The sequence below is a fragment of the Bos taurus genome, chromosome 18 (genome assembly GCF_002263795.3).
Source record: "Bos taurus isolate L1 Dominette 01449 registration number 42190680 breed Hereford chromosome 18, ARS-UCD2.0, whole genome shotgun sequence".
NCBI classification, from domain to species: domain Eukaryota; kingdom Metazoa; phylum Chordata; class Mammalia; order Artiodactyla; family Bovidae; genus Bos; species Bos taurus.
In genome coordinates this window covers 15,022,467-15,166,645 of record NC_037345.1, presented here as the reverse complement: position 1 = coordinate 15,166,645, position 144,179 = coordinate 15,022,467, and the positions used below count along the sequence as shown (strand labels likewise).

At 40.3% G+C, this 144,179-nt stretch overlaps 2 protein-coding genes across 5 annotated transcripts; both read left to right on the top strand.

The window, feature by feature from the left end:
- The first annotated feature begins 3,693 nt into the window (after positions 1-3,693).
- Positions 3,694-35,961, top strand: C18H16orf87 (chromosome 18 C16orf87 homolog). The gene is given in 4 exon segments (NM_001078045.1): positions 3,694-3,887; positions 8,810-8,906; positions 27,612-27,794; positions 35,587-35,961. Coding segments are annotated over 4 exon segments (465 nt in total). The 5' UTR covers positions 3,694-3,821; the 3' UTR covers positions 35,706-35,961.
- Positions 35,962-77,288: 41,327 nt separating this feature from the next.
- On the top strand, positions 77,289-134,229 carry MYLK3 (myosin light chain kinase 3). 4 transcript variants are annotated; one of them, XM_024978933.2, is made up of 13 exons: positions 77,289-77,491; positions 95,080-95,170; positions 95,885-96,233; positions 103,734-104,179; positions 105,552-105,657; positions 106,224-106,317; positions 106,738-106,847; positions 107,786-107,927; positions 117,003-117,073; positions 127,286-127,414; positions 128,705-128,857; positions 129,786-129,918; positions 131,057-134,229. In XM_024978933.2, exons 3-13 carry the CDS (start codon positions 96,166-96,168, stop codon positions 131,114-131,116), a joined length of 1,512 nt encoding a protein of 503 aa, XP_024834701.1. In that variant the 5' UTR covers positions 77,289-77,491; positions 95,080-95,170; positions 95,885-96,165; the 3' UTR covers positions 131,117-134,229. The 4 variants fall into 4 exon arrangements, with proteins under 4 accessions (XP_024834701.1, XP_024834700.1, XP_059733391.1 ...); XM_024978932.2 differs by having other exon boundaries at positions 77,289-77,495; XM_002694870.6 differs by lacking the exon at positions 77,289-77,491 and adding an exon at positions 84,619-89,242.
- Positions 134,230-144,179: the final 9,950 nt, after the last annotated feature.

The window sequence follows — 144,179 nt, the reverse complement described above, 5'->3', positions numbered from 1 at the left end:
TTTGTTATGTAACAATATATAACCAATACCTCATTGTCTCATTGTCATAAGATGGCTGCTTTACCTATAGGGCCTCAAGTTCATGCTCCAGAGAGTAAGAAAAGTGTGAAAGGCAAAGGACTAAGAGATTTTTCTGGACAAGAATTGCTTCATTTTTATCAGGAACTCAGAGCCTTTCCAAAAATCCCACTCAGTGGACTTCGGTTTATATCTTATTGGCCAGCGATAACACATGACCCATTCCTACTTAGAAGATGGCTAGAGAGAAGGGAGGGGGGGCCTAGATAGAGTTTGCATCAGTCAACTGTCAGTTTCTGCCAAAAACCCCAAAGAGATAAAGACCTCTTCCTTACCCACACCAACCAAGTGCCCTTTTGGGGAGAGTTTCCTAAAAAGGACCTAGTCAAATGCAATTTTCAGAAAACTCCTCAAGGCCAGGATTACAGGACCTGGGTTCCCAATTCATGGCCTACACTATTCTCCAAGGAAAACTGAGGTACTATCTTCCTCTGTTACTTCTATTCCTCCATTTCTTTGTATTAGAAGTTTGAGAGTCATCCTGGAAATATCCATGGCTGCTGCTCTCCACCAACAAAATAAAATAGCTCCTTAAGTTTTACTAACACTATGGCCTTCATATTTTTAAAATTCCTCTCCTCTATTGTCCATCCTCTCCCCATGCCTCAGGTCGTAATATCTGAGGTATTTTACTGGTCCAATCATTACCAACTTCAAATATAACCCTGTTAACTCCCCAAACTAAAACCTCTACTGCCCCACTGCACTCAGGAAGAAGCCCAAACTCCCTCCCATGGTAGCAAAGACCCTGTCTGCCCAGCTGGATATGATCCACATCTCCAGTCTTAACTCTGTCTTGCACTTGGTGCACTCACAACACCAAGCTACTGACTTCTCTGCCTTTGCTTACTCTGTCTCATCTGCCTGGTGGTTTCTCACCTCTGATCGGGCAACTCCACCTGACTTCCTTCAGTTCAGTTCAGTTCAGTTCAGTAGCTCAGTCATGTCCAACTCTGCGACCCCATGAACCGCAGCACGCCAGGCCTCCCTGTCCATCACCAACTCCTGGAGTTTACCCAAACTCACGTCCATCGAGTTGGTGATGCCATCCAACCATCTCATCCTCTGTCGTCCCCTTCTCCTCCTGCCCCCAATCCCTCCCTGCATCAGGGACTTTTCCAAGGAGTCAACTCTTCTCATGAGGTGGCCAAACTACTGGAGTTTCAGCTTTAGCATCAGTCCTTCCAATGAACACCCAGGACTGATCTCCTTTACAATGGACTGGTTGGATCTCCTTGCTGTCCAAGGGACTCTCAAGAGTCTTCTCCAACACCACAGTTCAAAAGCATCAATTCTTCGGCGCTCAGCTTTCTTCACAGTCCAACTCTCACATCCATACATGACCACTGGAAAAACCATAGCCTTGACTAGACGGACCTTTGTTGGCAAAGTAATATCTCTGCTTTTGAATATGCTATCTAGGTTGGTCATAACTTTCCTTCCAAGGAGCAAGCGTCTTTTAATTCCATGGCTGCAATCACCATCTGCAGTGATTTTGGAGCCCCCAAAAGTAAAGTCTGACACTGTTTCCACTGTTTCCCCATCTATTTCCCATGAAGTGATGGGACCAGATGCCATGATCTTAGTTTTCTGAATGTTGAGCTTTAAGCCAACTTTTTCACTCTCCTCTTTCACTTTCATCAAGAGGCTTTTTAGTTCCTCTTCACTTTCTGACATAAAGGTGGTGTCATCTGCATATCTGAGGTTATTGATATTTCTCCCGGAAATTTTGATTCCAGCTTGTGCTTCCTCCAGCCCAGCATTTCTCATGATGTACTCTACATATAAGTTTAATAAGCAGGGTGACAATATACAGCCTTTTCCTATTTGGAACCAGTCTGTTGTTCCATGTCCAGTTCTAACTGTTGCTTCCGGACCTGCATACAGGTTTCTCAAGAGGCAGGTCAGGTGGTTTGGTATTCCTATCTCTTTCAGAATTTTCCAGTTTATTGTGATCCACACAGTCAAAGGCTTTGGCATAGTCAATAAAGCAGAAATAGATGTTTTTCTGGAACTCTCTTGCTTTTTCGATGATCCAGTGGATGTTGGCAATTGGATCTTCTTAGGGATTCAGCATTGGAGATAGCTCTACTAGAAAGCCTAGGAACACAAACTCCCTTGACAGTGTGTCAGCTGACTTCAGTAACTATACAAATCCTTTTCTCTTTTGCGGGGGGTGGAGGAGTGGGTGGGGGGTGAGGGGTTGTCCTATGTTATATTAGGTTAACCTGGTAGACAATTCACATTAATACAATACTATATGGAATATGTCTCCCTCCTCTTCCTGCCCTCCACTTTCTTTTCTAGTATCTTAATGTATGCTGCTGCTGCTGCTGCTAAGTCACTTCAGTTGTGTCCGACTCTGTGCGACCCCATAGACGGCAGCCCACCTGGCTCTGCCGTCCCTGGGATTCTCCAGGCAAGAACACTGGAGTGGGTTGCCATTTCCTTCTCCAATGCAGGAAAGTGAAAAGTGAAAGTGAAGTCGCTCAGTCGTGTCCGACTCTTAGCGACCCCATGGACTGCAGCCTACCAGGCTCCTCCGTCCATGGGATTTTCCAGGCAAGAGTACTTGAGTGGGGTGCCATTGCCTTCTCCGGCTCTTAATGTATATGTAACCATAAATATATTTTCATGTTATTTTACACAATCTTAAACAGGTGTAGAGTACTTTGCTCTTCCAATTAATACTATTTTGGAGATCATTATATCACTTCATATAGAACTATCATTCTTTTGAAAAACTGCAATGATAATTCTGATGTATGCATACCTAAATATGCTCAGGCAATTTGTTGGTGGACACCCGGGCTGTTTCTGATCAAGCTGTGCTGCGAAGTGCAACATCTTTGCACAAATGCATTTAAGCACAGCTGGTGAATATATTTCAAATTCTTAGGGAGGATATCTTTTCAAATTCTTAGGGATGGGATTGCAAGATCAAAGGCGAGGTGAATTTTAAATTTTGATATTGTAGTCAACCGAATTACTCCTCCCAACAACTCATTTCCCCTGTATTCGAATGTTAGGCCCTCTACACCTCTAGACTACGTGTTTGAGGACAGGCACCTCCCAGTATTCAAATTTGTCTGGCAGATTTGGCCCTCAATACATATTTGACTCAACGAATTTCACACCTCCCGGTGATGAGCTCAAGGCTGGCATCTAGCAGACTCATCAGCTGTATATTATAATTTATCAGTGATTAAACTTGCTAACATTTATTGAAATCTATCAAATGTCGGTATCTGTACGAAAAGTCTTACCTCCCACCTGCTTTTTCACTCTCACCTTCTTCCTCCGGGGAAGAGGGCGTGCTCAGCACCACGACCCGCCCTTTCTGTGCTTTCGTTGGTGGAGCCCGACGCCCGTTACTGCCGAATCCGGCTAAGCCACGCCCCCACGCCGTTCATCCGGCCGAGAGAGGGCGTGTCCATTGTCCCGTCGGAAAATCCATGTGTGTCTTCTCGTGAGAATCGAGACCCGCTGGAGGACCGGAGCGGTGTGGGTGGAAGCGTCTTCCGCAGTTTCTTGGAGCCGGCGCACGCCGCACCCCGCCTCCTCGGCCCGCAGGCTCTCCTTGAGTTCGCGGACGCGCGCGCGCGCGCACCCGTCAGAGCCTCGGTCTGGCCAGCGGGGATCGCGCGGGCAGAGGCTGGGCTGCTGAGGTACGAGGGGCGGAGTCCGAACCGCCGCCACCGCCGCCGCCACTGCTGCTGCCGCCGCCGCCGCCTGAGAGAAGCATGTCTGCAACTCGAGCTAAGAAAGTGAAGATGGCCACCAAATCATGCCCCGAGTGCGACCAACAGGTGGGCGTCGGGGGCCGGGCACCGAACACGCGGGCCAGCGGAGCGGGTGCGCGCGGGCAGGCGGCCGTTGCCTGTGGCCGTTGGCTGTGGAGAGGCCGCCTCGCCGGGGTCCTGGCGACCGAGCGAGTGGGCCGGCCTTCGGGCTCTGTGGCCACCGCGGGAGCCCCGAACCGGCCGGGCCGGGCCGAGCCGAGGGGTTGCCGGGGAAGCGCCCGGAGCCGCGGCCCGGCCGGTGTCCACCTGGCGGCGGTCAGACGGGCGAGTGTCGTGCCCTGTGGCTGGGCTGCGTGAGAGGGGGCGTGGGTTTATCCCTGAGCAGACGGGGCGCCCTGTCCGGAGCCTCCCCGAGTCGCCTGGCCGGCTCCGGTGACAGCGGCAGGAGTGGGGCAGTGGCCCAAGTGGAAGAGAATGGTCCCTCAGCCCCCTCCTGCCCCGACGAGAGTGCCTGATGTGCAAACTCCCAAGTCAGGGCTCCTGGCTCCCAAATCCCCCTCCTGCCACTCAGGGTTGCTTTGTTCCCATTTCAGATGTGTACGGTGGACCCCCCAAACTGTCCCCCCGCCACCTGGGCGGATGCTTAAATGTGACAATAAGGCCCACAGTGTAATAGTTATAAGTTTTGGCGAAATATGGAGTTTTTTTCTCTTAAAACGTATTATTTTTGCCGTAAATAATCACGAATCTTTTCTGTACATTGTTTTAAATGGAATATAATTGAATTACGTCCCCATTGAAGCCCTTCCTTTCTGGGCGCTCCTCACGTTCCCCTACCCGCCGCGGTATCCACTGTTAAAAATTTAGGATTTCTGCTTCCAGATCTTCTAAAAAATATGTATGTGGTTTTATGAATTTTAAATGACTGCTTTCCACACAGAATTAATGGTGTCATAGCTGTAATGTTTTAAATCTCATTTACTCTTTTAGTTTAAGAATGCCTCATTTTTCACCCGTTCCTCTAAAACCTTATAATCTAATGAGTTAAAACTCTCAGTTAAAAGCATTAGTAAGGGCCCTTGTTTCTCGCCAGCATGCTGATCTGGGTGTGTTTTTTCCTTTTCCACTGGGAGAATTTTTTCAAAATGACTACCTCTCTCCTCCCCCTTTCTTTTTCTTTCTTTTTAAAATGAGGAATAATTTGAAATGGCTGAAGATTCTTTTAATAAGCTGATTTTAGAGCATTCTTTAAGGAGCAAGCTTAAAGATTGAGCAAATCTTTTAACAGAAAATGTTACATGTTTTATTCAGTATCTTTTATGGGCAATGGTAGATATACTGATTAGAGGAAGGCTGTGCAAGGAGAATTATGGTTTATTGATTTTATGAATTTATTGACTATGCACTTTAAAAACAATTTAGCCATGTTTTCCAAACCAAAGTTAAATTTCCATTCTTACCATTGAACTAAATTTGTTAAATTCTGAAAAAATTGGACTTCTTTATTTAAGTCTCCTTGTCGAAGATTATTTCAATATTTAAATCATTTCCATTTGTTCCAATTGTGCAGAAATATAAGGTTTACATGGTATGGATTATGCATTCCAGTGTCTGTAAGGGCATCAATTAGTGTGAATCATGACCTTGCAGTACTTGGCATGAAGTAACCTTAACCTGTTTTGAATATCCTGGTTGAAGAAAGAGGAAAGGATTGTAAACTTGTAGGAGTCTTTTTATCTGTTCATCAAAATGTGATCAGCATTTTATTTGGAAATACCGTATTTCATTTTGTTGTTAACACACACACAACCCCTCTTCCAGCTTTCCCATAAGAAAATATGGGAAAGAAAGAAACCCCTTTCCCATAAGAAAATACTGTAGATTGGGTGGCTCAAACAGCAGTCATTTATTTTGTCACAGTTCTGGAGGCTGGAAGCCCCAAGATCCTGGCAGAAAAGGGAGCTTTCTGATAGCTCTTCTAAGGACACTAATGCCATCATGAGGGCCCCACCCTCATGAACTCATCTAAACCTAATTATCTCATCTTTAAAAACCATTACATTGAGGAGTTGGGGCTTTAACAGATGAATTTATTGCTGGGATGTTTTTGGCAGGGTGGGGACACAATTCATTGCATAGCAAGCTACAACATAATTTAAAATGTTAGTTTGTGTTGTCCTTTATTCTGAATACTTAAGATAACGTAAATGATGACTAATTCAAACTTTTGGTAATTCTTAAAAGCAGTTTGTCTTTTACTAAAAGTAACTCAATCGAAGAAAATAATAGATTAATTTTAGCTTTCTAATTATTTGAAAGTATAGATTTCTTATAAATGAGAAAAATCATAATCCTGAAAGCCATTTTAAAAAAACTAAAAATACTGCTGTTATTCTAAGTTGCCTGGTGAACATTAAATTACAATTTAAATACAGTGTATAAGCATAAATGTAAAAATCTTTAAAGTTTGAGGAAGTTGCCTCAGCTGAGTAGATTTACATGTGTTCTGTATGTGTAAGTTTAAAAACGGGTACAGAGATCAGTAAACAAGAAAGACCTAGATTTTCAGTTGCTTTATAACATCCCCTTTTACATGCCTCTATTGAAAACGTAGTTTTGAAACATCTAAACCACAATACTTTTCATTTTCAATAGGTTTCACATCCACTAATTCAAATTACTGAGCCATTTTGAGTATAGTAGTAGTCAAGATCCTTATTATTTTTCTGGTGTCTTTGGTGTATCTGTTTTTGCATTTTTGTTTACTCCTTTATTAGATCAGCTTTTCCCCTTTTTGGAAAAAAATTTTAGAAAATTTTATGTGACCTTTAGCAAATATGTCTGCTATAGGTAACTTTCCCCTTAGCAACAAAGAATATAAATGTATTCTCCATAAAATGGTTATTTTTTTAGCTTTTTTAAATCAGTGAAACAATATAGGGCCAGGATTTTGTTTTTTGCAGTTTTTTTTAAGCTGTCTTACTTGTAAAGCATGTGCAAACAATCCAAATACCTGTTTTTCAAGGAATAAATTGATTCACAAGCCATCAGTAAACAAAACTTTAAATTTTTTTCTTCCATTTTAAAATCCTGAAAGTATAGCATTAGAACTTTCATTACTGTTGTTTTTGGCATTACAACTGAAATTTAAAGGAAGTTTTAGATTTTTTTTGAAAAATCTAAATTATACAATAATTTAAAGACACTAATATTACTGAAGTTGGCCACCCTGCTTAATAATTCTTTTTACAGGATCTGTATTGTGATGGTGGTTAGTTGGCTTTTTTCCAGGGTTGGTGTGAGGGAAAGGAACTTTCCATTTTCAAAAGGCCCTTAGGGTGATTTAGCTCAGGCACCTAAATGTTCATTGCACATAAGATGCTTTCATTAAGGGATGTAAATCAGCCTATCGATTGCGTTAGTCATCTGAAAGCCAAATGTTATATTTCTCATCTAACTGTAGCACCCTGTTAATTCTGGATTGGATTGATGTATTTTTTGTGTATGAGACACAGAATCAAATTTCAATTTGTTGAGTTTCAGTAGCTGAAAGAAAATGGCTGTTGAGTAGCAAAGGATCTGTTGAATAAGAACATCATGTTCTGTTGTTTTTTGGGGTAGCCTTAACTTAAAACAATTTATATTACTGCTATGCCCTTAATGATGTGTTTAAGTGTAAAGGAAATGAGTCAGTACCTTTGAGCTTGGTTTCTGTGAAGATGTGAAATTTTTAAATGACAAAACTTACCTATTTTAGGCATATTTTTCACTATTAAGAAATGTAACATTTTCTGCCATTTTTTTAAAAGAATCTCATTATATTCTTGATAAAGGAACCTGTTAGACATACTGGAGTTTGATTATTTTAATAGGATTCATTGTTATTTTTCATGAATACACAAGTTCGTTCTTTAGTTTTTTTACTGAAAAGGAATTCTCCCAAAATTATGATTTAGCTTATTTAGATCAAATGTTTATATTCTGTAATATGAGGCATTCTGAACATAAATGGGTGAAAGCTTTATAATCATAATTAAACTTTTATGACAAATGGAATTTATCTTACAAACCAGAATTGTAATTACTATTTTGTGAGTACTTTTTGTTGAGATTAATTTCTGGTTCTTAGTGGATGTGTCCCCAGTCCAAGGAACATTAAGGTTAATATTATGAAACAATTGTAGAGGAAAATCTAAAACTTTTTTCAGTAATTTTCAGTAACATTTGACTTAAAAAAAATATTTGTATGAAATGGAGAAAGGACCCTCTTGTAAAAATATTTTATAGATTTTGAAACAGAAGCCTGGAGAATTTAAGTGTTTTATCAAACTTCCTTCCTGGACCTGAGATTATAAAATCCTAGATCTCAACTCCTGCTTTGTCCTACATTCTCTGTTGTTTATACTGTACTTTGGCCTCTCAAACTGGTTGTTGTTAACTATTTTGTTTTCCTGTCAGTAGTAATTGGCATCTTACCCTCTCATGTTGGAACCTGGGTTGTTTTCAGTTCTTTACCCTCTGAAATGTCTTACAGATCTACCTTTTCTCTATTTCTAATCTCATTATTCCAGTGAGGCCCTCAAGATGTTATGCTGGGATTACTTTAATGACTTCCCAACCATGCCCCCCCAACTTATTCTATTATCAACTGCTATCAAACTAATATTTTAGGAAATGCTACCTTTTTTCCAATATATTTTCCTTGGCTCTGATCCTATTGTGGTTTTCTGTTATTCACTTACATCAGCACACTTTTATCGTGTATTTGCTATAGTCTTAGTGTTGTAATGCATTAGTAGAATGTGAAGATGTAGAGGACCCAATACCCATCTCATCATTTATTGTAAGGAATTGGAGTTTAAATAAACCCATGATTCCTACTTCAAGTAATTTATCATTCAGCTCAGGAAACTAAATAAACACTGAGAAGTTTAACAACAGAAAAGTAGTAATAATAAATTGTGTGTTTTTTTTTTTTTTGTCTATAGGTTCCTGTTGCATGTAAATCATGTCCCTGTGGTTACATATTTATTAGCAGAAAACTTTTAAATGCAAAACACCCAGAAAAAGCACCATCTTCTACAGGTAATTGTGAGTTTACCATATTTTTAGCTTTTCGATGTAGAAATGTAAAATTAGTTTTTGTGAATTTACTATTCAATTTTTGTTGAATTTAAATAAAATCTATTGAAATATGTGTTTGGTTTTTATTAGCTATTGGAAATCAGCTTTATGACATTAATATGCCATTCATTTTATTTTATTTATTTATTTTTTTACTTTATTTTATTTTATTTATTTATTTTTTTTCTAATTTTATTTTATTTTTAAACTTTACATAATTGTATTAGTTTTGCCAAATATCAAAATGAATCCGCCACAGGTATACATGTGTTCCCCATCCTGAACCCTCCTCCCTCCTCCCTCCCCATACCATCCCTCTGGGTCGTCCCAGTGCACTAGCCCCAAGCATCCAGTATTGTGCATCGAACCTGGACTGGCAACTCGTTTCTTACATGATATTTTACGTGTTTCAATGCCATTCTCCCAAATCTTCCCACCCTCTCCCTCTCCCACAGAGTCCATAAGACTGTTCTATACATCAGTGTCTCTTTTGCTGTCTCGTACACCGGGTTATTGTTACCATCTTTCTAAATTCCATATATATGCGTTAGTATACTGTATTTATGTTTTTCCTTCTGGCTTACTTCGCTCTGTATAATAGGCTCCAGTTTCATCCACCTCATTAGAACTGATTCAAATGTATTCTTTTTAATGGCTGAGTAATACTCCATTGTGTATATGTACCACATTCATTTTATTTAAATGTTAATTCACCAATCTGGTAAAGCTTGTGACAGATTTTCTATTTTTTGTTTTTGGAGGATGAAAAGCCATTGAAGGGCTTAGGGAGTGACCTAATCTGATTTAAGAAAAAAATTTTTTAATGTTTAATAAAGGTATAATTGATATCCAATAAATTGCACATATTTGAAGTGTATCTTTGATAAGTTTTGTTTACACTAATCAAACAATCACCACAATCAAGATAATGAACATGTCCATCATTCCCATAAGTTTTCTAGTTCCTCTCTGTGATCTGTCCATCTTATTTCCCCTTCCCTCAGATAACCACTGATCTGCTGTTACTGTTTTAGAACTTTGTATTATATAAATAAAATCATATAGTATGTACTCATTTGCCTGGCTTCTTTCACTAAGCATAATTTAAGATTCAGCCATGTTGTTATATATATCAATAAGAATTCGTTCCTTTTTATTGCTTAGTTTTAATAGTATTCTTTGTGTGGATATGCCACAATTTGTGTACTTGTTTGCTGCTTGATAGACATTTGGTTTTTCCCCTCATAATGCTGGTAAAATTTGTAACAACTTTAAAGTAGTATTTTTTAAACTGATGGCTGAAAAATATACAGCCTGACTTTGATGTGAATATAATTTTTAGATACATTAATTCTGATATAGAATATCTAAAAAAATTTTTTTGTTTGAATTTTATCTTCCCATTAATATAGACAGATTGGGTGTATTCAGTGGATGTATTTATTAGAAATTAAATTTTGTCATCTTTGATAAAATAAAAGAACTTTGTATGTTTTTGAACCCCAAATAAGAGTAGAGATTACAGATGTATACATGAGCACCTGCCGTATGCTAGGCCATCCAACCGTCTCATACTCTGTCGTCCCCTTCTCCTCCTGCCTTCAGTCTTTCCCAGCATCGGGGTCTTTTCCAATGATTCAGTTCTTTGCATCAGGTAGCCAAAGTATTGGAGTTTCAGCTTCAGCATCAGTCCTTCCAATGAATATTCAGGACTGATTTCCTTTAGGATTGACAGGTTGGATCTCCTTGCTGTCCAAGGGACTCTCAAGAGTCTTTTTCAACACCACAGTTCAAAAGCATCAATTCTTCTGTTCTCAGCTTTCTTTATAGTCCAACTCTCATATCCATACATGACTACTGGAAAAACCATAGCTTTGACTAGATGAACCTTTGTTGGTAAAGTAATGTCTCTGCTTTTTTATATGCTCTCTAGGTTGGTTATAGCTCTTCTTCCAAGGAGCAAGCATCTTTTAATTTCATGGTTGCAGTCACCATCTACAGTGATTTTGGAGCCCCAGAAATAAAGTTTCTCACTGTTCCCATTGTTTCCCCATCTGTTGGCCAGGAAGTGATGGGACCAGATGCCATGGTCTTAATTTTCTGCATGTTGAGTTTTAAGCCAACTTTTTCACTCTCCATTTTCATTTTTATCAAGAGGCTCTTTAGTTCTTCTTTGCTTTCTGCCGTAAGGGTGTTGTCATCTGCGTATCTGAGGTTATTGATATTTCTCCTGGCAATCTTGGTTCCAGCTTGTGCTTCATCCAGCCCAGCATTTCGCATGTTGTACTCTGCATATAAGTTAAATAAGCAGGGTGACAATAATAGGGCTTCTCTGAGAGGTGACATTTTAAGTTGAGACTGAATAGGAACATGGCAGGGGGGTAGTAGCCACGAAGAAGACCATTCTTGACAGAAATCGCAAATGCAAAATTCTAAGGTTGTTAAAAGTTTGATATATTTTAGGAACAGAAGGGCCTGCATGGTTGCAATGTAGACAGTAAAACCAGGAGAGTTTGTGATGAAGCCAGAGGGATAAGCAAGGGCCAGATTATTTAAGTCTTTTAAACTAGAGTAAGATTTTGGTTTTTGTTCTTACCGTGTGAGAAGAAATTATCCCTGGGTGGTGGGATGAGGTTAGGGGACGGTGGCATGCTTTGATTTGCCTTTTAGAAAGATCATTCTGACTACTATCTAGAAAATAGTTTGTGGGGTTACAAGATGGAAGTGAAGGGCGCCAGGTTAGACAAAGAATAGTTATAGTAGGAGGTGATTCAAGGATTATTTATATTTATGTCTGTGGGAGGCCTGTTTATCCGAGGTCTATGGAGGGATGGGTGGAAAGTTTTTTTTTTTTAAAGATTATTTCCTTCTTTCATTTTTTTAATAATTATATTTATCTTTAATTGATTTAGTGATTGCTTTACAATATTGGTTTGATTTCTATCATACAGCAAGATGAATTAACCATAGGTGTATATATGTTCCCTCCCTCTTGAACCTCCTTCCCACCCCCCAGTTTGAGTTCCCTGAGTCATACAGCAAATTTCCATTGGCTATTTATTTTACATATGTTAGTGTATATGCTTCCATGCTACTCTCTCTATTCATCTCACCCTGTCCTTCCTCTCCCCCGCCCTTGTCCATAAGTCTGTTCTCTATGTCTGTGTATCCATTATTGCCCTGCAAATAGTTTCTTTCTGGATTCCATATATATGCATTAATATACGATATTTGTTTTTCTGCTACTGACTTCACTCTGTATAATAGGTTCATCCACCTCATTAGAACTGACTCAGATGCATTCCTTTTTATGGCTGAGAAGTATTCCATTGTATATATGTCCCACAGCTTTGTTCATTCATCTGTTGTTGGACATCTTTTGTGTCCTAGCTGTTGTAAATAGTGCTACGATGAACACTGAAATACATGTGTTTTTTTTAGTGTTGGTTTCCTCAGGGTGTATGCCTAGAAGTGGTAATTGCTGGGTCGTATGGTAGTTTTATTCCTAGTTTTTTAAGGAATCAACATACTGTTTTCAAAAAGTTGTTTTAATTCCATTTCTGCCTCTGAGTTTGCTCCTTTTCAACATGATAATGCATTTACTACTAATTCGTTAGTTCTTAAAGACTGGTGCTGGATTGGGTTATATAGGAATCATCTAGAGAGCTTGTTAAGAATGGATTCCTGGTTCTTACTTCCTAAGAGTTTGATTCAAGGAATGGAAACTCTGGAATGATTCACTCTGTAGATTTTCTGGGGAGGCATGTCAACTCATTTCTGAGTCTCCAAAATGAGTAAGACGTGGTCCATGCTGTTAGTGTTATTTTATTTTTATTGGACAAATATCTTTGAGATCCTCTGTATACCAGTTATTCAGGTGAGAAGTGAGGTAAGGTGGAGACCTAATAAGGACAGTGGAAAGGGTCAGATACTCCAAGTGTTAAGAAGTTAGAATCAGTTGAAGGAGAGGGAAGGCTTTAGAATGACTCCCAGATTTCTTACTGGGATTAGTGGCTAGAAAGGGAAGATAAAAGGGAAGACAAGTTTTGAGGGAAAGATGAAGAAACTAGATTTGGATATAGTTGTGAAATACCATTTATGTAGATTTTTTTTCCCAGTTGGAGATATAATCTGGGAGTAGCTCAGGGAGTAGCCTTAGCTAGAGATAAAGGTTTCAAATAATCATGGTTGTTGACATCATGGGAATGGATGGGCTAGTTCTACAGTCTATAGGGAAGGAAGAGAACTCTGGCAGACTCCAGTATTTATGGGTAGAAGTAGGTAGGGAGGTCCTGTCAACTGAGGAAAAATGTCAGCTGTAGGAGAACAGCCAACAGTGGCTTTTACATGTCAGGGTGATAAGTGAGAAGCAATTCATTATTATTTTACATTTGGCATTTCCTAAATGTTGTTTAATAAATTAGAGTAGCCTTGTGGCCTTGAAGTACAGATGAAACGCTGAAGCCTAGGAATCCTAGGGAGGAGGAAGAAGAACCAGCAAAATAAATAAAGAATAGAAAGGACAGAGAAATATCAGAGATAGACTTTGCTATCTAACAGGCAAGTTGGGCCATGGAGCATAAGATTAAGCAGGGCAAAGGCTAACAGAGTTTTGCCAAGAGAACACACTGCTCATAGCAAACACCCTCTTCCAACAATAACAAGAGATGACTCTACACATGGATGTCACCAGATGGTCAATACTGAAATCACAATGATCATATTCTTTGAAGCTGCAGATGGAGAAGGTCTATAGTCAGCAAAAACAGGACTGGGAGCTGACTGTGGCTTGATCATGAACTCTGTATTGCCAAATTCAGACTTAAATTGAAGAAAAGTAGGGAAAACCACTAGACCATTCAGGTATGACTTAAATCCCTTATGATTGTACAGTGGAAGTAACAAATAGATTCAAGGGATTAGATCTGATAGAATGCCAGAAGAACTATGAACAGAGCTTTGTAACATTGTACAGGAGGTGGTGATCAAAACCATCCTCAAGAAAAAAATGGAAAAGGCAAAGTGGTCGTCTGAGGACACCTTACAAATAGCTGAGAAAAGAAGAGAAGTGAAAGGCAAAAGAGAAAAGGAAAGATATCTGCATCTAAATGCAGAGTTGCAAAGAACAGCAGGCAGAGATAAGAACGCTTTCTTAAGTGAACAATGTAAAGAAATAGAGGAAAACAATAGAATGGGAATGACTAGAGATCTCTTCAAAAAAATTAGAGATACCAAGGGAACAGTTCATGCAAAGATAGGACACAATAAAGGACAGAAATGGTATGGACCTAACAGCAGCAGACTATACTAAGAAGAGGTGGCAAGAGGACACAGAAGAACTGTACAAAAAAGATCTTAATGACCCGGACAACCATGATGGTGTGATCACTCACCGAGAGCCAAACATCCTGAAGTGTGAGTGAAGTCAGGTGGGCCTTAGGAAGCATTACTATAAACAAAGCTAGTGGAAGTGATGGAATTCCAGCTGAGCTATTTCAGACCCTAAAAGATGATGCTGTGAAAGTGCTGCGCTCAATATGCCAGCAAATTTTGAAAACAGCAGTGGCTACAGGACTAGAAAAGGTCACTTTTCATTCTAGTTCCAAAGAAGGGCAATGCCAAAGAATGTTCAAACTACCATACAGTTGCACTCATTTTGCAAGGTAATGCTCAAAATCTTTCAAGCTAGGCTTCAACAGTTTGTGAACTGAGACTTCCAGATGTACTGGCTTTATTTAGAAAAGGCAGATGCTTTCCAATTTTGGTGCTGGAGAAGACTTGAGAATCCCTTGAACTGCAAGGAGATCAAATCAGTCAATCCTAAAGGAAATGATCTCTGAATATTCATTTGAAGGACTCATACAGAAGCTCCAATACTTTGACCACCTGATGCACAGAGCCAGCTCATTAGAAGAAACCCTGATGCTCGAAAAGATTGAAGGCAGGAGGAGAAGGGGGGACAGAGTATGAGATGGTTGGATGGCATCACTGACTCAGTGGAGATGAGTTTGAGCAAACTCTGGGAGATAGTGAAGGACAGGGAAACCTGATATGCTGCAGTCCTTGGGGTTGCAAAGAGTTGGACACAACTGAGCAACTGAACAACAAGCTGTGCTATAGAACCAGAGGAAGAAAGGGTTTTAAGAAGGGCTGTTGTTTAGTCTATAAGTTGTGTCCAACTCTTTGCGACCCCTTGGACTGTATAGGCTCCTCTATCTATGGGATTTCACAGGCAAGAATCTTGGAGTAGGTTGCCGTTTCCTCCTCCAGGGATCAAACCCACCTTTTCCAACCCAGGGATCAAACCCACATCTCCTTCATTTAACAGGCAGATTCTTTATCACTGAGCCACCAGGGAAGCCCTTAAGGACTAACAATATTCAGAGCCTGGAAATCAGTTTGGTATAGTACAGACATGAGCTATATGTTGTTACATGGAAGATCTGGCTTCAGATTCAGATTCTAGTTTGGTAAGTGTAACAGATTAATTAACCTCCATGAGGAGCTGCTGTTTACTTGTATATACATAGATTTATAGTACCAACCTTCGAGAACTAAAGTGTAGATGAAGTGCATATGAAAATGTCTAATGTAAAGAACTACCACACAATTGCACTCATCTCACATGTTAGTAAAGTAATGCTCAAGATTCTCCAAGCCAGGCTTCAACAGTATGAGAACTGTGAACTTCCAGATGTTTAAGCTGAATTTAGAAAAGGCAGAGGAACCAGAGATCAAATTCCCAATATCTGCTGTATCATCGACAAAGCAAGAGAGTTCCAGAAAAATATCAATTTCTGCTTTATTGACTCTGACAAAGCCTTTGATTGTGTGGATCACAATAAACTGTGGAAAATTCTGAAAGAGATGGAAATACCAGACTATCTGACCTGCCTCTTGAGAAATCTGTATGCAGGTCAGGAAGCAACTGTTAGCAACAGTTGTTCCATGTACACAGGACATGGAACAACAGACTGGTTCCGAACAGGAAAAGGAGTGCATCAAGGCTGTATATTGTCACCCTGTTTATTTAACTTATATGTAGAGTACATCATGAGAAATGCTGGGCTGGAGGACGCACAAGCTGGAATCAAGATTGCCGGGAGAAATATCAATAACCTTAGATATGCAGATGATACCACCCTTATGGCAGGAAGGAAAGAACTAAAGAGCCTCTTGATGAAAGTGAAAAAGGAGAATGAAAAAGTTGGCTTAAAGCTCAGCATTCAGAAAACTAAGATCATGGCATCCTGTCCCATCACTTCATGGCAAATAGATGGGGAAACAGTGTCAGACTTTACTTTTTTGGGCTCCAAAATCACTGCAGATGGTGACTGCAGCCATGAAATTAAAAGACGCTTACTCCTTTGAAGGAAAGTTATGACCAACCTAGACAGCCTTAAAAAGCAGAGACATTACTTTGCCACCAAAGGTCTATCTAGTCAAAGCTATGGTTTTTCCAGTAGTCATGTATGGATGTGAGAGTTGGACTGTATAGAAAGCTGAGTATCGAAGAATTGATGCTTTTGAACTGTAGTGTTGGAGAAGACTCAGAGTCCCTTGGACTGCAAGGAAATCCATCCAGTGCATCCTAAAGGAAATCAGTCCTGAGTGTTCTTTGGAAGGACTGATATTGAAGCTGAAGCTCCAATACCTTGGCCACCTGATGTGAATAACTGACTCATTTGAAAAGACCGTGATGCTGGGAAGGACTGAAGGCAGGAGGAGAAGGGGACAACAGAGGATGAGATGATTGAATGATATCACCAACTCAGTGGATATGAGTTTGGGTAAATTCCGGGAGTTGGTGATAGACAGGGAGGCCTGACGTGCTGTAGTCCATCAGGTCGCAAAGAGTAGGACACGACTGAGCAACTGAACTGAACAGAATATCAAGAAAGCTTGATATGTTATAGGTACATAAATACTAATTTTTACAATTAAATTTCTTAAAAGTAAGATTGCCTTGGCTAGTCCATTATGTATAGGGAATTGAGTATAATTTTTAAAAAAATCTCCCCAGTTTTATCAAGTTCTAATGAATGTTGTCAATAGGATCTAGAACATTTCAGTTTTAATTACCAGAGAATTTATAGGAGAAATGAAAATGGATAATATATACCTGTAAAGATAATATTGACAAGCAGTTTTTGGTGAGAATAAACTCAATTTGTTCCAAATCTTTAAATTTGGTTTTCCACATGGGTGTTCCTGGATGGTTTAGTGCATCAAGAATGCTATTTTGCACTAAATAGCAATGGATATACCTTTTTCCTTTATACATTTTTTTGTTATAAAAACTGTAAAGAAAAAATAAACTCAAAAATCTAAATGAGATACTAGTTTATAGAAGACTTCCTTTAAAGGTAAGAAAAAGACTTAAAACAATAAGATATTGGGATAGCTCATTTATATTTAACTGTTAATTTCTCAGTGAGTACAAGCTTTAGGTTAAGCAACCACCTCCCCAGTTTTTACTGGGAGAAGGAACAAAGGGATAGAAATATTAAACCCAATTTTTAAATTATTCTCTAAGTTCATAGGCAAAGGCTGGTAAGTAAGCAAGAATCTACAAATTGCGTACTCACTTTTGTTAAGGAAGAAAAATGAAGAAATTATTATCACCAATACCTTTTAGAAATCCAAAGTCAGTCAACATTAATTCAGTAGTAAGTTATCCTTAACTCTGAATTACTTGACAGTGAAGATTTGGTATTGTTATTTCAGAAAAATCGTTCCTTACAATTTTATTCCTGATTTTAGATCCACAGCAGAGCTGTCATACTAAAATTTCTTTCCGTTGTACTACAAGGATAATCTCAATTTTTCTTACATACTTAAAAAAAAAAACCCATGTGTTTTTATTTCTGGAACTAATTTTCTAAAAATTGTTTTAGACCTGAAAAAATTTTCATGAAAGATACGTGGTGGTACATTTCCTGTCTTCCATTGGAGAGAGTACCTTTACTTTGTTGTTGTTGTTCAGTAGCCTGGTCATGTCCGACTCTTTGCCACACGTGGACTACAGCACACCAGGCCTCCCTGTCCCTCACGATCTCCTGGAGTTTGCCCAAGTTCATATTCATTGCATCAGTGATGCTGTCCAGCCAACTCATTCTCTGACGCAGTCTTCTCCTTCTGCCCTCAATCTTTCCCAATGAGGGAAAGATTTTTCCCTTGAGGGACTTTTCCAATGAGTTGTCTGTTCATGTCAGATGGCCAAAATACTGGAGCTTCAGCTTCAGCATCATTTCTTCCAGTGAATATTCAGGGTTGATCTTCCTTAAGATTGACTGGTTTGATCTCCTTGCTGTCCAAGGGATTTCCAGGAGTCTTCTCCAGCACCACAGTTTGAAGGCATCAGTTCTTTGGCATTCTGCCTTCTTTATGGTCCAGCTCTGAGAACTTACATAACCACTGGGAAGACCATAGCCTTGATTATATGGACCTTTGTCAGCTGAGTAATGTCTCTGCTTTTCAACACATTGTCTAGGTTTGTCATTGCTTTCCTGCCAAGAAGCAATCATCTTCTGATTTGTACTCACAGATCGCCTTTACTTTGTACTCACACTTAAATGTCATTGTCATTCTTCCTTGTTACTCAGTAAGTCCTTTTCATCCGAAGGCTCCAGTCTTCAGCTAGGGAAATTTTTACCTATTTCTTTCCCCCATTCTCTTTTCTTTCTGGCATGCTTATTGGATAATTGTTGTCATGATCGCCATCCATGGAAAACCTGGCTGACACTGGATTGGACAAATAGTTTACTTTTCCTTTAGTGAAGAAAAATAAAGTTGGCATTACAGTTGGTCCTCTGCATCTGTGGGTTTCCATGTTTGCACGTTCATTCAACCATGGTTTGAAAATATTCAGGGGAAGAAATTCCGAAAAGTTCCAAAAAGCAAAACTTCAATTTGCTGTGCCCTGGTATTTATGTAGCATTTATATTGTATTAGTTATTATATCTTGAAATGACAGACTATACAGGTAGATGTGTGTAGGTTTTGTGCAAATAATATACCATTTATATAAGATACTTGAACATCTACAGATTTTGGTATCTGTCAGGGGTTTTTAAACCCTTATTGATACCAAGGGACCACTGTACAGGACTGTTCAGTGTTGTCCCCAAGGACCTAAGCTCTTCCCTTTCTTGAGAAGATGTGGCTTTCATGCTCATTGTTGTTCAGTCACTAAGTCGTGCCCAACTCTTTGTGATCCCATGGAATACAGCACACCAGACTCCTCTGTCCTTCACTATCTCCCAGAGTTTGCTCAAATTCGTGTCTATTAAGTTGATGATGCTATCTAACCATCTCATCCTCTACTGCCTCCTTCTCTTTTTTTCTTCGGTCTTTCTGAGCATCAGGGTCTTTTCCAGTGAGTCAGCTCTTTACATCAGGTGGCCTAAGTATTGGAACTTCAGCTTTAGCATCAGTCCTTCCAATGAATATTCAGGGTTAATTTCCTTTAGGATTAACTGGTTTGATCTGCTTGTAGTCCAGGGGACTCTTCAAGCACCACAGCTAAAAGCATCAATTCTTTGGCTCTCAACCTTCTTTATGGTCCATCTCTCACATCCATAACTACTGGAAAAACTTTGACTATATGGGCCTTTGTTGGGAAAGTGATGTCTCTGCTTTTCAATACCCTGTCTAGAGAAGGCAGTGGCAATCCACTCCAGTACTCTTGCCTGGAAAATCCCATGGGTGGAGGAGCCTGGTAGGCTGCAGTCCATGGGGTTTCGAAGAGTCAGACACGACTGAACGACTTCACTTTCACTTTTCACTTTAATGCATTGGAGAAGGAAATGGCAACCCACTCCAGTGTTCTTGCCTGGAGAATCCCAGGGACGAGGGAGCCTAGTGGGCTGCCATCTATGGGGTCGAGCAGAGTCGGACACAGCTGAAGCGATTTAGCAGTAGCAGCAGCAGCAGATTTGTCATAGCTTTCCTTTCAAGGAGCAAGCGTCTTTTAATTTCCTGTCTGCAGTCACTGTCCACAGTGATTTTGGAGCCCAAGATAATAAAATATCACTGCTTCCACTGTTTCCCCTTGTATTTGCCATGAAGTGATGGGACTGGATAACCATGATCTTAGTTTTTGGGATGTTGTGTTTCAAGCCAACTTCACTCTCCTCTTTCACCCTCATCAAGAAGTTCTTTACTTCCTCTTCATTTTCTGCCACTAGAGTGATATCATCTACATATCTGAGGTTGTTGATGTTACTTCTGGCAATCTTGATTCCAATTTATGATTCATCCCGCCCAACATTTCAGGTGATGTACTCTGCATCTAAGTTAAAAAGCAGGATGACAGTATACATCTTTGAGTACTCCTTTGCCAATTTGGAACCAGTCAGTTCATGCTCATTGTTACAAAGTAATTGTTGTACATCCAGGCATCTCTTAAGTATTCTAAGCAGAAAGAAGAGAGACAGACACAGACAGGACAAAGCAGCCATGTGCTGTGCTTAGTCGCTCAGTCATGTCCAGCTCTTTGCGATCTCATGGACTGTAGCCCACCAGGCTTCTCTGTTCATGGGGATTCTCCAGGCAAGAATACTGGAGGTCGTTGCCATGCCCTCCTCCAAGGGATCTTCCCAACCTAGGGATCATACTCCTTAAAAAAAATTTAAAACTTTCTGGAAACCTTAACCAGTTCCACTATATGTCATTGGTCAGAACTAAATTTCATGGCCTCTTCACCTGTAGGAGAATCTTTGAATGTGTATATTTTAACTGGGCACATTTTCCTCTTGACCAGAGCAGGATTCTATTCTTAAGGAAGAGGGGGAGAATGAATATTGGGTAGATAATTACACATTATATTATAGATGAGTATTAGATTTCTTAGATCTTTCCTGTATTTCTCTTCCCTTATTGTCATATATTCTGTTTTCATTTTGTTCCAGGAAATTTCAGTATTTTCCTTTTCTCATAATGGACATGCCTGAATTCTGTGTTCAGACACGTCCATTATTTTGTCTTTTTAAGAATTAAAAAAAAATGTATCTTTTTGGCTACATTGGGTCTTAGCTGTGGCACGTGAGCTGCTCTCTATTTGTGATGCGCAGGCTTAGTTGTCCTGTGGCATGTGGAATTATAGTTCCTTGACAAGGGATTGAACCTGCATCCCCTGCATTGGAAGGTGGATTCTTAACCACTGAACCATCAGGGAAATCCCTGTTTAACTTGTCTTTTGCACTTTGTTATTAGCAGTTCATTTTGTTTTTTGATTTCTTCTTTTTCGTTGAATCTTATTTTTTCATATCTTTTATTATAAAATTTAGTATTTTAATAATTTTAAATTGTATAGGTTAGTGGCATTAAATACATTCATTATCATGTGCTTAATCTTCACCATTATCCTTTTCCAGAACTCTTTTCATCTTCCCAAACTGAAATTCCATATACCTGAAACAGTAACTCCTCATTTTCCTCCCATCCCCATATCATGCCCCAGACCACCTGTGTTTTTCCTGTGCCTGTGAATTTGAATTTGACTGCTGTAGTTATCTTCTTACATGGAATCATACAATATTTGTCCTTTTGTGTCGCATAGCATAATGTCTTCAAAGTTTATCCATGTTGTAACATGTCAGAATTTCCTTCTTGAATAATATTTTATTGTATTACATACCCCATTTTGTTTATCTCTAATGCACTGATGGGCACTTGAGTTGCTTTCGCCTTCTGGGTGTTATGCAAAATGCTGCTGTGAGCATGTGTGTACACACTGCTCAGTGCCCTTCTTTCGTTTCTTTTGGACATATACCTGTGTGGGGAAATGCTGGATCATATAGTAATTGTTTAATTTTCTGAGGAAGTGTCATGGTGTTTTCACTGTTTTTCTTTACCACCAGCAATGCAAAAAGTTTCCTATTTCTCCACATCCTCAGCAACACTTGTTATTTTATGTGCTTTTCCTATTAACCATCCAGTGGGATTGAAGTGATGTCATGTTGTGATTTTAATTTGCATTTCCCTTATGATTGGTGATGTTGAACATTTTTTCATGTGTTTATTGGCCATTTGTCTATTTTTGGAGAAATGTTTGTTGAAGTTCGACCTTTTTTTCGTTGTTGAATTGTGGAAGTTCTTTTTATTCTGGATGTTAATTCCTTACCTGATACATTTTTGCAAATATTTTTTTTCTTCGATTTCATGAGTTGCCTTTCTGTTTTGTTGATAGTGTCCTTTTGATGTACATAAGTTTTTCAATTTTAAATGAAATCCAAGTTGTCTAGTTTTTATTTTGTTGCCTATATTTTTGGTGTCCTATCCAAGAAATCACTGGCAAATCCACTGTCATGAAGCTTTTCTCCTATTTGTTTGTTTTTTTCCCCCAAGCCTTTTATGGTTTTAGCTGTTATATTAGGTCTTCAATCCATTTTGAGTTAATTCTTGTAGGTGGTATAAGGGTCCACTTTCATTTTTTTGCCTCTGGCTATCCAGTTTTCCCAATTACCATTTATTGCAAGTTCTGTTTTTTCATGGCTACCGTTCCTGAAAACCATTTGACCGTGGATTTATTTCCGGATATTTTATTCTGTTGGTCTGTTTGTCTCTGGTAACACAGTATCATATTTTTTGATTACTGCAGTTTTGTTAGGAAAAGTTTTGAAATCAAGAAGTGTGGTTCTTTGTTCTGTTCTAAGATTGTCTTTCTATATGGGGTTTTGAGATTCCATATGATTGGAAGGGTGTTTTCTGTTTCTGCAAAAGAATGTTAATGGTATAATATTCTCTGAAGGTATCATCTGAAACATTTTAAGATGTTTTTGTTTCCTAGAATACCTTTGTTCCTTATGGGTTTGTTGTTGTTGTTGTCGTCTGTTTTTAGCCTTGACCAGGGGTTTAACCTGGGCCTCAGCAGTGAAAGCCCAGAATCCTAACCACTAGGCCACCAGGAAACTCCCTGTTCCTCATGTTTTATCTTGTTTCCTTCTCTCTTGCTCTCTTTATTTTCCTCAAATAGCTGGTAATCCTTAATTTTCTGTTGATGCTTGTAAATGAAGGCCTTGGTTTATCAGTGTAGGTAACTTGCATGCATATCCTACACTTTAAAAAAATATTTATTTATTTATTCATTCATTCGTTTTTGACTGCGCTGGATCTTTGTTGCTGCACATAGCATGTAGCTCTTCCCGGACCAGGGATTGGCAGGTGCATTGGCAGGTGGATTCCTAACCACTGGACCACCAGGAAAATCTTCTCACACTATTTTGAAGGTCCATTTGACATCGTCTTTTTAGTGTATAATTGGAAGGAGTTTATTTTTAGTGTGTATTTGGAAGAAGCTAATGTTTGAGGTTCTGTATAATTGGAAGAAACAGACTTTAGATGTAAATTAGGTAAGCTGGGAGATGCTGTTGAAATCCATGATTGCCAAAATAAGAAAGGCGTCATTCTGAGGCAGAATGTGAAATCCTTTATAGTGTTTCTTTTTTATGAGGAACTACTTTTTTTTGTTTATTTCTTATTTCTGATGTGTGTGCCTGCTCAATCGTGTCCAGCTCTTTGTGACACTGTGGACTGTGGCCCCGTAGGCTCCTTTGTCCATGGGGTTCTCCAGTCAAGAATGCTGGAGTGGATTGCCATTGCCTCCTCCAGGAGATCTTCCTGACCCAGGGATTGAACCGAAGGCTCCAGCGTCTCCTGCATTGCAATTGTATTCTTTACCACTAGTGCCACCTGGGAACCCCTTTCATATTTCTATGATATGGAAGTTCAGAGTTCCCTTGAACATTGCTTGGTTCTTAAAAGCTTTATTTCTTGTCAGTTGCTTTGTATACATAGGCCCAACTGTTCTACAGTAGTTGTAGAGTTATTCTGATGATCACTCTGTGGCCTACTCTTCCTTTTATACTTTTTGTCCTATCCTGGGAGTGTCTTTGGGAAGAACAGCTACCCCTTCTATAGGAGCCACCTCATAGTCTTATTTTGAATTTTAGTTTCTTCTTTTCTGGTTACTTAATCAGAATCTGTCAGTTTGCCAGCTTGCTGGAATTCTGGAATTTCAGATTGCTAATAGCACTATTTCCTGTTTCAAACCCTGCTGATTTATTTTCCTTTTTCCTTTTACCCATGTTTATTTGCATTTCAGTAGAATTTTTGAGAACATAGTGAGATAAATGCATGTACTCAGTCTAATTTTGTTTATTTAGCACCACTTAACATGCGTACATAATGTTCTAGTTTCTTTGAATGAGACAGACAAACAAGTGTCCCAACTTTCGTAGAGCTTATACTTTGATGGGGGAGACATATTGAGCATATATGTAAATAAAAACCAGACTATAGTAATAGTAGAAGAAGCAAATAACTTGGGCTTGGAGACTTGGAGTGACCTGTAAATTGACATCTGAAGGAAATATAGCCTGTCTCATGAAGAGTGTTGGGAAGAGAACTCTAGGCAGAAGGATTAGCAAATGCAGAGCCTCAAGAGGAGGAAGGAACTTGTTTTAGAGGAAGACATGTCTGGAGAGTAGTGAACAAAATGGCTAGTGGTATGAAATGAGATGGGTGAGAGGTGAATGTCAGGTCTCATAGTGGGACTTGTAGTCTTCTGTCAGGAAATTTGACTTTATTTTAAATAAAGTGAAAAGCCTAATGAAAGATTTTAGAAAAGGAACTTATATAGTCTGGTTTTTTCTTAAAGGTAATTTTGACAGCTGTTTAGGGAATATATTTGGTTTGGATGTTGCCCACAGAAGTGGGAAAAATGAAATTGTGGATATATTTTGCACAGAGTACCTGTGGACTTTTGTGATGATGGAAGAAACAATCTGAGTCACAAATGACTAGGTTATTTGGCTTTTGTAACTGTTGGTGCTATTTACTATTATAATGAAGGTTGGAGGAGGGAAAATCAAGAGTTATTTTTTTGGGCACTTTTGAAATGCTTGTGAGTCATACAAGTGAAGCTGTCAGGTAGGCAATCTAGAGCTTTGTGAAGAAGTCACAGCTGAAAGTATGAATTTTAGAACCATTATAACAGCAGCACTTAATGTTTTGGGTCCATGGAGTATCTGAGTTCAGGACAGAGTCCTAGAACTTTAATATTAGAGATGGAAAAGAATCTACAGGGAGGAGAAGACTCCAAAGGAGATAAAAAAGGAATGGCTGGTATGATGGGGAGCCTGGAGAACCTGAAAAATCAACGAAATTAATTTCAAGGAAAAGAGTAGTCCTCTTGAATTTTTTATGATAATACATTTATTGGAGACTTGGAAAATACAGATCAAAGTTACATATAGTTCCATTGTATTACAATTATTTTTTAAGTAGATAAATTAAGATTTTTTAGGTGGAGTTTCTGCATCAAAATCTCTCAAAAATTAATAGAATGAATAGACAGAAAAGTAGAAGGATATAGTAGACTAGCCTTATGAACCAATTCAACATAATTAAAATTTATACAATTTTCACACAACAGCAGGGTACAAATTCTATTGACGTTCCTATAGACTATACACCAGGAGACCCTGAAACATATCCAGGGACATAAAACAAGGTGCAAAAATTTCATCATCTAAAAGTGTTGAAATCAAACAGAGTCTATTGTTCTCTTATAACTGTGGAATTGTGTTAGAAATGAATATTAAAAGATACTTGAAAATAGTCCACATATTTTCAAGTGCAGTGTGACATTAACCAAGAGAGATCTTTGTCTTACCCATTGAAAGCCTCAAGAAAGTAAAAGACTGAAAAAACACAGGGTGATTGTGGAGAATAAAGCATTTAAATGAGAAATTAATATAAAAAATACTTTAAAAAACCCATATTTATGGAAATTAAATGCCTACTTTTAAATAATGGGTGTATCTAAGAAGCCGTAACAAGAGAAATTAGAAAATATTTGTAAAGAATAAAGATGAAAAGAGAAGTTATCAGAATTCATTGCATGTAGCTGAAACTGGTCAATCCAAGAAATACAATGTGAAATCTTGAATTAGGTATGAAAACCAATAGTGGACATGTATAAAATTTTGTGAAATTTGAACAAAATCTATACTTTAGATAATACTGGAATCACATGTAAATTTCTTGTTTTTTTAAACAACATATTTCTTTATATTTTCAGAATTGGATTAGAAGTGCCAAGCCTCATTTAAAATTGTTTTTTTTTTTTTAAATCACTAAAATAATAAGCTTTCTGCCTTTAGCAGTAATACTAGATGCCATAATAAATGAAACTGTATCAAATCAATTTTTTATTTTTTTGAGAAATTCTAAGCATGCACTGTCACATCCACATCCATTTCTTGTCTTTGTATATCATTTTAAGCAAATCTCATATAATTTCAATTATAAATATTTCGTTATATGTTTCTGAAAGGTTGACCTTTAAAAGCTGAAGCACAGGGCCTTCCCTGATGGTCCAGTGGCTAGGACTCCATGTTCCCAATGGAGGGGGCCTGGGTTCAATCCCTGGTCAGAGATCTAGATCCCACATGCTACAGCTAAGACCTGGCACAGCCAAATAAATAAATAATTTTTAAAAACTTACATGCAATAAAAAATAACACTAATTCTGTAATACCAAGTATCCAACTGGTGTTGACATTTTCAGGTTTCTCATAAATGGTTTTTAAAAACAGATTCCAAATAAGGTCCTCACATTGTATATGGGTGATATCTCTTTTGACTCTATTATTTTCTTTTTTATTCCTTGCAAATTATTTGTTAAACTAAGAACTTTCTTACAATCTGGAATAATTAAATGTTCTTGCATTATCTGGTGTATGTCTCATTTGAGACCTGGAATTAACTAATTTTCTAAGGATATGGTATTTGGAAATAACTATTAATATTTTACTTAAATTTATTTTGCTTTATAGTACCTATTAAGCATACTTAATTTATATAGCCTTTGAATTTTTTCCCTTTAGTGTTTGGGATATGAATTTTTTTATTTGTTTTGCCCCTTTACCACCATTATTTTAGGCATTTGAGAAATTTTCTTTCTCTTAAAGTCAGGTATGTATTAAATTTATTGTTTGTCTTACCCAACCTTTGAATCTGTTTGGAGTGAGAAGGATGGCTCCTTGCATTAATTAAATCACCATGTTGAGTAAAGTTCCCCTATTGGATTCTAATTGGGATAAATATGCTCTTAGAATGTCAGAAATGACTTTGTCTGTAACTAAAGTGAAACTGCTTACTTCCCTGGTGTTTTTATGTTTTCCCTAGATACTTTCTGTTTGTTTTTTTCCATAACATTAATATAGTATAGCTAAGGTCAGTTTTACTTCTGTGTATTTTATATATTTCAATCTGTGATTTGGGTAGGGGGAAAAAAGGAATGGAATATTTATTTTCCTTTTTAATACTTCACCATTTTTAGCTTAGAAACAGAGAAAAGGAAAAAGGCAGAAAGGTTGCCTTGGAATTGTGTGAATTTACAGGGGCTGAATATCAAATAGAGATACTTGTTTTCTAATATTCCTCCTACCTTACATGTTAATATGGATCTGAATTCTGTTGTTTCTTTTTTTTCTGCATGGGTTTGAAGGGCATAGATGTTATGGATGTAATTTTATAAAATATGCCAGGCAGCAAACTCTAGCGCTATTTAGAAAGAAAAAGAAGAAAGCATTGTGAACATGGGCAAACAGTTCTTGCTTAAGCCCTAAAATATATCACTTTTATTCATCCATACAGAAAACAAGCATGAGGCCAAGAGGAGGCGAACAGAGAGAGTTAGGCGAGAGAAGATAAATTCTACAGTAAATAAAGATTTAGAAAACAGAAAGAGGTCTCGAAGTAACAGCCATTCAGATCATATCAGACGAGGAAGAGGAAGACCTAAAAGTGCATCTGCCAAAAAACATGAGGAAGAAAGAGGTATGAGTAAATCCAAGCAGTTTTTTTTTCCCCCAAGTATTAAAGTTTTCTAAGATCTTAATTAGATAGTAGTGAAGAAAGTATTTGGTAGGCATTTAACTCCTGGATTAGTTTGTAAAAGCCTTTTCTCTCAGGTAGATACTTGTTTTGTTTTTTTTTTTAATCCATAAATTTAATTCTTTTTTTTTTCCATAAATTTAATTCTTATTGGAAAAATAAAGGCTTAAGTTAGGTAAATTCACTTTCCTATAAACTGATGATAGTAAAGTTCAGAGACAATAATTTGTGTATGACATCCTGAATAAGTCTGTTAAAATGGTTATACTTTTTTAAAAGATAAATCTAAATTCTGTTAAGATTTGTTTCAAACTATTATACTGTGAGTTTTAAAAATTTACTATTGAAAGTGTTCTTCAGTATGAATTTTCAGTGTTCTTCAGTATCCAAAAGCTAAGGTGAATTCTTCTTTGTCTAAAACATATTCATATTCTCCTTATAGATTTTCTCTTTTCTTTGGATAACTAGTATGCCTACCAATAACCATCAACCATGATGTTTTTAACCATCAACTTAAACTTCAGCTTCTTTTTCTTTGATTTTTGTTTATCTTTTAAAAAACCTTTTATTGTGGAAAATTTTTTAAATTACACAAATTAAAAAGAATAGTATAATGAACCCCCATATGCCCCTAATTTCAAGCCAGTAATTAAATGAAAAAGATAGTTGCTTTCTATAATTCTTTTAAAGTCTCTATCAAGTAAATCAACTGCACTTTAATTAAAAATAAATAACAATGTTATTAGACATCAAAAAAACCTCTGTTAGAATAATTTCATCTTCAGTTAAATGCGTTTATAATTTTTTATGTTATTTGTGAGCTACGCTATACTTTTCAGGCATTCAGTCTTAAGTATTCAGGTATTCACCCATAAATATATTATAGACATTGAGAATTTCTTACCTGTTCACCATTTCTCCCTGTTTTGTGTATTTCTATTTGAATAAAATTACTACTGTTAGTGTAAATAACTTCATCTTTATAGCTTTTATCAAAGTTAAAGATTTCTTAATATCATATGGCTAAAGAATTAAGGTTAATAATGTCTTTAAGTATATTCTGTGAAGACTGTGCTTAGATACTCCTTAATTCCTTGGCTAATTTTACTACTTCTTCTCTTTTCTTCTATTATGCTGGTCTTCCAGAGAGTTTGAGTTTTCTTCTCAGTTTGAATGTGCTTCTTTAATAATGGGGTGACCAGAAAGTATATGCCAAAGACTATTTCAATAGGGAAACTAGGTAAAGGAAAGTCTAACAGAGAAAAAAGAGAAAAGGAAAATACTGCTTGGCCCAGAAAACAGAACATTCTTTACAGTTGAAGTAAAGAGAACATAATCCAAAGAATGGAAAAGGAATGCTTCTGGTGGTGGGTCAGAGGAGATGAGAAAATAGATAACGACAGTCTTTTCTTTGGGGAAATGAAGACTCTGTAGTTCTGGTACTCACTGTGCAGGTTTGAATCTTTTATTTTGTGTTAACTTGAAAACAGAAGCATTTATTTGGCTATACATTTTTTTCAGTTATTTTTAGTTTGTTATAGAAAAGGTTTAAGAAAGTTGTTTCTAGAGTAAGATATGCTTTTACTACAAACAAGGAAGACCTCAAAGCAATTTTTGTATAATCAAATGGAATCTTTTAATGTAGGTCAGGAACAGGGGCAGTCAGCAAGCTTTTTATGTAAAGAGCCAGATAATATTTTAGGGCTATAAAGTCTCTGTCAAAGCCACTCTGCTCTGTCATTGTGTCTGGAAAGCAGCCATAGAAAATATGTAAATGAATGGGCATGGCTGTGTTCCAGTAAGACTATAAAAACAGGTTGCAGACTAGATTTTGCTCTTGGGCTGTACTTACGGTCCCTGAAGGCACACCATGTTTTCTAAATATAATACTGGTGGGAAATATGAACATTTAAAATGTCTATATATTTTAGAATAGACTTCTTTGATATACTTCTTATTGTTTGCTGCTGCTGCTGCTGCTAAGTCACTTCAGTCGTGTCCGACTCTGTGCGACCCCATAGACGGCAGCCCACCAGGCTCCTCCATCCCTGGGATTCTCCAGGCAAGAATACTGGAGTGGGTTGTCATTTCCTTCTCCAATGCATGAAAGTGAAAGTGAAGTCGCTCAGTCGTATCTGACTCCTAGCGACCCCATGGACTGCAGCCTACCAGGCTCATCCGTCCATGGGATTTTCCAGGCAAGAGTACTAGAGTGGGTTGCCATTGCCTTCTCCTCGTATTGTTTAGTAGCCACTTAAATTCAGTATTTTTCCCTGCTCATAGGACACTTAAAGAATTTGAAGCAAGCTTTACCTTTATTTTAAAAAGGAAAACCTTACAATGTGTCTAAAAGCACATTTTTAATTGACTTTATTTTGTATATTTTGAGAAAAATAGAAGAATGAAAGGAAATCTTTTTAGACATCTAGGTAACAACATCATAAAAGCCAGTCATTAAACTTAATTTTTGGTTGGTTTAAAATAAGTCTTCATTTTATATTAGGGGTTATGATTATTTTGGATATTAGTAAGAGTGACATTTTCACTGATTAAAATTTATTAGCCAATTTTGAATATCTTATTAATGAACATAGAGAATTAAGGTAGACTTCAAGTTAAAGATGGTAGATTGAATAAACACATCTAGCTCTATGCTCTCCCCAAACCCTAGTAAAGTAGGAAAGGGACTTTTTGTTTTTCAAGGGCAAAGTTCCACAAGGAGAGGGAATAGGAGAAACAGCAAAATTCTGGAAAGTAATAACTTCTTTAGTAGACCCAAGAAACCTAAATTGTAAGCTCCTTTGAGAAAAGCTAAGAAAGAAACTTTTTTTTGTTTTACATCTTCCTTAAGGTCAGCAATTTTTGGTACGAGTTATGTCTGGAAGTGTAGAGGTGAAGGTGAGGCTAAAAAACTTTATTTGAAAGTCTTTTTTTAATATCTTGCTAGGGCTGTTTATCCTTTGATAAAAGATAAGGCAAAAGAGTTTCTGGTCTTGGAAATACCAGGCATCATTGAGGGCAGGGCTATCAAATTAAAATGAGGAAAATTAGGTGAAAATTAGAGATGTAAATATTGGGTTCTCCAGTCAGGCTTTCATAAAGGAAAAAAAAAGTAACTTGGATGAGTTTTTCCAGGGTGAAAAAAAAATGAAAACTGCCATTAATATTCTTTGTAAGAGAAGTTGTGGTAGTAATGAAACAAAAAGGAATTTCCTTTTTCTCAAAAGGAAATTGAAGATGTCAAAAAAGTACCTGGAAAATGAACTTTAAAATGAGAATCTTATATATATATATATATATATATATATATATATATATAAAATGTAACTTTAAAATGAGAATCATATATGTGTATATGTGTATAGATATGCCTATATGATTTGCAAAAATGGCAAACTTTAACGGAAATCTGATAGACAAAATTGAAGAAATGTACCAGAATGTATAGCAATAGGAAAAGAGATTAAAAATAGAATAGGAAACATAAGAAATTTAGAGGACCAGTTTGAGGTCAACATATGTAAATAATTGATGTTGCAGAAAAAGAACACAGAAGATGAAAGAGAAGGAAGCCATCAATGAAATAATTCGAGTAATTTTCCCAAACCTGAAGGACACTGAATTTCTGTATTGAAATACCCCACCAAATTAAGTGAATGGTTAAAACAAGATATTATGCAAAATTATATCATCATAAATTATCTCTCTTTGGTTAAAAGGAAAATCCTTCAAGTGTTCAAAGGAAATAATCAAAATGGTACAGTGAAATACTATCCAGCAAGGAACAAACTGCTTGTGATGAGCAACATCAACAAATTTCAAAAGCATGTTGAATGAAAGAAGCTAGACACAAAACAGTACATATTATACAATGCCACTTATATGATGTTCAAGAACAGGCAAAATGAATCTATGGTGGTGGACTAATATTTCTGGTAGGGTGGAGAGGGATTGACTGGAGAGGAGAATGAGAAATTTTCGTATCTTGATTGTGGTGTGGGTCATCCAGTTGTACACTTAAGATCATATATTTCATTTTAGGTAAATTAGCAACAACTTAAAAAATAACTATAAAAAGTGGTATAGAATTTTCTTAGCAGTGGCACCAGTATTTGGAATATAGTATTTTGCCTTTAAATACTAAGAGGAAATCTTCAGGTCTTTACTTAATCACACTAGTAACTAGTGTGAAGAAAGACTCAAGACACTTTCTAATATTTAGGATCTCAAAAAATTTGCTACCCATACGCCCTTTCTCAGGAAGCTACTGCAAGATACATGGCATCAAAATGAAGACATAAACCAAGAACGTATCCTGAACTTAGAACACAGGGTCCAACTCAAGAGAGAGATAAGAAATCTCCAGCATGATATTGACGAGGGATCTCAACATGATCATTGTGCAGTAGGCTTAGAAAGCAACCATGTCAGATTGGAGTATAGCAGAAGACTTTCTTGAAGAATTTCTTCAAGAAGATAAAACTGATATATGTAAACATTCTGAAAGATTTATCCAACTAGGAGAGAATTTGGGTTCAGTTAGTAATGAAAACTAAGCAAATGAAGAAAGAGAATCTTTTCAGGGAAAACAATGTACATGAAAAGTGAAATAATTTATGTTATGAATAATGTAAGCACAATATTGATCTCATCAAAATGATAATATAACTGTAATGGGAAGATGTGATAAGAGTATGATGGCAAGAGACAGAAAACAATAAATCCTAATTTTTCACGGTGGAAAGTCAGTTTATAATGCCTGAAACCAGAAGTCCAAGATGTTGCATCAGATAAATGCTGTTAAAGTGCTGCACTCAATATGCCAGCAAATTTGGAAAACTCAGCAGTGGCCACAGGACTGGAAAAGGTCAGTTTTCATTCCAATCCCAAAGAAAGGCAATGCCAAAGAATGTTTAAACTACTGCACAATTGCACTCATTTCACATGCTAGCAAGATAATGCTCAAAATCCTCCAAGCTATGCTTCAGTAGTATGTGAACCAAGAACTTCCAGATGTTCAAGCTGGGTTTAGAAAAGGTAGAGGGACCAGAGATCCAATTGCCAAGATATGCTGGTTTGTAGAAAAAGCAAGGGAATTCCAGAAAAACATCTACTTTTGCTTCATTGACTACACTAAAGTCTTTGACTGTGTAGGTCACAGCGGACTGTGGAAAATTCTGAAAGAGATGGAAATACCAGACCACCTTACCTGCCTCCTGTATGCAGGTCAAGAAGCAACAGTTAGAACTGGACATGGAACAACGGACTGGTTCAAAATTACGAAAGGAGTGTGTCAAGGCTGTATATTGTCATCCTGCTTATTTAACATATGCAGAGTACATCATATGAAATGCCAGGCTGGATGATTCACAAGCTGGAATCAAGACTGCCGGGAGAAATATCAATAACCTAAGGTATGCAAATGACAGCACCCTTATGGCAGAAAGTGAAGAGGAACTAAAGAGCCTCTTGATGAAAGTGAAAGAGGAGAGTGAAAATCTGGCTTAAAACTCAACATTCAAAAACTAAGATCTTGACAAATAGATGGGGAAACAATGGAAACAGTGACAGAGTTTATTTTCTTGGGCTCCAAAATCACTGCAGATGGTGACTGCAGCCATGAAATTAAAAGATGCTTGCTCCTTAGAAGAAAAGCTCCTTAGAACAAACCTAGGCAGCGTATTAAAAAGCAGAGACATTACTTTGCCAACAAAGGTCCATATAGTCAAAGCTATGGTTTTTCCAGTAGTCATTTTCAGATATGAGAGTTGGACCATAAAGAAGACTGAACGCCAAAGAATTGGTGTTTTCGAACTATGCTGTTGGAAAAGACTCTTGTGAATTCCTTGGCCAGCAAGGAGATCAAACCAGTCAATCCTAAAGGAAATCAACCCTGAATATTCATTGGAAGGACTGATGCTGAAGCTGAAATTCTTAATATTTTCCTGACATGAAGAGCTGACTAATTAGAAAAGACTGATGGTTGGAAAGATTGAAGGCAGAAGGAGAAAGGGACAACAGAGAATGAGATGGTTGGATGGCCTCACCGAATCAATGGACATAAGTTTGACCAAGCTCTGGGAGACGATGAAGGATGGGGAAGCCTGGCATGCTTCAGTCCATGGGGTCGCAAAGAGTCAGACACGACTGAGCGAGTGAACAACAAAAGTAAACTATATACATGTTTAACTGATTAAAAATCAAAGCATAATAAAAAATCCAGACAAAAGTGGAATTATAGTCAGTCAGTCAGTTCAGTTGCTCAGTCGTGTCCGACTCCCAGCATCAGGGTCTTTTCCAGTGAGTCAACTCTTCACATCAGGTGGCCAAAGTATTGGAGTTTCAGCTTTAGCATCAGTCCTTCCAATGAACACCCGGGACTGATCTCCTTTACAATGGACTGGTTGGATCTCCTTGCAGTCCAAAGGACTCTCAAGAGTCTTCTCCAACACCACAGTTCAAAAGCATCAATTCTTCAGCACTCAGCTTTCTTCACAGTCCAACTCTCACATCCATACATGACCACAGGAAAAACCATAGCCTTAACTAGATGGACCTTTGTTGGCAAAGTAATGTCTCTGCTTTTGAATATGCTATCTAGGTTGGTCATAACTTTCCTTCCAAGGAGTAAGCGTCTTTTAATTTCATGGCTGTAGTCACCACCTGCAGTGATTTTGGAGCCCCCAAAAGTAAAGTCTGACACTGTTTCCACTGTTTCCCCATCTATTTCCCATGAAGTGATGGGACCAGATGCCATGGTCTTCGTTTTCTGAATGTTGAGCTTTAAGCCAACTTTTTCACTCTCCTCTTTCACTTGCATCAAGAGGCTTTTTAGTTTCTCTTCACCTTCTGCCATAAGAGTGGTGTCATCTGCATATCTGAGGTTATTGATATTTCTCCCGGCAATCTTGATTCCAGCTTGTGCTTCCTCCAGCCCAGCATTTCTCATGATGTACTCTGCATATAAGTTAAATAAGCAGGGTGACAATATATAGCCTTGACATACTCCTTTTCCTATTTGGAACCAGTCTGTTGTTCCATGTCCAGTTCTAACTGTTGCTTCCTGACCTGCATACAGGTTTCTCAAGAGGCAGGTCAGGTGGTCTGGTATTCCCATCTCTTTCAGAATTTTCCACAGTTTATTGTGATAGTAGAACCTGAAAAAGTAATTTGTAATCCACAAAGATGTTAATCATGATTTTAGCTGGCTTGAGATAAATAGGTGGTTTTTCTTTTCTATTTTAGTTTTCTGTATTTAAAAAAAAATTCTACCATGAGCTTGGATTACATTTGTAATCAGATGGGGCAAAGTAGAAATAAGTGTTGATTATTCTTATATTCTGTAGCAGGGCTAAGGTGAAGAATTTATTATATTCATAAAGGCACCATTGATGTTCAGAAGGGCCTGTATTTATGGTGAGGAAATTCATTTTGATTGAGACAAGGGACCTCATGCTACTGAGAAGAAAGAAATATTTGAGATTCTTACAGAAATATTAGACTGTGTATATAGAAATATATATCCAGTCTCTATTTAGTCTTAGAATTAAGTTAATGCATTTTAGTAACTCCTTTGTATAATTTTAATATTTCAGTTTAATAACATGATACTTTATATCATTTAGTATGCATCATAGTATGTGTAGTATTTATTGTCAAAGAAATAGTGAAAACTTCAAAAAATTACTGAATCTACTGCCTTTATGTTAAAAGCTTTCCCTTTTTCTTTTAACAGAAAAACAGGAAAAGGAAATTGACATCTATGCTAACCTCTCTGATGAAAAGGCTTTCGTGTTTTCAGTCGCCTTGGCAGAAATAAATAGAAAAATTATTAATCAAAGACTTATTCTCTGATATTTGTCTGCAAAATGTGTTGAAACTTTCTTCAGGATTACATCAGCAAATTCTCAAAACAGTTGTGGACTCTCAGGAGCATTCTGATTGCATCAATAAGGGCCATTGATTGGTTTTTTTCCTTATCATTTAGCCTGTGCCACACTTTTGGAGTGAAGCTATAGGCTTGGACTGTTTTGGGATTTCCTTGTTTACCAAGGAGTATTGTCAGTGTTTGTGTTTGGGATATAGTGTATTTACTCCAAAAAAGAAAAAAGAAAAAAAAGTAAACAAACTGGTTGGCTGTTAAAGAATTAAAGGAGAGGGTTGAGAGTAGAAGTTTGAAAACCAGAGAAATAAAATGATAGTTTTCAGGTTTGCCACCAGAGATGCAATATTTTAAATACTTTGAGAAAGAGTGACTTTTAAAAATATATTTCAGATTTGAGCACTAACATTGCATATTTACAGTTCATTTAATAAATTGGCAATTAATATTTTATTGAATGAGGAATTAATATAAACTGTAAGTTTTGTCTTAAATTGATTTTTTTTTTGCCTTTTATTTTTATGACTTAAGGTATGGGTTATATTTTAGAAGCTACTTTCTAGACAGTTTGGAAGTTTGGGTGCTATATATGAAGAAAAACATTTAAGGATATATCATACTTCAGATATAAACACTTTGTTTTCTTGAATGTAATTTATTTATTGGTTAAAAAAAACTTTTTTGCTCTCGAGATGGTGCCTGTTAACCTAAACATAGAATATATTTATTACATGCAAAATATTTCTTAGCCACTTTTAAGCAGTAATGTTCGTTCTGAATGGATGTTCATTTATACATCCTGAAAATTATTTAAGTTGTTACTTAACCTCACTCTGGAGGAAAAAGAAAATAAACCTTAATATTGAAACGAATAGATTAAATAGTATGCTATAAGCTTTTTGTTATAGTGAAATTTGTGAACTGTATTTAAATTATTAATTTCCTAGTGTTAATGATAATTGTTTATAGTTGATTTGTTTTATACTTAATGCTTTTGCATTTTTGTATATCAATTTTGTGCTTAACACATTCAAACTTGGTAATGACTTTCCTTATTTTAAGTTGGTTGTGGCCTCTCCCACCTCCCCCCTACCCCCCAAATCTGTTTGGAAATTATAAAGCCTTATTAGGGAAGGTAGCAGCAGTTAGACTTGCCCTTGCTTAGGGAGAATTTTCCTTTCAATTTCAACAACAGCATTGTCAGCTTCAGGCTGTTTCTCCCATTACTGCTCCAAGGAAAAGAGGTTTACTTTTTTTTTTTTTCTTTATTTAAATGGTAGCCAGCAGAGGGAGCTTAAGAGGTACTCTAGGTAGGATATAGGATTTTTCCTAAGAATTCCTTTTCCCTCAATCTCCATATTTACCTGCAAGTACTACTACATTTATCTTTTATGCATTTTAAAACCCTGGTAATAAAGTTTATTCCCAGGAATGTTAATGTGACTTTTATCTATGAAATAAAATGATAAGAAGCTTTTCATTTTGAGAAGAAAAGTTATATGATTAATATCTTAAAATGCTTATGAACTTATATAGGCATACCTCCAAGATATTGTGGGTACAAATCCAGACCCCTCCAATAAAGCAAATACTGTGATAAAGCAAGTCACATGAATTTTTTGGTTTCTCAGTGCATGTAAATGTTATGTATATATTGTATGATATTGTAATTTATTGTGTATATAGTATTATGTCTTTAAATATATATATATATATATATATGTACACCTCAATTTTAAAAAATACTTAATTGCTAAAAAATGCTAACCATCATTTGAACCTTCAGAGAGTCATAGTCTTTGCTGGTGGAGGATCTTAGCTTGATGTTGATAACTGTTGACTGATCTGGGTGAAGGCTTAAGGTGGTTGTGGCAATTTCTTAAAATAAGACAGTAATGAAGTCTGCCTCATTGACTGCCTCTTCCTTTCATGAACAATTTCTCTGTAGCATGTGATTGGAGTCAGTCCTCTCACCTTTATTACCCTGCTTTGTTAACTAAGTTTATGTAATATTCTGAATCCTGCGCTGCCATTTCAACATTCTTCACAGCATCTTCAGTAGGGGTAGAGTTCATGTCAAGAAACCACTTTCTTTACTCACTTATACAAAGCAGCTCTTCATCTGTTAAAATTAGATCATGAGGTTGGAGCAATTCAGTCACATCTTTAGGCTCCACTTAGGGTTTTAGTTCTCTTGGTATTTCTATCACACCTTTGGTTACTTCCTTCCACTGAAGTCTTGAACCATCCATGAGGGTTGGAATCAACTTCCAACCTTCCAATGTATGTTGATGTTTTGACTTTTAACCATGATTCACGATGTTCTTAATGGCTTCTAGGATGGTGAATCCTTTCTAGAAGTTTTTCAATTTATCCAGACCTATCAGAGCACTCACTGCCTGTGGCAGCTATAGCCTTAAGAAGTATATTTCTTAAATGGTAAGGCTTGAAAGTTGAAATTACTCTTTGATCCATGACCTACAGAATGGATGTTATGTTAGCAGACATGAAAACAATATTAATCTTGCTTGTACATCACCATCAGAGCTCTTTGGTGACAAAGGTGCATTGTCAATGAGCATTAATATTTTGAAAGGAATCCTATTCTGAGGAGTAGGTCTTAATAGTGAGCTTTAAATAGTAAATAAATCATGTTGTAAACAGATGTGCTGTCATCCAAGCTTTGTTTTTCCATTTGTAGAGCACAGGCAGAGTAAATTTAGCACAATTTTAAAGGGTCCTAAAGGTTTTCAGAATGGTAATGAGCTTTGGTTTCAACTTTAAGTCACCTATTGCAGTAACCCCTAATAAGAGAGTCAGCCTGTCCTTTGAAGCTTTGATAGCAGGCATTGACTTCTCTTTACCATGAAACTCCTAGGTGGCATCTTCCAATATAGGCTGTTCGTCTACATTGAAAATTTATTGTCTTGGTGTAGCCACCTTCATTAATTATCTTAACCTAGGTCTTCTGGATAACTTAACAGCTTCTACATCAGCATATGCTGCCTCACCTTGCATTTTTATGTTATAGAGACAGCTTCTTTCCATAAGCCTCATGAACCAACCTCTACTACCTTGAAGCTTTCTTCTGCAGCTCCCTCACTTCTTGGCCTTCACAGAATTGAAAAGAGTTAGGCCCTTGCACTGGATTATGTTTTTGCTAAATGGCTGGTTTGATCTTCTGTCCGTATGGAAGATCTTCATGTCGGCCATAAGGCAGTTTCCTTTTTCATTTATGTGTTCACTGGAATAGCACTTTTAATTTTCTTCAAGAAATTTTCCTTTGCACTCACAACTTTGCTGACTGGTACAAGAGGCCTAGCTTTCAGCCTATCTTGACTTTTGACATGTTTTCCTCACCAGGCTTAATTATGTCTAGTTTTTGATATAAAATGAGAGACCTGTGACTTCCTTTCACTTGAACCATTAGCATCCTTTTAGAGATACTAACTGACCTAACCTTAATATTGCGTCTTGGAGGCCAGGGGAAAGGCGGGAAGACAGAATGATCGGCTGGTGGAGTGATCAGAATACATATTTATTAAGGTCATCATCTTATGTTGTCAAAGTTCATGGCACCCCAAAACAATTACAGTAGTAACATCAAAGATCACTGATGGCAGGTCACCAAAACAAATACGAAAATGAGAAGATTCAAAATGTGATGAGAATTACCAAAATTGACACAAAGTGAGCAAATGATGGGAAAATGGCACCTATAGACGTGGTTGATGTAGGATTGCCACAAGCCTTCGATTTGTGTTCAAAAAAAGGCAGTATCTGCAAAGCTCAGTAAACTGAAGTATGCCTGTGCTCATTTAGGTCCCCAGAAAAAGCAAGAAGCTTATGGAGTACGTATCTCTATAAGAATTATTGATGTCAGAGCCAACATGTTTAAAGCTGAAGACCTCTTAGAGGAAAGTCATGTTAAAGTACTCATTGGAAGGACTTCCCTGATGGTCCAGCGGTTAAGACTCACTGTTTCCACTCCAGGGGGTGCGGGTTCAGTCCCTGGATGCAGAACTAAGATCCCACATGCTGTGCTGCATAGCCAACATAAATCTTTAAAAACAAAAATTAGTCATTGGAAACAGGAAGGGAGGAGATGGGTAACGAGGCTGGAATTTGCCACATAGAAAAGTAATTGTTTCAAATGTTCAAATATTAAATCATTGGCTTATTTAAAAAGTTCTTTTGAAGGGCAAATCTTAGGCTTCCCTTGTTTGTGATGTAACCTATTTAACCAATTTCTCTAAAAGGCATATTTGTTGATAAATATGTATATAAGATAACTCATAAAGATGAATTTGTCTAGGCACATTGTAATGGTCTCAAAACAGTATTTTGTCACTAATGTTGAAAAAGGCTTTCTTGCCAGCAGATGTCCTAAAAGCGTAATTATAGTAATTTTAATTATATAATGCAAAATTTGTCCTGCTCTAATATTTGTAAGTGATATGATTATTCAAAATGCCCTAAAATGATTCCATGATTAGGTCAGTTGAAGGTATGCTATGCTATGCTATGCTAAGTCACTTCAGTCGTGTCCGACTCTGTGTGACCCCATAGGCAGCAGCCCACCAGGCTCTCCCGTCCCTGGGATTCTCCAGGCAAGAACACGGGAGTGGGCTGCCATTTCCTTCTCCAATGCATGAAAGTGAAAAGTGAAAGTGAAGTTGCTCAGTCGTGTCCGACTCTTAGCGACCCCATGGACTGCAGCCTACCAGGCTCCTCCACCCATGGGATTTTCCAGGCAAGAGGACTGGAGTGGGGTGCCATTGCCTTCTCCGAGTTGAAGGTATGGTCCTTCTTAAATGTGAGCAAGATCAAATAAAACTATTTGAGGGTTGCTAGGCAAACCTATACAAACTTGTATCTTTACCTTCCTAGCCAACCCCATACTGTTCTAAAATGGGTCAGGGGGCATGTGAATGCTTGAGATTTTGTATGCTTAGTGGTGGTTTTTATTTAAGTATGAACATTTCTTACATGTTTATGGGCAAGTTTAAACTATCTAAAAGGAAAATACTACAGATGACTTCTGTGGCAATCAGTGGAAATGATCACACAGCTTGAAACAATTTATATCATGATGAAATAAAAATTTAATTACACATGACTTAGAAATTTAGCCAAAGTAAATTCACATGTCTTTAAATTTCAGAAATACTTAAAAAATAAACGGTAGGTATCCCATTACATCTGTTCAGTTCAGTCGCTCAGTCGTGGAATTTTTCAAAAGATTCCAAGATAATTCTTATATGCATCTGGATTTTAAAAAGTGATTACAGGTTTTTCTATTAAATGCTAGTTTTGGTGGTATAGAATTCTATAAGTTTTTTGTTGACAGTTATGATACAATGATACAACGGTCAGTTCAGTCACTCAGTCGTGTCCGACTCTTTGTGAACCCATGGACTACAGCATGCCAAGCTTCCCTGTCCATCACTAACTCCCAGAGCTTGCTAAAACTCATGTCCATTGAGTCAGTGATGCCATCCAACCATCTCTTCCTCTGTCATCCACTTCTCCTGCCTTCAGTCTTTTCCTGGCGTCAGGGTCTTCTCCAGTGGGTCAGTTCTTCACATCAGGTGGCCAAGGTATTGGAGCTTCAGCATCAGTCCTTCCAATGACTATTCAGGACTAACTTCCTTTAGGATTGACTGGTTTGATCTCCTTACTGTACAAGGGACTCTCAAGAGTCTTCTCCAACACCACAGTTTGAAAGCATCAGTTCTTTGGTGCTCAGCTTTCTAAGGTCCAACACTCACATCAATACATGACGACTGGAAGAACCATAGCTTTGACTATATGGACCTTTGTTGGTAAAGTAATATGCTGTCTAGGTTCCTCATAGCTTTTCTTCCAAGGAACAAACGTCTTTGAATTTCATGGCTGCAGTCACCATCTGCCTTGATTTTGGAGCCCAAGAAAATAAAATCTGTCACTGTTTCCATTGTTTCCCCCTCTATTTGCCATGAAGTTATGGGACCAGATGCCATGATCTTAGTTTTTGAATGTTGAGTTTTAAGTCAGGTTTTTCACTCTCCTCTTTCACTTTCATCAGGAGGCTCTTTAGTTCCTCTTTGCTTTTTGCCATAAGGGTGGTGTCATCAGCGTATCTGAGGTTATTGATATTTCTCCTGGAAATCCTGATTCCAGCTTGTGCTTCATCCAGCCTGGGATTTTTCGGGATGTACTCTGAATGTAAGTTTAATAAGCAAAGTGACAATATACAGCTTTGATGTATTCCTTCCCCAATTTGGAACCAGCCCGTTGTTCAATGTCCGGTTCTAACTGTTTCTTGACCTGTGATACAGATTTTTCATGAGGCAGGTAAGGTGGCCTAGTATTCCCATCTCTTTAAAGTTTTCCACAGTTTGTTGTGATCCACATAGTCAAAGGTTTTGGCATATTCAATAAAGCAGAAGTAAATGTTTTTTTTGGAACTCTCTTGATTTTTCTATGATCCAGCAGATGTTGGCAATTTGATCTCTGGTTCCTCTGCCTTTTCTAAATCCAGCTTGAACATCTGGAAGTTCTTAGTTCATGTACTGTTGAAGCCTCACTTGGAGAATTTTGAACATTACCTTACTAGTGTGTGAGATGAGTTTAATTGTGCAGTAGTTTGAATATTCTTTGGCATTGCCTTTCTTTGAGATTGGAATGAAAACTGACCTTTTCCAGTCCTGTGACCACTGCTGAGTTTTCCAAATTTGCTGGCATATTGAGTGCAGCAATTTAACAGCATCATCGTTTAGGATCTGAAATTGCTCAGCTGGGATTCCATCACCTCCACTAGCTTTGTTTGTAGTGATGCTTCCTAAGGCCCCCTTAACTCCAGACTCCACGATATCTGGCTCTAGGTGAATGATCACACCATTGTAGTTATCTGGGTCATTCACATCTTTTTTGTGTAGTTCTTCTGTGTTTCTTGACATCTATGTTTCTTGCTAAAAGTACTATTAGAAGTGATGTTCCTGAGATAAGAATTATAATAGAAAAGTAACTTTCTAAATTTTGGTAGTTACACTTGCTTTTCTAATTCTGTATGTAGAAAGGTCTTAGCAATATACTTAACTTTTACTTTCCTCTCAAGTTGCATCTTTTTCCTTTAAATTTGAAGAAATTGAGCTCTTTACATACTTTATAATAAAGCATTAATCAAATTTGTTTGATTCTGCATACAAAATATGTCAAGATACAGATCGTCACTCACACTGCAAATTTAATGTGTTCTTCCCTAAAAGATTTGTCTATTATTTTTTGAAATTCCTTTAATATTATTAATAATACTTTGGTACTTCCGTGGCAGTTCAGTGGTTAAGACTGCAGCTTCCACTTCAGGGGGCTCCAGTTTGATACCTGATTGAGGAAATAAGATCCCACATGCCATGCAGCATGGCTGAAAAAAAGAAAAATTGCTATTTCTAGTGTACCTTCTGGTTTTGGTTTGATGCCTTATTTTCTTGAAATCTCACTAGCATTTTCTATCTTTTTAGCCTTTAGAACATTTTTTTAAATAAATGAATCTCATTACAATTAAAACTTTGTGTGTGTAGCTGGGTTCCCCCCCCCCCCCACCCTTAATACCGTTATATGCCTTGTTTTCACATTTGGAGATATATGTAGTATCTATACGCCTGTCGTTGTTGTTCATTTGCTACGTTGGGTCCAACTCTTTGTTGACCCCATGACTGCAGCACACCAATCTTCTCTGTCCTTCCTTATCTCCTGGAGTTTGCTCAAACTCATGTCCATTGAGTCAGTGATGTCATCCAACCATCTCATCTGTTGCCCCCCTCTCCTCCTGCCTTCAGTCTTACCCAGCATCAGAGTCTTTTCCAGTGAGTTGACTCTTCACATCAGGTGGCCAAAGTATTGGAGTTTCAGTTTCAGCACTAGTCCTTCCAATGAATATTCAGGGTTGATTTCCTTTAGGATTGACTGGTTTGATCTCCTTGCAGTCCAAGGGACTCTCAGGAGTCTTTTCCAGCACCACAGTTAGAAAGCACCAATTCTTCAGCAGCCAGCCTTCTTTATGGTCCAGCTTTCACATCCATACATGACTACTGGAAAAACCGTAGGTTTGACTATACAGACCTTTGTTATTAAAGTGATGTCTCTGCTTTTTAATAAACTATCTACATTTGTCACAGCTATTAAAAGGAGCAAGTGTTTTTTAATTTGTGGCTGCAGTCACCATCGCTAGTGATTTTGGAGCCCAAGAAAATGAAATGTAACTGTGTTTAGTTTGTTCTTTTTCTAGTTCCTTGAAGTGTAAAGTGAGGTGGTTTATTTGAGATCTTCCCTGTGTCTTAATATAGGCTTTTATCTCTGTAATCTTCCCTTTTAGAACTGCTTCTGTAGCATTTCATAGGTTTGATATGTTGTGCTTTTGTGTGTGCTCAGTCATGTCTGACTCTTTGTGACCATGTGGACTGTAGCCCGCCAGGCTCCTCTGTACATGGGATTCTCCAGACAAGAATACTGGGGCAGGTTGCCATTTCCTCCTCCTGGGGATATTCCTGATCCAGGGATTGAACTTGTATCTCCCGCAACTCCTGCATTGGCTGGCAGATTCTTTACTAGTGAGCCACCTGGAAAGCCCCTGTTATGCTTTAGTTTTCCCTTTTTTTCATATTACTTGATTTTCCTTTTGATTTCTTCTTTGATCCATTGATTGTTTGGGAGCATGTTGTTTAATCTCCACATATTTGTGGATTTTTAGCTTTTCTCTGTTATTGACTTCCAGCTTTACACAGTTGTCAAAAAAGATACTTAGTACGATTTTAGTCATCTTAAATTTTTAAGTTTTGTTTTATGTTCTATTATGTGACCTACTCTGGAGAATGTTGAATTTGTGCTTGAGAATAATGTGTATTCTGCTGTACTGGGTGGAAGGCTTTACATTTGTTAGATCTATTTGCTCTAACCTGTGATCAAGTCCATTTACTTGTTGATTTTTCTGTCTAGATGTATCCATTATTCAAAGTGAGGTATTGAAGTCCCCCTAGTATTGTGTGTTTCTCTCTTTAGATCTGATAGTATTTGCTTACATATATTTAAGATTTCTGATGTTGAGTGCATATATATTTATAATTGTTGTATCATCTTGATGAATTGACCCTATTATCATCGTATAATGACCGCCTTTGTCTCTTGTAACCATTTTTGACCTAAAACTTATTTTGTCTGATATTAGTATAGCTACTCCTTTTTTCTTTTGGCTTTCTATTTGCATAGAATACCTTTTGTCATACCTTAACTTTGAATCTATGTGTATTTGTAGAGTTGAGATGAATCTTTTATAAGCAGCATATTGTTGGCTTTTGCCTCTTAATCTTTCCAGCCTCTGTATATCTTTTGATTGGAGAATTCAATCCCCTGACATTTAGAGTAATTGATACTTGCTAATATGGCACCCCACTCCAGTACTTTGCCTGGAAAATCCCATGAACAGAGGAGCCTGGTAGGCTGCAGTCCATGGGGTCACTAAGAGTTGGACACAACTGAGTGACTTCCCTTTCACTTTTCACTTTCATGCATTGGAGAAGGCAATGGTAACCCACTCCAGTGTTCTTGCCTGGAGAATCCCAGGGATGAGGGAGCCTGGTGGCTGCCATCTGTGGGATCACACAGAGTCGGACACGACTGAAGTGACTTAGCAGCAGCAGCAATACTATCTTATTGTTTTCTAGCTATTTTTTAGTTTCATTTTTTTTCCTCCTCTCTAGCTGACTTCTTTTTAAGTTGATGTTTTCCTGTAGTAGTAGTATGCTTTCACTTCCTTTTCTATGTCTTTTGTGTGTATTTCGTAGATTTTTGCTTTGTGGTTACCATGAGGTTTCCATAACACATGTAATAGGCTTAACAGTTTATGTTATGCTTAAAACAGTTAAACTTATATCATGTGTAATTACTCCCCCTTTTGTGTTTCTGATGTCACCATTTACATGTTTTGATTGTGTATCTATTAGCAAATTGTTACAGACATAGTTATTTTTAATGCTTTTATCCTTTAACCTTTATTCTAGAGTTAAGTAGTTAGCATATCAACAAATTACAGTATTAGGGTATTCTGAATCTGACTATTTCCTTACCTTTACCAGTGTGTTGTATATTTTCATGTTACTAATAAGCATCCTTTTGTTTCAGCCTAAGGGACTCTTCTAGCATTTCTTGTAAGGCAGTTTTAGTAGTAGTAGTGTAGTGTTAATCGTTCAGTCATATCCGACTCTTTGTGACCCCATGGAGTGTAGCCTGCTAGGCTCCTCTATCCATGGAATTCTCCAGGCAAGAATACTGGAGGAGGTTGCCATTTCCTTCTCCAGGGGATCTTCCCAACCCAGGGATCAAACCTGGGTTTCCTGCATTGCTGGCAGATTCTTTATCATCTGGACCACCAGGGAAGCCCAAAGCAAATTTAGTGGTGATGAATTCCCTCTACTTTTGTTTATTAGGGGAAGCTGTAATTTTGCCTTTAATTCTGAAGGACAGTTTTTCTGGGCTAAGTATTCTTGGTTGGTAGTTTATTTCTTTCAGCACTTTGGATATATTATCTCATTCTTTCTTGGGCTATAAGGTCTGTGCTGAGGCATCCGCTGATAGCTTTATGGGAATTTTCTTGTATGAGAGAGATTTTTTTTTCTTGCTGCTGCTTCTTTTTTTAATCACACTGTGTGGTATGCAGTATCTTAGTTCCCCAGCAGGACTGAGCCTTTACCCCCTGGAGTGGATGCATGAAGGCTTAGCCACCAGACTGCTAGGAAGTCCTCTCTTGATTCTTTTGAAATTCTCTCTTTAGTTTTAGACGATTTTATTACTATGTGTCTTAGAGAAAAATATTTTGGATTGAGATTTTGAGTTGACCAATTTGCTTCATGAACTTCTGCCCTCATCTGAGGATTTCTCAGCCATTATTTGTTAAGGTTTCTACTCCTTTCTCCCCATCATACATTATTTCTTTTGATAGTGTTTATAACATCTATAGGCTTTGTACATTCTTTTTCATTCTTTTTTCTCTTCTGTTGTAAAATTTCAATTTGTCCTTTAGACCATGAATTTGCTCTTCTGCTTGTTCAAGTCTGCTCTTGAAGCTTTCTAGTCAATACTATATTTTAGTCTTTGTATTCTCCAGCTTCAGATTTTCTGTTTGGTTCTTTTTTTAATGTTTTCTTGAGTTTCTTATTTTGTTCTTTTATTATTTTCCTGATAGCATTAAACTTTTCATCTGTGTTTTGTACCTCTCTGAGTATTCACAGAATAATTATTTTGAATTCTTTGTCAGGCATTTCCTGGATATTCATTTATTTGGAGCCAGATACTGGAAGTTTACTGTATTTCTTTGGTGGAAACATATTTTTCTTGACTCTCTGTGATCCCTGTAGTATTGTATCAGTATCTGCACATTGGAAAAAGCAGTCACTTCCTCTAGGCTTTATGGACTGATTTTTTTGCAGGAAGCCTTCTACCTGCTGATAGGGACCCATACTGGTAATGTTGCCCTGGTCTAGTGATGCAGAGCACCATGTGTAAAGGTGCATTTGACACTAGGTGCAATGATATATGATGTCTCTTTGGCACAAGGACATTGGGGTCCACAGTATTGACAACTATGTGGCTTTTGACAAGCTTTGCAGAAATTCTGCTTCGCTTCAAGATCTTTTGGGCTAAGTGGCACCTCCAAGACTGGTAGCAGGGCAGGAAGTGGTAGTTGGAGCCAGCAAAATGCACAAGCTTGGCTGCAGGGGCCAACTGCATGTCCCTATATAGTGGCAGAGGTTACTTGCAGATAAACTCTTAGTGAAAGGGACTAGAGCAGATAGCAAGGGCTAAGGCTCACTGGCATTTTTCATGCTGTTTTTATGCTAGTACCATACTTTTTGATTACTATAGCCTTAAGTGAAAGTGAAGTCGCTCAGTCGTGTCCGACTTTTTGCGACCCCATGGACTGTAGCCTACCAGGCTCCTCCCTCCATGGGATTCTCCAGGTAAGAGTACTGGAGTGGGTTGCCATTTCCTTCTCCAGGGGATCTTCCGGACACAGGGATCGAACCTGGGTCTCCCGCATTCCAGGCAGATGTTTTAACCTCTGAGCCACCAGAGAAGCCCACTATAGCCTTAAAGTACACCTAAAAATTATGAAATGTGATGCTTCCACCTTTGTTCTTCTTTCTCAGCATTTATTTGGACATTCAGGGACTTCTGCATTTCCATGTAAGTTTTAGGAGGCTTTTGTTTGCTTTTACTTAATGCAAACTTCTAAAAAATACCATTGGAATCTTGATAGGAATTGCATTGAATCTATAGATGGCATTTTAACAGTATTCTTCAAATCCATGAACATTGGCTACCTTTTCATTTATCTGTGTTTTCTTCCATTTCTTTCATCAAAGTATTATAGTTTCAGAGTAGAGCTCTTTCACCTCCTTGGTTAAATTTATTCCTATATATTTAATTATTTTTGGTGCTACTGTAAATGAGATTGACATCTTTTTTTCCTTTTTCAGAAAATGTGTTGTTAGTGTATAGAAATGCTATTGCTTTTGTATGCTAATTTTATGTCCTGCATCTTTACTGAATTCATTGATTAGATCTAATGGTTTTTAGTTTCATCTTTAAGATTTTTTGCTTCCCTGGTGGTTCAGATGGTAAAGTGTCTGCCTGCAATGCAGGAGACCCAGGTTCAATTCCTGGGTCAGGAGGATCCCCTGGAGAAAGAAATGGCAACCCACTCCAGTACCCTTGCTTGGAAAATTCCATGGACTGAGGAGCCTGGTAGGCTACAATCCATGGGGTCGCAAAGAGTCAGACACGACTGAGGGACTTCACTTTTAAAATTTTTCATATGTATGATCATGTCATCTGCAAGCAAAGACAGTTTTACTTTTTCCTTTCTAATTCTGATGGAAATGGAAACCCTCTCCTGTATTCTTGCCTGTAGAATTCCATGGACAGAAGAGCCTGGTGGGCTACAGTCCATGGGGTTGCAAGACTTGGACACAACTTAGCATAAACCACCTAAACCACCAGTCCAATTCTGATACCTTTTATTTCTTTTTCTCCCACCTGATTTTTCTAACTAGGACTTCCAGTACTATATTGAATGGAGTGGTGAGATTGGGCATGTTCTCTTCTTCCTGCTTTTAGAAGAAAAGCTTCTAACTTCTCACCACTGAGTATAATGTTAGCTGTGGGATTATGATATATGGCCTTTAGTATGTTGAAATACGTTTCTTCTGACTAAATTGTTGAGAGTTTTTTTTTTTAATGACTGGATGTGGAGATGATAACTCTTTTCTTTCAATTAATGTAATATATCACATTGATTGATTTATACACATTGAACCTTCCATGCATCGTAGGGATGAATCCCACTTGACTATGGTGGTGAATGACCCTTTTAAGTTGCTGCTGAATTCAGTTTGTTAATACTTTATTGAGAATTTTTACATCTATACTATATTCAGGATATTGGTTTATAGTTTTCTAGCAATGTCCCTTTCTGGCTTTTGGTATTAGGTTAATCCTGGCCTTGTAAAATGAGTTTGAAAGTGTTCCTCTTCTTTATTTTTGCTTGTTTGTAGCTTTAATATGACATCTATTGGCTTTATTTTTTTGATCTTGTCTCAGTTTAGTTTTTCATCCAGTTTTATGGAGATATAATTTGACACACAACAGTATAAGTTTAAGGTGTATAGCATAATGATTTGTCTTACATTCATCATGAAATGATTACACAGTAAGTTTAATAAACATCCATCATCTCATATAGATACAAAATTAAAGAAATAGAAATTATTTTTATGATGAGAACTCTTAGGATTTACTCTCTTAACAACTTTCACATAATATACAGCAATGTTAATTGTATTTATTGTGTCATGCATTACATCCCTAGTACTTATTTATGTTTTTTTTAATTTATTTATTTTAATTAGAGGCTAATTACTTTACAATATTATATTGGTTTTGCCATACATCAACATGAATCCATCACAGGTGTACACGTGTTCCCAATCCTGAACCCCCCTCTCACCTCCCTCCCCATACCATCCCTCTGGGTCATCCCAGTGCACCAGCCCCAAGCATCCTGTATCCTGCATCAAACCTGGACTGGCGATTTGTTTCTTATATGATATTATACATGGAAGTTTTTACCTTTTGACCATCTTCATCCAGTCGACACGTGCCCCCCCCCCACCCCGTAATCACAAATCTGATCTCTTTTTCCATGAATATGTTTGTTTTTGAAGTGTTATTGACCTATGACACTGTGTTAGTTCCTGTTACACAACATAGTGATTTGATATTTCTATATATATCAAAATGGTCACCACAAAAAAGTGTGGTTGTGATTTGTCACGATGTAAAGATATTACATAATTACTGACTTTTCTCCACAGTACACATTTAATACTTGTGACTCATTTATTTTGCAGCTGGGAGTTTGTACCCCTTATCTCCTTCACCTCTTTCTTTTCTCCCCTCACTCTACCCTAGCCCTCAGCAACCATCTATTTGTTCTCTCTAGTTATAACACTGTTTCTGTTGTTATATTTATTCATTTTGTTGTTTAGACTTCACATATAAGTGAAATCATGCAATATTTCTCTCTTACTTCACTTAACATAATGATGGACCTCCATAGGTTCATCCATGTTTTCACAAGTGGCAAGTGATTTATTTGGGACCTTTCTTGAGTCTTAATATAGACATTGATTGTTATGAATTTCCCTCATACCATTGCTTTTGCTGCATCCCATAAGTGCTGATATGTTTAGTTTTCACTTTCATTTGTCCCAAGAAACTTTTGAATTTCACCTTTAGTTTCTTCTTTTATCCCTTGATTGTTCAGGAGAGTGTTGTGTAATTTCTGTGTGTTTATTAATTTTCCCATTTTCCTCTTGTTATTGATGTCTAGTTGAATACCATTGTGATCAAAGAAGGTACTTGGTATGAATTCAGTCTTCTTGAATTTACTAAGGCTTATTCTGCAGCCTAACGTATGGTCTTTCCTAGGAAATTTCCATGTGCACTTTAGAAGAATGTGTTTCCTCTTGTTGGATAGAATGTTCTGTATGTGTCTCTTAGGTCCATTTGTTCATAGTGTTGTTCAAGTCTGCTGTTTCCTTACTGATTTTCAGAATTGTTGAGGGTGGGGTATTAAAGTCTCCAACTATTATTGTAATACTTTAACTTCTTTTTTTTAGCTCTGTTAGTTTTTTTTTTTAAAGATTTATTTTTATTCTTTTGACTGTGGTGGGTCTTCATTGCTGAATGTGGGCTTTCTCTGGTTGCTGCATAGCTCTATTGTTTTGCTTTATATATTTAGGTGCTCCAATTTTGGTTGCATAAATACTTTAAATTGTTATAAATTCTTAATGGAATGACCCCATTATTATGTAATGACCTTTTTTGTCTCCTTTTAAAACTAAAGTCTATTTTTTCAGATATAAGTGTAATTAGCCCTGCTTTTTTTTTTTTTTTAAGAAAAAAATGATATTTAGGTATATTATCTTCTGATTGGAGAGTTTAATCCATTTATTTTTAAAGTAATTATTGAAAAGTAAGGACTTCATTGACTTTCCTTAAATGACATTTAAAAAATTGTTTTCTGGTTGCTTAATTAATTGATTGTTAAGATGAATTGTTCTTGTTTTTTATCCTGCCCTCTTTTTTCATGTTTTGATGTCTTTTGTATTAGTATATTTTGACTTCTTTATCATGTTCCTTTGTATAATTGCTATAGGTTTTTCTCCTTGTGGTTACCATGAGGTTTACATAAAATATCTTAAAATTATAACGTCCTATTTTAAACTGAAACTTCAATATAATTTCTAAACTTTGCACTTTTTCTTCTTCTCCCCTTCACATTCTTGTTTATTGCTGTTAATTTACACATTATTCTGTTGTGTAACCAATAACTAATTATTGTAGTTATGGTTCTTTTTAATATATTTAGTTTTTTAACCTCTAAACTTAAGTTTTAAGTGAACTATGAACCATCATAACCAAATTACAGAACCTAAATTTGTACATTTGCCATTTGTTTTACACTACCTTTGAATGATGTTATTTAGTGTCCCTTACTTCCACTCGTAGAATTCCCTTTAGCATATCTTGTAAGGTAGGTCTAGTGGTAACTCTCGCACTTTTGTTTGTCCAAGGAAGTCTTTATCCCTCCTTTATTTCTGAAGGACAGCTTCACTGGGTATAGTGTTCTTGGTTAACAGTTTTTTCTTTCAGTATTTGGAGTGTGTTGTCCCATTCTCTCTTGGCCTGAAATGTTTCTGTTGAGAAATCTGCCTTTAGTCTTATGTGGGTTCCCTGTATATGCTTTCTCTCTTTTCATTTGTTGTTTTAAAAATTATTTCTTTATCTTTCACTTTTGACAACTTTAATTATAATATGTCTTGGTGTGGCCCTATTCAAGTTCAACCTGTCTTTTAGCCTCATGGATCTGGACATCCATGTATCTCCCTAGGTTTGAGAAATTTTCAGTCGTTTTGCTTTAAATATACTTTCTTATCATTTTTCTCTTTCTCTTCTGGAATTCCCATAATGTGAATTTTTTTGTTTTCTTTTTTTTTTCATTGTGTACAATAAGTCTATAGACTTTCTTCACTCCATTTCATTCTTTTTCTTTCTTTGACTGGATAATTTCCAGGATCCTATCTTCCAGGTCACTGATTCTCTTTCTTGCATGGTTGAGTCTGCTTTTGAAACTCTCTAATGAACTCTTCAATTCTATTATTGTAGTCTTCTACTCTGGGATTTCTGTGTGATTATTCACTTTGGTAGTTTTTGTTGCTTTGTCAAACTTTTTTATTTGTGCATTGTTTTCCTAATGTCTTTTAGGTATTTGCCTGTGTTTTTTAGTAGTTTACTGAATTTTAAGAGGATTATTCTGAATTCTTTGACAGTTTGTAGATCTCTCTTTACATCAGTTATTTTTGGCGTTGTTTCTTCTGATGGTGTCATATTTAGTTTTTCATGACCCTTGATTCCTTATGTTTGTGTCTGCACAGTTGAGTACTTGGATTTCTCTTACAGTCTTATCAGTTTGCTTTCGAAGAGACAGATTTTCCCCAGTCAACTCAGTTTAGGTTTCTGGGCATGTCTGCTGATAGTGTCCTTAGGCAAGTGGAGCCTATTATTATGATCTCATTTTCTGAGAGATAACTGTTTGAGTTCTGAGGTTGGGAATGGGGGGATGTGCCACTGGATAAGAACAGTTGGGTAAAAGTACTGGCTTGATTCCCTACCCTAAAGCTAGCCTATGGGAGGGGCTCTGTAGTTGCCTGGATTCTCTGATCAGGCTTACTAGATGGTCAGGACTGGGTACTATACTCAGTGGTAGACAGGGCTATGAATTAGCTTCTCTGTAGGATGGGACCCAGGCCTGTGTGGCTTGTTGTTTGGGAACCTGAATTAGGTGAGAGGCCGCACTGAATTCTCTGGTCAGATGACGCCACTGGTTTTGCTCTGCAGATGAAGAAATCTACAGGCTGTGCCTCTGTTCAAGTGCTACTGTAAGCAGGGCTATCGGATAGGCTATGAAGCTTCCCATCTGTTCAGATTCCCAGATCAGGCATGTTTGAGACTGTATTCAGCTGTGAGCAGGGCTACGAATGTTTCCCTATCCAGGCACAGTGGCAGAAGCAGCTCTGGTAAAGCTGGTAAAGCTCTTTATTGTCTTAACTCAAACTGACCTGCTCTGCCTGCCCTTCTATTGGCTTGAGCACCACTGGGCCACACAGCTTGCAGGTGTTTTTGCCAGTCTTTCTAATCATGTGGGGCCAGGAGGGTAAGAGGTCTTTAACGTGGGGTTTTATATAAATGTGAGTTGTGATTAATGCATCACATTCCATAGTATGCGTAAAATATTCTTATGTAGCAAATACACAGTCACATAGAATCTCATTTTCTGTAGGTATTTGAATGATGATATTTTGCATATCTCTTGCCACATCATGTCATGAACTACTAGTGTCCTTTTTACTACTGAAGATAGATTCATTAGTGCCATCAATAAGATTAGAGAATGAATTCCAGAAAATCCAGAATCAATTTCAAAAACTCATCCTTAAGATTCTGTTTCTCTAGAATCACTTCTGGTATCAAAATCTATATCAGTCTGGGTTCAACTAGAGAAGCAGAAACAGAAGTATATGTATATTAAGAGATTTATTGGAAATAATTGGCTTATATGATTGAGGGGGCTGGCTAGACAAGTCTGAAATCCACAGGACAGGCAATCATGAGGGCAGGTTGGAACTCTCAGGCATGGGGTAAAATTGCTGTCCATAAGTGGAATTTATTTGGGGAAGCAAGGGATGTAGCATAGTACCTGGAAGGTGTTCAAAACTAACCCTAGTAATTATTACATGAAAGAAGTTAGAATAGAGGAGCAAAAACAGGCTTTTAGAGTCATGGAATTGATCTTTTTACCATTCTGCTTTCATTATATCTGGTATTGATATATTCCTTTTTAAGCAGAGAAAAGAACATCTAATGTATAAATATCCCAACCCCTGTCCTTATTGGGGTGGTCAAGGAAAGCTTGGGTTGTAACTAGGATTATCTTCTATTAGGTCTTTGGCACTGTACCTTGCTGAGTTCTTTGACAAGTCAGTAATGTTTAGAATGGTGGAACTTCATAAAATGAGGGACTCAATTTTTGACTACAGATTTCAGGCACTGATATTAAAGCCCCAGGGATATAGGAGGTAGTTGAGGATTGACTTTTTTCTTCCTTTCTCATCTCTCTAAGACAACAGTATGATGATTGGAACAGACTTGAATCCCAATGGGAAAAATTGATCATATCCTTAGATGGATGGTAATGTCCTTGATTATATCTTCACTTTCATTCAGCCTTCCATCCTAGTGATAATCCAGTTTGGGCATTTTCAGTTCAGTCGTGTCCAGCTCTTTGTGACCCCATGAACCGCAGCATGCCAGGCCTCCCTGTCCATCACCAACTTATGTTTGGGCATTATCTCTATCAATTGACTGTACTCTTTATGTAATCCACATGTTTCTGGTGATGGTGGTGGTTTAGTTGCTAAGTTGTGTCTGACTCTTGCAATCCCATGAGCTGTAGCCCACCAACTCCTCTGCCATGGGATTTCCCTGGCAAAAATACTGGAAGTGGGTCACCATTTCCTTCTCCAGGGGATCTTCCTGACCCAGAGATTGAAACTGCATCTCCTGCATTGCAGGTGGATTCTTTACTGCTGAGCCACCAGGGAAGCCCCTGCACTTTTCAGAGTCTTCTCTAAATCTTCTCCTGGGGACATAATCTCTTGGTTTGTCCCTAACTCAACTCCGCATTTTTTGTAGTTGACAGTGAGTGTTCACCTGATAGACCCTTCACTTGGCTGTAATATGCCCTCCATATATAACTTGGTCTGTAAATTTTCTAGACATCACTACTGCAAGGAACTGACTAGACAACTGACTTGCCCAAGGTTGTTCTTATTAGTCATGTGAACGTGAACAAGTTACTTAGCCTTTCCGAACTTCTGAGGTGGACATAAAAATTGTACCTAATTCATAAAAAAGATCTTCATGACCAAGATAATCACGAAGATGTGATCACTCACACTCACCTAGAGCTGGACATCCTGGAATATGAAGTCAGGTGGGCCTTAGAAAGCATCACTACAAACAAAGCTGGTGGAAGTGATAGAATTCCAGTTGAGCTATTTCAAATCCTAAAAGATGATGCTGTGAAATTGCTACACTCAATATGCCAGCACATTTGGAAAACTCAGCAATGGACACAGGACTGGAAAAGGTCAGTTTTTATTCCAATCCCAAAGAAAGGCAATGCCAAAGAATACTCAAACTACCGCACAATGGTACTCATCTCACACGCTAGTAAAATAATGCTCAAAATTCTCCAAGCCAGGCTTCAGCAATACGTGAACCATGAACTTCCAGATGTTCAAGCTGGTTTTAGAAAAGGCAGAGGAACCAGAGATAAAATTGCCAACATCTGCTGGATCATTGAAAAAGCAAGAGAGTTCCAGAAAAATATCTATTTCTGCTTTATTAACTATGCCAAAGCCTTTGACTGTGTGGATCACAATAAACTGGAAAATTCTGAAAGAGATGGGAATATCAGACCACCTGACCTGCCCCTTGAGAAACCTGTATGCAGGTCCAGAAGCAACAGTTAGAACTGGACATGGAACAACAGACTGGTTCCAAATAGGAGAAGGAGTACGTCAAGGCTGTATATTGTCACCCTGCTTATTTAACTTATATGCAGAGTACATCATGAGAAATGCTGGGCTGGAGGAAGCACAAGCTGGAATCAAGATTGCCGGGAGAAATATCAATAACCTCAGATATGCAGATGACACCACCCTTATGACAGAAAGTGAAGAAGAACTAAAGAGCCTCTTGATGAAAGTGAAAGAGGAGAGTGAAAAAGTTGGCTTAAAGCTCAACATTCAGAAAACTAAGATCATGGCATCCGGTCCCATGACTTCATGGCAGATAGATGGGGAAACAGTGAAAACAGTGGCTGACATTATTTTTGGGGGGCTCCAAAATCACTGCAGATGATGATTACAGCCATGAAATTAAAAGACGCTTGCTCCTTGGAAGGAAAGTTATGACCAACTGAGACAGAATATTGAAAAGCAGAGACATTACTTTACCAACAAAGGTCTGTCTAGTCAAGGCTATGGTTTTTCCAGTAGTCATGTATGGATGTGAGAGTTGGACTGTGAAGAAGACTGAATGCCAAAGAATTGATGCTTTTGAAGTGTGGTGTTGGAGAAGACTCTTGAGAGTCCCTTGGACTGCAAGGAGATCCAACCAGTCCATCCTAAAGGAATCAGTCCTGGGTGTTCATTGGAGGGACTGATGTTGAAGCTGAAGCTCCAATACTTTGGCCACCTGATGCGGAGAGCTGACTCATTTGAAAACACCCTGATGCTGGGAAAGATTGAGGGCTGGAGGAGAAGGGGACGACAGAGGATGAGATGGTTGGATGGCATCACCGCCACAATGGACATGGGTTTAGGTGAACTCTGGGAGTTGGTGATGGACAGGGAGGCCTGGTGTGCAGCGATTCACGGAGTCGCAAAGAGTCGGACACAACTGAGGGACTGAAGTGAACTGAACATACAATTGTTAGAGGATTAAATGAGTTTATGTAAAGCACTTGGTGCCTGACTGGTTTTAGGTGCTTAAAGGTAGTGTGATTATGCTGTTGCTACTGCTGTAGACTGTTTCAGCTTTAAAACTTGCACTTGCTTATTTCTTCACTGACACTAAGCCTTTGACGACTAAGCCCTTTCTCTGTGTCATCATCTTTCTCTATCAGGAGCCCTAATCCTTTAGCTGCCTGAGTGTTATGCTGAAGAATGGAAAGTTCCTATGTTTTTACTGTGCCATGCCTTCCATTTCGGGGGTGGGGTCCTGAAGGGATGGAATGCCAAACTGTTTATAACCAAAAGGCCAATAAAAGTGTCTTCCCAAATGAAATATTGATCTTCTTAAATCTAAGATATCAAGTGTGAGGCACACCCTTATTTTATGTAATGCTAAAGAAGTAAACCAATTAACCTTCAGAATTTTTTATCTTATACTTGATCAAAAGTTATTTTGATGCAGGTCTGTGAGAGCACGCAAGAGGCTGCCTGGTCCCTGGAGAGACCCCTCCACCAGGAGGACCCGTACAACTCATGGACCTTTCCAGGCCCAGGTGCAGCCTCTGAGGGAAACTGGTCCTGTGGCATGGGCCCATGTTCAAGGGCTGGGAAAGTGTGCCATGACAGATGACCTGCTGATCAGGGAGTCTTAATTAAGTGACACAGGAGCTACGCTGTGTGGGTAGAAGCCATCAACAGGACCTAGAGAGCAACTGGCTGGCCTGAGATTCGAGAGTTGGAAATCCCAGGGATCTCAGTCAATACCAGCTCCACGGCAGAGAACGTGGATTCCGTGGCTGCCATCTGCCACTCCAGTGCCACTGACGACAAATGGTATGTGAGTTACTCACAGGTATCCAACTATGACCCAGACAGCAAGACGCTCATCATCCAAAGGGTCAGCATCTGCAACACACCACTTCAGTGTGGGATGGAAATCCTCCCACACAGTATTGAGAGAAATGAAGTCATCTTTCGGACAATTACCTATGGGCCCTCCAGTGTGCTGATCAGGAGTAAGCCTAGTAACCTAAATGGCAAACTGACTGCTGAGATTGGTTCCAGTGGAGATGGAGTATAGCTCCTATTCCAGTTCAGAATCCAATGGATCCACAATGGCTCCTTTCTGAACTCCTCAGAGAAAAAATTACCCTCCTGAATCTGACCTGGGACCAGATGGGCAGATACAGATATCAGGAAGTCCAGCTCCAGGTGCCTGGGCAAAGTTTTCGCCATCTCAGGATCCTTGCTGGTATTTCTCATCATGGTGACAGTAGTAGGTAGTATCCGCTCCTGTGCTTTCCTCATCCGTACCCTGATCAGACATTACTGTGAAAGTCACTCAGCCATGTCCAACTCTTGGCGGCCCCATAGACTATGCAGTCCATGGAATTCTCCAGGCCAGAATACTGGAGTTGGGTAGTCATTCCCTTCTCCAGGGGATCTTCCCAATCTAGGGATCAAACCCAGGTCTCCCACATTGCAGGTGGATTCTTTACCAGCTGAGCTACCAGGGAAGCCCACCAGGGTAAATCCACAAGGGCAAATCAGCCTATATGACTATCCACCTCAAACCTGGAGGACAAGACCAGATCGGTAAGGAGGATTCCAACTCCTCCACTTCCTTAATTTGGCAGCATGCAATCATCAGATATGCCCCATCTCAACATTGCCAGGGACAGAGAAATGGAACAACCCATACATGCCCAACAACTGGGAACTGCTTATATGGGATGAAGTACATGTTGAGTGAATCTGTCTTTGTTAGATACCATGCTGGGCAAACCTGCTTACTGATGCAGAGAACGTTCACAACTTGATGCCACGTTAGAAATGCATAATGCAAACCTGCATCTGATAGGATCATGTTGTGAAAAGTATAGATTAGTTAAATGATATAGATGTAATATTATAGGATGAATGTATGTATTTTCCAGTTTTATGTGTCCACACACATGCATATATATATATGTATATATTTTACGCATATATATACACCTGTGCAAAAATTGTGGAAAATATTAACTATCAACAGTGCTGTCTCAGTTTCCTTCTTTACAATTTGTTGTATATTCTGAAGTAGTTTTTTTCTTCACAAAGTATATGTTGTTCTTATATAAAAAAAGTAAAGTTAAAACAGCATGAAGTTTAAAAAATAAATTATTTTGATAGAGATTAGTTGGTCACCAAGGACTGGGGGTGGGAATGCTGAGAACATACTATTTAAGGGTACCAAATACAAATAGTAGATAAATAAGTTCTGGAAATCTGATGCACAACATAGGGGTTATAGTCAACAATACTGTATTACAAATTTTAAAATTGCTAAGAGACTAAATCTTACGTATTCTCACTACAAAGAAGAAATTATAAATATGTGCCATTGTTAGCTAGCACTACTGTAGTTATTATATGGCAATATATAAATGAGTCAAACCAACACATTGTACAACTTAAACTGTATAGTATTATATGTCAATTATATCTCCATTAAAAAAAGAAAAATATGTCTTAACTTTTTTAAAAAGTTATTTTTGACTTATTTAGACATAGAATCAATGACTATGAATGGCTGTGGCTGAATTCACTCATGTGGACTGATCACCACATCACTAACTGCTGCCTGGGTGATGGTCAAACACTACTGATTGTGAGATGCACGTGAATTTCAGAGATACTAAAATGTGAAGAGTGAAAAAGTACATCTGAAAGTTAGTGAAAGCTATTCTGTTTCCCTTCAGCCAGTCCTCTAGAATGTAGAAACTTTATTTTCTTGGTATTCTATTGGTGGTGGTGGTGGTTTAGTCGCTAACTCGTGTCCGACTCTTGCAATCCCATGGACTGAAGCCCGCCAGGCTCCCCGTCCATGGGATTCTCCAGGCAAGAATACTGGAGTGGGTTACCATTTCCTTCTCCAGGTCTATCGAAGACTTCAGGTATTTAAATCGTCCTAGTTTTAAGAGAAAATACCTTGGCTGAGACAAATGTTGTTGATTCTCATCTCAATCGTAGAGGTTCTGTGAACATACATATTAAGGATTTGATCTTTTTCATTTTATTAAATGGAAAGCAAACTCTAAGTTATATCCTTCCTCAAGAGATGTTTGTGCTTGATAAAAGTGAAAAAGTGAAGTCGCTCAGTTGTGTCTTACTCTTTGCGACCCCATGGACTGTAGCTTAACACACTCCTCCGTCCATGGGATTTTTCAGGCAAGAGTACTGGAATGGGTTTCCATTTCCTTCTCCAGAGGATCTTCCTGATCCAGGGATCGAACCCAGGTCTCCTGCATTGTAAGCAGACACTTGACCATCTGAGCCAGTAGAGAAGTCCTTGCTGCTTGATACTTAGCCACAATTTCATAACACTTTAATTTGATCTCAGGGTTGTATAAAGAACAACATTTTGGAATCAGATAGACTTAGATATATATTCTGTCACTTACTAGCCACGTGACTATGTATATTACATTATCTTCCTAGGCCTCAGTTGCCTTATCTGTAACCTCATCATAGATTAAATAGAAAATGTATATAAAGTGTAAAATATTTGCCTACAATTGCTGTCCAGTAAACTGCTGTTTTGATGAAAATGGTGTTCTACTGGAGAGCTGAGAATATGTTCTGTGGAAAGCTGGATGTCAAGCTTGGCAGTAGTGTTGCCAGAGTCTTGCCTGGCGTCAGTCTGGCCTGGAAGCGTTTTCTTATAGGTCATCCCTCAAGAAATGGTTAGGTAACTTCACTTTTAGACAATGACAGTACTAGGAAATGCCATATTGTTCAATGGCAACATTAATCTTGGAGCAAAAGGAAACGTTCAGAATGCAGAAAGAATCGTTTTGATCATTTGAGAGGGATTTTGAAATAGGAATTCATTACTAAAGGTTGCATGCTCAGTCACTCAGATGTGTCCAACTCTTTGTGACCCTGTTGACTGTAGCCTGCCGAGCTCCTCTGTCCATGGAATTCTCCAAGCAAGAATACTGGAGTGGGTTGCCATTTTCTCCTCCAAGGAATCTTCCTGACCCAGGGATCAAATCTGTGTCTCCTGCATGGGGAGGTAGATTCTTTACCACTGAACCACCCGGGAAGCCTACAGGTTAGGAATAGATAAAATTACTCAGTCACCCATGAAATATGTATTGGGTACGTTCTCAGGGTCAGGTGCTCTGCTAGGTCCTGGGAACACAGTGCCTGTATGTTCTAGTGAAGCATGTAGACAAGGGCCTGCCCTTACATTGAGGGAAAAAGTAGGGATATGTAAAAAATAGTAAACAGTTTTTAAGACAAGATGATTACATAATGCTACTTTAAGGTTTGACGTAAGGGAAGGCTTCTCTGACATTTCAACTGAGACCTGAATGACAAGGAGTGATTTTTTATTTTTAATCCTTTGGGGGTCACTGAACTTCTTGTATATGTGGATTTATAGTTTTCATCAAATTTGGACATTTTTTTGACCATTACATCTTTCCCTCTCCTTTGGAGACTCTGCTTATACGTATATCAAGCCACTTGAAGTCTCATATCCCACTATTGCTCTCTTCTTTCTTTTCTTTTTTAAAAGTGATTTTTTGGGGGTTTTTTTTTTTGGTATTTCTTTTTACACAGTTTCCATTGCTTTGTCTTCAAGTTCACTAATCTTTTCTTCTGCAACATTTAACCTGCCTTTAATCCCATCCAGTGTATTTATCATCTTAGATGTTGAAGTTTTAATCTCTAGAATTTCATTTTGAGACTTTTTACAATCTTCCATGTCTCTACTCAATACATTCTACTTTTTTTCTAGCTGTCTGAACCTGGAGCAATCACTGGGTTCACTGGTTTTGTTCCCATCTGTCACGCATCACAGTCTTTACTACCTGATGGCTAACATCTTGAGAACTGTTCTTTCATATATTTTTTGTCCAGATTTTTAGTTGTTTCAGACAGTAAATCCAGCCTTTACCCCATCTTGGCTGAAAGTAGAAGTATCCTGCCTCTGTTATTTAGCTCATAATTATTCTCAGGCTTAAATATAGACAAAAAGGCTTCTTATTGGTTTTAACCAGTTGCTATCAGTAGAAAACACATTAGAGTCTGATTGTACGTGTTTTCCTGATATGTGATAAAGCACATGCCATCTCTTTGGTCTCTGAACTAATCTTTGTTCAGAATCTATTAAAAATATAACCATCAAAAATCTCTAATATTTCTTTTTTTAATTAAAAAAAATCCTGTTGTTTTAAACGAGTAAGAGAAATCTGCTGCAGAGACTTTTGGTATTTATTATACTATTACAGTATCACATTCCTGGGCTCAGCTGCTTGCCAGATGTAGTTATAAAACATTTTTATGGCATTATACATGGGCCAAGGGCTTTAGAAGCCTTATTTTACTTTTTTATGTGGGTTAAGATGAGTTTTTTTTTTAAGTTTTGGTTGAAGTCTACATAACAAAGTTTACCATTAAAAAAAATTATTTACTTTAAATGAAACAAGAATGAATATTTTTAATGATAAAAGGTACAATTCACAAAGAAGATCATAAATCATTAGACACCTTAAAAACAAAGATACATAAAGCAAAATCAGAAGAAATATAAGAAAAAATATATAATCATAATGAGACATATTAACATTTGAGAATATTTTATCAAGTGCAGAAAAAATAAGAATAGGAACATCTTGAATGATGTCCTTAATAATTTAAATATAATAGGTTTATATTTAATTAATTTATATTAATATATCCTACACAAATATATTTAAAATTCTGTATCTCATATGTTGTTATTAGATGTCCATAGGACATTTAGAAAATCTGACAAAAAGATAAATATTACTAAATTTCAAAAAGTAGAATTCTTTTCTGTGTGTGTGATTTAGTTATACATAGACACATATGTTATTTTTGAAATTATTTTCCATTACAGGTTATTACAGGATATTGAATATAGTTCCCTGTGCTATATAGTAAAACTTTGTTGCTTGTTGCATATCTATTTTTTTAACTAGAAACCTAGCATTCTATTCATACTGAGTCAAACAAGTGGAATCTAAATGTGATAAATTTTTAGTTAGGCAAAAATTCATAAGTTTGCTAAAATATATATATTATGCCCATTATTTATGTATATTTATATAAAAGTTTTTCTACTACTTGATAAAGGTTTGAAAAAGAGTATAAAAAAATGGAGACATTGGAAAATATAAGCTAAATGAAATGGAAGCACTGAATATGAAATAGAAAAATCGAAACAAATTAGATAAAAGATCTTCATATAGTCCAGTGTTTAAACATGGCTGCTCATTAGAAACATACCTGAAATTCTGGCAAAAAAAAGAAATACCTGGGTATTTGTATTTTTCAAAAACTCCAAGATAATTCTGTTATGTCTCTGGATTTTAAAAAGTGGTTACAGGTTTTTCTATTAAATGCTAGTTTTGGTGATATAGAATTCTATAATTTTTCTGTTGACCGATCATGATACAATGGTCAGTCAGTTCAGTCACTCAGTCGTGTCTGACTCTTTGTGACCCCATAGACTGCAGCACACCAGGCTTCCCTGTCCGTCACTAACTTGCACAGCTTGCTTGAACTCATGTCCATCAAGTCAGTGATGCCATCCAACCGTCTCATACTCTGTCATCCCCTTCTCCTCCTGCCTTCAGTCTTTCCCAGCATTAGGGTCTTTTCCAATGGGTCAGTTCTTTGCATAAGGTGGCCAAAGTATTGGAGCTTCAGCTTCAGCATCAGTCCTTCCAATGCATATTCAGGGTTGATTTCCTTTAGGATTGACTGGTTTGATCTCCTTGCAGTCCAAAAGACTCTCAAGAGTCTTCTCCAACACCACAGTTTGAAAACATCAATTCTTTGGAGCTCAGCTTTCTTTAAGGTCCAACACTCGCATTCATACATGACTACTGGAAAAACCATAGCTTTGACTAGATGGACCTTTGTTAGTAAAGTAATGTCTGTGCTTTTTCATATGCTGTCTAGGTTTGTCATAGCTTTTCTTCCAAGGAGCAAGCGTCTGAATTTCATGGCTGCAGTCACCATCTGCAGTGATTTTGGAGTCCAGGAAAATAAAGTCTCTCACTGTTTCCATTGTTTCCCCATCTATTTGCCATGAAGTGATGGGACCGGATGCCATGATCTTCATTTTTTGAATGTTGAGTTTTAAGCTGGCTTTTTACTCTCCTCTTTCACTTTCATCAAGAGGCTCTTTAGTTCCTCTTTGCTTTCTGCCATAAGGGTGGTGTCATCTGCATACCTACATATCTGAGGTTATTGATATTTCTCCTGGCAATGTTGAATCCAGCCCAGGATTTTGCATGATGTACTCTGCATATAAGTCAAATAAGCAAGGTGACAATATGCAGCTTTGATGTATTCTTTTCCCAATATGGAATCAGTCCATTGTTCTATGTCCAGTTCTAACTGTTGCTTCTTGACCTGCATACAGATTTCTCAGGTGGCAGACAAGGTGATCTGGTATTCCCATCTCTTTTAGAATTTTCCACAGTTAGTTGTGATCCACACAGTCAAAGGCTTTAGCGTAGTCAATGAAGCAGAAGTAGATTTTTTCTGGAACTCTCTTGCTTTTTCTGTGATCCAACAGATGTTGGCAATTTGATTTCTGGTTCCTCTGCCTTTTCTAAATCCACTTTGCACATCTGGAAGCTCTCAGTTCATGTACTGTTGAAACCTAGCTTGAATTTTGAGTATTACTTTGCTAGCATGTGAGATGAGTGTAATTGTGGGGTAGTTGGAACATTCTTTGGCATTGCCTTTCTTTGGGATTGGAATGAAAGCTGACCTTTTTCAGTCCTGTGGCCACTGCTGAGTTTTCCAAATTTGCTGGCACATTGAGTGCAGCACTTTCACAGCATCATCTTTTAGGATTTGAAACAGCTCAACTGGAATTCCATCACCTCCACTAGTTTGTTCGTTGTGACGTTTCCTAAGGCCCACTTGACTTTGCACTCCAGGATGTCTGGCTCTAGGTGAATGATCACACCATCATGGGTTATCTGTGTTATTCAGATGTTTTTTGTATAGTTCTTCTGTGTGTTCTTGCCACTTCCTCTTAATATCTTCTGCTTCTATTAAATCCATACCATTTCTGTCCTTTATTGTGCCCATGTTTGCTTGAAATATCCCCTTGGTGTCTCTAATTTTCTTGAAGAGATTTCTAGTCTTTCCCATTCTATTTTTTTTCCTCTGTTTCTTTGCATTGATCACTTTATCTCTCTATGCTGTTCTTTGGAACTCTGCATTCAGATGGGCATAGCTTTCCTTTTCTCCTTTGCCTTTTGCTTCTCTTTTTTTCTCAGCTATTTGTAAGGCCTCCTCAGACAACCATTTTGCCTTTTTCATTTTTCCTTGGGGATGGTCTTGATCACTGCGTCCTGTACAATGTTACCAACATCCGTCCGTAGTTCTTCAGGCTCTCTGTCTATCAGATCTAATCCCTTGAATCTATTTGTCACTTTACTGTATAATTGTAAGGGGTTTGATTTAGGTCATATCTGAATGGTCTAGTGGTTTTCCCTACTTTCTTCAATTTAAATTTGAATTTTGCAATAAGGAGTTCATGACCTGAGCCACAGTCAGCTCTTGGTCTTGTTCTTGCTAACTGTATAGAGCGTCTCCATCTTTGGTTGCAAAGAATATAATCAGTCTGATTTTGGTGTTGATCATCTGGTGATGTCCATGTATAGAGTCGTCTCTTGTGTTGTTGGAAGAGGGTGTTTTCTATGACCAGTGTGTTCTATTGGCAAAACTTTATTAGCCTTTGCCCTGCTCCATTTTGTACTCCAAGGCCAAACTTGCCTGTTACTCCAGGTATCTCTTGACTTCCTACTTTTGCATTCCAGTCCCCTATGATGAAAAGAACATCTATTTTTGTGTTAGTTCTAGGAGGTCTTGTAGGTCTTCATAGAACTGTTCAACTTCAACTTCTTTGGCATTAGTGGTTGGGCATAAACTTGGATTACTGTGATATTGAATGAATTGCCTTGGAAATGAACAGAGATCATCTGTCACTTTTGAGATTGCACCCAAGTACTGCATTTCAGACTCTTTTGTTGACTATGAGAGCTACTCCATTTCTTCTAAGGGCTTCTTGCCCACTGTTGCTGCTGCTGCTAAGTCGTTTCAGTCATGTCCCACTCTGTGCGACCCCACAGACAGCAGCCCACCAGGCTCCCCTGTCCCTGGGATTCTCCAGGCAAGAATACTGGAGCGGGTTGCCATTTCCTTCTCCAATGCATGAAAGTGAAAAGTGAAAAGTGAAAGTAAAGTCGGTCAATTGTGTCCCGTGTCCGACTCTTCGCGACCCCATGGACTGCAGCCTACCGGGGCTCCTCTGTCCATGGGAGTTTCCAGGCAAGAGTACTGGAGTGGGTAGCCATTGCCTTCTCCATTCTTGCCCACGGTAGTAGATATAATGAATTAATTATCTGAATTAAATTAGCCCATTCTGGTCCATTTAGTTTACTGATTCCTAAAATGTCAGTGTTCACTCTTGCCATCTCCTGTTTGACCACTTCCAATTTGCCTTGATTCATGGACCTAACATTCTAGATTCTTACACAATATTGTCCAAAAGCATCAGACTTTCCTTTCATCACCAGTCATATCCACAACTGGGAGTTGTTTTCACTTTGACTCAGCCTCTTCATTCTTGCTGGAGCTGTTTCTCCACTGGTCTCCAGTAGCATATTGGGACCTACCAACCTGGGGAGTTCATCTTTCACTGTTACATCTTTTTGCCTTTTCATACTGTTCATGGGCTGCTCAAGGCAAGAATACTGAAGTGGTTTGCCATTCCCTTCTCCAGTGGACCACGTTTTGTCAGAACTCTCCACCATGACCCGTCCGTCTTAGGTGGCCCCACACAGCATGGTTCATAGTTTCATTGAGTTAGACAAGGCTGTGATCCAAGTGATTAAGTGAGTATTAGTTACATAATCACAATAGTAAAAGTTGTTTATCAGTTTTCACAATCAATAGCCAGACAAAAAATGGGTAGCCTTTCCCTTCTCCAGGGGATCTTTCCAACCCAGGGATCAAACCCAGTTCTCCCACATTACAGGCATATTCTTTACCAGCTGAGCCACAAGGGAAGCCCCACATAATCACTATAGTGAAAGATGTTTATCAGTTTTCACAATCAATAGCCAGACAAAAAATATAATTACAATTTCAAGCCATAATGGGAACATGATTAACTTAGCAATATAAAATAATTACATATAATTTGGGGGGTCAAGCAGAGTTTTGTGGCAAGTGGAACTGTATAATGCATATGTTTTCATCTGCTCAGCTAGTCTGTGTCTTTTGGTTGGTGCTTTTAATCCATTTACATTGAAGGTGATTATCGATGTGTATGATCTTATTACCATTTTCTTAATTGTTTTGGGTTTATTTTCTGTAAGTAGGTCTTTTCCTTCTCTTATTTTCTGCCTAGAGAATTTCCTTTAACATTTCTTATGAAGCTGGTTTTGTGGTGGTGAATTATCTTAACTTTTGCTTGTCTGGAAAGCTTTTTATTTCTCCATCAAATCTGAAGGAAAGCCTTGCTGGGCAGAGTATTCTTGGTTGTAGGTTCTTCCCTTTTATCACCATCATCCCATTCCCTTCTGTCTTGTAGAGTTTCTGTTGAGAAATCAGCCGATAGCCTGATGGGAGTTGCCTTGTATGTTAATTGTCATTTTTCCTTGTTGCTTTTAATATTTTATCTTTGTCTTTAATTTTTGTCAGTTTGATTACCAAGTGTCTCAGTGTGTTCCTCCTTGGGTTCATCCTGCCTGGGACTCTCTGTGCTTCCTGGACTTGGTAGATTATTTCCTTTCCCACATTAGGGAAGTTTTCAGCTAATATCTCTTCAAATATTTTTCAAGTCCTTTCTCTCTTCTCCTTCTGGGACCCCTATAATGCAAATATTCATGTTTTAACACTTCCCTGGTGACTCAGAAGGCAAAGAATTTGCGTGCAATGAAGGAGACCTGGGTTTGATCCTTGGGCAGGAAGGCCCTCCTGGAGAAGGAAATGGCAGCCCTCTCCAGTATTCTTGCCTGGAGAATTCCATGGACAGAAGGACCTGGCAGGATACAGTCCATGGTTTTGCAGAGTCCTACGCGACCATGCAACTGACACTTTCACTTTCAGAGATCTCTTTATTGTTGTTCAGACATAACTACATGACTGTTGCTCAGTTGTATCTGACTCTTTGCAACCCCATGGATTGCAGTATGCCAGGCTTCCCTGTCCTTGGCCATCTCCCAGAGTTTGCTCAAACTTATGTCCATTAAGTCGGTGATGCCATCCAACCATCTTATCCTCTGTCATCCCCTCCTCCTCCTGCCTTCAATCTTTCCCAGCATCAAGGTCTTTTCCAATGAGTAGGCTCTTCACATCAGGTCTCCTAGACTGTCTTCATTTCTTTTCTTTTCCTATATTCTGTTTTGCCCCAGTGATTTCCACTATTCTGTTCTCCAGGTCATTTATCTGTGCTTCTGCCTCAGTTATTCTGCTATGGATTCCTTCTGGTGTATTATTCATCTCTGTTTGTTTGTTCTTTAGTTCTTGTAGGTCTTTGGTAAACATTTCTTGCATCTTCTCAATCTTTGCCTCCATTCTTTTTCCAAGATCCTGAATCATATTCACTGTCATTATTCTGAATTCCTTTTCTAGAAGGTTGCTTCTTTCCACTTCATTTAGTTGTTTTTCTGGGATTTTATCTGTCCCTTCATCTGGGACTTAACTTTCTGCTTTTTCATGCTGATAAACTTTCTGTAATGTGGTTTTGTTTTATTTGTTGTGTGATTGTGGTTCTTCTTGCTTCTTCTGTCTGCCCTCTGATGGAGGAGGCTAAGAGGCTTATGTAAGCTTCCTGATGGGAAGGACTGGTGGTGGGAAAAACTGGATGTTGCTCTGGTGGGCTCTGCTTCACTTGCTCAGTAAAGCTTAAATCCAATTAAAGGGAGGGGTTACCCTCCCTTCCTGGTAGTTTTTTACCTGAGACAACCCAACCCTGGGGTCTTTAGGCTCTATGGTCGGGTTAATGGAGAACTCCAAGAGGTTTTATGCCAAAGGGGACCTTCCCAGACAGCTACTGCCAGTCCCCCCATCCCTGTGGTGAACGCCTGCTGACCCACGCCTCCACAAGAGACCCTCCAACACTAGCAGGTGGTTTTGCTTCAGCTTCCTGTGGAGTCACTGCTCCTTTCCTCTGAGTCTTGGTGCATGCAAGGTTTTGTTTGTGCCATCCAAAACTGGAATCTGTTTCCCCCAGTCCTGTGGAAGTCTTGTAATCAAATCCTACTGGTCTTCCTGGTCAGATTCCCTGGGGGTTCCCAGTCCCTTTGTCGGATCCCCAGGCTGGGGAGCCTGATGTGGGATTCTGAACCTTCACAACAGTGGGAGAACTTCTTTTTTATTATTGTTGTCCAGTTTATGGGTCACCCTACTGGCGGGTATGGGTTTGATTTTATCATGATTGTGCCCCTCCTACTGTCTTGCTGTGGCTTCTTCTTTGTCTTTGGATGCACCGTACCTTTTTTGGATGGGTTCCAGCGTCCTCCTGTGGATGGTTGTGATTTTGGTGCTATCACAGGAGGAGATGAGCACAATCTTCTATTCTGCCATCTTGAACTGAAATTTACAAAATTTACCCTTTTAAGTGTATAATTCAGTGACATAAAATACATTCACAATGATGTATAAAAATCACCACTATTTCTGAACTTTTTCATCACCCCAGAGAAATTCTATACCCATCAGAATAACTCCCCATTCTCTCCTCCACCCACCTCCTGGTAATCTTTATTCTGCTTTCTCTCTTAATGAGTTTGCCTCGTCTGGTACCTCATGTAAGTAGAATCATATTAATATATTTGTCCTTTGTATGCTCAGCTGCTGAGTCACGTCCAACTCTACAACCTCATGAACTATAGCCTGTCAAGCTCCTCTGTCCACAGAGGTTTCCAGGCAAGGATACTGGAGTGGTTCTTATATCCTTCTTTAGGGAATCTTCCGGACCCAGGGATCTAACCCACATCTCTTGCGTCTCCGGCATTGGCAGGTGGGTTGTTTACCACTGTGCTGCATGGGAAGCCCCTCATTTGGCCTTTAGTACCTAGCTTGCTTCACTTAGAATAATATTCAATTCATCCATACTGTAGGTGTATTAGAATTTTATTCCTTCTTAAAAGGCTGAATGATATTCCTTTGTATGTATATAACACATTTTGTTTATTCATTTGTTGATGGACACTTCATTTATTTCTACCTTTTGGCTATGAACTGAGTATATATGTTCATATATTTATGTATTCTGTGAACATGAGTGTATAAGTATCTACTTTCAGTACTTTTGGGTGTGTTCCTAGGAGTAGAGTTGCTGAATCACATGGTAATTTTATGTTTAATTTTGAGAAATCACCGAACTGTTTTACGTAGTGGCTGCGCCGTTTTACACGCCTACCCACAATGCACAAAGGTGCCAGTTTCTCCACATCCTCACAATACTTGTTTTTCTTCTTTTCCTTCTCTCTTTCTTCCTTCCATTGAAAAAAATAGAACCCATTCTATTGGGGGTGAAGTTGTATATCAACGTGGTTTTGATTTTCATTTCCCTAATGACTAGTGATACTGAACATTTTTTCATGTGCTTACTGTCTGTTGTATATTTATTCAAATCCTTTGTGCATCTGTTTATTTTGTTTATTTTTTTAAATTAATTTATTTGGCTGCACTAGATCTTAATTGCGGCACAGGGGATCTTTTTGTTCCAGCTTGTGGGATCTTTAGTTGTGGCAGATGGGATCTAGTTCCTTGACTAGGGTTCAAATCTGGGCCCCTTGCATTGGGAGCACAGAGTCTTAGCCACTGGACCACGAGGGAAGTCCTCTTTTGCCCATGTTTGAATTGGTTTGTTGGTTTAGGGGGAGAGCTATATGCCCAAATTATTTGTTCTTCAAAGATCTTCTGGGAGTTTTGATGTTCACTTGGTATTTTATGTCTGACATATCTAGAAAATGCTCCGCAGGAAATTTTTTCGTGTTTCTATGACAATGGTGTCCCTTATGTGGCAGATCTTCCTTTGTAATAGATGAAGCAGACAGTGATTCCAAGTTGCTTCCCGTGTACCTGGGCTGTTTCCAGTGTTCTCCTCTTGTTTCTGTATGGCATACTTCCAGAAAAGAATTATTGACCAGACTGATCTGAAGTGACTTGTGTGTTGCTCCCAAGGCTTCAGTGTTAAAACTTCACTTTTCTTTGAGTTTGAAATTTTTATTTCAGTAAACAAAAACATCTTCACTCTTTGACTCACAAATGAGAAATTCATTTCTGATTGAAAATGAGTTTCATTTTCTAATTTGAAATTCATCCAAATTCAATTTCACGTATCAGTATTGAGAGAATCTGCTTCTGCTCCAGCAATGGCAGCTCTGACACAAGTTTGCCACATGCTCTTCTAACTTAAAAGCTATGATACAACCCAAGAGCTAAATAAATTTGGTGCTAGAGATACTGATAAATGCAACTAACTTCTGACCTTTATCCGGAAGCTCAAGGTTAAAACTTTTATGTGTGATTTTGAGGCCGTAGAACTATAAAGCACATTTAAAAGTGTCAAACATGTTTGTAACAAAAAAAATCAATTGAACACATCTGAGTACATTTCTTTATGTCTTGTATGGTAGTGCTAACATGTGGGTTCAATTAACAGGAACAAGAGCAGAAACAATAGAAAAGAACTACCATATATGGAGTACTCACTACATCCCAGGCACCATGCCAGGTATTTCCCATGTATGATTGTGTTTAAAGATTACAAGTCAGGAAAATGAAGCTCTAAGATTCAAGAAAAGTGCTCAGGTCACATACTTGATAAATGGCAGAGACTGGATATAAAATCAGGTCAGTGTGACTCTATAACAGAAGTACAACAGCTGGATGGAGGAAAAACAAAGAAATACATTTCAAATAGTTTAATATTATTGTGACTGGCTGAAGACAAAAGGGATGTCATCTAGAAAATAGGAGATTTAAGTAGATAGACTTTTTCTTTAAACTGTGTTGGAAATGTTTCATAAAAATGAGGAAAGCCAATTTCTTCTCTAAGTGTGTTGCAGTTTTTCTTTTCATTTTCAAATTTTGGATTAAAATACTTTGCTTATGTTTGGATTGGCTTTTGTATTGTCTATTATTCCCTCCTCATTGGCCTTACTACTTCTTTCTGAACAAAATGCTACTTCAAATGTCTCCTTTCCTAATTCTTACCATGCCCCCATCTTTCAACTCAAAGCCTTTCCCTAAACCTGTCTTTAATGGATTCAGTTTGCTCATTTGAAAGTCTCCAGTTAATATAGCTTTGTCTCTATTATAGTTTTTGGTTCTTGACATCCATACTTTTGAGACTTTTGTCTTATAGTTCCTCATTTGTGACCTTTTTTGTTTTCCTTTTGTTTGTTTTTGGCTTTTTTCTACACTGTCGTTTTGAATTTGTGGCCCTTTTCTTTAGGTAAAAGCCTAAAGAAAGAAATTTCTAGAATCTCTCTTACTAGACCAATTTTCAACTTTTTAGAATGTAAAAACTAGTTTTTTCAAATTGATCGTAAATCTACTCTTGGATCAGTCAGTCATGACCAGTTGGGTAGGGACCAGAATCCCATTCTACAAACGTGGCTGCTGGGAGTCTACTGATACAGACTCTGTTAGGGGCATCCCTAGAAAAGACAAAATGTTTACTAGCCAGGTACTCATCAAAGAGGTGCCTTCTACACTCTGTAGACCAGGGGATAGGAAAACTTTATGATGTCCTTGTAAACAAGATGGAGAAACATAAACTGAATCCTGGGGAATTGGGTGCAATCGTAAGTATTTGAACAACCAAATGCAAAGAGGGTGCACTGATGCTACCCTGCAGGCAGGTCATTAGTGATGAGCTGGAAGGCTCTGCTCAACCAGACCTGATTTTGGCATTGCTCTCAGTGATTCAGATGAGCTCTCACTGGAATGCAAGTGCCCACACGATCAGAGGCTATGGCCCTGGCTTCCTTGGTGCTATTCAGGCCACATTAAGAAAGTGTTAGTCATTTGTCATTTTCTGACCACCCTTGACTCCCCTTCCAGAGTATATTATCCTCCAGTCTTAAAGCAACTGCCATTAGCGCTCCCCTGGGAATAAGTAATGCCAAGATAGGGAAATGGCTGGAGTTCACTGGTCTCCCCCACCCCTACTCCCAGCCTTTTCTCTATTCTCTTTTCCTGGGACACCATTTACTGAACCTTGGGCTTTTGGATTTCATCTGTTCTTTCACATTTCTCTCTTTTCATCCTATGCTATAGGAGATTTCCTCCCTTTTATAATTTGTGAACATTTTATTTCTGTTATCACATTTTAAATCTCTAATTGCTTCTCTAATTATTCTTTTTTAAATCTTATGTTTTTATAAAATCTTTCTTAACTCTCTTGAGTCAACTTTTATTCTATTCCCTGATAATTTTGTTTCCACCAGAATTTGTTTTTCACATTTATATATCTTGATCTTTCCCTCTCTAGCTGCTAGATCTGCCATTATCTTGGTGATCTTTGCTTACCTGCTCATATTTAAGAAAGAAGGTCCATATAAGTAGGGTGACGTCTCTCCACTGGTAATTCTGACTGGGTGCTCTGGGCATGAGATGGGAGAGTTGAGTGGAAGTTCATTTTTAGGCTGAGGTCACCTGATGGCCAGAATGAGAACTTTACTGTGAGACATAAAGCTGATGACTAAAATCCTTAGATCTCCAGTGTGGAGAACTGTCTAATTTGTTTAGAGAAGAGCTGTCTGGGGCTTGTTTACTTTTGCCTGAGGGTAAAGGCCAGTTGCCTGTACTTACTACATGTGAGGGAGGGGCTGGAGGATGGAAGTGGGTGGTGGAGAAAAGCAGGTGGGTACGGTTGATCCACCTTCGGAGCTTGCCTGTTCCCTGGGCTGACTGGCAGCCATTCTCTGCAACCCTCATAGCTTGTTCTGGGCTGGCCGTCTAAGGCTTCCTTTACCTGTAAGCCTCTTCCATCAACTCTCTGGCTTCCGGATATATGCCAACTGTCTCATCCCCAAGTGATACCTCCTTACTCCATTCTCCATTAGATACAAGTTTATTCCTTTGTGTACTTTTGTTCCTTTTGTATAAAGAGTCAAGGCAGAGAGAGCATGTCTGGTTCATTAATAAAAAACAATACACATTTACTATTTGTTATCCTGCAAGTAATATTTCTAGCAAAAGAACTGTAAATTAATGTAATGGTCCATTGAAATAAACAAATAATTTTTTATAATTTAAAAAAGTATACAAGTAACATATAAAAACATACTTCTTATAGAAATGCAAATACAGAAACATGTGGATTATAAAGAGAATTTGGCTTTTCCCTTATTTTTCCCCAACAGAGTTCTGCTCTTTCCCCAGGAAGTAGCTGCTGTTAATTACTGGCTATGTATCCTTGACTATTGCTAATGTATTTGTATATCTATATGTGTCTGGTTCTCAGGCTGTTTGTCCTTTTTATTTAGATAGGATCAAGTTTCATATGTTGTTTTGTGAATTTTAACTTGGCCGTATGTCTTGGCTAGCTTTTCAGGATAGTAGATGTACTGCTGCTGCTCCTGCTGCTAAGTCGCGTCAGTCGAGTCCGACTCTGTGCGACCCCATAGACGGCAGCCCACCAGGCTCCGCCGTCCCTGGGATTCTCCAGGCAAGAACACTGGAGTGGGTTGCCATTTCCTTCTCCAATACATGAAAGTGAAAGTGAAGTCGCTCAGTCATGTCTGACTCCTAGTGACCCCATGGACTGCAGCCTACCAGGCTCCTCCGTCCATGGGATTTTCCAGGCAAGAGTACTGGAGTGGGGTGCCATTGCCTTCTCCGAGTAGATGTACAGCTGTCATTATTTCCTCCACTGGTTGCCATTTAAGGAGTCTGCAGTTTTGTTCTTTTTTTCCCAAAAAGACAAAATCTATTACTTTCCTGTTTCTTTGACCCTTAGCATGCTTTCCACTCAAACTGAGAAATCCTTGTCATAACTATAAAGAATCCCAGTGAATTAAACTGAAAAAAAGTGGCTGGATGAAATACAGCAAATTGAACAGATCATAATATGTAATAATATTTAGAGGTACGATACTAAAACTTCTTTATTAAAATTCATATTATCCTACCTCGGGTAGTGAATGGAACAAAATCAAATAACAGTTATTTTGCTCACAGCTAAGAAGGCAAATCAGCTTGAATGTCATCTCTCAAATGTACTAATAACAAATGTCCAGGCTTAAAACATCCTTATTTTTTTCCTACTGTTCTTTTCCTGCTATTCCCTGACTGTTTTTCTGGTTTATTCACCATGTTTTAAGTTCTTGATTTATTCCTTATTCTTTTTGTTATAGGTCTTGAAACTGGAATCAATTTAACCTCAAAAAAAAATCAGTGTTAATTTTCAGATGAATCCTCTTTATAATAGTGTATAAGAATATCTATGACAAAAATACACACTTTCCTTGACTCTGTGGCAGAATGATACCCCTATACACCCCCACTCCCTCCACTCCCCGCTTTCACATTTCTTCATCTGTAGAAATCTGTGCTCACCTATGTAAGGTTGGATCACAACTCCAGCTTACACTCTGCTTTTAACAAATTCATTGAGCACTAAGCTATGTTAGGCACTGTTATATGCATTTCATTTTTATTATCTCATTTAATCCTCAAAATAGTCCCACACATTAGATTTAGAGAGGTTAAGGTACTTGTTTAAAGTCAGACAGTACGTGGTAGAGCTAAGCTTCAAACCTGGGTCTGCCTAACACCAAAGTTTGAGCTCTGGCCTCTGTGCCACAGATTCACCACTCAGCCAGTGAGCCCTCATGACTGCGTGAGAAGAGAAACCTCACTGGGAGGGTAGACGATGGCCCCCCCAAAAGGTATTCACATCCTCATCTCTGGAACCTGTGAATGTTACTTTTTATGGTGAAAAAGAACTTTGAAAATGTGATTAAGAACCTCAAGATGGGAAGATTATCTTGGATTATCCAGGTGAGACCTAAATACGGTCACATATATCATCATGCAAGGGAGGCAGGGGATCTGACACATGCACAGAAGGATTAGGAAGGCAGTGTGATCGTGGAAACAGAGTGCAGTGATTGACCAGAAACCAAGAAACGCCAGCTGCTACCAGAAGCTAGGAAGGGAAGGAATGATTTTCTCCTGGAGCCTCTGGAGAAAGCATAGCCCTGCTGACACCTTGGTTTGGCCCAGTGATATTAGTGTCAGACTTCTGGCCTCCAGAACTGCGAGAGAATAAGTTTCTGTTGTTTTAAGCCATTAAGTTTGTGGTAACTTTTTATGGCAATCACAGGTGACTTTGTGAGCTCTCTAGGCCAGTTTCCTTATGTAAATGAGAATATTAATGGTAATACTTAGAATTTAAAAAATATACAGTGCTGGCTTTTACCTTGCACGAGGTGAATGCTTGACAGAACTGTTACCACTTTTAGGATCTGATAGGAAGACATTTGTGGTGCTTTGGGAGAACACAAGAAAGAGGGGTGGTTAACCCAGCCTCTGGTTCATAAACGCACCTGACCATCCAGTAAGGTTAATGAAGGAGCTAAAATTGATTTAATTGATTTTTTTGCCAAATGACAGAGTTCACACACACACACACACACACAAAATCTCCACCCCTAATTTCTAAGAGTGACTGCAATCATCAGAGAAACTCTTTTCAGGTGATAACTCTTATTACCTGGTGGATGCCCCAGTGACTTTCTTATTTTTCTAGAGGTGATTCTGAATGGTCATTCCAGGACACGTTAATAAATGGACCGTAAAAATAAACACTGCAACTGGAGACTGGAAGTGTAAATTCAGTTGCCTATCAGGAATGTAATCTGTGACCATGACACTTTGTCCATAGAAATGAACAGAGGGAGGGCTGGACTGGTCTGGGGGCCTGGTTCCCAGGCATGTAAGGATTATTTCTCTCTGAGGGCTGGACAGGAGCCGAGCCAGAGAGTTTGCCTTTGAGCTGTTCCCATTTGTTCATCCAGCTCCCAGAGAGACGTCATTGCCTTCATTATGGGTTGCTCTGGGCTAGTGATGGAGGAGTTAGCAGGGTGGCCTGGAGTGGCTCTCTGCAGGCTGGTGCCAGCTGACACATGCCACTTAGGTTTCCAAGGAGCCAAGCTGTCCCCACTCACGCATGGCTGATGCACTTGTGGCTAAATGCGGTGCCGCTAGGGCCCCAGGCCAGATTCAGGGCAGGACATAGAATGCCACCTCCATCACCAGGGAAACAGTGGTCTGCGTGCATGATTTAAACCAGGGCCAACAAGAAGGCTCAAAGGCACGGTCAGCAGAGGAAGGGAGACCAGAGAGTGGCTTGCATGGATTTTGTCTTGGGTTCTGACTGTTGACAAGCCACTTAACTGCCTGCATGTTTAGGTTTATCTGCATGTAAGATGGAGGGAACAATACGCATCTGACAGGGGACTTATGAAAACAGCATTTCTGATAGACCGCTCGGGATCCATGGATGGAAGGTGGTATGTAAGTGCAGATGGTAAACTGGTGGTGTGTGTGTGTTTTCAGCAGGTGCCTTAAGGGCATGTAGACCCTCCAGAAAACACATTTAGAGTCTGACCAAAAGCAGACAATAGTAAAAACTAACAATCTTAAGTGCATGGATTTGTCTTTGGTTTTGTGCAGCTATCAGGGAATTACATGTGTAATTCAGACTTCAAAACTATTTTATTTTCAAACATTGCTGTGATTAGTCGTACTTAAGGCTCAAATCATTTGAGAATGCTGTAGTTGATTGTTTGCAGATGTTTGCCAACTTTGCTCTAAAAAAATTCCCAAATTAATTCTACTGTAGTTTAATGAGTTGCATGTGTAGTCTGGAATGTTTGTTTCCAAGTCGGAAGGGGGCAAAAATCTATTTAAAAATCAGTGCAAAGAGGAATCCTTTCTCTATCCCTGGGGGTTTACTGTTTCTGAGGAGTCCTGAATCTGTTACATATACATTTGTTGTGTTCATTTAAGGTTAAGCAATCGTGTTAATTTAAGGTTAAGCAATCGAGGTCTGACCTCTCTATAAGGTTACTAAATGTCATTTTCTGTCAGCTGGGTTCCTGGGGGAGTCTGTTCTTGGTCAATTAACCTCTCACTTGTGCATATTGTTGTCTAGAATAATTCCTGTGGGTCCAGATGAATCATGACTATTACAGAAAAAAAAAAAAAAAACCCACAAATAATACACTTAAAAGTTAGAATAATTATATAAATGAAATATAGAAAAGAAAGATCATCTGCAATTCTCTGATGCAGAATTAACCATATTGGCATATATGTATATTTTAAACAAAAATGGGATTCTAATGTCTGTACTTGGCTGTTTTGCAACCTGCTTTTGGGGTGAAACCTTCACCTATTGGATCTGGGAGGAACACCATAGATCCTCAGAGTGTCTGACCCTGTACAGTGAGGAGGGGTCCTGCTTTGGTTGCAGGCATGGCGGTGGGGAAGTGGAGGTGGAATGAGGGCCTCAGAGCATCAGTCAGCATTTATGAAAGGAGTTTCAAAGACTTGTTCTCTCAGATGTCATTCCACTTCCTTAGCGCTAATGTGTTTTGGCAACAGCATACATCCCAGAACTGGTAAACACTTGCTGCTTTTAGTTTCTGTGTGGATGACAATCCTGTGCCCTCCCAATCCATTTACATTCCATCAGATCCACTGGTTCCTCCTTCCTCCCTTTTTTTCCATACTAACAGAACTTGGTAAGGCATACAGAACAATGCACAAATCTTATAGCCTTTTGGATTGAATACTACAGACCTGTATGCACATATAAAACATCTCCAACATCCCAGAAGTGGCTCTGTGTCCCCTCTGAGTCAGTCCCTCCTACCTCTAGGTAATCAATCTGTTCAGTCTTAGACACGAATTTTACTATGTTATTTCCCACCTAAAAACATTCCACAGGATTATTGTCCCTTTATCTTGCCCCTTGGGTCTAAATGTCTCTGCTTGACTTTCCAGGTCCACTTTCTTAAGAGTCCTGCCTGCTGGATCATTTGGGCCTCCATTGACACCTCCTGGCCCAAGACTAGTATCTGCACTGTCACTCCCATCTGCCAGACTATCTGGAGCTCTGTTCACTCCATGCCCTCACCTTTCCCTGGCCTGCCTGAATCTCACCCATCCTTCAAGGCTCAGCTCAAGTCCGGTTCCCACCAAGAAGTCCTTTCACTTTGCTAAAATTTGTTTCCAATTTCTTTACCTCCCACTTACACTCTGAATTGGTTGACATCAAGTAACCAAGTTTCTGCAGAGACTTGGGCCCATGGAAGGCAGGCCACTCTGCCATTCCTACTTACTATTCCCAGTGACCCTCCACAGTCAGCAGCACAGTTTTCCAAACCCTCCCTCCTTCTCTCACCCGTTCTCTTGCATCATGGGGCTGCCTCAGGTCTGCTGCTCCCCAACCCCAAACCCTGCTCCCGGTCTGAAGCCCCCTCTTTCCTTCCCCTTCTTGGTGCTTTGCTACCCAGCTCACCATATTCTCTCCTGCAGACCTCAGATTCCACCCATTCTTTAGATTTGACAGGAAAAATCCTGAGACCAAGCTCTCCTCAGAGGATAGGGACAGATTGAGGACTGAGAATTTGAGCAGATGAAGGTGGGCTGCTTTTTTATCAGATACGGGAGGCCTGGGAACACTGGTACATCACATGATTTTGCCCTATCCCACCCACATCCCTCACACCCAGCAGTTAGTGGCTGTCCCGTCTTCTCTGTTGTTCCAGTGTGTTACCCTTGCTTCCACCCAGACTTTCCACCCTGAGCTCACAGGTATCAGCACAGCAAAGGGTTTAAATAAGATATTGCTGTTAAAGTGCTTAGCACAGTGTCTGCCATGGTCAGGCTCAGGGCTAATATAAAAAGCCTGCAACTCTTTCTCTGATTCCTGTCAAGCCAGGTGTGTTAGGGGTCTCAAAGTGAGTGTGTGTGTGTGTGTGTGTGTGTGGCCAGAAACCCTACCTACTATAGTGAACACAGGCCCTGGGGCCATGGCCAGCTCTGCACTGACTCTCCCTGGGACCCTCAGTCTCTTCTTGAGGAAAATAAGAATCATAATCCATGCAACTTAGATGAGTGTAAGTGTGAGCACACATCAAAGCGCTTGGCAGGTGGGGACACCTTACCAGTATGAGCCGACAGGCAGTACAATATGTTGGCATGAAGCTTATTGGCCTAGTTCCAACTTGCAAATAAAATTGTGTTTCTAAATTAGCAGTTGGAAAATGCAGCCCCCTAGAGAAAATCGGGTTCTAGACAAGATGTTCCAATTAGACTCCTCCGGCTGTAAGCAGGCTTGGGAGTTTGGCTGCCTGCATTGATATACAGGGTCTTACACACTTACAATAGACACACTTACAATAAAAGTCTGTCTAGTCAAAGATATGGTTTTTCCAGTAGTCGTGTATGGATGGGAGAGTTGGACTATAAAGAAAGCTGAGCACCGAAGAATTGATGCTTTTGAACTGTGGTGTTGGAGAAGACTCTTGAGAGTCCCTTGGACAGCAAGGAGATCCAACCAGTCCATCCTAAAGGAAATCAGTCCTGAATATTCATTGGAAGGACTGATGCTGAAGTTGAAACTCCAATACTTTGGCCATGTGATGCAAAGAACTGACTTACTTGAAAAGACCCTGTTGCTGAGAAAGATTGAAAGCAGGAGGAGAAGGGGACAACAGAGGATGAGATGGTTGGATGGCATCACCAACTCGATGGACATGAGTTTGAGTAAGCTCCAGGAGTTGGTGATGGACTTGGAAGCTTGGCATGCTACAGTCCATAGGGTCGCAAAGAGTGGGACATGACTGAGCAACTGAACTGAACTGAACTGAACACAGACTTTGGAAAGTGACTTTGTCATCCCAAGCCTCAGTTTACTCACCTGTGAAATGGGGATATAGTTTCTTTGTCTTAGAATTGTTGTGGGGGCAAAAGTAATTTATGTGACAATGTAGCACAGTGCCTGACACATAGAAATGCTTGATAAATAATAGTCCTTTATTTCCTAAATAAGTGTTGCTCTGGACATGTTGAATGAATTAATAGCTGCTAGTGCGGATTTGATTTATGAGGGTCCTTTTTGTTCTTCTCTGATATTTTCAGGCTTATTCCATCTGACCATGCTCGGCTGGGAACAATTTTGACTAGGCATGTGAGAAAGGAGTTTACAAAGTGAAAAGCTTCAACCAGGGGTAGAAATGCTGCCTACAGAAGACAGTGAGATCTGGGAGCAACCCCACCAGCCACCTGAGAGCTAGCGAGGAGGGTCCCTGAGGCCCAGGCCTGTCATGAAGCTGTCGTTTCCGTCTCTGCTTCTTCAGAGCTCCCAACTTGCCTCTGGTTTTATTCCTAAGTGCAATTCCTGGATTCATCCTGGCAGGACTTTTGGTATCTTTCTGGGTAGGCAGATGAGATAAGCAGTAGATGATTTTCTACAAAAGAATAAGTAACTATTATAATATCTAGGGGCCCCAACCCTGTGCCCAGTCCCCCCACCCCCACGCCCCATCTCCTCAGACAACTGTCCAGGATGAGCCTGTGGGCAGAGGCCAATTTCATGACACACACACCATTCTCAAATCCAGCAAGCAGGGTGGAGATTTCCATGGTCACTCTGAGGGCAACAGTTTGGTCCGGTCTTTGCCTTTGACTTACTCGGTGGCCTTTAAAAAGCCCCTTCTCCTCTCCAGATCTCAGACTGTACATCTACAAAATGATGGGGTTGACCCTTACAGTCTCTGAAGTTCCTCCTGTCTCTGAAAGTGGCAGAGTGGTGTGAGTTATCAACCTGGGTTGGAATTCTGGCTCCACTGTTTTCTGACTGTGTGGCCTTGGGGGAGCCCCTTAAGTTCTTTAGATTGATCTCCCTCTGTAAAATGAGGTGATAAATAGTAATCTACCCTATAGGGTTGTACATGCCTTCTCAGTCCCTCAGTCATGTCTGACTCTTTGCAACCCTGCAGACTGTAGTCTACCAGGCTCCTCTGTCCATGGGATTTTCCAGACAAGAATACTGGAGTGGGTTTCCTCCTCCAGGAGCTCTTCCAGGTCCAGGGATTGGACCCAAGTCTCCCGAGTCTCCTGCATTGGCAGGCAGATTCTTTACCACTGAACCACCTGGGAAACCCACACTATAGGTTTGTAGCAAAGTCTAAATAAGACATTTGCATTTAAAGTACTTAGTACAGAATCTGCCCATGGTCAGGTTCAAGAAAGCAAGCTAAATATCAAAAACCTGCACCCCCTACTCTGATTGCTGTCAGTCAGGCCAGGTGAATTGGGCCCTGGAGTGATATGTGTGCATATATGTCTGTCTGTCTGTGGATGCATGCCAGGGCATGTGGAGGGTTTGGCCTCCCCCAGAGCACTCTGGGTAGATCTGTCCAAGGAGCCTCCCTGAGGGTAACAGCTGAGTTGGAGCAGGCATCTCATTCAGCAGAAGCCACCGCTCATGGCCTTCTCTTCACTGCAGCATGTCCCAGTCTTTGAGGCTCCAGATATCTTCATTGCTTCTTGAGTAGTTTTACTTAAAGAGGCAATTACTGATCCCTCTCAGCCTGGATGTGAGCAGCCCCCATGAAGAAAGCAACCTGTTCTATTGCTGTCCAGGGCTTTGCTCTGTCCTGGAGGGCTGCTGGAAGGCAAGGAGTCTTAGCTCTTCTTCTGGCCCCTGCACCCAGGTTCTGGATTTTGAACTCAGGTCAGCTCTGTCTGAGGACTCAATCCCTTCTTTTTTCTGTTGTTGGACCACACAGCGTTTGTTTCACACTGGACACTCAGCTAAGTGATGCAGGAAGTAGGCCCCCAGGAAGCCAGATACCGCCTAGCAAAGCAGATAACCAAGTGAAGCCTCTGGATGCCTCTGGGGCCCGGGGCAGGCTCAGAGATAAGCGGAAATGCCAGGCTTATCGCTGCAGCCCGAGTTCTAGAGAAGCCATCCTGGCCAGCCCACCTCGTTCCCTGGGCTCCGGGCAGTCGGGCATCTCTAAGCAGAGTAAACACTGGGCTGGCACGGCCGCAGCAGCAGGACAGGACGCTGTGCCTCACTCCGGCACTTCTCAGTCCCAGCGCCAGAGGCCAGCAGCGGGCGTCGAATTACACCCAGATATTTGCGGTAAGCAGGCCGGTCTGCTTTGAAGTAGGAACCCAAGTAACAACTATTAGGTTCACAGGACAAAGGGAGCCTCAGTGAATCTGAGTCCTCTTGGACCAAGAAACTCCATCAGCAGAAACTTTTGGTTGATGAGTACAGCCTGGGGGTGGTCAGCACAGGCCTTTCCCGATGTGGTGGGCAGACAAGGCCAAGGGGCAGCTAACCCCAAAGTTGTCCACGTTGAACCCTGCGAGACTTTCTGAGGTTCTGTTTCATCCCTGGTTTCCTTTCGGGAGTAAGTGCAGCTTCGTGGAGGACGTGTTTGCCCTTTCTGGTTGCACATCATGAGTGGTGCATGCGGGGTGGTGGCCTGGGGGAGGTCAGGTGGCTGGGGGAGCTGATTTAGGTTTGGGAAGACACACCCTTGTCCCCTGCCCCTACCCCACAATGAGGTGACTGAGTAGGCTGCCGTGCTGGTGGGCTGTCCGTCTGGGCTGGGATGGTGAGGGGTGGTGAGTTCCAATCTCTACTGTTTTCATGTACTTACTGTGTGCCAAGTGCTGTGCTGAGTGTTTTGCTTATCTGAATACTCAAATAGCCCTGAGGCTATTGCACTGGTACGAGCCCCTTTTACAAATGAAGAACACTGTGTTCAGGGAGGTTAAGTAAGTTCCAGCTGGCCCTTACGGGCACTTAGGTGCACTTACCTACTTGTATATATGTGGCCTCAAGATACGTGGCCTCCATCTCTCAGAAAATTGTCTTATTTGACTTTGTTAGAACAAGACCCTTCACTGCCTTGTGCTGCCACACTTGTTATGAGTCCACAAACATGCAAATTCTACCACGTTGGCCTCCCCCAGATGTTGTACCTGTGAGCTCCGCAAAACCTACTTCCCATCCTGCTCCCCAGCAGCAAACACAATGAAGTCTTTGAGCAGTTCTTTCTGGTGTTTGCTTCCAATTCTCTCCTCATCAATTTTGTTCATTATGTATGGATTTCCTTTTAAGAGAAATGAAGATTTAGCTCTCTCCATTTTCCCTTTACAACTCTCATAATATTATATATCACTGCTTTAACTTAATACAGTATTTACTTTATTATGGCATAATATAATACATATATAATGTAACATTATAATGTGTGTGCTGTGCTTAGCCACTGTCTGACTCTTTGTGACGCCATGGACTGTAGCCCGCCAGGCTCTTCTGTCCATGGGGATTCTCCAGGCAAGAATGCTGCAGTGGGTTGTCATGCTCTCTCCAGGGGATCTTCCCAAGCCAGGAGTTGAACCCAGGTCTCCCACATTGCAGGCAGATTCTTTACTATCTGAGCCACCAGGGAAACCCAAGAATACTGGAGAGAATTGCCATTCTCTTCTCCAGGGGATCTTCCCGACCCAGAAATCCAACAAGGGTCTCCTGCATTGCAGGAAGATTCCTTACCAGCTGAACTACCAAGGAAACCCAAAAGTCTGATGCTCTACCAACTGAGCTATCCAGGCTCCTATATAAATATTATTCATTGAAAATTCAATCATGTACTTAAAAATTTTTTTTTAATTTTTTAGTTGGAAGATATTGCTTTACAATGCTGTGTTGATTTCTGCTGTACAACAACGCAAATCAGTCATTATGTATATAACCCTTTCCTCTTTTGCCTCCCTCCCCTGGTCCCATCCCACCCCTCTTGGTCATCACAGAGCTCCACGCCAGTCTCCCTGTAATCGTGTATTTTGATTTCATTCTTTCCTGGACTCCGATTTTCTTGGAGACTCTGATTCCTTCTGTTCCCCTTTTGCCCCGTGGCTGGCATTGTACTGATGGCTAACATCTGAGCACTCACTGCGTGCCAAGCTTCGTTCCAGGCGCCTCCCAAGCATTCTCAAATGACCCTCCTGACAACTCCATGAAGCATGTGCATTGCTATTATGTTACACTCCAGGAAGTACAGACTGAGAGAGGTTAAATAAACTGGCCCACGATCCTGCCTAATAACAGGCAGAGGCAGGAGTTAAATCCTGGTCATCTGACCCTAGGCCCCATACTCGTAACATTTTACATGTCTTTAACTCTATTATATTTCATAATGTCTGTAGTATTTCTTTGATAAATTCCTTTCCTCTTTCTTTCCTTTCTCCACCTGAACTCCAGTTAATTAGATGTAGGACCAGCTTAATCCACTGTCTCTCTTTCTTTTTTCTCCTATTGTACACATCTTCAGCTTTCAGTTCTGTTTTCTGGAATATTATCTTATTCCAGATAAGATAATATCTTCCTATCCCTGTATTGGATTTTTAAATGTTAACATTCATATTTGTAATTCCCAAGACCTTTTATTCTATGCTTGTTCTTTTTCCACAGTACTCTCTTCTTTTTCAATGGATGGAAGAATCTTTCACACTTTTCTGTGGTTACTAATGAGAGCCTTTTTTGAAACTTTCTTGTTTCTTTGTTCCCTGTTTCTGCCACAATATATTTCTGTTTATTTGTTTGGGCTCCCCTTTTTATCTTGGGAGCTTTCTCTGAATACCTGGTGATCCCTTTTTTCTGTGCATATTTCAGAATAAGGCACTGAAACCTGGCTGGTGGGTTGAGGCTTGTTGATCGCTTGGCTCTGTTGAGGATCAGATGATCCTCAGAGCATAGCACTGTTGTACTGTGGACCGCTGCATCTCTTCAGAAACAGATCTGTGATCTGCAGGGAATGGGGGGCAGGAGAAGAGTCACGGCTTTGAATGGACTCCTCAGCCTTGAGTTTCTGCTCCCCTCTTCCTCCAACTGGGATCTCAGGGTCCACAAGCCTCTCTAAGGTTCTTCAGGAAAAGCTGGCTATCACCATAAAGACATTGGAAGACTCTTGGGGTTCAGTGCACACTGATACAGCCTCTGGCAAACAGAGGTCTGTGCCTTTCTGGGAGTGGACTGGCTGCCAGTCATCACCCAGGAAAGATGAGGTGTCACTGAACTTGCTACTCTGTGACCATCCAGCTTGGTTGCCTCTTCTCTGACCTGTGTTCTCTTGACTTGGTGGGTGGAATGCCTCCCCTGTTCTCTGGGCAGGCACCATTGCCCCAAAAGAATTGCCCATGGCTCTTGCTGTGCCCTCTAACTGAGGGAGCTGGAGAGAAGCCATGCACCCACCCTCAGAAAACGGATGTGCTCATAAACTCATTTCTTCTGGAGGCTGAGAAATGAAAGGGCTTCACAGTTGGTGTTCATCAAGGAGGCCTAAGGACTTGTCCTGTCGGCATATTCTGAGCTTTCTCCCAGAGGCTCCTAGAGTTTACTTCTGGGAATTGTGAGGGCTTCTTGCCCTCTGCTCATCTGATTGTTCTGGGAAACCCCAGCTGCAGCCTCCTCCTTCCACTTTCTCCCAGGGATCAGCCCAGCCGCCTGCTCCTATTGGCGCCTCCTTAGTTCATTCCTTCTATATAGTTGCCTTGAATACCTACATCCCAGGCATGTTGGTGTGCTGGGGATCATGGCAAGCCAAAGGGGTGCTGTTCTGGGCTCAGGGGCCTTCAGAGTAGTTCTGGAACAGTGGATGACACAGCAGACACATTCACAGTAAACCCGCTGACTTGCAATTACTTGTCGCTTAAGGGAGACCAGGGGCAAATCCTTTTGCAATTCGAATAATTAGCTTTTTGATATAAATAGATGTCTGGGACACTTACTTGTGACCATTGTGTTCATCTAGACTTTCAAAATATCTTTCCAGACTTTATTAACCCAGGACTTGCCTGGAAGCAGGCTGCTCTGAGATCTCTAGAGCAGCGGTCATAGTGAAGCAGCCTGTGCCAAGCATTGGTAGGAGCGGTCTCCCAGAGACGACATCTGTCTCTTTAGACTGTGGGGACTTCCTTTCACAAAGATTATCAGGACCTACTGAAGGACATTGTGCTGAGTGTTAGACTTCCAGAGCTTTCTCTAGGTGGACATTTCCCAAGGTTGGGTCCAGGGAACCGCAGTTCCACAGGGAAGTGTTCAGCAGGAAGTGCGGGGAAGGAGTGAGTCCCCGGTCGGATGCTGATTTCTTCCTGTGGCAGATGACTGTTGCTGAGGTACAGAGTGAGTCCCCAGCTGTGTGCCCAGTGTGCCTCAAATTTCTTTTTCCAAGGACAGTTTATCTGTGTGTTTTAAATCACAATAAATGTAATAGACCAGTGCTCTTTGGAGCATGCTCTGGGCCATTCCACCAATGACACCTGGTCTGTGCTCCGAGAAACGGGTCTGGCTTTCTATATGGGCTGCTAAGGGCAGTTGTCCTGACAGAGGAGGGTGGCGAGGGGTTTGTGGTCAAGCTGCCCACTGCATTTACCACTCATCTGCAGCTTCAGAAAGCTAAATGATCCCAAGGTGCTTTTAGACGTCAGAGTTCCAGGTCGAATTTATTCTCATAATTGCTTTCATTCAGAAGGAGGGGGTTTAAGGGAATGCTAATGCTCACCTCCCTGCTGCTGGCCTTCACCAGAGATACGCTGTCCTCAGGAGGTTGTATGCCTGGGGCCACCTTGGACAGAGTCCCTCTCTGGCCCTGCTTTCTCTCTATGAAGACCTGGAGGCAAGTGGTGCACGTGGACTGCTCCCTGGCAGCCTCAGGCACTAGGGTGCCCCCTTGTCCCCCACCTTAGTGTCAGCTTGAGCGTGTCCTTTTGTCTACTGTATTATTGACGTTTCTGTGAAAGTTTCATTTGAACCAAGGGTTTCTGATGCTAAAACATTTGGAAACCACTGGAAACACGGGCCCCTTGCTCTCTGAGGCCCTACTGTGTCTGTTTCAGTTTTGCAGTTTACAGACTGAATGCCTGATGCCTGTGTAGTCATCCTTGCGGGAGAAAGGGGTGGCTGGCAAATGGTCCCCAGAGGGCTCTGCAAGGAACATGGCCTGCATGATGACGCTTGGGGAGTAACTTAGGCCCTTGCTAGCCCCTCACTTCTATTTTTAGGTACAAGTGATTAGTGTCTGGGGGCCCCATGTGGGGAGGGACATGCACACCCACCTCTACAGCAGCCTAAACATCTTTGCGGTATCAGCAAAGTAGGGGCAACAAAATTTTGTTTTTAATTTGCAAAAGAATCAAATTTTTTCATCATGGCAAAGATCAGAACTCTGTTGAATGGCCTCGCATTTCTTCCTGTTTTGGTCTTGCTTCTTATTGTGAATTTGGTGTGTATGTGGTTTGGGTGGGAGCCATGTACTTCTCAGTGCTTTGGGTCTCTTAAGTCCTTACTCTGCCCTGGTGTTCCTTATAGAGTCCAGCTTTTGGGACGTTACCTAAAGGATTCCTTTTCTTCTAACCTTTAGTTTCAGCTACATGAACGCCTGCCTGTCCTGGGCAGATTCTTAAAATATTTGCCCATCAGCAGCCTCTCAGAAAGGAATGTTAAATGCTGCCATGATGTCAAAGGGGCCCCGAGGAGAAGGGCCTGGGCCAAGCCCAGCCTGTCACTCATGGCCACAGCAGAGTGGGAGATAAGCAAAGGCAACGGCTTGTAGAAAGCCTGGTCCTCTGGGCTCCCTGAACAACCCAGGCAGTCCCTAGCTAAAGAACAATGAACTTCCAGACACCACTGCCCAAGTGAAAGCCAGAGGTCTGTGGCTCTTCCGAATCTGCACTCTTGAAGAGTCTTCATCAGGATGTCAGGAGCCCCTAAGGAGAGTTTGGGGCCCCAGGGGCTACCGGGGCTGGGCAAGGCCTGCTTAACCACTATGGACAAAAAGCTCAACATGCTGAATGAGAAGGTTGACAAACTGTTACATTTCCAAGAAGACGTCACGGAGAAACTGCAGTGTGTGTACCGAGGCATGGGCCACCTGGAGCAAGGCCTGCACCGGCTGGAGGCTTCCCGCGGTCTGGGCCCGGCTGGGGCCGACCGCTCCCCACCGTCTGATGCTCAGGCTGGGTGGCCGGAGGTCCTGGAGCTGGTGCGGGCCGGGAGGCAGGATGCCGCCCAGCAGGGCGCCAGGCTTGAAGCCCTCTTCCGGATGGTGATGGCCGTGGACAAGGCCATAGCTTTGGTGGGGGCCGTGCTCCAGAACTCGAAGGTGGTGGATTTCATCATGCAAGGGAGTGTCCCCTGGAGGAAGGGAAGCCTGGCCGACGTCCCTGAGGAGGTTGGTTCCTGCTTCTGTGCCCCGGTGCCCTTCTGGCTGGAAGGGAGGTTCAGGGCCCTGGTGGGTTGCCCAGACAGGAAGCTAGTCTTCGGAGAGCGGGAGTGCTGTTGTCTCCTCTAGTGTCTCCTGCATGACTTGTTGATGGGAAAAAGGAGAGATGGAAGCTTAAAGGCCATAGGTGGATTTCCAGACAGGGCAGGACGTTTGGGTTTCTCCCTTGTGCCCTGGCAAAGACCGTGGGGCCCTGGGCAGTGCAGGGCGCCTAAAAGTGGGGGACAAATGAGCCACCAGGGAGAGGAGGGCAGTTACACTTATCTGACATCCCAGGGACTTCTCTCCTTACACCTGGGGTGGGCGAGAGGTGGGGAGCACTCAGTTTACCCTGACAGAGTCCCTCCTTCGGAAACACAGACCCCCCTTCCTGTCCCCAACCTTGTGCTGTGTCCCTGAGTGGGCGGAGTATGCAGCTGCCTGTGGGGAGATGAGTGTTGACAGTGGCCCACGGGGGACACAGGCCGGGGCCAGAGCCTGGGGGTGGTGTGGCATTTCTGGGAGTGGCTGTTCCCAAGGGTTGCATAATCAGATCCACTGGCTAAAGGACGCTTGGCTGGGGTGCAGGGTGTCTGTGTATGCATATGTATGAGGTGTGTAAAGGCAACACTCTGTTTGGGAGCAGCTAAGGGTCAGCCACCTAGCAACTCGCAGATGATGGCCTGGAGCTACCCTTTCAGATCTTTGCAGCTCTCCCCCTCATGGAATCTGAGCTTGACTCTGTGTCAGTGACTGAGGCTTTCCGGAGCAAGGCTGCAGGACTTTGCCTTCCTCCCCACCCCCAGCCAGGCCAGAAGTCACTTTGCAGACCCCTTTCCCTCCTGGCCTGCAGCTTCTCCACAGCAGGCCCCTCCCGCGCAGCTTTCTGCTTTCTGCACCTCCTCAGAGTCGAGCCTGTAGGGAAGATATGACCTTCTGCTCCTGACTCTGATAACCAACCTCAGCTTTAAAAAAGAAAAGAAATCTAATTTATGCACATGGCAAAAATCATTCTCCCTCCTACTCATCCCCCAGTCCCCGGGACAACCCTCCTCTCCCAACAATCATAGGAGCCTATTTCCGGTGAAACCTTCCTGACAGAGACTGTTAATCTCTAAGCACATTGGTATACACACCACCCTCTTTGTTTTGTTTTAACTAAAATATTATTCACATTGTACTGGGCTTGACTATTTTAAAACTTTTTTGGGCATTATTTTGGGCATTGTTTCATATTTATATCTAGAAAGCGTTCTTGTTCTTGTTTTTTAAGTTGCAGAGAGTTCTATTTTTGAGAATGTGTCTTAATTTGTTAATCAGTCCCATATCATTGTGTACATTATTTCTCATTTTTAGCTTTTATAAATAATGATGCAGTGACTATCCATGGAATAGTGAGTTTATCTATATGACACACTCCTAGAAGTGACAATGCGAAGCCAAAGGGTAAATTTATACAATAAATAAAGCCAAACCAACCTTCAAAGAAGTTATTCTAATTAAGTAACATACGGGAATGCTTGTTGCATTCCTATTTTTGCTAACAAAGCATATTCTCCAGTTTTTCATTCATTGTCTGGCAAATGAAAACATCTTATTATGCATGTGTTTCTTTAAAAAAAATTTTTTAATATAAAAAATGTCAAATGAATAAAAATAGATTAGTATAATGAACCTTATCAGCCCACAACTAGAGGCTGTTTCCCACCCACTTCCCTCTTTCCAGATTATCTAAGGAAAATCTGAGACATTGGATCATTTCTTCCATATGCAACTCAGCTAATATATCTAAAACATAAGGGGTCTTTTAAAAAACATTATCCTGATACCCTTCATATCTAAAGGTAAACAGTAATTTGATGTTACCAACCAGTGTTCAAATGTCCCTGATCAGCTAATGTTTTATTTGTTTACTTTTAAAATTTGTTTATTTGAGTTAAAATCCAAATAAGGCAATCAGTTATATCTTTTTAAAACAAACTTTTTTTTTTTAATTCATACATTTTCCCTCTTTTCCATTTCTTTTTTTTGCCTTTTTCTCGATTTTTAAGAATTCTTCATATATAAGTGAAGTTAGCTGTCACACGTGTTGCAGATATTTAGGCATTTCTGGATAAGGCAAAGTCACGGAACTTTCTGTTTTCTTGCCACAGTTCTTGCCTGTGATTGATCTGGAACATGACTGATCTCTCTTCTGGTCTTTGTATTTAATATACACGTCAGTAGCTATCTACAGGGCTAGATCTAGTCTCCCAGTTAGGCTGTCAGCTCCTTACCTTACCCCCGTGAGAAACCTCTGCTTCCTTCTGTGTGCTGGCAGGGCTTTCTCACAGAGGGTGTCAGAAAAGGGGCCATTAAATAGCTGAGACTGAGCCTCAGCTTTTAAACACACTGTGGATGCTGAAAATAGTGCATTGTGGAGACTTTCTGGAGATCCTCTTCTATTTCCTAGGAGAGTATGGGCATTGCAATTTGTGGCAGCGCTGGCTGCCAGGACTTCATGAAGCTTCTCCTCAGGCCTGGATTGCCCAGTGACACTTCATTTGGTAGTAGCAATGGATCAGATTATTATTGGAAGCCATATGCTATCTCATGGATGGAGTCAGGCTCACCCAGGGTGTACAGAATCGCAGTCAAACTGCCCAGAATGCATCAGTCCTCAAGGTGCCTAGGTATTTGGGGTTTATCCTCCTTCTTCTGAATACATCAAAACAAGGCTAGGACCAAAAGATTGAGCTTTGAAGTCAAAATCCAGCTCTGCCTGTGTGTGTGTGTGTGCGTGTGTGTGTGTGTGTGCATGCACCTCCCTCTACCAAACACAGGGGGAGGGAGAAGATAGTCTGAACCCCACAAGGTCTGCCAAAGGACAATCTGTTTGAATCAGTCTGTTTGACTCTTTCTCTACTGGTAGGTGAAGTAGGAGGCAGCCGTGATAATGCTTCCAGTTCCCCAACTACGGGGCTGGCAGGACAGAGTCTGTAGAAAGAGACCCAGGGAGAGATCTCTGTAGAGCAGGGGATCCAGGTCACGATGATGCTGGTGATAATCATGATGACAACAGCCAACCTTATTAAGTGTTCCCATGTGTTATGCTGTTACCATTAAGAGGGCAAAACTTGCTGTCCTGGAATCACAAAGACATGAACAGGAAACAAGACGAGAGAAGTGGTCACAGGGTAGGAAAATCAGTGGAACCAACCTGGAAGCAAGCAGAACCCTGTGTACTGCCCTCCGCTCCCACCCCAACTACAAAGGCCCCTCCGCACTCCCTACCTTTTGTTTGTAAAAAAGCTGAAGTCTCCCAGGCCTCGCTGAGTCACAAAAGAGCGGACTCAAGCAGCTAATGATTAGGACACTAGAGTCACAGACCCAGTGTCTGATGCACGCTCCTGAGTTGTTTCACAGATACTATAACTGCCACCAGAGGGAAAAGGCCAGCTGCATATTGACCAGACTGCAGCCATGCCATGAACTGCTCCATCTTGAGCAGTACTGAATTTATGGCTAGGGCAATTTCAAGAACTGGCCTCAAGAGAATGGGATTAATACTGTTGTTCATAATAATCTATAACTTTGTGGGTATTAGAATAATTGTAGCTTGCTCTGCCCGTATGTGTAAGCAGGAAACTAAAATTGTCAGCAAAGAGATGGTACAGATCCATGTCAACATTTTCACTCTGAAAATACAGTGTCCTATGTCAGCATGAAGAATTTACAGAAGTCAGACAGACCCCTAATCCCATAGGAATGGAATATGGCACCCTGTGTCCGCATGAAAGAGTTACAGAAGATGGATTTCCCCCCATAATTCCATAGAAATTGAATGATGTTTTGACAAGTGGGGATTTGTAAGCAACATTTGGCAAGAAAGAGCTCCCTGTAGGAGCGCCCTTTTATCTTGTCACCAAACTTAAACCAGGCACCTCCATGCTCTACTCACCTCTGACCCAAGCACCACTTTCAGATCTTTTAATCACACAATCCTTTGCCTAACATGTTGGTTCTTTCTGTAGATCAAAGAACTAGAAATGAAGAGTAAGTAATTAACAGATGACCAGATCTCTTCCCTAGTTTCTTCTTTAGTAATCGGGCAATGTAACTAACTGTGTAAACAAGCTGTGAGCAAGGTAGCCTCCACAAGCCTACACAACAAGCCTGCACACAGTCGGGGATGCGGATGACTCTGACTCCTTACCTCAAAGATCAACTGAGGTTACTTTCTTCTTCCCTTTTAAAAACTTGCATGGCTGAGCAGATTCTTTGGAGGTGGTTTTTGGGGGAACAGAGTCTACCATCTCCCCAGATTGCTGGCATTCTAATTAAAAGCAACTTTCTACCAACACTTGCCTCTCTCAAGTATTGATTTTTGAGCAACAAGCAGCTGAACCTGATTCAGTAACAAACCTAACCTTCATCCTTAGTGTCAGGGAGACATGCAAGAGAGGTGAGGATTGTGGTGCCCCAGTTAGAGGGAATTGCTTCAGCTGATTTTTGCCTTTTGGGCTTGGAGTTGACAGGTCATCAGATTTTTTTTTTTTTTTTCAAGAGAAGCTGGAAACCTAGAATTTTTTCTAATCAGTCTTATTAATGTATAATTTCCATACAATAAACTGTATATATACAACTAAATATGTACATCTTAAGTACACAGTTTAACAAATGTATATACACTAATAAGCACCGCCACAATCAAAATGTAGAACAATTCTCTAAGCCCAAAAGGGAGCTTAGAATTTTGATGTAAAATGCTGTGCAAGCCAAATAAAACTCTAGTTCTTTTTGGACTCTGCGCTCCCAGTTGAGGCCTCTCTGGCCAAGGTAGGAGAAAGGGCCTTCAGTCTCTGGGCTTAGACCAGACCTGGGTCTGTGACAAGTGCCAGGAGGAATCTTAGGGGCCATAATCTAGATGGGGTTTAAACCCAACCAGTCTGGCTCAAGCGTCCTATTCTATAAAGTCAAAGACTCAGAAGCACCAGGGGGACCCAACAAGGGTCAGGGCACCTAGAAATATTTGCACTCAGAAATACTGAGCGGTCTGGATGATTTCAGGAGCACAGCGCATGGTGTGGTCTGGTGTGGACCATTCAGTTAAGGAAGAACTGCTGAGAGCCTGTGTGTGTGGGCTCTGAGCATCCTACACGATCCACTCTATCTGTCTCAGACAGCATAAAATCACCAGAACTAATCACCTTGTGTTGGGAGAACTCCTCAAGAAATTCTACAAATGAACTCCCTCAATCCTCCCACTGCTCTGTGATTAGATATTCTCCCCATTTCACAGATGAGAAAAGTGAAAGGCAGAGAAGTTAAGGATCTTGTCAAATGGTTAAACTGGGTTTAAATCCATCAAGTTTAGCTCAAGGGTCCTCTACTATAAAGAGATAACCATGGGATCCACCTACCTAGCTCCCAGGCAGATATTCATTGACAGTGACACTCCCCCTACAAGCGTGGATTCAGTATCCAATCCAAGCCAACACTGGAATAGTCATAACCGACTAATCTAAATTGACTCAAATTTATTTTCCAAGCCTGATCTAGTATTTTGAGGTCTGGTCTACTTAGATAGGAGACTAGGTCTGCACCTTACCTGCAATACAGTAACCCATTTGAACGGACTTGGTAACCTTGGGAAAACCTCAGTGTCCTTATCTCTAAAATAACAATAGTAATTCGTACCCTCTAGTATTACTGCGAGACTACATGAAATAACCTAAGTGTTTCTATTTCAAGCCCAAGGTAGGTACTCAACAAAATGTTTGTGGCCTCAGTGACGACAGTGATAGGTTTTATGGTCATTCTTTTAGAACAAAGAGCAAGTGGAAGAGAAAGAAGCAAAACCAAAGCACACGCTGAGCACCAGAGGTGTACAAGCTGAGCTCAGGGGCCCGTGGGAAGGTGAGTAGGGCCCCATTTGCTTTATCCCACATGGACACCCAACAGTTTCAGGGTAAAAATATCACCACCATAACAAATGTGATTACTGAAAAACTGCTGAAATGTCTTCTTCCTCTTTTTTTGAAGTTTTTTTTTCGTGTTTATCCCACTCTATATTGCTGTTTATTTCACTTTGCTTTAAATTTTTAAGGATTTTTTTAAGTTTAATTTTCTTTTATACTTTTTGCATAATATTTACATGCTGCCAAAGCTGAATTGATAAAACAAGCTATACTAAGTCTAGCTTCTATGCATGTTCCCTGCATCTCATTTTCTCCCCCACATTTGTAACCATTTAAAACAATTTTTGTCTTATCTTTCCTTTGAGGTCAAGTCTCTTCAGACCACATTATAAGTGGTTATACACATGTATGTCTGTGCTTACACACACACACAGCTTCCCTTTAGACAAACAGAAACACATCACACACTTCTCCACTTCGTTTTCTCCATCTGTATAACCTGAGATCACTCCATAGCCACATATGGAGATAGTCCTTTCTTCCTTTTTATGCCTGAGTGGCCCTGGTTTAGTCAAATAGCTCCATCTTGCTGGTCACTCGGGTTATTTCCAGTCAGCCTAGAGTTATAAACGTGGTTCACTGAATGGCCTGCTACATATTCTTTGGAAAGTTTCCTCCAAATGAGAGAGTTATTCTGCTTATTTTCCTATAGAGAGCCAGAAGGCGGACCTGCCAGAGGGGACAGGATCTGACCTCCCTACCCAGACAGAGGCCCCACCAGAGCAGAGAGACGGAATTTCTGGCCCAACTCAGGTGCGCCCAGAGGTGGAAGTCCAAGCTCCTAGAGCATCCAGCAAGAACCCCGGGATTGGCCTGGAACTGTCTGTGGTGTCTGAAAGGGTCAGTGAGGCTCCCACTGGCCAGGAGGCTGCATTGAGTGCAGGACGAGGAACATCACCCAGTAGGCCTGACCCTCGGCCCTCGGTGGAGGGCATGAGGCTGACTCCAGCACCTCCAGCTCAGGCCAAGGCAGCTCACGGTGGTGGAGAAACACCTCCAAGGTAAGGCATGTGCCTCCAAGCTGGGAAAGGAGGGCGGGGAATTAACTGCAGCCCCTAGGCTAGAGCGTGGCCAAGGGGACAGCTGCTCCTGCAGAATGTACACTGTGCGCAGTGCTGGCTAGTCTCATAAGGAGGAGGATAAGAGAAGGCCAAGGCCCTGCTTTCGGGAGCTTAGAGCACTGGCTCTTACCTGGCACCCATAAGAGTTACTGGAAGGAATTTTTAAGATACAAATGAACAAAGATTCTGATTTATTCAGTCTGGAACGAGGTTCAAACATTGTTTGTTTGTTTTTAAAGCTTCCCAGGTGAGTCCCACGTGGAACAAGACTGAGAATTACCAGTTCTGACAGCAACAGTAATAGCTATAATGCCACCTAAAAGATGGGGTTCACAGAACACACCCCAGGTGACCGTCATTGGCTGAGCATTTCACAAATATCATCTCATTTTATTCTCAAAACATCCCCAGGAGGTATCCTCAATTTATTGATGAGGATTCAGGGTCAGGTTGCCCAGGGTCACACAGCTAGGGGTTCAGAGTTGGAATCTGAATCCAGGTGTTTCTTAGTTTATTATTGAGGTATAGTTGATTTACTATACTATATTAGTTTCAGGTATACAGCATGTGGGACTTCCCCAGTGGCTCAGTGGTAAAGAACCCTCCTGCAATGCAGGAGCCGCAGGAGATGTGGGTTCAATCCCTGTGTCAGGAAGATTCCCTAGAAGAGGGCATGGCAACTTACTCCATTAATCTTACCTGGAGAATCCCATGGACAGAGGAGCCTAGTGGGCTACAGTTCATAGGGTTGCAAAGAGTCAGACATGACTGAGCGACTGAGCATACATTCATGCGTACAGCATAGTGATCAGATTTTTTATAGTTTACACCCCATTAAAAGTTACTATAACATAATGGCTATAATTCCCTGTGTTATACAATATATCCTTGTGTTTTTCCAGTTTATACATAGTACTTTGTACCTCTTAACCCTCTACCACTAATGAGCACCTCCTCCCTCCCCCTCCTCACTGGTAACCAACCAGTAGTTTGTTCTCTGAGTCTGTTTTGCTATATATCTTAATTTGCATAATTTTTTTAGATTCCATATATAAGTTATATCATACAATAACTCTTTCTCTGTCTGATTTACTTTATTAAGCATAATGTTCTCTAGTTGATATACATTGCTACAAAAGGCAGAATTCCATTCTTTTTTATGGCAGAGTAGTATTCCATTGTACATATCTACCACATCTTCTTTATCCATTCATCTCTTGATGGACACTTGGGTGCTTCCATATCTTGGTTATTATAAATAGTGCTGCTATGAACACTGGGGGCATATGTATCTTTTCAAATTGATGGTTTTGTTTTTTTCTGGATGTATATCCAAAATTGGAATGGGCTGTGTTATGTGGTAGTTCTATTTTCAGTCTTTTGAAGAACCTTGATACTGTTTTTCATAATCACCTCCCCATTTACATTCTCAGCAACAGTGTATAAGTGTTCCTTTTCCTTCACATCCTTGCCGACATCTGTTATTTGTAGTTTTTTTATGATAGGTGATCTGACTGTGTGATGTGATAGCTTGTTGTTTTGATTTGTATTTCTCTAATAATTAGCATTGTTAAGCATCTTTTCATGTTCTTTTTGGTAATCTGTATGTCTCATTTGGAGAATTGTCTATCAAGGCCCTCTGCCCATTTTTTTCCTTGGGTTGTTTGGTTTTTTATATTAAGTCTATATAAACAAATAGGCTGTTTGTATATTTTGGATATTAACCCCTTGTTGGTCATATCATCTGCAAATATTTCCTCCCATTTGGTAATTTGTCTTCATTTTTTCAATGGTTTCCTTTGCTGTACAAAAGCTTTTAATTAGGCCCCGTTTGTTTGTTTGTTTGCTTTGCTTTTATTTCTTTTGACTTAAGATACAGATTTTTTTTTAAGTTACTATAATTTACATCAGACTATTCTGACTAACCATTCTTTCCCAGGAGTTTTATGTGTGGGGTCTTATATTTAGATCTTTAATACACTTTGAATTCATTTCTGTATACAATGTGAAAAAGTAGAACAGTCTGATTCTCTTGCATGTAGCAGTCCAGTTGTCCCAACAGTGTTTATTCCAGAGGCTGTCTTTTCCCCATTGTATGTTCTTCCCTCCTTTGTCATAGATTAATTGACCACGGGTGCATGGGTTTATTTCTGGACTCTATTCTGTGCCATTGATCTATGATTCTGTTTTTGTGCCAGTACTATGCTGTTTTGATTATTGTAGCTTTGTAATAGAGCCTGAAGACTGGGAGGGTTATTCCTCCAGCTTTGTTCTTTTTAAGCGAGATTGTTTTGGTAACTTAAGGTCTTCTGTGGCTCCATATGAGTTTTAGGATTATTTGTTCTCATTCTGTAAAAAATGTCATGGATATTTCAATAGAGACTGCATTAATTCTGTAGATTGCTTTGGGTAGTATGCCTATTTTAACAATATTAATTCTTCCAATCCCAAAGTGGGATATCCTTCCTTTATATCATCTTCAGTTTCCTTCATCAGTGTTTTATAGTTTTCAGAATAAATGTGTTTTATCTCCTTGGTTAAGTTCTTCCTAGGTATTTTTAAAATGTGATTTTAAAAGGGATTGATTTTTTTACTTTCTCTTTCTGATAGTCCACCATTAGCATATAGAAAATTAACAGATTTCTGTATATTAATCTTGTATCTTGCAACTGTATTGAATTCATTTATTGATTTGTATAGGTGTTGGGTAGAAACTTTAAAGTTTTATATTTAAAGTATCATGTCATTTGCAAAAAGTGACAGTTTTCTTGTTGAATAGTGACATTCTTTTCTTTCATTTTGGATGCCTTCTATTTCCTTTTCTTGTCTGATAGCTGTGTTTAGGAGTTCCAATACTATGTTAAATACAAATGGAAAGAGTGAGATCCTTGTCTTGTTCCTGAATTTAGAGGAAAGGCTTTTAGCTTTTCACCACTGAGTGTGATATTAGCTATGAGACTGTCATAGTGGCCTTTATTATGTTGAGATGTGTTCTCTCTGTACCCACTCTGATGATAGTTTTTATCATGAATATATGAATGGATGTTGAATTTTGTCAAATGCTTTTTAGGCATCTATTGAAATGATCATGTGATTTTTATCCTTCCCTTTGTCATAATGATGTATCACATTGATTGGCAAATATTGAACCATCCTTGGGTCCTTTGAATAAATCCCACTTGATCATGGTGTATTGTTTTGTTTTTTTTTTACATATTGTTGAATTTAGCTTGCTAGTATTTTGTTGAGGATGTTTACATCTATATTCATTCAAAGATACTACCCTATAACTTGCTTTTATGGAGTATCTTTTTCTGGTTTTGATGTCATTGTAATGGTGGCCTCATAGGATACATTTGGGAATGTTCCATCCTCTTCAAGTTATTGGACTAATTTGAGAAGGATAAGCCCTAGCTCTTTTTTTATAGAATACAAAAGAGAATTACCCTGTGAAGCTGTCCAACCCTGGACTTTTGTTTGCTGGGTTTTTAAAAAATTACAAATTTAATTTTACTGCTAGGGGTCAGTTTGTTCAGATTGGCTGTTTGCTCTTGATTCAGTCTTGGCAGGCTGTATGTTTGTGGAAATTTGTTGATGTGTTCTGAGTTATCAAATTTGTTCATATATTCTCTTCTGATATTTTTGTAGTTCTGTGCTATGTGTTATTTCTCCTCTTTCATTTCTTTTGTTTGTTTTTAATTAAAGTATAGTTGATTTACAATGTGTTATCTTCTGCTCTATAGCAAAATGAGTCAAGTATATATATGTATATATGTATTCTTTTTTAAAATGTTCTTTTCCATTGTAGTTTATCATAGGATAGTGAATATAGTTCTCTGTGCAATACAGTAGAAACTTGTCCTCTTGCATTTCTTGTGTATTTGAACCTCTCTCCTTTCTTCTTGATGGGAGTGGTTAAAGGTTTATCATTTTGTTTGTCTTTTCAAAAAGCCGGGTCTTTGTTTCATCAATCTTTTCTATTGTGTTTTGATCTCTATTTTACTTATTTCCTCTCTAATTTTTATTTTGCCTTTCCTACTGCTGACTTTGGGCTTTACTTATTCTTATCTTCTAATTCCTTTAGGTGGTAGATTAGGTTGCTTGAGATTTTTCTTGTTTATCGAGGAAGATCTGTATCACTATCGCGTTCCTTCTTAGAACTGCTTTGACTGAACTCCATAGGTTTGGGGGTTTCCCAGGTGGTGCTAGTGGTAAAGAACTTGCTTGCCAATGCAGAAGATGTAAGAGACACAGTTTGATCCCTGGGTCAGGAAGACACCCTGGAGGAGGGCATGTCAAGTATTCTTGACTCCAGTATTCTTGCCTGGAGAATCCCACAGCCAGAGGAGTCTGGCAGGCTATAGTCCATAGGGTTGCACAGAGTCGGACATGACTGTAGCAACTTAGCATGCATGCATCCATAGGTTTTGGAGCATTGTGTTTCCATTTACATTGTCTCAAGGTATTTTCTGATTTCCTCTTTGATTTCATCATTGACGCATTGGTCTTTCTAGTAGCATGCTGTTTAGTCTCCACTTGTTTGCTCTATTCCCATTTTTCTTTCTTCAGTTGGTTTCCAACTTCATACCACTGTGGCTGGAAGAGAGGCTTAACATAAGAATACACATTCTTTTCAAGTGCACGTGGAATGTTCTCCAGGCTAGATCACATGCTAGGCCATAACACAAGTCTCAAAAAATTTAAGAGGATGGACATAGGTTTCTGGACTCCAATATCTGTGCCCCTAATCACTGCACCATCCTGTTTCTTGTCAGCATTTGTTAAGTCCTAAACACTATGGTAGGGAAAGAATAATGGGTCTTCAGAGGTGGGAGGTTGGTATAGGCTGAATGAAGCCAAGGGAGTTTCAAAAGGATTATGCTTGGAGTCCTAGAGATGAGGTTGTGTCCTAACCCTCAGGACCCAGCCTCAGGACCTGCCCTCAGCCAACATGGTGCAAGAGAATAACGAGTTAGAACCTGATAATTGTGAGATCTCTGTGTTATCCAGCAGTGTTCTCCAAGGGCAGTGCACTAAAGGGCACTCTGCTTCCTGGGCTTCTCTCTAAAGGGCCTGGTACCCTTCTACACCTGTCCTCAGTTGTCCTGACCTGTAACCAAGCCCCTCGAGGCCTGCTGTAGGGAGGGGAGCTGGTGTCTGTGTATGCTGTGGTGACTGGCAGGGAAGCCCAGATACTTTGTCTGCCTTTGTTCTGCAAGGAAATGTGAGTCCCCAGGAGACCTAACCATCTGGAGGGAGGGCTTCCTGGCAAGCATCCCTGGATCCTTGCCAGGGCTCTAAATGTAGAATCTAGGGTGGGGATGAACTTTCCATGAACTTGTTAGGGGCCCTGAAAAGATTCTGGGTGAGAGCAAAAGGTCTCTATGTAAGTTCCAACCTTGAGCTGAATTTCAGACACATCAAACTGGGCTTAGGAACTGGGGAGAACTAGCTACCCTCCCTCATCTAGCACATGGGTATATCTTGAGGAAAATGTTGTCTCTAAATGACAGCGGCCACCAGACTACCTGTATATTCTTCCAGACACTGGCTTCCTGCAGTTTCCCATGTTCCTTGATCAAGGCAATGCCTGAGCTGGGCTTAGATGCCATCTTTCCCATCCTGCCCTATCATCACCAACCTGTAATTGTTCTTGAGGGGTGTCAGGGGAATTTTGCTACATCCTATCCAAGCTTTAGCTGTGAACAGTCTGCAGAACCAGGTGCATTCAGGAGCAGGCAAAGGAGGGACCCAGGCCTCCAGCTGCTAGGGGAAGCCCTAATTTAAAAAAAATTTGGTTAAAAAACATGTGTCATAATGTTCATTGTTGTAACCATTTTTAAATGTATAGTTCAGTGGTGTTAAGTATATTCATATTGTTATGACACAGACCTCCAGAGCTTTTTCATTTTGTAAATCTGAAACTGCTACCGTAACTACCATTCTACTGTCTGTCTCTATGAATTTTACTACTCTGGGTCCTTCCTATGGGCTTCCTAGGTAGCTCAGTGGTATAGAATCTGCCTGCCAATGCAGGAGATGTGGGTTTGATCTCTGGGTTGGGAAGATCCCCTGAAGAATGGAATGGCAACCCACTCCAGTATTCTTGCCTGGAAAATCCCATGGACAGAGAAGCCTGGCAGGCTACAGTCCATGGGATCGCAAAGAATCAGACACGACTAAGTGACTGAGCACAGCAGCACGGGTCCTTCATATAACTCATTCATTCAAGTATATAGAATCCGCCTTTCTGTCACTGGTTTATTTCACTTAGCATAAGAATGAATACCATTCCATTATGTGTATGTGCAACATTTTATTTATTCTTTCATCTGTCAATGGACACTTCGGTTGCTTCCACTTTTGACTGTTGAGAATAATACTGCCATGAACAAGGCTGTACAAATATCTCTTTGAGGTTCTGCTTCTAATTATTTTGGGTTTATTTCCAGAATTGGGATTGCTGGATCATATGGTAATATATTTTCACATTTCTGAGGAACTGTCATACTGATTTCCACAGTGGCTGCACCATTTTAGTCTTCACTATTAGAACCTCTGTGTTTTCTTTTCTTAGTTGTCTCTCAGCACATCCATGAGGTGTTATCATCCTTGTTTGACAGAAGCGATTGCTGAGGCTAGACTTGCCCAGACCCAGCCCTCTCTAGTAACCTGGTGGCAGAGCAGCAGGGTCTGAAGCTCCCAGGGTCAGGGTCCTTTCCTCTGAATGTTGGGGCTTAGAGGACTTTCCCAACCTCCAGCTGGGGTCCCAAACCACAGTACTGCTTGGTCTGGGGAACAAGTATGGATGAGATGGGCCCAATGGCCCTGGGGACTTGTAGGGAGGCAGAGAATTTCCTCAGGGGTGTAAGCATGCAGGCCCAGCACAGCCAGGACTGTTTCTTCAGGAGAAACAGAAGGTCCAGAGTCTTATGAACAATTCCCTGATTTTACTAAAATATGTCTAACCTGAGGCTTCTAGTGTGATGTTTGACTTGGTTCACCCTTCTCTTCACTTAAGAGAAGGGAAACTGAGGCCCAGAGAAGGGAGGGAACAGCCCAAGTCTCCTGCCTCCAGGCCACCACACTTATGGGGCAGAATCATGTTTTCAAGGGGCCACAGAGATGTCCGGTGCCCACTCACCCGCCATCCACCACAGGTTCTTCAAGTTTCCCCCAGATGCTGACCCGGTGGAATCCTGGTGGCACCGCGTGTCACTGAAACCAGACTCTCCCCAGTGTTGTGTCTGGGGAGAGGGGTAGGGGTTGGTTGCTGGTTTCAACCACAAGCTAACTCTTACTATTATAACAACCCAAAGGACACTTTTAACAGATGAGAACACTGAGGCTAAGAGACCGCGGTTAGTGAGTGGCAGCAGCAGGCAGTTGAGCCCAGGTATGCTCTGATTTGAGTTCTTGCCACATTTCTCTCTGTCCCAGGATCTCCATCCATGTGCAGGAGACAGATACCCCTGGGGAGCTGCTTGTGACACGAGGGGGCAGCCTCAGAACCTCACCCCCTGCAGAGACTCCAGCAGCTGTGCCTCCAGGTGAGCAGGACCCACCTGGGCCCAGGTGCTGCCCCCAGGCCCCTGGGACTGAGTCAGGAAAACCTATCCTCAGAGGAGCCAGTGTGCGGAAGCGGAGCTGCGACGAGGGAGCAAAGGCCAAAGAGAAGCAAGGACCTGGGTCCGAGCTGACCATGGCGCCAAGCAGGGCCAGGAGGGACAAGGGAGCTGATTCCGGGGCCTCAGGCCCACAGCAGGACATGAACCCAGGAGCAGGGAACCCTGACCCTGGGAAGGACTGCACAGCTGGGGGTGTGGGCAGTGCCGAAGCAGGAAGCAGGACACCCCCAGGAGCTGAGGCGAGCAGCCTAGTATTAGGTAAGTGAGGCCGTTGCTGTGTGCCCCAAGGTGAGTGAGTCTGAAAGACCTTCTCTGGGGGGGCCTCCCTGAAGCTTCCGGGTAGAGATAATGTGGGGATAATGTCTGGGAGACCAGGACTCAGAAGAGCCTGCCAGCACATCCCAGAGCTGGGGACCAGGGCATAGAGATGCATCAGGTTGGCTGTAGCCATGGGAGAAAAGGAAACATGGGGGACTCAACTGGGTGGATTTCTCAAAGCCACCTGCCTGCCTAATAGAACTGGCATCATTCTGGATTGAGATAGGGAAGACTCCTTCCTCCATTACCTGATGTCTATAACCTACTATTAGCCATTTGCAGCCAGTGGGCTGACTCATCCAGGATCAGGAAGGGGCTGCTGATCTGCTTTCTGTCACAGTGGTGGTGGTAGGTGTCCTTGTGTTCCTGTGACCCAAAAGGCGTTGAGTCTTTCAGCCCTTAGGGCCACACCCTCATGGGAGCCCTCATCCCATGTGGCTGCAGGAAGGCCACCCTTTGCCAATTCCCTGTCCCAGAATTTCTGGAGGCCCTGAGGAAGGGCTGAGTGTTGTGCAGGTCATCCTGGTGCCCCTTGGCTCTTCCAGGCTCTGAAGTTACTCTGATGTCTCTGGTTGCTTCCTTTCCCCTTGTATGACCTGGTCCAGATGTGGACACGGCCTCCCTTAATTCCAGAAACACAGCTGAGAGCAACCTGTGACTTTAGTCTTCTGTGAGACTTGAGATGGTGATCAAGCCAATGTTAGCTGAGGACTCTGTGAGCCAAGCCTCAAGCGTTTGTGGGTGTGTTTACCCTCACAGGATGGAGTGAGGACACATGAGACACAAGAGAGGCTGAGAAGCACTTGTAAGGCCACACGGTCTGTGCTGACAGAGCCAGGATCTGACCACTGGTTTCTTGAAACTTGTGTGTAAACCTTGAGAACAGAAGGCAGTTACTTTGCAGTGAAGGAGACTTCAGACTGGAATTCTAAAAGTGGAGTCTCTGCCACACAACCCCCTACAAAAGTTACCCCCTTGTAGTCTAGGGCACAGGCTCACCTTGGCAGACACACACAAAAACGCTCTCAAAGCACATTCAACCTTCTACTTTGGGGAGCAGAAAGCTGCTTGTGAGACAAACTAAGGGAAAATAGCAGTATTTTCCCCTGCTCTGGGTCCAGGGTTGCAGAAATCATGGAACCTTCCCGGGAACACTCTGAATGCTCCCTTGATAAACCCCCAACAAGCCAGCAGAAGCCTTTTTGAACCAAGAGGGGCTAGGTCTGGGGGTCGGGGTGGCAGTGGGGATTGGGGGGAGCTGAGGGGTAGGGGCTGCATGAAGAAGACTCACGGGCTGCTGTCTCCTGAACAGACGACAGTCCAGCCCCGCCAGCCCCTTTCGAGCACCGGGTGGTGAGTGTCAGGGAGACCTCGACCTCAGCGGGCTACACAGTGTGCCAGCATGAAGTCCTGGGAGGGTAAGCGGGCCTTCTGCCTTGAGGGGGGTGGAGAGGGCAACTGGACAACCGGGCGCTGCTGCTGGTTCTCAGGAACTGACTGATGGAGCCACAGCCAAGAGTGGGATGTCCCGAGAGGTGAGAGCATGAGCCGAGAGCTCATAAAGAGTGGGTGAGGAGACAGCTGCAGAGAGCAGGAGGGCCCATGTGGTGTGAGTGAGGCTAAGTGGAGGGTACAGGTGGGCCTGGGGCCCATGTCCTGCAGGTGAAATGAGAGCCGACATGAGGTGGGTTAAGAGGAATGACCTCTAGGGTGCAGGACGGCCTGGGTGGTGTGGCTGTGGGGCGCTCCCCTGGGGTGCAGAATGGCCCATACCTATGGGGTGAAGAAGCTCTTCTCCAGGTTCAGGTAGCAGTGTGGGGTGGTGACTATGATACCTCTGGTGGGCAGGGTAATCCCTGTAGCGTATGTGGAGTTGAGGTCGGACCAGAAAGACCAGGGTCCCAGATAGGGCTGGCCCCCACTCACATGCAGGGTGTGCCTCTGGGGCTCTGAGCCTGCAGTGTCATCGTGTCTCTCTCTGCAGGGGCCGGTTTGGCCAGGTTCACAGATGCACGGAGAAGGCCACAGGCCTCTCACTGGCGGCCAAGATCATCAAAGTGAAGAGCGCCAAGGACCGGGTGAGGTGTCTGCCCCAGGCCAACGGGTGCCCTGGGCCAAGCTCAGGACTCCTTCACTTCCTTCTAGGCCCCTCTGGGTCCTGCACTGCCTCAGGCCCCTCCACGCTGAGCAGGAAACCTGGCCATCTTTCCTTGGCTCCTACTCTCTAGTCAGCAGTCACCTTGCACCCTGGGGAACAGGGTCCTCCCAGATCTCCAGGGTTCTTTTCGGGGTCTCAGGGATCCTATCTGGGAAATGGGTGGGTCCCTTCTGTTGTAAGAAGCTGGTGTGGGTGGTGAGTTGAGGAAACCTGGTGATGCTGCAGGAAATGAGGATGCAGGGTGTGTGTGTGTGTGTGTGTGTGTGTGTCTTGGGAGATGCAACTGACTGCTCTTCCTAACCCATTTCTTGGAAACTCCTCTCCCTGTTGGCTTCACAAGGAGGATGTCAAGAATGAGATTAACATCATGAACCAGCTCAGCCATGTGAACCTGATCCAGCTCTACGACGCCTTTGAGAGCAAGAACAGCTTTACCCTCGTCATGGAGTAGTGAGTGGGAGGCAGGGCCAGGGCTCAGGGTGGGGCTAGGAGCCAAGGTTGCAGCAAAACTCTCCCTTTGCCCTCTCTGTGACACTCAGGGAATGTCATCGCTTCCTCTACCTGACCTCCAACATAAAACACAGAGGACAAGGCCATTTGTCAGAAACCAGTGACCAGTGAGCCTTGCTTGACCTGCAGATATTATTTTGGCCTACACAATTTTTAGTAATTTTGATTTAGTGCTAACAGTTGGAAACTGGGAAAGTTCACATTAAAACCTAGGTGCCTGATTTTTCTTGCAAATATAAAAGATCTAGTAATGCTGGGTCTGCATTCTCAGTTGGAAATGGTATGATGGAGCTTGTGGTAACTGACCTTTGTAGACAGGGCAACCCATTTCCCATTTGCTACAGTCCCCACCAGTTTCAACTACCCGTAGTGCTGAGGCCAGGGGCTCAGGGGACATTTATTAGCGTGCTTGTGTTGCTGTTTTCCTTCTGGTGCAACTGAGGAGAGGGCAACCTTTGTCATGTCATGCCTCTATAAAAAATGGAAAAACAAAAGTTAGACTAAAGGCTGTGTATTCCAAGAAAACTTTTGTCTCACATCTGGTCTGGTTTGTCCACTTAGATTCTTGCCATGTAGGCACTAATTGGCCCCTGTAGGCCAATGAGTTTATAACCTGGGTCTGGACTATTGACAGTGAGTATCCAGAGTGAGCCTGGGTGATCAGTACTGCAGACAAGCCCCAGTCTCCCATTTGGCCCATCACTTCCTTTTTATCACCCACACTCTGAGCTGGGAATAGACCAGAGCAAAGGTTCCCCCACCTGCCCGCCCGTAAAACCCCAGATGGGAGTGGTGCCCTCGTCTCACCTGGTGATGAGTAGACCAGTCCTCTGAGAGCCTTGCTCAGTCAGTGTCTGCCTCCCCTTTGGCCCTGGCAGCGTGGATGGCGGTGAGCTCTTTGACCGGATCACAGAAGAGAAGTACCACCTGACTGAACTGGATGTGGTCCTGTTCACCAAGCAGATCTGCGAGGGTGTCCATTACCTCCATCAGCATTACGTCCTGCACTTGGACCTCAAGGTCAGGCTCCGCCCTGGGCATGTGGCGGGTGGGTGCCCGTGTTCCTGAGCCTCTGCAGCTCTCTCATCTTTGAGAGCTCTGTCATCACACAGTCCTGGCTTCCTTTCCTGGCTCTACCATGGCCTAGTTCTGGAGTCTAGGGCAGGCCAAGTCTCATAGCCTCAGTTTCTCCATCTGTGAGATGTGGAAAATAGCTACCTCATTAAGTGTTCTTTAAAGATCAAATGAAACAACTTTTTTTTTCCTATAAAAAAACTCAAAAATTAGTTTTAAAAAAATTAAAATAGAAACACATGCATGTAGTAACAAATATAGACAATATAGAAATATTTAAAATGCACAGTGAAAGTTCTTCTCACCCAGCCTCTGTGCTGAGAGGTATTCTGTATTAGCACATGGGCATGAAAAACACTCACAGAGGGGAGCTTACTGTACATTCCATTTTTAAACTTGCCTTTTTAAGTATAGTGTGGACATCGTGTCTGATTCTTTTTAAGGGCCATCATATAGTCCATTGAATGAATGCATTGCAGCTTCTTTTGTCTACTTGATGAAAAGTAAGCATGTGGTGGCCATTCTTTTCTTTCTTTTTGATACATAGTTTATTTCTCAGTTGTCTGTTCTGTTCCATTCATCTGTTTGTTTATTTTTATGCTGATATCACACTATTTTGATTAGTATAGCTTTGTAACAGTTTGAAATCAGGAAGTGTGGTGCCTCCAATTTTGTTTTTCTTCCCTGACTGCTTTGGCTATTTGGAGTCTTTTGTAGTCGGAGAAGGCAATGGCACCCCACTCCAGTCCTCTTGCCTGGAAAATCCCATGGACGGAGGAGCCTGGTAGGCTACAGTCCATGGGGTCACTAAGAGTCGGACACGACTGAGTGACTTCACTTTCACTTTTCACTTTCATGCATTGGAGAAGGAAATGGGAACCCACTCCAGTGTTCTTGCCTGGAGAGTCCCAGGGACGGGGGAGCCTGGTGGGCTGCCGTCTATGGGGTCACACAGAGTTGGACACGACTGAAGTGACTTAGCAGCAGTAGTTCCATACAGATTTTAGATTGTTCCCTATATTTCTGTGAAAATTGCCACTGGAATTTTGATAGGGATTGCCTTAAATTTGTAGATTGCTTTGGGTAGTAAGGACATTTAATAGTAAGGACATTTTAATATTAATCCTTCCAACGAAGAGCGCAGGATATCTTTCCATTTATTTGTCTTCTTTAATTTCTTTCATCAACGTCTTACAGTTTTTAGTATATAGATCTTTCACTAACTTGTTAAATTTATTCCTAAGTATTTTTTTGATCAACTGTAGGTAAGACTGTTTTCTTAATTTCTCTTTCCTAATAGTTTCTTTTTAGTGTATAGATATGCAACTGATTTTTTGTATATTGCTTTTGTATTCTGAAAATATACTGAATTTGTTTTTAAGTTCTAACAGTATTTTGGTGAAGACTTAATATCATATCATCTGCAAATAGTGACAGTTTTACTTCTTTCTGAGTTGGATGCTTTTTATTTCTTTTTATCACCTCATTACTCTGTCTATGACTTCCAATACTCTGTTGAATAAAAGTAGTGAGAGTGAGCATCCTTGTCTTGTTCCTGATCTTAGAGGAAAAGCTTCCAGCTTTTTACCATTGAGAATATTATCTACGGACTTGTCATATATGATCTTTATTACGTTAAGGTATGTTCCCTCTGTACCTAGTTTGTTGAGAGTTTTTATCATGAAATGGATATTGAATTTTTTTAGGTGTTTTTACTGTATCTATTGAGATGATAGTATGATTTTTATTTTTCATTTTGTTAATGTGCTGTATCACACTGATTGGTTTGCACACATTAAACCATCTTTGCATCCCTAGAATGAATATCATTTGATCGTGGTGTATAATCTTTTTATGTATTGTTGAACTTGATTTGCTAATATTTTGTTGAGGATTTATACATCTATTCTTATCAGGTATATTGGCCTGTAATTTCCTTTTCTTGTAATATCCTTGTCTGATTTTGGTATCAGGGTAGGACTTATAAAATGAGTTTAGAAGTATTCCCTCCTCTTATATTTTTTGGTAGAGTTTGAGAAAGATTGATACCAATTTTTTAGTGATTGGTAAAATTCACCAGTGAAGCCATTTGGTTCTTGACTTTTGTTTTTTGGGATATTTTTGATTACTAGTAATTAGTCTGTTCAGATTTCCTATTTCTTCATGATTTGGTCTTATCTAGTTGTTACAATTCTAGGAATTAATTCATTTCCTCTAGGTTGTCCAGTTTGTTGGCAATAAATTCCTCTTTCTCTCTCTCTTTTTTGGTGAGTCTGAGAAGTGAAAAATGAAAATGTTAGTTGCTCAGTCGTGTCTGACTCTTTGCAATCCCATGGACTGTAGCCCACCTGGCTACTCTGTCCATGGACAAGAATACTCTCTCCAGGCAAGAATACTGGAGTGGGTAGCCATTCCCTTCTCCAGGACATCTCCCTAACCCAGGGATCAAACCCGGGTCTCCTGCATGCAGATTCTTTACCATCTGAGTCACCTTATCTGTAAAGTTTGTTTCCAGTTTTATCAAGATATAATTGACAGGTAACATTGTTTTTGTTTAAGGTATAAACATAATTGTTGATATATTACACACTGCAAAATGATTCCACAGTAAGTTTAGTTAATTATACCACCTCACATAGTTACAGTTTCTTTTCTTGTGATAAGAACTCTCAAGATCTCCTCACTTAACAGCTTTCATATATATAATACTGCATTGTTAACTACAGTCAGCATGCAGTACATTATATCCTCAGGACTTTTATTTTATAGCTGGAAGTTTGTACCCTTGGACCACCTTAACCAGTTTCCCCAAACCCTCCCCCTCCCCACCTCTGGCAACCACTAATTTGTTCTCTAAACAAACCACTCATTTGTTCGTATGAGTTCTGGGTGATTTTTTAATAGATTCTACTTATAACTGAGATCATACAGTAAGTGTTTTTCTATGTCTGATTTATTTCACTCTGCATAATATTGTCAAATTCCATGTTGTTGCAAATGGCAGAATTTCTTTCTTTTTTATGGCTGAATAATATTCTGTTGTGTATATATAACACATTAAAAAATTATTCATCTGTTGATGGACACTTGACTATTGTAAATAATGCTGCAGTGAATATGGGGGTGCAGATATCTCTTCAAGGTAGTGATTTGGGTTTGGGATATATACCCAGAAGTGGAATTGCTAGATTGCATGATAGTCCTATTTTTAATTTTTTGAGGCAACACCACACTGTTTTGCACAGTGGCTGCGCCAGTTTGCACTCCCAGCAACAGTACACAGAGGTTGCCTTTTCTCCACACCCTCAGTGACACTTGTTAGCTCTTGTTTTTTGGATGGCATTCATCTTAACAGGAATAAAATGATATCTCATTGTGGTTTCGATTTGCATGGTGGCCATTTCTGTGGTTTTTCACTCCACTGGGGCAACAGGAGAATTTTTCTCTATAACCTCTGTCGGGAATCTCAGTGGCTCTCTACAGAAGATGGGAAGTGGGTTGGTTGGACCTACATGTTTGCACACTGCTCCTTCTGACCATCTTTCTGGATTGACATCAGACTGTAACACTGTGGTACTGTGAAAAATGGTAGAGATCGTGAGGAATCGGCCTCAAACTTCCCTGCTCACTGGAGCTAATTCCAGAGCTTCTGGACCAGCTTTCTGTGGCTTGAGCAGTTAAGAGAACTGCTCAGAAAGAGCAGTTAAGGGAACCAGTTAAACAGAACCTGATTCTGTTCTGTGATTCAGGATCAACGAACAGCCTTTGGGACAATACCTGTGACACTACAGCAGGAGACAGTCATTGCCAAGGTCTGTTTCCCAGCCAGGAGCAGAGCTTGTGTTAGTCCAGCCTCTTCCTGACCAGGAGATCTTACATAAGTTCCTTGATCTTGTTGATCGGTCTTGCATAAGCTCATCAATTGAAAAGTGGAGATTAATAATATCTACCTCCTAGGAATGTTGGTTGAATTAAAATATGAAATATTTAAATATTTCACTTGAAACATAACTAGTGTGACCGAGGAACTAAAGTTTAAATTTTGTTAGTTTTTAATTAAATAAAAAGCTGATATGATTAAATTATTAAAAACCATAAAGTATATTTAGAATCTGGTGGCTCAGAGGCTAAAGCATCTGCCTGCAGTGCAGGAGACCCGGCTTCAATTCCTGGGTTGGGAAGATTCCCTGGAGAAGGAAATGGCAACCCACTCCAGTATTCTTGCCTGGAGAATCCCATGGACAGAGGAGCCTGGCGGGCTACGGTCCATAGGGTCGCAAAGAGTCAGACACAACTGAGCGACTTCACTTACTTAGATATTTAGAACAACTTCAACATGTTAATTTGCTTTTCAAAAACTATCAATTTCATGCAATCTAAATACAAATAAAAGGTTTCCCAGGTGGCTCAGTGGTAAAGAATCCGCCAATTCATGAGATCTAAATATATCTAAAGTACTTCTGATGAAACTTTAGTGTCTGAATTGAGATGTGCTATAAATGTAAAATGCACACTGGACTTCAAAGGCAATATAATAAAAATAATCGGAAATATCTCATAAATATTTTTATTTGGGTAACCTATGAAAATGATTTTGATATATTTCGCTAAATAAAATTATTATTAAGTTTTAGAAAATACTTTGAGATGAATGAAAATGAGAACACAACATGCTAAAACTTTCGGGGTTCATCTAAACTAGAAATGAAACTTGTAGCTGCAAACCCTTATGTGTTCAAAAGATTTAATAATCTAACGTTCCACCTTAAGAAGCTAGAAAAAGAAAAGCAAGTTAAACTCAAAGCAAGTAGAAAGAGGGAAATACGAAAGATTAGAGCAGAAGTAATTGAAACAGAAAACAGAGAAACAGTAGAGAAAATCAGTGAAAAGAAGTTGGTTCTTTGAAAAGATGAATCAGTTGACAAATCCTTAGCTATCTTGAACTAGAGAGAAAGAGAGAAGACTCAATTACTAAAATGAATGAAATGAAAAAATAAAATAAAATAAATGGAATGAAAGAGGGGACATCACTACCAGCCTTACCAAAATTAAAAAAAGATTATAAGAGAATATTATGAAAACTTATATGCCAGTAGATTAGATAATATAGATAAAATGGAAATTCCCTAAAAGGCACAAACATCTGAAAACTGGCTCAAAAAGGAACAGAAAATCTGAATAGACTTATAATAAGTAAAACAGTCAAACTAGTATAAAAACTACCCATAAAAAAATCCTAGGCCCATATGGCTATCAAATGTCTAAAGAGTTAACACCAATCCTTCACAAAATGTTTAAAATTAGAAGAGAAAGAAACATTTTCTCACTCATTTTAGAGGACCAAACTTATCCTCATCCCCAAACCAGGCAGACCTCACTTCCTATGATGAAACTACAGTACAATATCCCTTATGAATATAGATGTAAATATTCTCAATAAAATATTACTAAACTGAGTATAGCAACATATAAAAAGGATTATACACATCACAAACTGGGATTTGTTCCAATAAAGCAAAGTTGGTTTAACATAAGAAAATCAATCAATGTAATATGTCATATTAAAAGAATAAAGGATGATATCACCTGATCATTTTAGTAGCTGCAGAAAAAGCACGTCACAAAATTGAACACCTTTTCATGATGAAAACACTAAGCAAATTAAATATAGAACTTCCTTAGCTTGATAAAGGCCACCTATGAAAATCCCCCAGGTAATAATAAACTTAATGGTAAAAGGTTGAATGCTTTCCTTTTAAGATCAGGAACTAGACAAGGATGTTTATTATTGCCATTTCTATTAAACATTATACTTGTGGTTCTAACCAGGGCAATTGGGCAAGAAAATAAATAAAAGGTATCCAGATTGGAGAGGAAGAAGTAAGATTCTATTCACAGATGACTTGATTTTGTATATCGCAAATCCTAAGGAGGGTAAAGAGAAACTATTAGAACTAATAAATGAGTTCAGCAATGTTGCAGGATCTAAGATGTAAAAATCAATTGTATTTCCATACATTAGCAATCAACATTCTATAAATAAAATTAAGAAAATCATTTCACTTACAGTAACATTGGAAAGAATAAAGTACTTAGAAATGAATTTAACCAAAGATGTATAAACTTTATATTCTGAAAACTATGAAACATTGTTGAAAGAAGTTAAAGATGACATAAGTAAATGGAAAGACATCCCATAGGTCAGAAAACTTAATGTTATTAAGATGACAATACTCTCCAAAATGATCTATATGTTCAATGTAGTCTTGTCAGACTCATAGCTGACTTTTTTGCAGAAATTAATAATCTAAAATTCAGATGGAAATTTTTGGGACCCAGGAGAGCAAAAACAATCTTGAAAAAGAGGAACAAAAAAAAAAAAAAAAGAAGAAGATGAACAAAGTTGGAGGACACACATTTCCTGACTTAAAAATATACTACTAAGCTACGTAAATAAAAAATGTGTTATGATGTAAGGATGGGCAGATATATCAATGTGATGCAATTAAGAGTCTAGACTTAAACCCTTTTATTTGTGGTCAATAGATTTTTGAGAACAGTGCCATGACAGTTCAGTGGGGAAAGAGTAGTCTTTGCAATAAATGATACTGGGACACCATGCTTGAGATCCACATAAAAGTTGAAGCCCCACCTCATTCTATAAATAAAAGTTAACTCACATGGTCATAGACCTAAATGTCAGAGCTAAAACTATAAAATTGTTAGAAGATAGTGTAGGAGTAAATTATATCTGACTCAAAAAGCACAAGATAGAAAAGTTGATAAATTTAGATTTCATCAAAATTAAAAAATCTTTATGCTTCAAAGGACACCATCATGAAAATGAAATGACAGCCCACAGATGGGAGAAAATATTTTCAAATCATTTATCTGATAAAGGACTTGTACCTAGGGTGTATAAAGAACACTTACAACTCAATGAGAAAGATAAATTTAAATAAACATTTGTCTAATGAGGATTTTTAAATGGCCAGTAAGCATATGAAAAGATTTTTAACATCATTAGTCAAGAGAGAAATGTAAATCAAAACTAAAATGAGATACTATTTCCGACCCATTGGATTAACTAAAATAAAAAGTAAAAATGGCAGACAAGTGTTGGCTAGGATTTAGAGAAACTGGAACTCTCAGACATTGCTGGTGGGATTGTAAAGTTATGCATCCACTTTAGAAAACAATTTGGTAGTTTCTATAATGTTAAACATGGAGTTATCATAAGACCAGCAATTTCACTTCTAGGTATATTCTCAAGAATTGAAAACACAAGTCAACACAAAAACTTGTACATAAATGTCCTTAGCAGCATTATGCATAAATAGCCAAAAAGTAGGAACAACACCAATGTTTACTATCTGATTAACAGGTAAACAAAATGTGGTAGGTATATTGTCCTTATAATTGGATTATTATTCAGCCATGAAAAGGAATCAAGTATCGATATATGGATGAACCCTGAAGAAATTATGCTGAGTGAAAGAAGTCAGATGCAAAAGGTCACATATGTATTTATGATTCCATTTATATGAAATTCCTAGAACAGGCAAATCTACAGAGATAGAAAATACATAGGAGTTGTAAGTAAGGAGGATGGAGAATGACTGCTGATGAGTATGTTTTTTTTTTCCTGAAGTGATGAAAATGTTCTAAAACTAGAGTGGTAAACTATCTACTGAAAAACCACTGAATTGTATACTTTAAAATGGTAATTTTATGATCATATCTTTATTATTTATATTTCAATAATGCTTTTATGAAAATTAAGTTCACCTATTTCTTTTTACTTTTTTAATGTGGCTATTAGAATTTTTTGAATTACGTATGTAGCTCACATTATATTTCTATTGGACAGTGTTATTCTAAATCTTATAAAGAAGGCCTGAAGATTTTTAATCATAATTTTCTGAACCTATCTGAGGAGTTTCACAACCCCATTGTAACATAAGTAGCAATAAAATCTTCTATTGGGAGAAATAGTGCCTGATATATTTGCTTCACAAGCTGTAAAATCTTTAATGCATTATTATATCATTTGATCTTTACACCTTCCCAGGAGGAAGGCAGGAAGAGGTTATTATTCTCATTTTACAGATGGAGACACCGAGATTTCTGGAATGGGAAAGTACTCATCTAGGGCTACAGACCCTGGTAATGGACCCCTGGACTGCAGGCCCTGACCTCAGGTCTCCAGGTCCTTTGTTCTATAAGCCTTCCATCTGCCCTCAACCCCTCCCCACCTTCGAATTTGTCTGCCACAAGCAGCAAGAATTATTCCAGTCTTCCTCAGGGCCTCCAAGCTGATATGAAAGACTTAAGAGAAGCATGTCAAGTCCATTATCTCCATTCCGTGGGTCACAGCTGTCACCGCAAAATGGCAGGATGGCATTTGGCAGCTCTGATCTACTTGACCAGACTACTGCAGATTTGGTCCCACACTTGAGATTCTGATTTAACTGGTCAGGACTGGGGCCTGGGTGTTAAGACTTTCGAGGACTCCCCTGATGATGCTAGTATGCAGCCAAGGTTTGGAACCACCACCCCAAGTCAATGGTCTCAAACAAGCAGCCCATGGGCCCAGTCTACATCCCAGATATGTTGTGTTTGATTCCCACACATGATAAGTATGTGTTTAAATTGGATTCAGTTGTCAACATTTAAAAGCATGGAGTTTTTACTTAAACTTGAATTTCTGGGATCCCTTGAGGGCTGAGGAACTCTAGTGACTGGACCTACATTTCTGTGTGGTGGCCAGTGGCTGGAGCTGATCAGTGGCTGCCCTTTTATACACGGCAGGAGTTCTCCGGGTCTCATAGTTCACAGCACTCCTTATTGTCTCACACTAGCCCGCATCGTTTATTTTCACTATCCATCCATCCCTGAAGGGCTGCCCTCTAGGGCTTTCCCTTGGAGGCTTGGAAACTGAGGCCTATTGACAAATAAGTGGGGGAGCTCAGACCTTCCTAGTTGTTGATTAAGCTAAGCAAACTTCTTTTTCTTTCCCAGCCTGAGAACATACTGTGTGTCAATCAGACAGGACACCAAATTAAGATCATTGACTTTGGGCTGGCCAGAAGGTAAGGGAGTTGTATTTTGGTACTTTAACAGAACTGCTTGGGGACTCTTGATAGCTCTCTTGGATATGGTTACCCACAACTCAGCCAGTTTTTGAATTTTGAAGACTAATATGAGCAAGCTCTCTTATAAGGTTGGTGGCCTTCACAAAAACTGTGTAGACAGGCCTTGTTACTACCACAGGGGGCAGCTTTATGCTGCAGGCTCCGTTTCTCCTTAAAAGGCTATAGAGTTCTAGGTTCATCCACCTCACTAGAACTGACTCAAATGTTACTTTTTATAGTACTCTTGCCTGGAAAATGCCATGGACGGAGGAGCCTGGGAGGCTGCAGTCCATGGGGTCACTGATGGTCAGACACGACTGAGTGACTTCACTTTCACTTTTTACTTTCATGCATTGGAGAAGGAAATGGCAACCCACTCCAGTGTTCTTGCCTGGAGAATCCCAGGGACGGGGGAGCCTGGTGGGCTGCCGTCTATGGGGTCGCACAGAGTCGGACACGTCTGAAGTGACTTAGCAGCAGTAGGAGCAGCATGATTGAGTAATGTTCCATTACTTAGCAACTGAACAACAACAAAATATTCCATTGTGTATACATACCACAGCTTCCTTATCCATTCATCTGTCGATGGACATCTAGGTCACTTCCATGTCCTGGCTAGTGTAAATAGTGCTGCAATGAACATTGGGGTACATGAATCTTTTTGAATTGTGGTTTTCTCAGGGTATATGCCCAGTAGTGGGATTGCTGGGTCATATGGTGGTTTTATTCCCAGTTTTTTTTAAGGAATTTCCATAGTGTTCTCCATTGTGGCTGTATCAATTTACATTCCCATCAGCAGTACAAGAGGGTTCCCTTTTCTTCACATCCTGTCCAGCATGTATTGTTTTTTGATGATGGCCATTCTGAGCAGTGTGATAGCCTGTTCTACAAAATGAAATAGGTCAGAAAGAGAAAAATGAATATTGTATATTAACACAAATATATGGAATATAGAAAAATGGTAGTGATGATTTGCAAGGCAGTAATAGAGACACAGACATAAAGAACAGACTTGTGGGCACAACAGGGAAAGGAGAAGGTGGAACGATTTGAGAATAGCACGAAACACATATATTACCACATACAAAATAGATAGCTAGTGGGAAGTTGCTATAGAACACAGGGAGCTCAACCCAGTGCTCTGGGACAACCCAGAGGGCTGGGATAGTGTGGTGGGAGGGAGATTCAACAGGGAGAGGACATACGTGTATACTTACGGCTGATTTACGTTGTTATATGGCAGAAACCAACACAACACTGTAATTATCCTCCAACTAAAAATAAAATTTAAGAAAAGAATTAACTATACTTCCATCCACTTGTGTGAGCAGAGGGGAGTGGTAGTTAAAGGAGGTCACTGAATGGGGTGCTGGGCAGCTCATTTCTATTCACTCCCCAGGTCTCCTGGGGCCAGGATGTGTGATACATTCATTAGCAACTCTGCCTTCCAGAAAATGGTGAGGTTAGACAGGAAAGTGTGTGACTGTGCAGGATGGTGCCATGGATAAGAGGTTCTGGGCGCTCAGGACTGGGCTCAGTCTTGGTAAAATGGTGATATAATGCAGCGACTGTTGATCTGGGCAGTTATGAAGTTTAAATGAGATACTACATCGCCAGTGCAGAACCATCCTGTGAGGGTGGTTAGGTCCCCAAGTTGTAGTGCATACAGTGAACATTATATATAATTAAAGAAAACTTTAAGTCCCTTAGAATGCAAGCCTAGTGAAGTATAGACAGCTTTACTGTTGGATCCTGTCCTGTGTCATGTGTGATAAACACCATGCCTCTGCACGGCTCTTGTCCATGGCATGCATACCCAATGGGGTGGCTGTAGCAGACCCTTGGCATTGGGGAGGACATCCACCATCTATAGTGCTTCCCTGGTGGCTCAGATGGTAAAAAATCTGCCTGCACAACAAAATTTTGTAAAGCAATTATCCTTCAATTTAAAAATAAGCAAAAGAGAAAAGTTCAAACCCGCCCCCCGCCACACACACACACAAATATCTGCCTGCAATGCAGGAAACCTGGGTTCAATCCCTGGGTCAGGAAGATCCCTTGGAGAAAAGAATGGCAATCCACTCCAGTATTCTTGCCTGGAGAATCCCATGGACAGAGGAGCCTGGTGGGCTACAGTCCATTGGGGTTGCAAAGAGTCAGACATGACTGAGCTACAGTCCATTGGGGTTGCAAAGAGTCAGACATGACTGAGTGACTTTCCACAGTCTATAAAGATGGAAATAAATGTGTGCTCATCCTCCATGCTTCCTCCAGAATTCTGTTTCTACCAGGAAATGACATGTCTCTGAGAATCGCATACTTTCTAGATGGGTCTTCACACCACAGCTGAATAATCAAATCTTGAAATTTTCTCTAATGATCATTTTCCACAAAGAAGTTGTTTTCTCACTTTATGAGCCTTGCAGCATCTTCCACTCTCTCCACAAGGGGAGAAAGGAGACTCTTATCTCCATGGAGGCAGAGCTGCTTGCCTGAGTTCAGCCTCTGGTGTCCAGCACCTGCCTCCCAGAGGTGGCATTCAAGACCACAGTGGTGGTCTTCCTAGGTCACCGCTCCACTGGTTGAAGTGGTCGATGTTATTTCTGTGTAGGTGTGAAAGGTGCATTTTCAGTGCTCCACATGACGGATGGGAGGCCAAGTGTGGGGTTGTTAGAGTAACAGCAGAGGAAGTTCTTATCATCCCACTCTACCTTCAGGATCCTCATTACACAGTGTATTGTATTTCATTAACAATACCAAGCCCCCCAACCCAAAACCTTAAAAATCACACTCAACCCATAATGTAAAAAAAAAAATCGCTTAATATTTTTCCAAGTAATGTTGTATAAAATTGGGATGCATCCTGTACACTTGCATATCTTATGCACTGGGGCATGCTTCTCAACCTAGTTTTCATGTCTCTGCCTGCTCCACAAAGAGCCTTTTTAACTATTTCTTTCCTAATCCCCAGGTTCCATCTTCATGATGCCACAGGTGTACTGTGTATCTGTTTATGTACTGTGGCCCTTTGGAGAGCCACAGGCCATTGTAATAGCTAAGACTTTCTTTGCCCCACCCCCACCAGAACCGGTGTTCCCTCGTGGCTCAGACAGCATAGTCTGCTTGCAATGCGGGAGACCCAGGTTCGATCCTTGTGTCAGGACAATTCCCTGGAGAAGGGCATGGCAACCCACTTTTGCCTGGTGAAATGACAAGGGAGCCTGACAGGCTATAGTCCATGGGGTCACAAAGAGTCGGACACAACTGAGCGACTAACAATTTCAGTTTCACTTTTCCACAAGAACCACTGTTCCCTCACTGCGGGACAATATGTTCTTCACTGAGACTGCACACGCTAGCGTGTATGCAGGACCTCCCAAATGTCAGATGACCAATTGCCAAATGAGGATTTACAGTGACACACTGTGGATTCAGAGCAAGAAGTAACCACCTGAGGTCCCTGGAGTCTGAGAAGGCTTTTCTGAACAGCCAGGAGAGAGGAATGGACCAAGTTTTGTTACCTGCAGGCGATAGTGCTGGTAAACGTTTAACAGCCCGCTGCAGCTGGAGCGGGAGAGGGGATGGGACTGATCTGTAACCTTTGCTAACTTTGGCTGATTTCAAGCTGCCAATATGACATCACTGACTACAGAGCTGAGAAGAGATGTGCACAGCTGGCCTTCACGCACTTGTGACAACTGGCTCCAGCACGACTCTGCGTGGAGGGGAGGCAAGAGGGCTGGTGTGACTCGGGGGCTGAGAATAGGATGTGCTGTGCTTGTGAGCAGGCTGACCTGGGGAAGGCAGGAGCTGCAGGTGGGCCAGTGGGTGCTGAGGGCACGTGCAGAGCACTGGAGAAGTGTAGGTGTCAGAAAACACGGTGCTCAGGAAATGGCCCTCAGGGGAGCTGGGCCCACAGGTTCATGGGTTCTGGCTGTGAGATGAAAGGAAAACATCAAAAACATCCTCAGCAGTCTGGCAAACCGGTCACTCAGCCAAAGGATTATTTGGCAAATTGGCCTGCTTACTGGGCAGTGTGATTTTAAGAGGAGGGACCTCTGGGGGCGGGCGGGGGGGGAACTACGTGTGTTGAGAGAGTATGCCTTATGCTCCAGAATAGTTTAAATGTTTGTAAAGAGGGAGGAAATGACAAAATTTCCCCCAACAAGAACTGTAGAAAGTACAGTTGTATTTCTGGGTGGAGCTGTGAGAAGGCTCTGAGATTGTGAGTGGAGGTATGGCCCTCAGTAGAGAGAGGCCATACAAATCTTCAGAGGCTCTGACATCCAGCAAGAGGGACCAGTTTTAACAGCAGGCTGGGTGGTAAGAGTCATCAGTGGGTCTAAATAAGGACATATCAAAGGGTTGAGGATGGAGACAAATGGGAAATAGCTTGTTTAAGCTTGGTCTCCAGAATTTTGGGTGCAGGGATGTGCCTCCTGACTCCCAGTCTTGGGCTCAGATTGGAATCTAAGCACATTTAATCAGATCCTTTGTCAGGGCAAGGAGGTGCTTGTCCCAAACCTTATGGACTGTGACTGCATATGTGACCTTATGATTACAGAGGGCCTTGCTCTGGGAATTTGGAAAGAGAATCTTAGATACTTTGACCCAACTTTGGGGTGGATGGATTGGTTAACTATTGCCACAGTATTGTTGTATAACGAGTCACACCCATATACACTCCTTGCTGTATAACAAGTCACAGTGACTTAAAACAATTATTTTCCTCCGCACATTTTTGAGTCAGCTGGGGAATTAGTTTGATGGACCCAACTTACACTAGCTCATGATAAGGAATCTTGTAAGCCAGTTGTTAAACATGACCATTATTAAAAATTAAGTTGTATAAATGTACAATTAAAGAAATTATATTGAAACAAAGATATCACAATATTTATTTTCATCTTTGGTTGTTCTGGGTCTTCATGGCTGAATGCGGCCTTCCTCTAGTTGCAGAGAGTTGGGTCCACGGTCTAGTGGCGCTTGGGCTTCTCACTGTGTTGGCTTCTTTTGTTGCAGAGCACCAGCTCTAGGGTGCAGAAGCTTCAGTAACTGCAGCACGTGGGCTCAGGATTGCAGCTTGTGGGACCCAGAGCATGGGCTGAGTAGCTGTGGCATATGGGCTTAGTTGCTGTGTGGCATGTGGAATCTTCCCAGACCAGGGATCAAACTGCAGGGTCCCCTGCATGGGTAGGCAGATTCTTATCCACTGTACCACCAGGGAAGTCCAAGATATTACATGCTAAAACCTTAATAATTTCTAATTATTTTACTACATTTCACTATTATTTATGCTCATGAGGTTATTTATGCCTATTGTTATTATTGTGTGCTATGGCCTATCTCTTCTCAACTCTATTCAGTGACATCCTGATAGAACATTAAAATCAGGCATGGTGAAATCAATATTTACACCATTGGCAGATGCTAAAAATCAGGATTTTTTTTAAAAAAATCAGATGGCTGGTTGTTAAACTTTTACCCACACACCACTGGTAGGGAGTTTCTGATCTAGGCTGAGTTGAACTGGGCTTGGATGCAGGTCAGTGAGGACAGGTCTTTTCCAGGTGTCTCTCATTCTCTTCCCATGGTGATGGCTGAGGAGCAGGAGGGCACAGTCCTACAGCCTAGCTTGGAATTGGCCCACTATCACTTCCACCCACATACCAGTAGCCAAAGCAACTCACGTGGCCAAGCTCAGCGTCAATGGGATGGGGTAAAATATGCCATCTCTAGTGGAAGGAACTACAAAGTCACGTGATACAAGATGTGGATGTGGGGCAGATGAAGCAGCAGAAATAAGAATGCATCCTAGGAAAGCGGTGTCCAGGGGCTGAGAGCCTGGACTTCCTGTCCCCAAGAGGAAGGCTGCTCCTCTCAGTTTGGCTGCTTAGCTCTGAGGCTCCAGGCAGGTGCCAGTGCAGGGGAGGAACAGGCTGCCGGAGGAAGGCTTTCACTTTCTTCCCCTCCCTGGCTTCCTGCCACAACTCAGCCACCAAGGTGACCTTTGGTGCACTTTCGCTGGATAGGTGTGGGCTGTGTTGGCTCAAGGTTTGCATTTGCCCGGCTCTTGGCAAATTTGAAAGAGAGGAGACTGTATTTTGAAAACTCATATCCCTGTTGGGCCACATCAGCAGAATATTTATTTTATTCTTCTCTCTCAATTTCCCCATCTGTAAAATGGGGACAGTAGACTTACTTCGTGGTGCTGTTATGGGGATGAAAGTTTATATAAAGAAAACTTTTAGCATGGTATCTGCAAAATAGAAAGTATTCATTGATTTTTTAAAATAAATATTTAATTTTTAGAGTTTTAGGTGCATATCAAAATTGGGGGAAGGAACAGGGATTTTATCCTCTTTCCATTTATCCCCTTTCCCACATATACAAAGCCTCCCGCATCATCAACAATGATAAGCCTACTTTGACACATCATAATCACCCAAAGTCCATAGTTTAAATTAAGGTACACTCTTGACATTGTACATTCTGTGGGTTTGGATTAGTGATGTTCTCACGAAGAGCATTGGAGAAGGAAATGGCAATCCACTCCAGTATCCTTGCATGGAGAATCCCATGGATGGGGTGGCTGGGGGCGGGGGCGGCGCCTGGTGGGCCACAGTCCATGGGGTCACAAGAGTCAGACATAACTTAGCGACTAAACCACCACCACCATGAAGAGTACATCATGTGAAATGACAGGATGAATGAATCACAAGCTGGAATAAAGATTGCCAGGAGAAATATCAACAACCTCAGATAGGCAGATGATACCACTCTAATGGCTGAAAGTGAAGAGGAACTAAAGAGCTTCTTGATGAGGGTGAATGACTCAGAGAGTGAAAAAAATCTGGCTTAAAACTCATCAAAAAACTAAGATCAAGGCATCTGGGCTCATCACTTCATGGCAAATAGAAAGAGAAAAAGTGGAAACAATGACAGATTTTATTTTGGGCAACTCCAAAATCACTGCAGATGGTGACTGCAGCCATTAAATTAAAAGACACTTGCTCTTTGGAAGGAAAGCTATCACAAACCTAGACAGTGTATTTAAAAACAGAGACATCACTCTGCCAATAAAGGTCCATATAGTCAAAGCTATGGTTTTTCCAGTAGTCATGTATGGATGTGAGAGTTGGACCATAAAGAAGTCTGAGTGCTGAAGAACTGATGCTTTCAAATTGTGGTGCTGGAGAAGACTCTTGAAAGTCCCTTGAACAGCAAGGAGATCAAACCAGTCAATCCTAAAGGAAATCAACCTTGAATATTCATTGCAAGGACTGATGCTGAAGCTGAAGCTACAATACTTTGGCTACTTGATGGCAAAAGCTGACTCATTAGAAAAGACCCTGATGCTGGGAAAGATTGAGGGCAGGAGAAGGGGGCAACAGAGGATGAAATAGTTGGGTTGCATCATCAACATGATTGACATGAGTCTGAACAAACTCTGGGAGATAGTGAAGGATAGAGAAGCCTGGGGTGCTGCAGTCTATGGGGTCACAAAGAGACTGACACAACTTAGCAACTGAACAACAACAAATGGGTTTGGACAAATGATGTATGATGGCATATATTCATCAACAGAGTATCTTCACTGCCCTTAAAATCCTCTGTGCTTCACCTATTTATCGTTCCTCCTCCCTAACCCTGGCAATCGTGATCTTTTTATTGTCTCCATAGTTTTGCCCTTACCAGAATGTCATATATTTGGAATCATACAGTATGTAACCTTTTCAGACAGGCTTCTTTCATTTGGCAATATGCTTTTAAGGTTCTTCCATGTCTTTTCAGGGCTTCCCAGGTGGCTTTAGTGGTAAAGAAATCACCTGCCAATGCAGGAGATGTGGGTTCAATCCCTGGGTGGGGAAGATCCCCTGTAGAAGGGCATGGCAATCCACTCCAGTATTCTTGCCTGGAGAATTCCATGGACAGAGGAGCCTGCTGGGCTACATTCCATAGAGTTGCAAAGAGTCAAACACGACTAAAGTGACCTAGCACGCTTACATGTCTTTTCATGGCTTGATGGTTCTTTGTTTCTTTTCTATTTTTTTTTTTTTTTTTTTTAGTGTTGAATACTATTCCATTGTTTGGATGTACCATACTTTATATTATCCACTCACCAACTGAAGGACACTTTTGTTGCTGCCCATTAAATTTTAGCTAAGGATTTTCTTCTCTTTCAAGAATGATTCTAAAAATCAACTTTTGTCATTCAGCAAAAATCAAATTTCTCCATGCAGCAATCAATTATCTTCCTAGTCTCCCTTAAACTTCATGTCCAGAATACTTTTTCTAATCTTTTTTTGTAATTTTATAAAACACATGTAACATAAAATTTACCATGTTAGCAATTATTAAGAATAGTTACAGTTGTTGTTCAGTCACTCAGATATATCTGACTTTTTGTGGCCCCATGGACTGCAGCACCCCAGGCTTCCCTCACTCTCTCCCAGAGTTTGCTCAAACTCATGTCAATGATGCAACCCAACCATCTCATCCACTCTTGCCCCCTTCTCCTCCTGCCCTCAATCTTTACCAGCTTCAGGACCTTTTCCAGTGAGTTAGCTCTTTGCATCAGGTGGCCAAAGTATTGGAGTTTCAGTTTCAGCATCAGCCCGTGCAATGAATATTCAAGGTTGATTTCCTTTAGAATCGACTGGTTTGATCTCCTTGTTGTCCAAGGGACTCTCAAGAGTTGTCTCCAACACCACAGTTCAAAAGCATCAATTCTTTGGTGCTCATTCTTCTTTATGGTCCAGCTCTCACATCCATACATGACTACTGGAAAAACCATAGCTTGACTATACAGAACTTTGTCAACGAAGTGATGTCTTCTGCTTCTTAATATGCTGTCTAGGTTTGTCATAGCTTTTCTTCCAAGGAGCAAGCATCTTTAGCTATGTTCATATTGTTGTGCAACCGATTTCCAGAGCTCTTTTTACCTTGCAAAACTGAGACTCTATGCCCATTAAACAAATACCCCTCATTTTCCTCCTGCCTCCAGCACCTGGAAACCGTCATCCTACCTTCTGTCTCTGAACTAACTACTCTGGAAACCTCATATAAGTGGAATCATACAGTATTTCTCTTTTTGTGACTGGCTTATTTCACTTACTGTAATGTCTTTGAGGTTCATCCAAATTACAGCATGTGTTAGAATTTTCTTTCTTTTTAAGGCTGAATGATATTCTATTGTATGTATATACCAAATTTTGTTTATCCATTAATCTGTTGATGGACACTTGGGTTGCTTTCACCTTTTGGCTAGTTTTAACTACTGCTGCCACGAATGTGGGTGTATAAATATGACTTCAAGACGCTGCTTTTAATTTTTTTTGGATATATACCCAGAAGCAGGATTCCTGGATCATATGGTAGTTCTTAAAAAAGATTTTGAAGAACTGCCACACTGTTTTCCATAGTAACTGCATCATTTTACATTTCCACTATTAAGCATTCTAATTTCATCACATCCTAGCCAGCAGTTGCTATGTTCTGTTTTTTTCTGATGGTGTGGGTATGATTTCATTGTGGTTCTGATTTGTATTTCCCTGTGGTTTTGATTTGATAATCAGTGATGCTGAGCATTTTGCCTCTTTCTATAACTCATACCATCTTCCCTTTAACCATGTTGCACAACAGAGCACTGCTCCCCACACAGCTTCTACCCAGTTTTTGCTCACTCATGTGAGTGAGTGAGTGGCTGAAAGTCAGTCAGTCATGTCTGACTCCACGGCCCCATGGACTGTAGTCCATGAAATTCTCCAGGCTAGAATCCTGGAGTGGGTAGCCTTTCCCTTCTCCAGGGGATCAAACCCAGGTCTCCCGCATTGCAGGTGGATTCTTTACCAGCTGAGCCACAAGGGAAGCCCTCATTCATGTGACCGGAGGCCAAATAAGATATATTAATCTTCCTTCCATTTCAGATTGTAAATACCTGGAGGAGGAAGACTGTGGTTTTCTTATTTTCCCCAGTGACTTAGGAAAGTCTGCATTTAGGGCCTGAGGGTGTGATGACTTCCCAGTGAACCACACGGCATGTGAGGTCTAGAAAACATGGCTGACACCAAGGGTTGAGGAGTATTTAGCTCCCAACGAGAATTAGCCTGGCATCCCCAGCTTCTCTCGGCGCTCACTCCCATTGTGCTCTGCACCCGTCCTCCCCAGATACAAGCCTCGGGAGAAGCTGAAGGTGAACTTTGGTACTCCTGAGTTCCTGGCCCCAGAAGTCGTCAATTATGAGTTTGTCTCGTTCCCGACGGACATGTGGAGTGTGGGAGTCATCACCTACATGCTGTGAGTGCCCAGGGGCCTGGTTTCCCACTGGGGATGGAGGTCATTTGTCTTAGTTTGGGTATCCTTAGAAGCAGCAAAAATCTGAGTGCCAGAAGTTTATTGGGGAGGTGTCCCCAAGAGAAACACCGAGAAGTGGGGAAGTGAAATGGGGAAGGAAGGCAACTAGCAAGCTGTGTGTTGTGGAGTCAGTTGCAGCTGTGGGTAACTGGAGTCTAATCCTGTGGGGAACAGGGGACCCACTGTGGGACCCGCTCAGAGCTAGTTCAGCTGAGGGGGGAGGGAGCTGGAGTATTTATACACTGGCTCTAATCAGTTGCTGCTAGTGGGCTGGTCCCAGAGTTATGAATTCCCTGAAACCTCCGGGTTGATAAATCAGCTTCCACTAGAGAGAGAGCCCTCTGGTGAAGAAATACAGGTGCTGCAGCACAAATGGGGCTGGAGTGCACTCAAGTGGGAAGGAGAGGGGCCGACAGAGCAGGGCTCAGCTCACGCGTCTTCTAACCTTGTCCCTCTGCTCCCCGTTTTCTCTGGGCTGAGGAAGTAGAGGTAGGACGGGCTGAGAGGAGAGCCAACCACAGACTTAACATTCTCCTCTCTCTCCAATTCTCTCAGCTATTTCCTCAGGGGCACAGCAAAATCAAGCTTTGCTCCCAGTCTTATTATTACGGTTTAACTGTTGCCTGTACTTTGAGCGTATGCTGTACCAGGTGGGGGAATATTGAGGCCCAAGGCCAGCCAGTGAGGTGGTCCTGTCTCTTTGCCCTCCTCTAGATGAGCCTAGTAAAGCCAGTTTTCCTTTGGCCTCTGAGGCCGGGGTAGTCTCAGAGACATGCCAAGCTATTTTAAAATTCAGTCAAATGTACATGACAAATGGGCATATTGGGTTGGGCCCCAGTTTACTCAGGGTAAGAGGGAATGTTGGAGAAGAAAATAGAAACCCATGCCAGTATTCTTGCCTGGGAAATCCCATGGATAGAGGAGCCTGGTGGGCTACAGTCCATGGAGTCGCAAAGAGTTGGCCACAACTGAGCGACTAAACAAGAGGGAATGCAGTGAGCATGATAAGGGACTTTTTCCAACACCCTTCCTGCCATCAATTTCCCAGTCCTTCCACTTCCTCTACTGAGTGCTGGGGATTTCTCCTATGGAGAGGCAACGGCGGGTGCTTTTCTTTCGAAACTTCTTGGTTCTGGTTAGCTTTGCTTGACCTTGTAAGAGTCTTCTCTGTTTGTCAATGTGTGTTGGCAGGTGTGGATTCCACATACTGACGGTCCTTTCTCTCCTCTGTAGACTCAGTGGTTTGTCCCCATTTCTAGGAGAAACAGACGCAGAGACCATGAATTTCATTGTGAACTGTAACTGGGATTTTGATGCTGATACCTTTGAAGGGCTGTCAGAGGAGGCCAAGGACTTTGTCTCTCGGTTGCTGGTCAAAGAGAAAAGGTACCCTTTATTGCTTATCATCCGTGATCCATTCTGATGGTGACCATCCATCTGGATGCTGTGGAAATCACGCTGTACTGGGCGGGGCTGCTGAAGTGAATGGTCCTTCTGTCCTATAGACCAGTTCTGTCCAGGATTTCTTAGTCTGCTACTTCTTTGGGAAAAAAAGTAGCAGGGAAAGGGACAAAGGAAATCAATTAAGAAACAAGTGACTAGGATCATAAAATCTAGACAGAGTTTTAGAAAGGACCATATTTACAAATCAGGCCTATTTCCATGTTATCACTTTTGATAGGCTAATGTTGAAAAAAGTTGAGATATGCAGTTGTTATTCCCCAGAATAAAAGACATAAAACCTTATTTCTTGGAGATGAAGACCTACTTACTTTTCAGTAGGTTTATCAAGGTCATGGGTTGGAGCACTGAGTTTTCCAGTACTCAAACATACGGGGATAACTACAAGCGGTAAGGCCCAAGATCTGGGCTCTGAGGTAGCTCTCGTTCCCTGGCCGTGACTGTTTTGTTTCTTCCTGACTGTGAAAAGTTATGTGTGATGAAAAATATTTCTAATTTAGAACAAGTTGACATTATTCTCTGTGAAGTTCTTTTACTTCTTGAGAGCAATTCCAGGCTCACCTGACCCCTCTTCTGTCCTGCCTCAATTCCCCAGCTCTACTGTGGGAGGTGGTAATTAATCACTGGGAAATACATCTTCCATAGAGGGCTGGGAACATTTTGCTGATGACATTCTTGTACTTTTAAGGATGGGAATTTTAGGTAGGAGGGTGTCTTTTTATATTATGTGGCATGAATCTGCCCAAATGATTAATCTCTTCCACTGACTCAGCTTCCTACCAATTGAACAGATTTTGGACAGCCAGAAAAGGCAACCCCAGCTAAAAGTCTCACCTGCTGTTTGATTTCACAGCTGCAGAATGAGTGCCACACAGTGCCTGAAACATGAGTGGCTGAATAATTTGCCTGCTAAAGCTTCAAAATCGAAAGTTCATCTTAAATCCCAACTATTGCTGCAGAAATACATGGCTCAGAGGAAATGGAAGGTATCTGTTTTTCTTTTAGTAAAAGCAGCATTTGTCTTCTTTAAATGTCCTGTGAAAGAAGTGTACTAAGTTTTTTATTTACATTTTGATTCTAAATAGATTATTTAGGGAGAAAAAAGCCTCACGTCAAAACCTATTACTTTGATTAAAAAAATGCCTCAGAACAAAAACAACTGGCATAAAAGTAGCATTTAATTCATACTTACGTGAACACTTGAAGTGACAGCATGAAGTTTGAACATATGTTCTCAATGACCATTGCAGTGAAGTGATCAGAACTAACTGCCTGTAGTTTGAGGCTGATTCCTCTACATTTCAGAAAGAGGGCCTAGGAAAGCCTAGAAGTGAAAGTGTTAGCCACTCAGTTTTGTCCGACAATTTGTGACCTCGTGGACTGTAGGCCACCAGGGTCCTCTGTCCAGAGAATCCTCCAGGCAAGAATATTGGAGTGGGTAGCCATTCCCTTCTCCAGGGGATCTTCCCAACCCAGGTACTGAACTTGAGTCTCCTGCATTGCAGGCAGATTCTTTACCATTTGAGCCATCAGGGAAGACCTATTAGGCTTTAAAAGCTTTATAATTTTGAGAACTCTTTGGAACCATGGATGTAAAATTTATCTTAAAAAAAGTTGTCCCCCAGAGAAGTGACTTTCCAATATTTTGATGTTGGCTTAGACCCTCAATAAAGCCAGCATACAAGTATATGTATACTCACACATGTGTGAAACAAAAATATTGTGACTTTTGCGCCACAGAGTATGATGAGCTCTGATATTTTCTACTCTATGATATTTGGTTTCATTAAAAATTTTCTAATCATGCTCCATGAATTTGATTTCATGACTCACTGGTGGGTTGTGAATTACAATTTAAAAAATACCATTCTAGAGTGCTCCATTTTTCACATGAAAAGGGCAGGAGAACATATTTTCTCACTTCAAACTTGCTCCAGATATGCCCCTGAAAGTCATGTGACTGTTTTACTATAGTTTTCCTAGAATCTTCTTTTCCCCTTTAGTTATCAATTTTAAACACACTCAAGTGGCTAAACTTAAGCAAGTCCTTTTATTGTTTCTTCTTTAAATAATTGGACTAAAAATATGCTTCCCTCCTCTTTTTTTTTCTCTCCCCCGCTTAAGAAACACTTCTACGTGGTGACTGCTGCCAACAGGTTAAGGAAATTTCCAACTTGTCCCTAATCCTCAACTCTGCTGCTCCTGTGGGCCTAGAAATTACTGGGACTGCTGGTGAAATCATGACTGAAGATTCTTAATAATGTGGCTTTCTACTTATTTTGTTTCAAAAATGTTACGACTGTTGCCTTCCTTGTGGATGAAAAGTGACTGTAAGAAAGTGACCTAAGAATTTTTTCTGGTTTGTAAGATCACTGAGTTGAAATGATGTGGTTACTTTTCAAGTGTACCTACTTTTGGTGATAAGTATAGGCATGCTTTAAGTCGTAGGTAGGAAAGCTCCTCAGAGAAGGCAATGACACCCCACTCCAGTACTCTTGCCTGGAAAATCCCATGGACGGAGGAGCCTGGTAGGCTGCAGTCCATGGGATCGCTAAGAGTTGGACACGACTGAGCGACTTCACTTTCACTTTTCACTTTCATGCATTGGAGAAGGAAATAGCAACCCACTCCAGTGTTCTTGCCTGGAGAATCCCAGGGACGGGGGAGCCTGGTGGGCTGCCGTCTATGGGGTCACACAGAGTCGGACATGACTGAAGTGACTTAGCATAGCATAGGAAAGCTCCTACTTTGCATATGTCAACTTTAAAGTCAGCTTACTTTGATTAAAGAGCCCAGTGGACTATCACACAGGGCATGTTAGTCAGTGTTACCTCCTCCAGTGCAAAGAATTCCTAGCATTTTGATTTGCTCAAAATTGAGCTGACATTTTGTACGACATTTGTTGCTCTAGTGTCAAGCAATGTAAATTTAGGGCAGAGATTCTCAAACTTGTTTTAGCTTGTACTCCCTTTCGAGAATCAAAACATGCAGACCTCTAGCCTCTCCTAATTCTGCCCTGTCCTGACACTGGCAGTCTCCATCCTAACCTGTCTTTCTCAGTTATGAATCTATGGTCTAGTAAGTCTGGGAACTGATATGTAATATGTGAAAAGAGAGTGCAATGGTGTTCAGCTTTCTGAGAGAAACACAGAAATGATGGATCGTGAGAAGTCAAATGAAAACTGCTCTCCTGCTTTATGGGGATAGAACCGTCACTTAACTAACTTCATGAAATGAGTAACAAGGAATGCTTTATTATTCAAAAGTAAATATTCCTTTTAATTTCCTCACTGCTAACTTGATTTTCATTATATTCCCCATGACCTTCTTGGGTCAGCAGTTTTTACTTTTAGTTTGTAATTAGCCATGCAACAGTTTCACATTTTTTTGTCCCATAATACTTTTTTTTTTTTTAAGTAGAGGACGTGGGTGTGGGGAGAAGGGCAGAAGATGGAGAGATTAATCCTCCTGATGCATTTCTTCGGTTATAATGTTCCTCGGGAACACTAACACCTGTTGGGAAGCTAAGATTTTCAGTACCGGCACAGCTCGGCCTGCTGCAAGCTGACTGGCTAGTGGATGACTATCAGAAGAGATGGCTGCTGGAAATCTCTCTTTCATGGACCAGTAACAGTGGCTTAGTAAAATGCTTTAAGGTGTTTTGAAAGCAGCCTCAGAAAGAGCTAGAGGATATCTATAGTTCTATCTATAGTATGGTTATTCTTCCCCTCCACAGTGGGGGGAATGCTATGAATCTTCTCCCCAGAAATATGGAGTCTCCCCAGTTAGTTATTCTAATCTAGAACACCACTGCCTAACAGAAATATATGAGTCAAATACATAATTTTAAAATGTCTGATAGCTTCTCTTAAAAAAAATCTGCTAAAATTAATTTCAATAATTTATTTAGCATAATATATCAAACATTTAAATATCTAATCATTATAAAAATTATTGATAAGCTATTTTATATTCTCTTTTTCATACTAAGTCTCCAAAATCTGGTGTGTATTTTATACTTAAAATACATGTCAGTTCAGATTCTAGGTTTTTATCAGACATAATTTGTATTTAGATTTCATAAAATTTACTGTGGAAAAATATATTCACATGCTCAAGTTATTCAAAGCATCTTAAATATTTTCTAGTATTTTTACATTTAATAAAAATTAGGAATTAGGAATTCAGTTTTACAGTTGCATTAACCACATTTTAAGTGCATTTAGCCACATATGGTTTGTGGCTTCTATATGATAGGACAGATCCAGGGAAAATCTAATAGTTATCAAATTTTAATTTTCCCATATATGCTGTAATTCTCTACCTAAAGAAACAACTTTTCTCCAAAGTCCCTTTGAGGGATTTGTTTAGGCCAGACCCACACAAGTGAGAGTTACTGCAGAAGTTAGCCTCCCTTATTTGAAATGTGAGGGAGTTTTTATGAAGCTTTAATTTTCTGGATATATTATTAAAAATTTTCTGGATATTTTTAGTTCTCTGCTGGTATGTACTGAACTCAAAATTTTTTTAGACTGACGCTTTGCTAGTATTAACTATTTCTAATGGGACTTTTAAATTTGAACGAACAGTCCTTAAAAACTGCTGAGAGATCCAATATAAAATAAAATTTTTTAAAAAGAAAGAGAACTGCCCAGCAGAGGAAATCTGAAAAGTAGTCATGACCCACATTTTATCTATGAGATTTAGTGGGAGTGTGAGCAAAACAGAATTTTTCACTCTTGATGAATATCAAGATGAATATCAAGTATCCAATCCAAATAAAAGTCATGCCCACACTTTCACCCAGCAATTCCATTTCTAAAAATTTATCTCTCAGCAATATTTGAACCAGTGGGCAGAGGTGTATGCAAAATGACATTTACTGTAGCAAAATGGCCCAATGAACCAACCTACATGTGATTATCAGTATGAGTTTAAATTTTGCCACATACGTATAGGAGGTTGCCTTGTAGCTGTTAAAGATAGATCTTGATGTACTGATTTTTATTATGAAAAAATTATGGAACATATATATGGTATTATCCTATTTGTGAAGACATGTTTATATATGTGTTAAAATTTTCTAGGTTATGCAAGAAACTTAACAGTGGAACGTGGAAATTGGGTGATGGGGAGAGAGGGAATTCTACTTTTCACGTTATTTCTGAATTATTCTAATTTTTTTAACAATGAGCATGTATTGCTTTTATAATTAAAAATTAGCCACCTCTTGTCAAGTGTGGACCCTGTCTTGACCCTGATTTAAGCAAATAAACAATAAAGATATTTCAGAGACATTTAGGGAAATTTAATTCTAAATTGTATATTTGATGACAGAACTTCTTTTTGTATTAATATTGTGAGGTATGATAACAGTAATGTGTTTATAATGTGGATTAAATGACTTCAAGAAAAAGGGAGATATAGTGAAGCAAGTGTGGCAAAATCTTAACTGTTGGGTTTGGGTAGTCAGTATGGGCTATCAGTGTATTTTCCTCTAGTAAAGGGACATACATTTGTTGTATACATTTGAAAACTTTCATGATAAAGCATTTTTTAATCAGTTAAATAAGCCAAGAGGAGCTGTTAAAGAAATGAGCTTCCAAAAATCTTTACAACAGCACTGGAATATATGAACCCACTAAGTAGAAAGCTTCCATTGCTGGGGAAAGAATGTGTTGAAAAATTGTAAAGGATTCCAGCTCCAGGAGAGCATTTGAACAAGACTATGTTAAGGCAATTCCCCTACCCCACAACTATTAGGTTGGTGCAAACGTAATTGCTATCTTAGATCGTGAATTTTAAATCATTTTAATTAGACTCAAACATATCTTTATTAATCAAAATAGGAACCATTACAAGCAACACATTTTTGCCAACAAGAAATAAATGTTTGTTTATTCCTGGAGCACAGAAGTCCATGCTTCGGGATTCAACGGGAAAGCATCTTCTGCCTCCTGATGGTTGTGGAAGTGTTTTCCCTGCAAAAAATTGTTGAGATGCTTGATGTAGTGGTAGTCAGTTGGCGAGAGACCAGGTAAATATGGCAGATGAGGCAAAACTTCATAGCCCAATTCATTCAATTTTTTTTTAGTTAATTTATTTTTTATTGAAGGATAATCACTTTACAGAATTTCGTAGTTTTCTGCCGGACCTCAACATGAATCAGCCATAGGTATACATATATTCCCTCCCTTTTGAACCTCCCTCCCATCTCCCTGCCCATGCCACCCCTCTAGGGTGGTACAGAGCCCCTGTTTGAGTTTCCTGAGCCATACAGCAAATTCCCATTGGTGATCTATTTTACATATGGTAATGTAAGTTTCCATGTCTTTTCATACATCTCACCCTCTCCTCCCCTCTCCCCATGGCCATAAGTCTATTCTCTATGTCTGTTTCTCCACTATTGCCCTGTAAATAAATTCTTCAGTACCATTTTTCTAGATTCTGTAAATATGAGTTAGAATATGATATTTCTCTTTCTCTTTCTGATTTACTTCACTCTGTATAATAGGTTCTAGGTTCATCCAACTCATCAGAACTGACTCAAATGCATTCCTTTTTATGGCTGAGTAATATTCCATTGTGTATATGTACCACAACTTCTTTATCCATTCATCTGTTGATGGACATCTAGGTTGCTTCCATGTTCTAGCTATTGTAAATAGTGCTGTAATGAACAATGGGGTTCATGCGTCTTTTTCAATCTTGGTATCCTTAGGGTATATGCCTAAGAGTGGGATTGCTAGGTTATATGGTGATTGTATTCCTAGTTTTTTTAAGGAATCTCCATACCATCTTCCATGGTGGCTGTATCAATTTACATTCCCACCAACAGTGAAAGAGTGTTCCCTTTTCTCTACACCTTCTCCAGAATTTATGTTTGTAGACATTTTGATGATGGCCATTCTACCCATGTGAGGTGATATCTCATTGTGGTTTTGATTTGCATTCTCTAATAATGAGCAACGTTGAGCATCTTTTCATGTGTTTGTTAGCCATCTGTAAGTCTTTGGAGAAATGTCTGTTTAGGTCTTTTTCCCACTTTTGGATTGGGTTGTTTGTTTTTCTGGCGTTGAGTTGTATGAGCTGCTTGTATATTTTGGAAATTAATCCTTTGTCAGTTGTTTCATTTGCTATTATTTTCTCCCAATCTGAGGGTTGTCGTTTCACCTTGCTTAGAGTTTTCTTTGCTGTGCAAAAGCTTTTAAGTTTAATCAGGTCCCACTTGTTTACTTTTCTTTTTATTTCCATTATTCTAGGAGGTGGGTCATAGAGGATCTTGCCTTGATTTATGTCATCGAGTGTTCTGCCTATATTTTCCTCTAGGAGTCTTATAGTTTCTGGTCTTACATTTAGATCTTTAATCCATTTTGAGTTTATCTTTGTGTATGGTGTTAGGAAGTGTTCGAATTTTATTCTTTTACATGTAGCTGTCCAGTTTTCCCAGCACCATTTATGAAAAGGCTGTCTTTGCCCCATTGTATATTCTTGCCTCCTTCATCAAAAATAAGGTACCCATACGTGCATGAGTTTATTCCTGGGCTTTCTATCTTGTTCTATTGGTCTATGTTTCTGATTTTGTGCCAGTACCATACTGTCTTGATGACTGTAGCTTTGTAGTATAATCTGAAGTCAGGAAGATTGATTCCTCCAGCTCCATTCTTCTTTCCCAAGACTGCTTTGGCTATTTGGGGTCTTTTGTGTTTCCATATGGATTGTGAAAATTTTTGTTCTAGTTCTGTGAAAAATGCAATTGGTAATTTGACAGGGATAGCATCGAATCTGTAGATTGCATTTGGTAGTATAGTTTTCACAATATTGATTCTTCCTACCCAGGAACATGGAATATCTCTCCATCTGTTTATGTCATCTTTGATTTCTTCCATTAGTGTCTTATAATTTTCTATGTACAGTTCTTTTGTCTCCTTAGGTAAGTTTATTCCTAGATATTTAATTCTTTTTGTTGCAATGATTAATGGGATTGATTCCTTAATTTCTCTGATTTTTCATTGTCAGTATATAGAAATGCAAGTGATTTCTGTGTATTGATTTTGTATCCTGCAACTTTGCTAAATTCACTGATTAGCTCTAATAATTTTCTGATACTATCTTTAGGGTTTTCTATGTATAATATCATGTCATCTGCAAACAGTGAGAGCTTTACTTCTTTCCCAATCTGGAGTCCTTTTGTTTCTTTTTCTTCTCTGATTGCTGTAGCTAGGACTTCCAGAACTATAGAGGTGGAAGTGGTTGAATAATAGTGGTGAACATGGACATCCTTGTCTTGTTCCTGATCTTAGGGGGAATGCTTTCAGTTTTTCACCACTGAGAATAATGTTTGCTGTAGGTTTATCATGTATGGCCTTTACTATGTTGAAGTAGGTTCCTTCTATGCCCTTTTTTTCTGAAGAGTTTTAATCATAAATGGGTGCTGGGAGTTTTGTCAAAGACTTTTTCTGCATCTATTATCATATGATTTTTGTCTTTCAATTTGTTAACATGATGTATCACATTGATTGATTTATATATATTGAAGAATCCTTGCATCCCTGGAATAAACCCAACTTGATCATGGTATATGAGCTCTTTGATGTGTTGCTGAATTCTGTTTGCTAAAATTTCGTTGAGGATTTTTACATCTATGTTCATCAGTGGTATTGGCCTGTAGTTTTCTTTTTTTGTCTTGTCTTTGTCTGGTTTTGGTATCAGGGTGATGATGGCCTCATAGAATGAATTTGGAAGTGTCCTTCCTCTGCAGTTTTTTGAAAGAGTTTTAGAAGGATAGACATTAGATCTTCTCTAAATGTTTGATAGAATTCTCCTGTGAAGTTATCTGGTCCTGGGCTTTTGGTTTTTGGGAGATTTTTTATCACAGCTTCAATTTCAGTGCTTGTAATTGTGTTGCCCATAATTTCTATTTCTTCCTGGTTCAGTCTTGGAAGATTGAACTTTTCTAAGAATCTGTTCATTTCTTCCAGGTTATCTATTTCATTGCCATATAGTTGTTCATAATAGTCTCTTATAATCCTTTGTATTTCTGCATTGTCTAATGTAACCTCTTCTTCATTTCTTATTTTGTTGATTTGATTCTTCTCTTTTTTTTTCCTTGATGAGTCTGGCTAAAAGTTTGTCAATTTTGTTTATCTTCTCAAAGAACCATCTTTTAGTTTTATTAATCTTTACTATTGTGTCTTTCATTTCTTTTTCATCTATTTCTGCTTGGATCTTTATGATTTCTTTCCCTCTACTAATTTTGGGGCTTTTTTGTTCTTTTTCCAGTTGTTTGAGGTGTGAAGTTAGGTTGTCTATTCAATGTTTTTCTTGTTTTTTGAAATAGAGTTGTATTGCTGTAAACTTCCCTCTTAGAACTGCTTTTGCTGCATCCCACAGGTTTTGAGTTGTGTTTTCATTGTCATTTGTTTCTAGAATTTTTTTTATTTCCCTTTTGCTTTCTTCAGTAACCTGTTGGTTATTTAGAAATGTGTTGTTTAATCTCCAGGTATTTGTGTTTCTTACAGTTTTTTTCTTGTAATTGATAGCTAGTCTCATAGCATTGTGGTTGGAGAAGATGCCTGATACAATTTCAATTTTCTTAAATTTACTGAGGTTTGATTTGTGACCCAAGATGTGGTCTATCCTGGAGAATGTTCCATGTGCACTTGAGAAGAATGTGTACTCTTCTGCATTTGGGTGGAATGTCCTGAAGATATCAAGGAGATCCAGCTCATCTAATGTATCATTTAAGTTGTGTTTCCTTATTAATTTTCTGTTTTGATGATCTGTCCATTGGTGTGCATAAGGTGTTAAAGTCTTCTACTCTTACTGTGTTACTGTCAATTTCTCCTTTTATGTCTGTTAGTGTTTGTCTTATATTTTGAGGTGCTCCTATGGTGGGTGCACATAGATATTTACAATTGTTATGGGTTCCTCTCGGATTGATCCCTTGATCATTATGTAGTGTCCTTCCTTATCTCTTGTAATCTTCTTTAAGGTGTATTTTGTCTGATATGAAGATTGCTCCTCCAGCTTTCTTTTGCTTTCCATTTGCATGGAATATATTTTCCATCCTCTCACTTTCAGTCTATATGTGTCTTCAGGTCTGAAGTGGGTTTCTTGTAGACAGCACATATAAATGGGTCTTGTTTCTGTATCCATTCAGCCAGCCTGTGTCTTTTGGTTAGCACATTTAATCCATTTACATTTAAAGTAATTATTGATATATATGTTCCTGTTGCCATTTTCTTAATCGTATAGGGTACTTTTGTAGATGTTTTTTCTTCTCTTGTATTTCTTGACTATATAAGTCCCTTTAACATTTGTTGTAAAGCTGGTTTGGTTTGAATTCTCTTAACTTTTGTTTGTCTGAAAAGCTTTTTATTTCTCCATCAATTTTGAATGAGATCCTTGCCAGGTACAGTAATCTTGGGTGTAGATTTTTCCCTTCAAGTATTTTAAATATATTCTGCCATTCCCTTCTGGCCTGCATTCCCTCTTTCTGCTAAGAGATTAGCTATTAAGCGTATAGAATTTTCCTTGTCTGTTACTTTTTGCTTCTCTCTTGCTGCTTTTAATATTCTTTCTTTGTGTTTGGTCTTTGTTTGACAGTAAGTGTCTTGGTGTGCTTCTCCATGGGTTTATCCTGTATGGGACTCTTTGTGCCTCTTGATCGACTATTTTCTTTTCCATGTTGGGGAAATTTTCAACTATAATCTCTTCAAAATTTTCTCATACCCTTTCTTTTTCTCTTCTTCCTCTGGGACTCCTATAATTCTAATGTTGGTGCGTTTGATATTGTCCCAGAGGTCTCTGAGGCTATCCTTAGTTTTTTTCATTCTTTTTACTTTATTCTGCCCTGCAGAAGTTATTTCCACCATTTAATCTTCCAGCTCAATGATTCATTCTTCTGCTTCAGATATTCTGCTATTGATTCCTTCTAGAGTATTTTTAATTTCAGTAATTGTGTTGCTTGTCTCTGTATGTTTATTCTTTAATTCTTCCAGGTCTTTGTTCGTTGATTCTTACATTTTCTCCATTTTGTTTTCAAGATTTTTGATCATCTTTACTATTTACTATTATTATTCTGAATTCTTTTTCAGGTAGTTTGCCTATTTCCTCTTCATTTATTTGGACTTCTGTGTTTATAGTTTGTTCCTTTATTTGTGTAGTATTTCTCTGCCTTTTCTTTCTTTTTTTTTAAACTTACTGTGTTGGAGGTCTCCTTTTCCCAGGCTTCAAGGAAAGTTGGATTCTTTCCTTGAGGAAATTCTATCTTCCTTTCTTTCTTTCTTCCTTTTGGTTTCTGCCCTCCTAAGGTTGGTTCAGTGGTTTGTGGAAGGCTGGCAGGCCACAGTCTACAGGGTCGCAAAGAGTTGGACATGCCCAAAGCGACCCTGTGTACATAGACACAAGACTTTTTTTGCCTTTGGCAGCTCTGCCCCAGTGAGAGTTGAGCATGAAGGTGGTGTGCCTGCTCGGCTTGCAGGAACCCTGGTGGCACAAAGTGTGCAGGCACGTGGACTGCCTCCAGCATAGGAGTTATGGCCATCAGAGTCTTTTTTCAAGCCTCTTGTAGCTGGTGATCAGAAGGCCTCTTTGCCAGTCTTTTTCCATAGCTCTACCCATTCAGGCACTTAGAAAGCTCCCTTACCTGGGGCCCTTCTCTGTTGTTCAGCACGTCAGGCACATAGAGGGGTCCCCCTGGCTGGGGTCCTACTCTGTAGTTCAGTGCATCAGGCGTTTGATGGGCCAGCCTCTCTATTGTTCAGCTACCAATGCTGGAATGTGGGGAGAGAGAGGCTATGGTGGTGGATCCACCCCCTACACATGACTCAGCAGTATCACCTTGCTTCCATGGCTGCCGGCTTTCCTCCACTGGCATTTCCCACCATAATCTCCTCCATCACATCCCCTCAATCCCTCTATCCAGTCAACAACAGCCCTCAGCCTGGGATTGTACCACAATCTGTAAACTCCAGCTCCCAGCCACTGCACCTTCCAGGGGACTAGCGTTCCTGTCTGGGGTATATATGGCTGGGGCAAGGACTATCTGATTCTCATTCCATTTAGGCGGCCACAGATCAACTGTTTCACTCTCAGCCTTAAATGTTTCTCTTCTGACTCAGACAATTGCCCTGATGTGGGGATTGGACCCCTGCTTTAGTTCCCCCACCTGCTGAGGGCAGGTCCAGTCCTACTAACACTTCCATTTTCCCCCTAGTTCCTTCATCCTACTGAGTTTTTCGTGGTTCTATATATTTTTTTCCACTGGTCAGGTACTCCTGTCCACTCTCAGCTGGTGGTCTGCATGCACTTCTGTGTATGAAGGTGTACTCCTGATGTATCCGTGGAGAGAGATGTACTCCATGTCCACCTACTCCTCTGTCCTCTTGTTCTCGGTCTTGTTCAGTTTTTGAAGTGTTGGTCGTGTGATGTGCAGTGGGCCATTGTTGTGGAGAAGAATTGGGTCCTTTCTGTTGACCAATGTCAGCTGCAGTGTTGCAGTTTTTGGTGCATCTCATCGACCTGCTTCTCAGATGTAATGGTTTTGCTGGGATTCAAACAGTTGTAGTGGATCAGACTGGCAGCAGACCACCAATCAGTGACCATGAGCATTTTTTGGTGCAAGTTTGGCTTTGGAGCTCCTTCTTGGTCCAACCACTGAGCTGATCGTCACTGGATATCATATAAAATCCACTTTTTGTGGCATGCCACAATCCAATTGAGAAATGGTTCATTATTGTTGCACAGAATAAGAGAAAATGACAGTTCAAAATAATGATTTTTATTTGTGGTTAGCGCATCAGGCACCCACCTATTGAGCTTTTTCACCTTTCCAATTTGCTTTAAATGCTGAATGACCATAGAATGGTCGGTGTTGAATTCTTCAGCAACTTCTTGTGTAGTTCTAAGGGGATCAGCTTCAATGATGGCTGTCAACTGGTGATTGTCAACTTCCAATGGCCAGCCACTATGCTCTTCATCTTCAAGGCTCTCGTCTCCTTTGCAAAATTTCTTCAACCACCACTGCACTGTATGTTCCTTAGCAGTTCCTGGGCCAAATGCGTTGTTGATGTTGCAGGTTATCTCCACTGCTTTAAAACCCATTTTGAACTCGGGTAAGAAAATTGCTCAAATTTGCTTTTTGTCTAACATCATTTCCATAATTGAAAATAAACATAAAATAAACAGCAAGTAGTGTCATTAGCAAAAAAAAAAAAAAGCAAGAAATGTGCATTAAAATAATGTGTACATAACCACATTTATTTAAGAATGTATTCCAATATCAAACAGCAAAATTTCAACAATTAAAAAAACGCAATTACTTTTGCACCAACCTAATAGTTGAAAGGTGATTCATTTTGATGTATGGCAGAAACCAACACAAAGTTGTAAAGCAATTATCCTTCAATTAAAAATGAATTAAAAAAAGAAAACAAAACAAATAACCAAGAACTTATTCTTGGTTTGATTATCCTATTCTACCAGATAATCAAAATAATTACCATTATTTGCTTTTAAGGCATAAGAAAGGTCACAAATAGAACTAAGATTTACTCTCATGAAATTAACAGCGAAAAGGCAACCTTAGGAACGGGAGAAAATATTTGCAATCATTTTTTAAATAGAGGCTTAATATTTACACTATATAAAGAACAACTCAACAGCAACAAAAATCCATAGTAAAAAATAGACAAGGATTTCAACAGACATTTTTCTAAGTGGCCAATAAGCTCATGAAAAAGTGCTCACTAATCATCAGGGGAATGCAAATCAAAACCACAGTGAGATACCAACTCATACCAATTTAGGATGGCCACTGACCAAAAAAGAAAAAAAGGCAGAAAATAAGTGTTGGCAAGCATGTGGAGAAATCGGAACTCTTGCGCACTGTTGGTGGGAATGTAATATGATGCAGTTGCTATGGAAAACAGTATGGTGGTTCCTCAAAAATTTTTAAATAGAATTATCATACGACCTAGCAATGTCACTTCTGGGTAAATGCCCAGAAGAATAGAAAGCAGGGTCTCCAAGAAACACTATATATACACACACACACACACGTCTATAGCAGCACTATCACAACAGCCAAGAGATGAAAGCAACCTACATGTTCATTGACAGATAATTGGATAAACACAGTGTGGTATATCCACACAAGGGAAAATTATTCAGCCTCAAAAAGGAAAGAAATTCTGACATATGCCACAATATGGAGGAACCTCAAGGACATTATGCTCAGTGAAAAAAACACACACAAAAATACTGTATAATTCCACTTCGATGAAGTATCTAGCTAGATCAGTCAAATTCAGAGGTAGAATGGTGGTTGTCTGAGGCTGAGGGAGGGAGGAATGGGAGTTGTTAATGGGTTTCATGAGTAGAGTCAGCTTTATGGGGTGAAGAGTTCTGGAGATCACATAACATGAATGTACTAAACACTACTGTTTTTTAGTCACTAAATTGCATCTGACTCTTGTGTGACCCGTGGACTGCAGTCCAACATGCTCCTCTGTCCATGGGATTTCCCAGGCAAGAATACTGGAAGGGGCTGCCTTCCTTCTCCAGGGGATCTTCCACACCCGGGGATCGAAACTGTATCACCTGCATTGGCAGGCAGATCCTTCACCACTGAGCCACCGGGGAAGCACTACAGCATTGCTGACTATATTGACTTAACTGTTAAGAGAGTAAACTACGTATGTATTTTACCACAATTTATTTTAAAATGAGTGTGCTTTCATTTGGATGCAAAGCTAGAATTTAAATCTTGGCACCAAAACCAGATTACATACCTTCTTAAAATAAATGAGGAAAAGACTCACCCATTTTAGATCAAAGTAATAACAGAAGTACTATTTAGTGAATGCCTTCTAAGTATCACACACTTTACAAACATTACCTTCAATTCTCACAAAGTAGATAATATATTTATTTTTTAAACAAGGAAACTGAAGTTCAGTAAGGTTGTGAAATTTCCTTAGGCTCTCAGTGGCAAAGTCAGAATTTAAACATAACTGCATATGGTCCCAAAGCTCACATTCATTCCCATCTACCACAGGGCTGTGGGATATTATACCTGTTTTGGGATCATTTGATTATGGCCTTCAACCACAACAGGTTGCTAAGTGTTTAGAATTAAAAGGGGCTGGGGAAAAAATCACTCCTTTAGCTACTTCTGTTCTATGTAGCAGGTATTATACCTTATTTATAGCAAATAGAAAGCAACAACCATTATTACTGATAC

Excerpts from the sequence above, each read along its gene's own strand:
- MYLK3 (XM_002694870.6), top strand. The coding sequence starts at position 88,766 with ATGTCAGGAGCCCCTAAGGAGAGTTTGGGGCCCCAGGGGCTACCGGGG. Across the intron at positions 106,318-106,737 it reads TGAAGAGCGCCAAGGACCGG|GAGGATGTCAAGAATGAGAT; the intron begins GTGAGGTGTCTG and ends TGGCTTCACAAG. Across the intron at positions 106,848-107,785 it reads TTTACCCTCGTCATGGAGTA|CGTGGATGGCGGTGAGCTCT; the intron begins GTGAGTGGGAGG and ends TGGCCCTGGCAG.